General features: G+C 40.8%; 1 protein-coding gene across 1 annotated transcript; it reads left to right on the forward strand.

Moving 5' to 3' along the window:
- The first annotated feature begins 75297 nt into the window (after positions 1-75297).
- Positions 75298-121413, forward strand: ANKRD55 (ankyrin repeat domain 55). The gene is made up of 11 exons (XM_030968730.1): positions 75298-75578; positions 82486-82608; positions 84429-84559; positions 86661-86770; positions 89986-90046; positions 93678-93806; positions 106276-106460; positions 108079-108246; positions 109989-110650; positions 115607-115708; positions 120701-121413. Exons 1-11 carry the CDS (start codon positions 75539-75541, stop codon positions 120952-120954), a joined length of 1965 nt encoding a protein of 654 aa, XP_030824590.1. The 5' UTR covers positions 75298-75538; the 3' UTR covers positions 120955-121413.
- Positions 121414-140299: the final 18886 nt, after the last annotated feature.

The following is a 140299-nucleotide window of genomic DNA, read 5'->3' on the forward strand; positions in this document are numbered from 1 at the left end:
AAAGATGAGGGAGGATAGTGATGACTGTGGTGTCCTTTCACTCAGTGATAAGCCACTGCAGAGTCCATAAAATTGGGTAACAGAGAATAAAGTTTTCTTAATTCAGGGTTATGTGCCTGTCAGAAAAACCTGCTGAATAAAATGTAGCAAAATGCTATCTGACCAGGGCAGGGAGCCCAAACAGCATCATATAGGTGACCCTGTCATTTAAGTTGAACTTGTATTAATAATGGTCCTTAACAAGCTGTCAATCTCTAAGAAGAGCCTTTTGTGCCTTTTCCCTGGTGCTTTTGTGTTCACTTACTCGATGGCCACAAATCAGCCCTAGCTGGGTTGCGGTCAGTCCTAGGGCAGCTTGGGAAAAACGAAGCTTCTTTCTCCTTGTCTTCCCTGTGCTCTTGCTTTTTTCCCCTTTCACTGCCACACAAATAATAAAAATTGCAGGCTGGGGTCAAGCTGTGTAAAACAAGCAGATACGAGTTTGCTCTTTGTTTCAGTGCGGAGCACAGATGGGAGGAGGGAAACTGCTGTTCCACTGAGATAACTGCCAGATAGAAAATCTGAAAGTATCCCGATGACGCTGGGAAACAGGGCATTTTTCAGTTAGTAGGAAACCCAAATGGATTTCTTAATACCTGCTGAACAGTAATAGCAAACAATTCACTGAATACCTAAGCTCTGCTCTACTTCTCCTACCTTTTCCTGTAAGATACTAAAAAGAAACAAAAATTAAAAAAAAAAATACAAACCAAACTAAGAGTAAACAAAAACCACCGCACTAAGGACCAGAAAATAATCTGAAGGTTTGCAGGCTACAGGAAAGCCCAGGACTCCCAAAACCTTGCAGCAATCAGTGATCATCCATCACTCATTCATGTCTACTGGTGACCTGTTCCTGAGCTCCAACCAAGTGAAGTGCAGAGTGAGAAATGCAAAGTTTAACTTAAATAAAGACACTGGTATCAGCTGCACTGTCAAAGCTGTGTTCTCAGTTACCTCAAGATACAGTGACACAGAGCAAATTTCTCACTTGGTACATTGGAGGTGCTGTGAGGCTTGTCTCAACACTGGGCTTGCTCGCTGACTGTGATCCGTTTCTGCAGACACAATACAAGAATTCACCATAGTTTAAACTCCAGCAGGCACTGGAGACTGTGAACCACAGCATCTCCTGCATCTTGGAGACTCCGCCTGCCTCTGCATAGAATCTGGATGGATGCAAGCCACAGCCAAGCACACCCCATCCCTGCAGGCTGCACCCTGACAGTAAGCAGTAATGTGCACAGACAGCATGGGAGTTAGGGACAGCAGGATGGATCTCTGACCCGGGGATGCCCCTTCCATGGGAGTTAGAGACAGCAGGATGGATCTCTGGCCCGGGGAACCCCTTGCCCAGCCCAGCTCACAGCACGGTGCATGTGACGTGTGCTGCCTGATTGTTCTGGCTGGGCTTGGTTGCACCCTGTGCTCCAGCATCATGATCAAAGCAGCACACAATAATGAGGGTGTTTGCAGAAAGGCTTCTGCTCAGTCCACCCAGTCTCACTACATTAAGTCCTTTACGGTATGTTCAGTTTGCCTTGTTTTGCATCGAAAGACACAGTATATGCAGTGATTGCAATACCAGCTAGGGCTGTGACAACTCTTTTGACACTTCACTAGTCTAAAATCACAGTTGTGGAGGATTTTAAGTACTTGAGCAGCTGGTAGTTCTCATGAGAGTTAGAGGTGGGTGGAAGAGAAGAGAGAAAATATGCCTTTTCTTCAAGTAGCTTCTTACCCAGCTTGCATGCAGCTATGCCAAATGACCAGGAGCATGGCTGTCCCTGCTCATTAGAAAAAGATGCATTTGTCTCTTTGATATGGAAATTCAGATGATTTTTGTTAGCCATCAACATTTTTGTTTTCTCCCCCACCCCTGAGTATGCATGTTTCCTCTTTGGGAAGGAGACACTTCCTATGAAAATTTTATTTGCCCTTGAATACTCAACATCACAAAAATAACTTAGAACCACAACCAGTGTAACGGTTGAGACAGGATAAAAGCTAAGTGTCATCTCAGCACTGACACACAGAGGACAGCAGATTTGCAAGTGAGCCACATTTGTTTTGTGCAGCAACTTGTGCCCAGATTATGTTTCCTATTTTTTGTCACCAGCATGACCAAACCATTTTCTCACTCTCATCCCAGTTCTGATTTTATTGCCACTGGGATAATAATCCATACCTTCACTTTGGTACAGTGAGAAGCACTCAATTTGTGCAAAGCGCTTTGGCATCTCAGATGAAAGGGCATTTAGAAGTGAAAAGAGTTTTATTACCATTGTTATTGACTTGTTTGAAAGGCAAACCTCAGCCTGACAAGACTCTGCTAAACAAACACCACCCAGTGCTTGAGAGGCAGCAAAGCCCAATTCAATCACAGAAACCACCTACCTCTACAACCTTTGCAAACTGAACAAATAACTAAGAACCAAATTCCACCTTTCATTGTTAACAAGCTTAGTGAAATGATGAAAGTCTTCTTTTCCCTTGCTTGCTTTAGCTACGTGTATTTTTTTCCATAGTCAAGCTTGCTCCCTTTTCAGCTCATTTCTTCTGTTTATTTCTTATTACATGATTTTTGAAAAGGAAGTGGAAGCAGCTAATTGTAATTATCTTCTTGCATAGCAGTGCAACTAAAATAAAAAGCTGACAGAGGAGTCTTCTTAGCACTTCGTTTTGCCTAGTGATGTGCATTCTCTTTCTCGTTCCTTGAGTCACACCTTGCCACACATAAGGCACGTCCTGTTGTAAAAGACGCATGGGAAAGAGTTCCTTCCCTCATTTCTAGCTCTCATTCTTCTTCAGCTTTACACAGACGACAAATAATCATGTTGTGCTTCTTTACCTTATTCTAACAGCTAGATAGATTGAAGAAAACTAGTGACTATTTATTAATTACAGTCACACCTTGGAATAGCCAAGGCCAAGCTGGATGATCTAACTGCTGGTAGCAGACACCTGCATGGCAGCAGTGCCAGGCTCTGCCTCCTGCCTTCATAGGACTGAGCCACTGCTCTTCCTGAGGAGGGCAAGCACAAGAATTGCACAAAGGAGAGGAAGGGGGTTGATGCAAAACCTTTGAGAACTACTGGCTTACAGGAAAATCATTCATTTTATATTACATCTGACACCAGATATTCAAGGTAAGAAAAAAAGGTTCATCAGTTATCAGCTGCTATTCACCATAGAGACACCTGGATAAATGTTTTCACAGACACCACTATCTAATGAAATGAGAGTAATAGTTCTTTTGATTTGTTTTATCTATTAATAAGGCATTAGGCATCTATTACAGAAGAGGAATAAAGACTCAGGTTCATCCTGCTACACACTGAACTGAATAATTTAGTCTATTATCTGGTTTTGGCTTTCATGTATTGATGAGCATGTTCTACATACTAATGGGGTTAAATGGAAGCAGAATTAGGTTTCTCAGACCAGGATGGTTATTATGGCTTTTTACACCCCATCAACATATCAGTATTTACAGTCTCTACTTTATTTTACAAACTCAGATTGAAAATATTTTAAACCTAGGAAGAGAGGCATATCATGCATGGAACTTTGATATACAGAAAGCATTTGTTATAATTCATCTCTTTTCAGATGTCAAGTCATACTCAGAACAAATGCAGGACTCATAGCTTTACAGTAAATTACACTGCTGTTTCTCAAAACTAGGTACTAGGTTTTAATTTGCTGAAGGTAAAATGTGAAATGGCCTGTAGGTAGGATGCTGAAGAATGCAGATTTTAATATTGAGATGCGGGACTTTGATTTAATTTATAAAGAAAGTGCAGTTCATGAGTTTTAGCAGCTGAAGTAAAAGAGTTTCCTATTCACTGTTCTTGGGTGTGCCAAGAAAGGCAGAGGTCACAGAAAGGCAGTCTTTCAAGAGCAGCTCTTGGCAGGGATTTAAAGGCTAACTAACAATGGTTTGGAAGTGGGGCTTTTATCAGCAGTGCAGGTAAATACCACTCAGCAAATTACATGAGGAAATCTGCCAAGGCTGCATGGTCAGCAGGTCATCTGGAGGAGATGTTTAAAGCATTATCTATTTAAATTTAAAAAAAATCAGAAAGCCCTTTTCACATACTAAAGCCCAGTGAACAGGCACTATCACAAGCAGATTTTCTGATAATGGATAGACACAGGTGTCTTCTAGTAGTTAAAAGCATCTCAGAAATATTAAGAAAGAAAAATCAATGAGCATACAGGTTTCATTTTTGGGATGAAGGATTAATTTTTCGATACAGGATTTATATTAGAATGATGTTGCCCTTTTATGCATTTATGCACCAACATCATATTAATCGCAGAGCAGGTGGAACAAGGACTGCAACATTTTCCTGCATCAAGCCCACTCACATAGAACTTCTGTCATCTGCTTCAGACAGCTTGGAAATAGCTACACCTGCAGCCAGCAGCTATTATCTAGACTGATTGCTCAAGTTCATACTCAGTTTGAAAAGCCAGGCCTGAAATAGGACCTAAGAGAAATAAGATGCCTATTTCCACTACACAAGAATGCTGAGACCTAGCCAAGAGAAAACTTTGTAGGTAGCAAATTCTGCATGCAACTGATGACTGTCACCAAACTGATTTTGACCCAAAGTTAATCATAGAACCTGTCTGGTACATTGTCAAATGAATATCAGGTGGTGCTGGTTCAGTGGAGGAAAGGGGGACACTCATACAGATAGAGGCAGGGAAAACCCCAGAGGCTTCTCCCATATGTGTGTATGGGAAAATGGGCTTTTGTGTCCAAACCTGATTTTTTGAAGGAATCAGAGCCATAGAAATGTCAGTTGGACCTGTGGTTGGGTCTCTAGTCTGATCTCCATCTCAAAGAGGCCTATCGCCAGCATCAGGTCAACTGCAGATTTATCTAGCAAGGTTGTGGAAACCTTCAAGGGTGGGCATTGAAAACCTTCCCAGGTAACCTGCTCCAGTGTGGCACAACCTCCTGATGAAAGTGCTTTTCGTTATGCTCACCCTGGACAATCTGTGCTACAAGTTGTCCCTCTTACATTTTGTCTTATCACACATAATAGCTAGGAATAATTTGGATTTACGGTCTTATTAACTCCCTTGGATTCATCATCTTATTACTGCCTTTTAAGAACTTGTAGGCTGCTATAAATTCTTCACCTCCTTTCCATCAGATTAAACAAACTCAAGTACCTCAGCCCCTCTTTACATGTTCTGCACTTTGGGTTCCAAGAACTTGGAGCCATCCACTGGGTGGTGGTTTTCTCTAACTTTTCTACTTCCCCCTTGAACAAAAGGCCCAACCTGCCTTATCCCTGACAGGAGCACATCTGGCCACTGTTGACTCTGGCACTTCCCTAACATCTTACTCCTTTTCATCCTGCTGTTGTGCAGCCTGTCACTGCCCAGTACTGACACATCCGATTTTTCCCCCCAGCTCCAGAAGTTTGTGCTTCTCCTTTCTGAATCCACAAGGCTGCAGTGTACCCAGTGAAATATTTACCCAGGTGTCTCTGGGGTGAAGTTCTATCTCTCAGAATTTCAGCCACGCTCCAGGACTGGTGTGATCTGCAGTTTGCAGAGGATGTGCTCAGTATCATTTCCAAGGTCACTGATAAAGACATTGAACAAAAACGGTCCCAGTATCAACCTTCAGGGTGCCTTGCTTGCAACAAGCTACCAAGACAATGTTTGTCACCCTTTGCAAGGAGGGACAGACACTGAATGTACTGAATGTAGATAACACATCTCAGAGAGCTGGAAACAATACTGTCATAGATGGTCACCTAAGGTGGCTTTTAGCAGCAGGTTTGGGAAACAGCTGTGATTTCAGCAGCTGCTCTGCAGAGACAAACCTAAACCCTATAACAGGGCATGGCTGAAACGTGTGCTGAAGCCAGGCATTCTCCCTTCAGATTAAACAAAATTAAATATACTGAGCTAGAAATGACAGCTACCACAGCAGTAGCTGTGTTCTTCATTTCAGCAAAATCAACGGAGAGAAGTTGAACGGCATGTTCTCTGGCTCAGACAGATGGGTTGTGGACAGAACTGACATGGATTCCTCTCAGACCTGTGGGCATCAGTGCCTCAGTCTGTTTGCTCTTGTGTCAGAGACTGGCAGCAAAGGAGCAGGAAATGGAAATGAGGCAGTGCAGACTGCAGCAACAGGAAGTATCTACATGTTTTCCACTTTACCAAAATTCTTCCTAATCCTACACGTCCCAGAGCATTAGCTATTTTACCCCAAATATTTGTGGGTGTTGCCAGCGAAGAAGCTCAAAGTAACACTTGTTCTTTCCCAGCTGCTTTCACAAATGGAAACAGGACCCATGGGATAAATTACATTAGTTATAAATCTCTAAGTGTCCTTTTGAAGATATATTTTCATGGAGAAGGACTTTGATTAAATATACTTCTACCAAGGAAAATATCTGTTATAGATCATCTCCTGTCTCCCTTGTAACTCTGATCCCATACACCAACTCATTTCCCTTCAGGCACAGGGTAAGGCTCCACAGGAAGCAAGAGAGGCCAGGCTGTAAGGGCAAAGGGGAACGTAAGATTCATTTTCCAAGCCAAATAGATTTGTGTTAGCCAAAAAATGTCAGTATTCACATTCAGGGAGAGAGAACAGCAAAATACTTACATATCTAGATGTCTTCCATTAGCATACAATGTGGGAAAAAACCTTAGAAAAAGAAAAAAGACAATGTCAGGAGTTGATTTCCAAACTTGCTTTGAAACCCTCTGGATATTTGGATTACAGAGGATTTGGACTAGCCTTCCATGAACTGCAGAATCACAGGCACCTCACACATCTGAGTTCTGTTGTCTAGGGGTATTTACACTGGCAAATTACTCTTAATTTAACTGGAGTGGGGGGTGGGAAATTTCAGCTATTCAAATGTTAAAGCACTTAGGCATGTTAGACTGAGGGCTTCACAGTACTGTGATTGAAATTGCTTTTGGGAGGCAGTGACAGGGAGGGCACCTTGATGAGAAAACCTGTGAGGGCTGGAGTGGGTGCTGGAGCATCGGAGAGGGGGGAAAAAGGTAGTAGTGAGTTGGAACATGTGTGAGGACATGACAAAAGCTAAGATGGGTCAGTGACCGTGTCAAAGAAGGGCTCTTTGCTGGACAGGAGGCTGGCCCCAGGTGGTCAGCATGACCTCGGAGAGAGCAGGGGAAAATGGCATGTCCCTCTTCCTCACTTTAGCATTATTTTCCCCCCAGGCTTAAGAAAGCTCAAGCAACAGAAGCCCTCTACTGTCAGAACATACTGCACTGAGACACACAAACAAATGCCCCATGAGCTGTGCTGAACTATTTCCCTGCTCACATGGAAACAATAGGCAGTGTGAAAACTTCAGACAAGGGTTCACGACTTTGTTTCACTAAATAAGTCATTCAGAGAGAGGAGAAAAAACAACAGCACTCCAAAGAGTGTGTGTCATAGAAAAGAGTGCATTTAGTCAAATGTTGAAAAGAAGCATGGGCTTGGGCTGCCAACACATCTGAAAATATTGCAGCCCCTTCCTGGCACAGATGCGCCACAAGGGAGGGACACAACATCTATTGAACAGCTATGTGATGGGATTTGAGTTGGGAGGTTTCTGTACCACATATTCACTCTTGCAGCTTCTCTCAGTGCAGGGAAGTAACCTGTGCCATGATAGTAGGGCGTGATGCTCTACTTCTTTTTGAGTCTTTCTCAAAAAAAAAAAGCGAAGCTGAATTAACTCATCCATGCAAACTATTTCTGGGACATCCTAGCAAGAGATATTTTCCCTATTCGACAAGAGAAGGAAGTGATTCTGGGTGCTGGGTTTCTATGTAAAATCTTCCATAATATCACTGAGAAACAGCCAAGTCCCTAAGCACATTCCCACGTTACTGAAAAGCTGGAGCAGTGCAGGTCAGGGTCCCTGGCAGCATCGGAGGGCTCCATCCCACAGGTGTGGTGGCCCTGACACCATCACCACAATGCTCTGTACTGGTGGGAAACTTCAGCTCAAGGCTGCAGAACAATTTTCAAGCGTTCACCTGGGCAGACCACCAAACTCTTTGGCTACTAGAGTTACCCCCTCAGTCTTTGCCTCAGAGCAGAGTGGCAGGGAGCCACCAAGGAGCTCTGCGCTGCTCCCAGGGGGTGACAGGCTCTCAGTGGGGTGTGAAGCAAGAAGAACCTCCAATCTGATTGTAAAGAATGCAAAGCACTTTTGGATTCTTCTGGATGAATGACAAATAAATGACAACACTGAAGTTATTAACTGGCTGACATAACTGGCTCATTCAGACTCCCAGCTCTGCTCAATATCCGCATGACCTCACCTCTGCTTGGGAGACAAAGTTATTACTTATTGGTTGGCCAAATCTGAAAATTAAAAATAATAATAATAATTTTTTTAAAAAGTATTTTTCTGGCAAGAGGAATGAGCAATGATAGCATTCTGGGCAGGGCAGTTCACTGGCCAGCTTTGTCAGCTCAGGAGGTGACTTCAGCTGGAATTAGCAGAGGGAATACCGCCCAGAGATCAAACTAAGCAAACAAGAGTGGCCAGCGGGGAGGGCACCAGCCTTCCCTCCTGGGAGAGGAGACAAACAGGGTTGTGCAAGGTTTCTGTGCATGGAAATAGCTAATTGAGCACCAGACTGCCACTTTCCACCCCGGAAAGAAGCAATTGCATATCAACTCCCACGCAAAGCCTTGCTCAGTGCAGGTTGGATTTCAAGTGAAGCACAGTGTGAGAGAACTGGTTTCTCACTAATTTCCCTAATTCATGGCTACAGCTGCATTATTGTGTTTACTTTTCCTATGACAAGCTGTTATATCACAGGGCCTAGGAGATGACCAAAACAAACTGCACACAAAGAGCAAATAACTGGCTAGGCTTCACCATCAGCAAAATAAAAGCTACTTAATAATTTGAGGAAAGGGTGTTTCCTTTAAAACCTCTGCCATGAGTGCTCAAGCAACTGCCTCAAGGTCAGCAAGCACCGAGCACTGCTGCAAATCCTTCATCACACATAGCAGGCAGGAGGTGCTCACTGACAGACACACACATGTCCAGGGGCAGGGTCCCCTCCAGGCAGACCCCTCCTGGGGGCAGCAGACTGCTGCTCTGGAGGATTGGTGATGAGGCCCCTGCTGTGCCCACAAGGTCAGCCCATCTGGAATGAGCCAAAAGCCCTTGTTATCCTGCCCAAGCCCCTCTTTTGGGGCACACAAGGAGATTGCCTGGGTAGCCAGGGAAGAGAGACCATGAAAACAGCAAGAGAAACCTTTGGGTTCTGAAAAGAGGCATTCAGGCACCTCGCTCCATCCATGTTGAAAGGAATTAGGGACCTAAGCAACTTTCCAAAGTTTACACTTACCCATTGGGTGAGGAATTTTGTCATTTCATGTTACTAATACATTCTTTTGCAGTCAGCAACAAAACCCAGTTTAAAAATAGGAAGAAGTTGCAGAGAGGCAAGGGGAACAGGATGAGTTTTCTGTTTGCTTTACACAGGAACTTGGCAGCCTTGTCTCTGCTGACTGCAATGCTGCACATGATTCCTGTATTCCCAACAGTTCTCTCCAGCGCTGGACAACCCTCTACCACCACCTGCCTCAGAGCCATCACTTGGGTGTGAGCTTCAAGGAAGGATTTTTTTTTCTGATATGCAATGTCATGTTGAGAAGATTGACTGGAATTCCAACAGGATGGCCCCTTTTCCTTTCTATTACCTAATTTTGAAAGTATTGATGGCTCCATTGTTGGTACTGTCTTGCCAATAGACTTGTATCATATTCATGCTGAAATTTTCCCCATGCTACAAAACTTGTGACTCAACAAAGAAAAGTCCTTGTTTGGATAGATGCTGGATCTCTCATTTACCCTTCCTTGCTTACAGAGGTATTTTAATGGACGTGGAATAATTTGTTACTCAGATCTAGACCTGGTTTCTAATTTTGATTCAAATATAGTACTCAACTTTCTCCAGATTAAAGATTTTTCCTTTTAAGTCAATTTTTCTATTACTAAAAACTTTAAAGTACACCACTCAATTAGATGTCTTCACGTTCTCAAAGATCCATAATGTGAACAAAGCTTGTCCATTGTTTCCTAAATGGCCTCCTGGATTTATGCCTGGGATTAAATGCATCAGATGATGTTGGGCCATCTGTGCTGTGCTTTGCCATTATTTTATTCTGAAAAATAAATGAACAGAAGAGGGCATTATGGTAGTTGCATCCGCCCATTAAAGGGCATGTGTTAAGCCAAAACCCAATATAATTCAACTATTGGCATCATTTTGTAAGATCTTCTTTCTCTGGAGAAAATACATAATGTGCATTAATATTTCATTATTTTTTATGTGATTTCTCAGCTTCTGTTTAGGTTTGGAAGATTTACAGTGAAGCACTTAAAATCTAAAATATGCTGACTGTCAGAGGTCTGACTTGACTCTGACTTGAGAGGACAGTTACTTCTCTGGTCAGCCTCTGTGCTCATTTAGAATGAGAATGAGACAACCTCTGAATACATATATAACCCTACTGTATTAAACAGAACACTGCATTCCAGGTTATCCAGATTATTTGTGTCTGTCTGGAGAAATAATTTCTATAAAATCATGCTCAAAATTATATGATTTTTTAATTCCAAAAAATATTTTCTTCATGACTAATAGCAAAATGCCATCAGGCAGCACTCAGCATTCAGTAAAACAGCGCAAAAATGCAGTCACATCTTGTCAGGCCTGGAGCCTGGAGGCAGAGCTCAGAGCAAATCCCCCTAAGTGTGGGTGCTGAACCCACCCTGGCGCAGGAGCACTTCCACATGCCCCCAGCACAGGGCTGTGTAATGCAGAGCGTGTGCTGTGACTCTGAGCTGGCACAGCTGCACTGCTGTGTGCCCTACATCTCTGCCTCTGCACACTGCAGGGGCTTGGGCTGCGCTGGGCACTGGAACTCAAGAAATTCTGACTTCTCTTTTCCCCTTAGCTGCAGCTGCAGCTGCAAAATATTTACACCCAGGTTATCATTTAGGGCACAAATTTAAACTCAAGCAAATTCTGCAGTGTCTTCCACTTCCATCATAGGTAACTTTTCCAAATCCCACCAGGAGTGGGCATCCCTTTGTTCTGTGCACTTCTGCTTTGTTCTCTGGGTTTTCTTCTGGATGCTGCCAAGAATATTTTTCCCATAAAGTTTTACCACTTGGCAGTGAGTGTCTTTGACATGATCAGTGTCCCTCCAGTGAGGGAGAAAGCTCCTTGAGAAAGGCAAAACTGTCTTAGGGGGCAGGAGGAGACTTCTTGCTTCTCTGCAACTCAGCAGCAAGCAAGGCTGTCCTGTGGTCTGCCCTCCCTGGGGACACTCTCATGTTTGAGAGACTGGTCTGTCTCCAACAGTACTGAAAACTGTGCTTCTTTGGTTTTGTTTGACTAGGGCTTCAACTGATTGGTATTTAGTTTCGACTTGTCAGCAGACTGTATCTCTGATTAATGCTCCTTATGAATGGAAATACCACAGGCTTTTTGCAAATACGGTTTCTGTTTCTGTGTTATTTCTTCTGTCAGATTATATCAAGTGATCTCTCCCTGGCTGCATCCTTAACTCTGCAAGATGCTCTCTTACTTTTCAGGATCAAGAAGTTCCTGTCTCTTGACTTGTTATGCCCCTGAGACAGAGCAATATGCCACTTGTGACAAGAGAGCAACTTCAGAGATTCCTACTTTGGCCAGAAGTGACAGTGCAGAGGTGGAATCTTATCTGTGATAATAGCTCTTTCCCACATGCATCAAATCCTGCCTTGTTCTTTATTTGTGACAAACTACAAGCCCACAAATTTCTCCTTGTGCTTATCCTCATTTTATATTTTGTTAAGCAAACCTTCTCTGCTGCAAACATTTCTCAGGACCGTGCAGAGCTGCTTTGCAGCCACACATAAGATAAGAATCTCTTATCTTGTGGGTCTCCAGCTGCTGAAAATATCAACACATTATGTGTTAGTACCTTTCACATATTTTTGTTTTCCATTTTCACCAATAAGTCGTGTCCTCTACTAACAGAAGGGAAAGCAGAATTCAAAATGAACTTAAAAATTCAAGCCTTCTCATGTGTAAGAATGTGCAAATCATCAAATCACAGAAACATTAAATTTAGAAAAGACCTCCAAGAGCATTGAATCTGACTTTTGACTGATAACTGCCTTGTCGACTAGACCACAGCACTAAGTGCCCTATGTCTTGTCATTTCTTGAACATTTCCAGGGATAGTGACTCCAGAACTCCTCCAGATGGACCCTTCCAATGCCTCACACCTCTTATAGTGAAAAAAGTCTTTCTGATTATGTCCAATCCAAACCTCCCCTGGCACAGCACTTCCTCTTATCCTGTCCCTTGTTGCCTGAGAGAAGAGGCCAGCCTTCACCTTGCTACAATGTCCTTTCTGGCTGTTGTAGAGATCAAGGTCTCCCCTGAAACTGTTCCCTGAAATCCTTGGATGTGATTTATATGTACATAATATAAGGATGTATTACATATTATATACCATATAGCATATATATGTGTGTGTATGTGTGTGTGTGTGTGTGTTTGTGTAGCTTACATATAATTACTACAAATAAATAATGCATTATGGTGAAATTATTCCGTGTAAAAAAGAATTTTCATTCCTGCTCTGTTTCTCAGTAAAGAAAGGCAGGAGCCATGCTTTGCCTGACGTTTATATTCCCTATCTGACAGAGGCTTAGCTATGAGGCAACAGCAAGTGGGTTCACAGCAGCCTGTAGTGCTGTAAACTGAGCATTTTTCAGAGGTCAGCAACAATTACACATCACAGTATTGCAGACTGACTGAGAGTGATTTCAAGTTACCAAGTCCCATAAAGGAAAGCTCTTTCATGTGGAAGAGGCTGAACAACTGGCTGAGCAGCTTTGAAATTTGCTCCCAAGCGTCACTGCCCTTCCCTGAGATGAAATGAGCCATTTGGAGGTTAGATGTTTGATCTGTGATAACTGCCTAGACCTCCCCTGTAGCAGATAGAGACCTTGGAAAACAGGTAACTGGAAGCAGAGAACATGAAAATGCAGATGTGAATCATATATCTCAGCCCTTGAACTTTTTTTTTCACTGTCCCTTAATGGTGTTCCTATGTTTTCCACATTTATTTGGCTCTGTCCCCATGTTTGTCTTCTTCTTCCATTTTGCTCTTTCTTGTGACACTTTCTGTTTCATTTTATTCATGCAGTTGCCTTGTGACCACCCTTTTGGTTTGCTATGCCCTCTGCCACCAAGATGAACTTCAATACTTGCCCCTGGCTGGCACCACTAAAGCTCCAGTACAGTGTGTCTTCTCTGTACATGCCTGCACAGTTTTCTCACTTTAGAAATACCCATGGACTTTTTAATAATGTGACTTTTCAAAGACAAATTGCACATTATATTAGCCCTGAGTGTAATAGGAAAAATGGAGCAACACAGCCAAGATTTTATGAGTTCTGAAATATCACTGATATTTTTGCCCCAAAGAGACAAACACTATCAGCAAGCTTCCCCTTCCAGAGCTCAGAAGAGATTCAAAAACATCTCAGAATCTCATTAATTGAAAGCACCATACATCTCTTTGCAAGGAATGGGAAGGAAAGCATTTAAAACCTGTAGCTTCACACATCAGGGACAGGAGCAAGACACGCAACCCCTCCATTTGACTGAGGCATAGCACAAAGTGTTGATGCATAAACATTTTGAAATGAGAGACAATGCCAAAACCTCACAAGGAAGCAGACTGCAAGCCACAGTAGTGTGAGCTGCAGATTTGTTTAGCTTCTTCAAACTGCCAGCTCCAAGGTGTGTTTGATCCATCTCTCTCCCCCAGACTGCTCGAACCCTACAAAGTCTGCTATGACTTGCACCTTTCCATAATCTCTGGATTTCTACAGCAGTGCTGCATCCTAATCAGACCCTTTTGTCATGCTTCATGGTTCCAGCAAAATCACGCATTGTTTGGGTATGTGCAGACTCTTCACCATTGTCTTGAGCCCTTGAGAAGAGGGCAACTGGCTGGGCTCAGCACAGGTTATGATGGAATTTTGAGTCCTATGGTGTTCTCTGTCATTACACCCATGCAAAACACCTGTCACAATCCTAGGGTGCACTTCCATTAGCAGGAAAGTCGAAGACCTGAAGTGATCAGAGAGCTACAGAGAGGTTCATGCTTATGCACTGCCCCTCCAAGCAAGCAGACCCAAGGAAGGAGCCACAAGTCCCTGGGAACCCACTGAGCACACCAGCCTTTCTGCAGAAATCACAGACACATTCCCTCACACACACACTGCAGACCCTGACACCAGAGGCACACCAGAGGGGATAGGGGCTGATAATGTAGCCAACTCTCATGACTTTATCATGAATCTTGTAATGGGCAATGTTTATTTTAAAGTTCTTGGAGTCATAGTTTCATAGAGCTTGGAATAACTTCATCCTGGGAGCTGATGCTTAGTTATTATCCACTGTTTCCCTGAATCTATTCCAGTGGTGAGCCTTTCCTTCTGTGTTCTTCAGCTTTCCCACAGCAATTCTGCCTTTTGTCAGATCATCAAGCACTGCAACTGGGCTGCCCAGGGAAGCAGATGAGTCACCATCCCTGGAGGTATTTAAAAGCCATGTAGATGTGGGGATTTGGGACATGATTTAGTGGTGGACTTCACAGGGCTGGGTTAAAGATCAGCCTTGATAATCTTAAAGGTCTCTTCCAACTTAGAGAATTCTATGACTCCATGACTAAAGCACATATTGCCCAGACAGAGCCACATTGCTAGTCAATCCATCTCATCTGCATGTATGATCTGTATCACTCACTATGTTACCTACTACAGTCTCGTCAGCATGATAATTGTAGCAGGAAATGGGCCCTGTTGGCTGACATTAATTGCACTGCCCTCAATTTCTGGTTGTTCCCACATCTTCTTTCTGGTGCCTGGCCTGTGTCTGTGTATGATTATATGGGAAACCATACCATAACATATATTTAAGATAAAATAAATATTTGATCCTTGTAGTTTCAAGGCAGAAGTTAAAACACCAAAAGCTTATTAAAAATCCCATGGTTTACAGCTCGGTATAATCTTATGGCTTTCAAGTCCCTTTTGTGAACTTCTGGAGCCTGCTTTCATGAACCAGCAGTGAAGTTCTGGAGCTGAACAGCGGGAGTGGCCAGTGAATGGCTGGGGAATGGCACTGAGCCCCAAAAGGGCAACCTGGGGAAGGTTTCTGAGCTGTCCTCAGCTGTCCCGAGGTGTCTCCCAGCGTGCCTGGTTGGGTCAAAGCTGAGGAAACAGCTAAGAACATAGCTAAATAATAGCTAAACCTCTGACAGGAGCACAAACACAGCTAGCAGGACTGGATGTGCAGCTGTATGGCACTACAGCACAGAGGAGGAACCACAACAGCTCAGCCCTGCTGCTGGCCCATGCTCATCACTGTGGGCAGCACCAGCCAGGAGCCACACTCCTCTGAACCTCTCCCCACAAACTCCTGCTGGCCAGCTTCTCTTACTTAACTGCATTCACACTGTGTGTAAATTCCCAGATTAGTGAATAAAAAATATGAGCTTTCTGTCAATTACCAAGGGGTGGGAATGTGCATTAAAGTAAGTGAAGAGAAATTCTGTGCTGCAGAAAGAGTGGCTGTCCCTTCTGCAGTGGTGACCAAATGGTGAGCAGGATCTGCACACCAGTAACAGCTGGGATCATGCCTGAGTGTAGGACCTTTATCAGCCTCCAGACCCCTCATGCCTTATGGGCTCACTGTACGTCTGCAACAAAAGCAGATTTAGGAGAATTGAAAATATTTGAGACCGATCCTTTCTGTGTGAACATACAGACTCCCCAAGTGAGATGCCATCAGCTTCAGGGAGTGAAATTTGTAATACCTCACATACCATTGCTGCATACAGAAACCCCAAAAAGAAGCAACTTTCAGGGGGAAAGTGCTGTCCCTGGGGAGGCTCCTGGCATACAGGAATGCAGCACAAGGGAGAATTCACAGGAAACTTGGTCAGAACTGGAATCTCCTGTTAAACTTGATGTGTGTCAGTTCCTGTTTAAACAAAATGTATAGTCTCCAGCTAGCCTCAGTGGTTAGTTAATCTCTGTGTTTTGTTACTACTCAAAACCCTGAGCAAGCCTGCACTTCTGTGGTATCTGTGGTACAGGGACAGGACAAGGCTAAAATAATCTAAAGACAAACAGAAGATAAGTTGAGAAAAGGAGGCAAAAATGAAAGGTTACAAATTTTGCAACAGGTCATTGGGCCACAGTGCAACCAAGTGTAGACATCAGTGCATCTAATATCCGGTCCAGTGTCTGTTTCCCATTAGCTTAGCAAGCTCCTGAGAGAGAGCACAACTACTGTATCACCCACGAAGAAGTTAAAATAAACATATATATCTGTACAACCTATAGGATTTTTATGTTATACAACACAACCAATTTGAGTAACCATTTAAAAAGCTTGGATACTCCAAAGAGACCATCTTTCTCTCAGGTTTTTCGAGATTTCCTGAAATTCATCAGAAAGCTGTTCAGTGGCAGAAGCTGGTCAACGAGAGCAGTGGTATCGGTCTGGTAGCCAGTTTCTGGAGTCAGGTAAAGTAACTAGGAAACAGACTCCTTCCACAGAGACAATTCAAGAAGACAGTTCTTTCTTTATCCAAATTGCTTTTAGAAACAAATTTTCCAGATTTTTAAAACTAGCTCAGACAAATCACCCCTAACACAGGTCTAATCCAAACTAAGAAATCTCAGAAATACTGATGCAAGCATTTGTACAATGAAGACCCTATGAAACTGCAGATTTATGGGAAGAAGATCATAGCAAGAAGACATTAATTTCTCTTCTCAGATGCCATCTCTTCTTCCATTCATTGTCATCTGTCTTCAGGACATGATGTTTTTCTATGTTGTCTTTCTTCCTTGCTTTTCTACAACAAAATCAACCAGCAAAAAACTTTTCTGCAAGTTGCTATTCTGCTTTTATACCAATAACCTATGCAGGAAATCTTTCCCCTTTCATAAGCCATAGAGTTAAAAAAAAAAAGAAAATTTAATTGAGGTGAAATCTTTTTGAAGCGAATGAATGTATGTAAAATTTCCCATTGATACCTACAACTGTAAAGGAGAGCTAGGTCTGGTTGCTCTCAAGTGCAAAACCTGCAAGCTGTCTTACTCATGTAACTTTCCAGATGCTTCGTGTTGCAAAATAAGTAGGGACAATTGCTTCTGTACCCACATGCAATACTTTTAGAGAAATGCAAGCACAAAGAAAAGAAATACCAGAAGTTTGTACAGGAAATGCTTGCTTAAAATTCAACTTCTTTGCTTGCTGGATTTGGATAATGCTAAATTCCCTATGCTCCCTCAAGCAAGAGGCTGTGCTTTTGCAAATGACCCTGACCCCAGTGAGCAGAAATACCACCAGTGGGAGACCAGAGTGAACTCGGGGTGTGTGCCACACTGATGTCAAGGGAGATGAAGGACACACCTCTGCCTGAACTGAAGAGGGGAAAATAAACCAACAGTCATCATTAGAACACTTCATAAAATAGATCTTTCCACTCTGTCAGCAGAAGCAAAGCAGATTCATTCCACACCCCTGGCTAGTTTTGCTCTCCTCACTTATCATACAGTGTCATTTTTTTGGCTCCTGACCAGCCCATTCAGGGCTTTGAAGGTGCTTAAACTCACAAGAAAAATCAACAGCTATTTGCCTAATATTGTTCTGACCCACACTGCTGTATAATGTTTCCATGAAATTAAGTTTCTTTATTACTGTTCATGACATTCCTGCTTTTTTAGTATTTAAACAAACCTTTCAATGCAAGTGTCTTAGATGGAAAAAAAAAGAGCAAAACTAACTTTTACATTTTCTAGTTCCACTTGTTCTGAGCTAAATTAGCTATAAGCATCCTCTGCCAAACAGCACAGCACTACCTGCTTTGTTTTGCAAGAAAATAGTGTTTCTTGAATGGAATATACCAGTCTGAGCTTCTGGGGCTTTTGCAGTGTTCCATCTCCATAGATCTACTTTCAGCTTATTCTTCTTGTTGCTATGGATATTTAAACTGGTCAAATTCATTGGGACATGAGCAGGAATTGACAGGTATTTTAACACATGTCATCTAAATAGGCTCTGCATCCACAGACCAAGTACTTTCAAGACCATTACAATGCTTTCCATATGGGAAAGCAGATGTACGGAGAAGTGGTGAAGAAATACTCTGACCGTAGAAATGCAAGCAAGAGCCTGCACTCTCTGAACATCAGTCCAGGGCATGCTGGGACTAAGGCACTTCTTTACACTGAACAACCCTAAAATGTCCCTGAAACAGCAATAATTCTCATACCAAAAAAAGAGTTTGCATTTTATTATGGACAAGGTTATTAATAACCAAATGGCAAAGAAATCGCCCAGAAGGCAGAGCCATTGGGCTCTGTGCCAGACATGTGTTACCAGAACACTGAGGTGACTGCTGCCCACGGGGTCCCTGTGCCCATACAGGGCAGAGGAAGGACACTGCCTGTGGAATGAACGGCTGCATTACATCTCATGGCTGACAATGTGTGGCCTTGTGGTACAGAGGTGTCCCCAGCACAAGCAGGCTGACAACAGGCTCCCTCACTCACTGCTGGGCTGCTCACACCTTCATCTCAGCAGCAGGTGTTGAATCGTTCAGCCCTGCCTGTCACACTGTGACAATGGGACTGATCTCCTGCTCACAGGGCACACAGTGAGGTGGGCTGGGGACAGTGAGGGGCAGATACAGTGGCAGCTCCACTGCCTTGAGTTGCCACTGTGTCTTCTATGGCCTCCTGCAAATTAGACCCAGATATCTCAGGAAACAGAGAGAAAGAGGAACCTAGCCTGCAGAGAATTTCCACTTATTTTTAGTGGCTTTCCTAGCAATTAAAATGCTGCAGCATGATCATGCACAAAATCCAGTTCTCCAGGGCAATATTAAATCACATTTACCATGAGGCCATGTCTTCTCTTCTGCACCTCTTGTCCTGTCCATTGCAAGCTTTCAGAAGTGATGGTGAGTCTTATGGGAGGGTGGAACCAGGCCCTTTTGGCTCTATCTCCCAACGGGCTTCTTTACCCACTGGGCATCTCCAGCCACCAGAGCTCCTTACCTTCTTTCACATCCAGCACTACCTTTCCCTTCAAGCCTAGCCTTTTTATAGAAGAGCTCTCCAAAATAATCAGGATTTTTAGGTCTGTATGCCTTTCCCTAAACTCCCTGAAGGTCTAAGGGCCTTTGTTTGTGAACGCAGTAGGCTTGACCCTAGCATAGAGTAGCAGTAAATGCACTCTTTCCAAATTTTTTCCTATGGCAGCACTTGTAATTAGCATTATTCAAACACTCTCCAACATCTGCACTGAACAAGGGAGGGACTATACCACAAAATAGTAGTGCTCAGACATGACTATAGCACACAGGACAGAGGCTGAATTATAGTTCTGCTGATGTTTCTTGGCATTTGGGTGTTCAACTGAAAATTCAACCACTCTCTCAGATTTTCTGTCATAATGCATGCACACACTGAGGTTTTAAGAACCATGTATAGGAATTTGAAGTCTTTCATCCATCAGAATGGATGCAGGAGCCCTGCCAATGCCCATAAGCAGTGGGATTTCTAAAGCCATCTTTGCTTTGAAATTAATCAGACTATGTACACTACTCATCCATCATCACTCTGTAATTACTCAGTCAGAAAGGCTTAGTCTGAGGTGATCTTGCCTAACCATGTTCTCCTGCTGCCTTTAAATGCTGCACTTTCTGCTTCATTCTTCCTACTGCTGTCACAGCATCGCTGGGCTTTGCCAGAGATTAAAGTTTCATTGTGCAGGACACTGTTCTGCCACCGAGGAGAGAATGTCTGCCACTAAGCACTTAAGTCTAAATCGACTGGACAGATAAAGGGGTGCAGAAAGGGTGTACTGCTGCCTCCCTTCAGTAGAAGAAGAAAGAAATGTAGGCACAGACATTACCATAAAATCACATTGGAGACCTCTAACAGAAATAGATTTGCAGCCCCAGCTTTTCTTTCAGCATTGTAGAATAAGACCATCCTTTTACTTGTTTGCTCTCAGTCTAGAAACAATGCTTTGGGGAACTTTTTTTGCGGTGTGGAGTTTCTTTCTTTTTTTTTTCCCCTCTTTCCAAAAATACAGTTGCTACATGTGATTTAAAACCCAGTTTTGAAAACAGGTTTGCACTGCTGTCCTGTTAAAACACCTTTCTTGCATGGTTTGGATTCTTGCATGCTTGTGCTTGTCACCTTTAACATAAAACATGCATAGCTCTCAAACATGATGTGAAGAGCTCAGCTACAGCCTCTGCAGGGATCTCTGCAGGGATCAGGCTGACCCTGAGACAGTGCTCTGATTATTTTGATTGCCTAGAGGTCTCCATCAACCTACAGGGAACTGGCCACAGCAGTTTTGGGTTTTTTCCACTCTAAATAGCTGTTTGAACTGCAGAAAACCAAAATAATTAGGTTGGAAATAACTGTTAATAAAGAAGCATAATTTACACTTAGAAAAGAAAAATACTAAAGAGAAGCTCATAAAATGTTGGTTACTGCATTTATTGGAAGGGATACTAGCCCCTCTCCCCTATCCACATAAAAGTTATCTTCAAAAAGGCATGACATTACTCCCAAAAAAGGAAGTACATGTTTTCATTTGTGTGGTTACAGCACAGCTGTGGGCTGTACTCTACTTTGTGAACCGAAAACCAGATCTGGTGCGTGGCTGGAAATGTCATGAAAAGATTCACATTTGAAAACACAAAAAACTTTACAGTCTTTGATGATCAGGATGTAAAAGGATTATCAGATTGTGTATGGATTGGCAGGTCTTTGTATTTTATCATGAATCCAATGGTACATCGCAATTTTATTTTTGAAAATCCCTTATGCCAAATCTTGTGAACAGATAAAGGTCTAAGCTTTCACTGAAAAAAAAAAGGAGATTTCTCTCTTATTTATTGAGGGAAAACATGATTTTAACTGCTTCTAATAATACCTACAGTATATCTAAAAAACTCTCTTTTGAATTTGCTTTTTAAAACAATCTACTGATACATTGGACACTTACTTCTGGCTTTAAATTGACTGTGGTTAGCAACTCTGCAAACTATTTATGATACAAATGCACAAAAACAATGACAAAACAGAAAAACCTGGAGAAAATGTTCAGCTTTCACCAGCTGGTGTGCTGAGAAGCTGCAATTCTTGTTGAAGTGCCATGTGTTTACAGACCTGCCAGTGGCATTGCATTTGAACTGTTCAACTTGAGTTAGAAGCAGCTTCCCTTTCTCCCCTGACAGGGTATGATCTTTACTGGCTGAGCATGCACACAGCCTTCCTCCCTCTTCCTGCCCAGTAAGCCAGGTGCATGGGGAAGCATAAAAGATTTGTAGAGTTCACTGCAGGCTAAGAAGGCTGAGGACCTCTGCACTGAAGGTGCTCACGGTCACTGGTTGATCTGATCCATGTGGTGTTCTGTGTCCAGGGTCATGAGACATGGTCTGGATTTCTCCTGCCTCTTGTTTACCTCAGGCAGGAATAGTGTCTGTAGAATGCACTTTCCATTTGTCTTGTCCTTAGCCTTCCAAGGAGGAGCCCATTAAAACATTTCCATGTCCTTATGGGGAAGAGTTGTCCCCTTTAACTCTTCCACAGGCGAGAGCAGGCTGCCATCTCAAAAGAGCCATCACAATGTTGTCAAAACTCTCATGGTTCACATTCCTTGTTTACACTGATGGAGTTTGGAAAGGTTATGCTGGAGACTATTGTGCCATACGTGTACTCTGTCTACATAGCAGCAACTTGCAAAACACAATTGCACTGTTTAAGTGTGTTATATAATTAGGGCAAGCAGGGATCTGGCCCTGCGTGCTGTTACAGTGCTGTCCTGCTCATCATTTCTGAGATCTATAGCACCAGGGAACATGATACCACCAGCCTGTAGTTTTCAAACTTAAACAAAGTATTTTGTTGGATTGGTGACCAAACTAATTTTTATGACATGTCATTTCTGTAAGGACATTGCTTTATTTCGCAGAAGGGTTTCCCATAGATAATGGTTGTTAGCTGGCTGAGTTGGAATCTGGCAGGATTAAGGAAATCTAAACTGACAGCTGGTTTTGTGCAAGGAAGCATAATGTGGCTGTTGTTACAGGAGGCAATGTGGGATGCTTGTGCACAAATGCATGACAAGAGGGGTTGCTCTTAGCTGTATATGTAAGTGCAGCTTAGCAGTAAAAGCAGCACAGAAGGGCTAAATGCCTTGCAGAGAAAACTTCATGTGACTTTTTCATGTGGCTGTGAATATGATTATGTTTTTACTTTCACTATAGTTGTCAGAAACAGATGTTTGAACTCTGGTCAAAACAAAAATGAGCCACATCGCCAATTACCTTAAAGAGAAGCCAAGTCAGCTCACCACTAAAGACTGAGGATCTTAGCTAAAGGAACAGATTGTCTCTCCAGATAACAGCCCAGCTTGTAGGTCTGCACAACTCATACAGCAGAACTGATGTGTCCTATCAGAAACAGCACCACAGATGCTGGCTTTTCATTCGCCAGCCCCTAGGTTTATTTTCTCCAAGCAAACTGCCCCACAACTGCTAAGCACAGACATTTGAAAACAAACATAGTTTCAATGGGACTGCACAGCTCAATGCTCAGAGGCAGAACTGCCACTTCTGCTGAGCTCTGCAGGCATGAAGGTGCTGAAGGTGCCTATCTGGAAACACAAAGCATTTCTCTAGGGTTTTTCAGTCAGAAGAGATTTTACTATATCAGTTGAACTCACAGAAGAAAAATATTAGAAATTGCTTTATTAAAGGTCTGTGTAAAATCACATGCTTTGACATGTTTTGCACAAGTTTGACACTAATGCAGCTATGAATACCCCAAAGTAACATTTAATTTCCATCAGTCTCAGTGAGGCCTGGGATTTACAAAGTTCTCAGTACAATGATGTTTTGGTGACATAGATATAATTGAGGCATAAACGTACTCACATGGGACTGATACTTGCCAGTATTGGCTAAAACAAAAATGGGAAAGGTTGGAAGCCATGAAAGCAGAGAGACATGATAAAGCAGTGATAGTGATATATACTGAAGCCGCCAGAGTTGGTGTCTGGCATAAAACACACAGTGAAGCAGAGCAGGGCAGACAAAGAATCAGGAGCTCATTTGCCCATGAATGCTACAAATCTGGAGTGCACCTTGCCCCTGCTCTAGCACATGGAGCACACAATTGCCTGGCTGAGTGAACAAGTCTGAAAGGCATCCAGAGCATCAGGGGAGACGGAAAACCAAGCAGCCTTAGGGTGTACTTTGGACTTCTGCAGCTCCCAAGACCCAGAGCAAACTGTCCTGGAAATATAGCAGCTCCAGAGAGCATGGAATGTCAGGTAGACCCTGCTGGGCTTGTGCAAACGAAGGACAGAATGCTGGTATCATGAAATATGAGATTTGCCTTCCCACACAAATGGGAAGAAATCGCTGCAGGATTCCCCCAACGTACCCTTGTAAACCAAAGTCAGATGTGCCCACAAAGCTGCTGACCCAGGTGGTGTAACCTCAGAACTTCCACATTTGGCCATTCTGGGAATTGCTTACAGAATGGGAACATGGGGATAATTATCTCCCACCTCATCCTGCAGCCTCAGCATTAGAGGCAACTCGATTCCCTCTCAGCCATATTCTGCAACAAGATCCTTCCCCTTCACAATTCTATGATGCAATGATATATGAGACCCCTTGGCTGTGAAGTTTCAGGTTTATACTGCTGTTTGGAATAGAAATATGGCATGGATTGCTTTCACAGTAGCCTAACATAAACTTAGGAGAAAAGAAGATTGTAATAAACAAGAAAAATAAGTTTAAAAAACAAGATTCAAATCTGTTTGAAACATGTCTCTTAGTATCATGCAGATCCTTCAAAGTCATATTTTCTTCCTTAGCAGTTTGTGGATCCCTTATTTAAAATTTTCTTCATATGTTGCACTTGTTGGAAAATAAGTTCTGGTCTTCTCCTGTGGAAAGTCTCCTTCCAAACAGCTGTATTTTAATGGTTCGCTTCCACTAATTCAAGTCACTATCTGACCATAATTAATCCAGCTATTCTGCACAGACAGTTTATCTTGTTTTCTCTACTGATTTTGGTAGCAAAATTTGTGTGGATTAATAATACACAAATATGTTCTCTTTTCACTGAAGTAAGGGTCAAACCAGCAAATCTCTGACCTGGATATTTAACTCTGAAAGCACAAAGTGTGCTAAAAGCTTATTTAAATGATACAACTGCTGCAGAAGCGATACAGCTGCTGTAACGTATAATTGGAGAGGATAACTTGCTACTTTCAATGCAAAATATTACTGATATTTTCACAGCTAAGCTTTTGCAAAGCATATTTGGGCATGGGTCACTGAAAATTGTAGAGCTACTTTTTGCTTTCTAACAAAGTCAAGAAACCATCCTGACTTGCCACAAATGTAAACAAGCACCAGGAATTCATGCGGAAGCTGGGAGGATACATCATCCAGTTTTATTTCCTGAATAAACCGGCTGTGTGAGAACCAGGATATAACTTTAGGGAGGGCAACAATTCTCCGCTTCATGGGCCTGACTGAACACATTTTAATGAGAAAATGCCAGTTCAGTGGAACTGATTAATTCCACATGTTTTCTTGTTTCCTGTTCGTTATGTTTACCTTTGGGCGTTACCACCCAGGCTTCTGCTGGAAAAGGAGACACAGTCTGTGCTAATGTGGCACCTAAAGACCAATGCTGGGCCCTGTGCTGGGTGTCAGAGCACCCTCCATGAGCATCTGCAGAGTCCAGACTGATCATCACCTCCAGAGCTGCATGATGCTGTCCCCTGCACGTTCCCAGCAGAGACAGACTTTTTGGAAACTGCCTGCTTTCCACCTACACCCCCTGATATGCTGTTCCAGTAGGCAAACACTTCTGATTGATTGTACAAGCATCCTTTAGTTTGTAGTTTCTCTGAATTGATCTCTGAATCTTTAGGCTCAATTTGCCACTTGATTCCATTACAGATCCTGTTGGATTCAAGTATTTTCTCCCACTGCAGTCAATTATAGACCAGTATAGAGTTTCTTCTCTATTTTCTCTCCAATATACAAAACTGTACGAGGTTTTTGAAGCTGATATGGCTGGATCTCATCCTCAGTGTGAAAAGCCTGCACTTAAATAATTTTTCTCTTAGTATCCTTTAAATTAGGAATATAAAATATTAAAAACACAGAAAAATTAACACACTACTTCTTTTTAACACTCTTATTGCAGCTTTTATCAGTGTATTCTGTAGATACATAGCAAGAGAGCCCGGCTATGACAGGGTACAATTTCTGTAATTTTTTACAATTTCTGTAAAAAAACCCAAAGAGAAAATAAAGTTCTACATACTACTTTTTATTTACCTAGGAATCAACAATCAAAAATTAGGAACCAAATATCATCTAATAGTGAAAATGCTGTACTAGATTGGCTAACTTAAAATTTAAAGCACAAAACTTGTCTCAAATCAGAACAGAGAGAGTATATCAATAACCTGAAATTTACCAGATATTGGAAGGAATACGTTACAAGGTAAGGGATTCAAGGAGAGGGTGTTCCTCTCATGTTGAAAACAGCTTCCCAGAATATTGTGCTGTATCTTTTAAATGAATTGTCCTAGGAATGATGGGGTCCATCTGCTTTTGTGCACCGCATAGCTAAATGAGGTGAGAGATTTTGCAGCAAACAACTGCCCAATGTAAGGAAAGTAGCAATAATGGAATATTCCTGAACAGCAAGAGAAAAGATGGAAAGAGGCATTGCACTGGATTTGTGACAGATTTATGTTTGAAGAAGAGGCCTGTCAATCTAAAAATGGTGAAGATGTATCATCAGCCAAATGTTGCACTATTGGAGAATTAGCCTTGAAGCTTTCTGAATCCCTCAGACACACAGAGGAGCAGGCTGGCTTCCCAAAGGTGGGGTCAGAAAATGTGACATTCCTCTACTAACCCTACTGGATGACACTGGGAAAGTAACTTCACCTCTCTGGAAGGATTTTGGAGGCCCCGAATGGCAGAGATTGCCAGCGTTTGTAGGGACTCAGCTGAGATCTGCAGAAACCCTTGGACATGAAACAGAGCACTGTCAGGAAAATTAAACTACAAACACCAGAGGTTTATGTCCAAAAAGGAGACAGAAGAGTCCTTTCTGGCTTTATTTGAATAAAGGGAGAGGCCATGGGGCATTCCCCTGGGATGTCTCAAATTTTTGGAGGACACAGCCTCCTTTTAATCCTATTTTCCCGGCCGCATTTCCCTTCTCTCTTTCCCCGTTGGCTGAGGTACTTGAGAGGTACAGACTCCCGATATGCTTGACACCAGAGAATTCCCTCTAATGTATAATCCTCCCTTTTAATTTTTAATTCTTACAGAATTTAGGGGTTTTTCTTCCCCATTATTTCTTTAATCTCTCAACGTCCAATTTCGTTTATCAGCAAACCTGAAGTTTATTCGTAAAAGCAAATATCTCTTTCCATTCATCAATCGGTGGAATCCTTCCCAGTGCTCCTTTCATCTCCCAGCGCTAGTTTTATCTACCAGCAGACCCACAAGCTTGCTGGTAAAGACAAATCCCCTATTCCTCTCAGCACTAAGCCCTGCTGGGCCCCGCGAGGGACAGCGGGGTCCGTGCTGCCCGCGGCGCCCGGTGCTGGGTCCGTGCTGCCCGGTGCCGACCCGCGCTGCCCGCGGTGCCCGGGGCTGGGTCCGTGCTGCCCGGTGCCGACCCGCGCTGCCCGCGGTGCCCGGGGCGCTGCCGCCGCTCGGGCGCTCGGCTGGGCTGGGCTGGGGCGCCCCGACCTCTGCTGGTCGCCGGCAGCGCCCGCGCCGCCGCTCCCGCGGGGAAAAGGGGAGGAAACAGGAAAGGGTGTGCTAGCCCTTGTGCGGTTTCTGCCCCAGTTCTGGCTGCTCGCCTAATCTCTTCATACTTTCCCAGGGGAATAGCGTGTTGGGTACTGAAACGGCCGTGTGGTGCTTCCGTGGGCATCCAGCAGCTCCTGAGGTTGTTTTTCCACGGATTAATTATTTCACATGCATGACTTGGCAGAGGTATTCCTTTTCTGTTGTCGGGAGTTTTGTCAAACTTTAAATGTTGAGCTGAAATTTTCCATGCTAGGGACTTTACCCCTCCCCGGGCCGTTTTTACTCCTAGAAGTCTCGGACTGAGGGAAAGGGTTTTGAGTGTATCCAAACGTAATTGTGCTGCTACTGACATGTTCTCTCAAAGTGTTTAAGCTCTGGAAACTGAAAGAGCATCACTTGAGTCTTTGATGAGGTGAGGCAGAAATGCTTTTGGCAGAGCTACAGACCTTTCAAATCTACGCTTTACTTGTGCTTGGTAGTTCTTAGCATATCTTGGCACTTTTTACTGAAGATTTTGCTTACTACCATGCATGATCTAGATTGGAGTTCTCTACACACTTTTACTTGTGGTCTTAACCATGGCTACCCTAGGTTATATCAGGTCTCCAAGTCCCAGCTTGGGAGCTGAGTGACAGAATTAAGAAACTGGCTAGATGAGGAAGAAGGTGGGAGACGAGAAAACAACACAGAAGGGTCATGCTGGGAAGGAGCAGCACGTGCTCTTGTCCTTTCCACGTCAGGGCAGAAGCTAAGGTGGTTCTCTACACACATCCATGCCTTGCAGTCAGCTCTGGCCACGGCATCCCTGGTCAGCGCCTTTCCTGCAGAACCTGCTCTACACTGAGCCAGCTAGAATGAAAGGCTGCTTCTGGAGTTTGGGATGGCCTAGCCGCAGTGAAAAGATGCCGTGTATCAAAAACAAGCAGTGAGGCAGAGAGTGATAGCCAGTATGGCAGGGCAATCACAGCTGTGCTGACACTGCTGCTGCTGCTTTTAGCACTGTGTAAAGATGCATGCAGGGAGAAGGCACATCCTTAGTGCCCCAAAACTGGGACTCCACAGTTTGGTCAAGCTTTGTTCCAGCTTGTGAGTGATACGGCTGCAACTCTCTTCCTCTTTCACAATTTGGAAAAAACAGTTCATCTCTTCAACTTGAGAAGGGGTATGGAGGTGTAAAATGAAAATCTCTTTGTACTTTATTTAAGAATGGAGATCCATCAAAGATATCAGCTTGGCTTTTACCTCTGCTGCAATATATTTTGGATTTGAGATTAGTGAAAAGGAATTTGTGATAAGATTTCTGTAGTGATACACAAAGGAAAGTATAGTTTGTTCTGACCTCCTTTAGATAAAAGTATCCATATCCAGCTGAACAGCTCCTTTTCTTTGGCGGCATACAAAGTGAATAGCCCAAAATATATGCAAGATTTATGTAGAGCGTTCATATTTAAGAAAAGTGTAGTGTAATGAGAATTGCCCATATATAGAGATCAAAGTTAATATACTGGACAAAAGAGTAAAGGAAATGATCCTTATCTTCTGTTCAGTCAAGTCACTAAATTCAAGTATGTCATTGTGTCAGTAGTGTTTGATTTGAGGACTTCATTATTAAGTGATTGCCTAACATCAGTAGACATTGGTATAATGAATTTTGCTGCTTTCTGAAGTCTACATCCTACAAATCTTCTGTATATTACTTGTTTTCCTAAATTGTCCTTTAGGGGTAAAGCCAAAAAAATTAAACCAGGCCAAAACCAAGCTCCTTCTTCCAGCAAGAAGAAAGTATTTCTAGTTTAAAATAAGCACCTTTCTGTACAGTAGTGCTGTGCAATGTCTGTGCATTGCAGACTGCAGTGCATGCTCAAGAATTGTGCCAAGGAAAGTGTATACTAAAACACCATAAAGGACTGACGTGTTGCATACCCCCAAACTGATAATCTGGCTGAATTTTCTTTCTGGAAAGGCCCCTAAACTTAGAAAGGTGAATATGTTTTCACTGTTTAAAAGGCACAAACCGACATCCCGAGGAATTGATACTTGCCTTGTGTTGATTGCTGAACAGAAGAACTAATTGTTCTATATGGCCTATAAAAAAACCTACACATTCAAGAAATTCTCTACTTGTGGAAGCCCAGTCACCATGTTTGTATATACAAATAAGCACATTGTTCACCAAACATTTGTGTGTGTCAAAAATTTAATTAACAATTCTTCACTCAAAATTATAACCCATTCATGTCATGAGTACGTTTGCCATGTCCTTAGTGAGTCTCTGCCTTTCATGATGAAAAATGTAGTTAATAATGTCCTTAAAATATGGTGCCTAAACTGTGCATAGGGAAGCACAATTGGGCCCTTGACCTTATTTACATCATAAGAGGGGTTCAATGCTGGGAGAAGTCTTTATAATATTTTACTGCATATGGAAAATGCTTGTAGCCCTGTGAGGGCTGTGTGTGACATGATTCCCAGAAATTAAATACCCCAGAGAGAAAGTTATACAATTAATCATCAACTTTTGTGTTACCACTCAGCAAGATTTTTATTTTTTCATGCTGAGAGACTGAAGGGAGAAAAAACAGATCTTGAAGAGACTATATCCAGCCATGCTTGCTTTATTTGGCTTTAAATTTGCCTGCACTTCAATAATTATAGAACATCTGGTTTCTCTGTTAATCAGAGAAAGCCTGTTTTATTCCCTTGACTTTTTAATAAGAAAAATGAATTTATTGCAGGCAGCCATATGAGAATCCACTGCAACAGTAACAGTTTGCAGGAACTGATCATGACATCATGCTGTTTGTGATACGCCTGTGTATGTGTGTGTGTGGGATGCTCACAATAGTTATTATTTTCCCATAGGATTGAAAACACATGCAGGAACTCCACTGCCAGGGACAGCCAGGACTGCATCATCTGCTTATCACTATGACGGCCAACTCAACATAGCCAGGGCAGGGAGAGGGATTCACTCACGTGATAAATAGCTCATCTCTTTCGTGATGTTCAAAAGAACTTAAAGATCAGAGATGATCAAGACTTTACTTCCTGAGATATCAACTTCTGATTCTCCATTCCTATCCAAACACTCATCCTCAGGTTTGATTTCCACCCCAGGGCATATATGGCCATTTGTTACAGGAGAGGGACAAGTTTCAAGTCCCACAGAGACTTTAAGCCTGTTCAGCTGGACAGCAACTGTTCACCTCCTGTTATGCAGAGAGGCTGGAAGCTTCCCTGTGCTCCATTTGTTCTCCTCAGAGATGTTTTCATCACCACCACCTTGGTTATGCCCACATTTAGGAAGAAGGAGAAGAAAATACAGCTGTTTCCTGTGACATCCAGCTGGAGCAATGGCGAGTGGTGGCAGACAGCAAGAAACAGAGCAAACTCAGGACCTTTTACTTCATTTTAGCAGCTCCAGTGCCGGGTTAGGGACCTTCTGTTTCACCAAACCACAGACCATCACTGAGTGAGGAAAGCAAACTGTGATGCAAGAGTTCTTTGTGCATTAGGCAATCGATCTGCAGATAAGGATTTGGCACTTGGTTTTTATAGAGTTTCATTAAATACATATGAAAGTGCAGCAGCAGAGGAGATTTAACATTTGTGGTTTAATCAAAAAGGTGGGAACAATTTTCATCAAAAACACTTCTCACTTGTTGCTTTCTCAGAGAATCCAAGAAAATTGTAATAACAGGTAAGGTAGCCAGTTTAAAATAGAGCCTAAAATGGTTTGTGGAACAACATTTCCAAAATGCTTCTATTTTATTATCGGTAAAACCTATAGGAAAATACTTTAAAGTGGGCTGTTTTGATGTTATGCCACACATATAAAAGCAGACTGCCCCAGACTCTCAGAATATCATGAATTATGAATGCATTTGGGATGCAATAAAAGATCTTTAATGATTACCCTCATTGCACAAGGTCCTTCACTGCAGACAACAACAAAAGTGCCATGCTCCTGTCAGAGCACTGCTGACTTCTGCTGACTTCCACCATGAAGGAGACTGCCCCTCTGACAGGCTCCAGGCCTCCCAGTCCTCCCAGGCTCCCTCAGCCAGTGCATTCCTCACCCTCTGGCAGGACCCCATGCACACTGTGCTGCCAAGCACCAGCAGGGCCACGGGGCTGGGAGGGCATCCTCAGCAGCCATTGCACCAAGGGCATCCTGGCAGCAGGCCCCATGGCTTTGCTTGCCCACTGTCCTGGGGGCTAAAGGAGCTAGATGCCTAGGATGGGCAATGGACAACTGGAATCATCAGAGCCACGCTGGCATAATCTGCAAAAGGCTGTGAGATACAGCAAGCTTCCTCCTGGTTCCCATTGCAATGGCCATCACTGCAACGGTCTTGGCTTTTCCCCAATCTCTGTGTTCAATTTCAACTTTTTGCATTGTTATGTTTTAAATCCCTGATTTCACAGACTTCATGGCCTTTTCCAAGCAATTTAGCTTTCACATACACAGCTGGACACGCACAAGGACATGTGGTTCCTGCCTGGCTGCTTCTGTCCCACATGAGGACAGTGCAGGTGTTCTAAGGTGATCTAAGGCAATGCCAACTCAGTACCTGGACCATGATGCCTGCAAATGACTGTGGGGATAAGGGAGCTTCCTCTGACAGGACACCCGAGTTCCCCCAGCTAAAGTGACTCTCTCTGAAGCACGCTGGCTTTCCAAATGCATGCTGGCTGAAAGAGGCACTGACACAAACAGAGGCTACCCTGTCACCGTGCGCCAAGTGTGCTGGCAAGGCTGGGGTCAGGCTGGGCTGCGTGAATGGCAGCACTTCTTCTCAAATCCCAGCGGCCGGGAGGGCTCCCTTCACCCCCACCCACAGCCACCCCATGGCCCAGGCATCTGGGAGAAGCTGGTGCTGCCACAGCAGCTGCTGGAGACCACGCATGGTGTAGGGAATACGCTCTGCCAGACACCGGGAATGCGCTCTGGGCCGAGGGCTGCGCTGGTCCCCTCACAGGAGCCATGCAGATTGTTCCTGCCCCACGGCCCGCTCGGGCTGCTGGGCAGTCTGCAGCTGACTGGGTGGAGATCCCAGTGGACCTGAGCAACTTCCTCCTGCAGCCAGTGCTAACAAAAGGCCTCTGTGGAGCCATGTAGAGCAGAGCACTGCCGCTGAGCGTGCAATGCTACTATTAAGGAATTAGCACGATGGGAAAATTATTTTGGCACCAAGCTTCAGCAGCGTCTGGAACAGCAAGACAGGCATTCACTTCTACACCTTCTTCTGATGTTCATAAGCAATCTCTGCTGCTACCTATTTTTCTATTCAAGAGCTGGTCAGGGGAGGCAGGGAGTCAGTGTAGATAATATAGGCAAAATTAAGTGTATTTGCTAATGCTCTTTAAACTGCAGCACTTAAAATAGTCCTGAAGGTAAAAACTTAACCTCACTGGATTTAGGATGCAGAAAAATTTTAAATGGGCACATGCTCTTGAGGGAATTGTTGTAAAAGAGGTTACATGGGCTTATATCAGGTGAGATTCTTTCTAAATTTCACTCTTCTGTGTTTTTCCAAATGATAAAATCAGATGAAATCTTGAATGCTGTTAAGAATGACTGTGACACCAGACATGAAAGGACACTGTTGATCTTGCAATCTTGTCAAAACTCTGGCCAAGTTGTCAGATTTTAGTCAAAAAATTAGTTGGCAGTTATTTACAAAAGCAAGTCAGAGGCTGAATCTATTTTTAAATGGTCTTATTACAAATTTCACTCTGTTTCTAAATCAAAGAGAAGACCTAATCTATTTCCAGACATTTCTCTGATTAGTTTCTCAGAAACATCATCTAACTGTATTAACACAGCTGCCAGAAGAGGCTTCCTTAATAAAATGTAGCCTTTATCAAAGGGGAAGAAAAGAAAATTTTATTAGTTTGTTGACCAGGGCATTTCTACAGATGGCATCTGGTTTACTGGTTTATGTCCTCGCTCAGATCTGACTCTTGTCATTGTACCATTTGTATAGCTTAATTTTGCTAATACGAGCATCTGAACTGATTATGGAGAGATACTAAATAGGAAGTATATATGAAAGATCTTATTAAACAGCATTCCTGCATTATCTAAAACAGATGTAGTATTGTAAAACAAAAAAGTCTTTATTAAGCCACCAAAGCTGTCTTTGTCCATCTGCATAAATTGGCAGGTTGCATGAAGACCTTTTTGTTATTTATAAATAGAATCATGCCTGAAATACAACCACACATCCAAACAATCTCTAATTTAGGAAGGGTTAAAGTCCTTGGTCTTGATATTCATCTTGCAGCTAAAGCCTGTCATTATTATCTGAGGTTTTACTGCTTGCTTCCTCTGTTTCTTCTTGTTATTTGTTTTTTACAAGTCCACCTCCAGTTAACCCTCACTCTTTTATTCATGTCATTGGCATCTTGTATGTGTTACACTAGATAAATGCAGACATCCTCATCAGACTCTGAAATGCACATGCTCAAAAGCCCCCAAGGCAATTCTGTTAGCCTTTACCTCCTCAGCATAAGATTTACCCTGCATTGTCTTTCTCTTACAAATGCAACATAATCTTATCTCTTATAAATACAATTCTCTTATCAATACTGCTTGTCATGCATTGTTGGCTTCAGCAATTACCTTGTAAATCCAAAGCAGGAAGGCGTCAAATGACCCTATCCTGTCTCCTGCTTGGGGGTGCAATACTTCCAGAATACCACAAACTTCTCCCTTTGCAAACTACCATTTGCAAGACAAAGCCCCTCTGGATGAATTCTGCCCCTGAATACTTTTGGATTGTGTCGGTGCTCTAGCTGCAGAGGTCTGTTACCTCTGCCAAGGCCAAAAGCAGCAGTCCTACACAGAAGCATACAAAACCCACACCCAAAGCTCACAGGGTGCAGCAGGTCTGCAGGCATTTGTCCATTTGTGCTGCGCAGTGTGGGGCTGGATGGCTGCCCTTGGGTACCCAACCAGTTCAGCCTTCACCCACTGTACCAGCTCTGCCATCCAGGCCACCCTGCTCAAGGAAGCCATGCCCTTTTCATGCAGATGTCACTAAACAAGAGTTGAAGAGCCCAATATAGGGGCAAAAAGATGTGGGTTTACAGGTTTTCAGAAGTTGTAAAATTAAGAGGTGTAATTCAGTTCAGTCAAAATTTCCTATAGTTCCAGCTGAAATATAATTTCTTTTTTCTCCCCTCTTGCTGAGTGATCTGTAAAAACTGAGCCCTTAAACAGAGTTAGAGCATCATGTTCAGTGGCTGTGATGAAACCCTTTCCACCTCAGTAAATTGAGGGGTTATTCTCCCTGTTCCATCATGATACACAGAGACCTCAGCTCCCCATACTCTTGCAGCAGGATGAGGCCATGCACAATCCAGTCTGCTTGCTGAGGAGTGAAGATTCGTGATCCTGTGGTAACTTATTTTATGTTGAAACCTGGAAGTTTTCTTTATTAAGTATTTTCAGTTTATAAAATACTGTGTGAGATAGCCACTAGTCCAATTTTAGCATCTGAAATGTGACAGTGTTCTACACATGGAGATCTCTAGGAAGAAGAAGTATTTTAAAATTTTAAAATAAAATTGCAACATCTCCTGTTCATGGTTCCAGTAGTATGGACACTTCTGGTCCACTTAAGCTAAATAGCAAGGAAGGTAAATAGCAATGTTCTCTTTCTAACCCACTTTCAGGGCATTACTGTCGCTTGGAGATTTAGTCTCTGTTCATTTCTGACTTACTTTAGTTGTAAAGCAAAGGCTCCACCGTTGTTTCTGCATTTATCAGTAGAGGAGATACGTCTGTGTGCCCTGGGGCCCAGGGATGAGCGCTGCACAGCCAAGGAAGGGCTGGATAACAAATGTCATCATTATCAGAACCTGTGATCTTCATCTTTAGATCCTCAGCATCTGATATTCACCATAGTCAGAGACCAGGGCATTATATTGTGATGTTTAAATAATTTTTACCTTTCTCCTGTAGGAAAAAAAAAAAACCAAAAACTGCAGTGATGTTTCCTCAACAAATAGCATTTACCAACTATCAGTGGGCAGGCAGCATTCCTTACTGTGCTGGCCAGAGATGCTGGCCTCTGCTTAACATAAAACAGCACCAGCAATCCTTACCCTGAGGAATCACTGCTTTTAATCACAAAATTTATTAAACTGTAAAAGCTGCTGATACACATCAACAGTTCCTGCTGGTGGGAAAGGGATTGGCTCTGGCACTTCTCGAGATGGATATAATTCACAAGCTTCTTCCAGTATCTGGTGCCAACTGCACAGGAGATTTATGCAGTGTCAGTTAAAAATGAGGTTGTTATCACTGCCATGTTTATGAAATATTCTCGGCTTTACAGTGAATATGTTCTCTTAAGCAATGTGAGGAAATGTCTGAGAACCTCACATTTGAGTGTTACCCCTCCTTCCACAAACCAAGTCCAAATCAATCCATACAGACTTTTTAACAGTATATTTCTCTGATTGAGCAAGTAGGATGAGCAAGTCTTTAGTTCCACAAATACAGGTTGATAATGTTTTCTGATGGGTTTTCTAATTATTGTCTGGCTTATGTGATTTTTTTTGTGATGTATGCATGCATGAAGAAAAATTTGAGACAGATGTGCTCTTTTAAAAAACCCATACGAATAAGTTATTTAAAACTAATTTTAATGATGTGTAGTTACCAAAAACACTTCCTTGTACCTCAAAATACAGTGCCTTAGTCCTTTCATGACTGAGGCTTTCAACGACAACTCCATGAACAGGTCTCCAGGTCTCTGTTCATACTGTCCTCAGATCTGCTGGTACTCATACTCTCTTCTACAAAAAGTGATCAGTCCACATTACTTTTGTCTCCATCTTTTCATTTCTGTCTATCATTACAAAACCCTTTTTGGGGTGTCTGTACTGCTTTTCTGAGATACTGGACTTTTTGTCAGGCTACTCCACACATTTCCTTGCATAAACTGATCTACTCATATTTCCAAACCTCCTCCATATGTCAGTTCCCAACATTGTCTTGTGTATATATTTTCCCTCCCTTCTGTTCCAGCCTTGTTCTCCTCTTTTTCCTGATCTTTCTAGGAGATGCTTTGCTGGTATGAATATGGTTAAGGCATAATCCCCTACACAGACACCAATGGATAGAGCTATAAGAGGTGGCAAGATATCTTCTTCCTCTAATGCAAATAAATATTTACCTATCATCTTCTTTCCAGTATTTCAACACACCCTTAGAAAGCCTCCTCTAGCATCTTTATATCTCCTCTAATACTTCCCATGTTAAAACTTTGAAATTTTCTCATTCCACCATACTCTTTCCTGCCTACAATGGCAGGTGGTCTCTTCCTGTCTCTCACTTGGTTGCCACGTGATTCAGTGAATATCACACTTCCACCTACCACACTGGAAGGGTTTACTGTGAGGATCCTCTCTTCCTCCACAGCCTTATCTTGGTTTGAAACTAAGAAAATCCTATTCTGGTCCTAGCAAGTGTGTGTTCCAGAGACACTGTTATTTTGTTCTCTTTTCTCTGGTCTCTGCAAATGTATTTATATCTAAAAATATGAGGCATAAAATCAAAGATCTTAAGAGGCTTCTCTGTAATGACCAGAGTCCTATTTTCTAGCCTTACACATGGACTTCCTGAATTTGTTTCTTTCAGCTTCCATTTCTTCCCATGTTGTGCTACTAACCATGCTACTACTATAACTTATCACCCTGGTGCATGGCATGTACTGACAAATCCAAAACTACAAGAATACACAAGATGGTTCCTCATACCTTTGTTGGGAGGATGAGAAAATATACACTACTCGTCTTGTTCTGCACACTGTCCCTGTGAAAAGAGTGAAGATTTCCAAGGTTACCCCAAGGCTACAGTTAAGCTTACAAGCCTGCAAATCTGATTTATAAATCTATTGACTATCTCAGTTCTCATTACTTTCAGTGCAAAACAAAATAAACCCCCACTGAACACAATTTTCTCCTCCCCTCAGCATTATTCATAAATGAAGTTGCCTGAAGGGAAGCATTAAATCACTGCCTGTTACAGATTCCCTCCTAGATTGTTAGCACTTCCAAACTCCAGTGCTTCTTCTTGAATCTTGCCTTTCTTCTATCATCATTTAAACAACTGGCAGTTCTAATTATTGTACTCATAGACAAGGACTTAATTAACCTAATCAGCCTGCCATGGAGCTGACAGGTATGCTTTTCTGTCAGAGTTAGGTCAAAACATGTAATCTGCAATGAATAGGAGCTCTTTTTCAGCTGCTCTGGCAGTGGTTCAGTGCATCCGTGTCTCTCCTCAGGCCACAAAATTGTGTGACCTTGCAGCTCACAAAGAAAAGTGATGATTATAAAGTGTATGTCAAAAAGCTAGTCTCCTCTGACCCAGTTTCCAGACACAACATGATGGATAAATGCCAGGGAGGCAGCAGCCTGTGTTATCAGACAGAAACAGGGCCAAAGCAGACAGGAGCATTGCTTCAGTACTGCCCAGAAACAACCACTGTCAGCATGGAGCAGTGCAGAGAGCTGTGTTTTTCAGGGCAGGATTAGGACACACAAGCTGAGATGACATAGAGACACCATTCTAAGATTCTTGGGTATCTGTGCCTGCACTGAATCAGCACCCTGATCATTTTCAGGCCATCACTAAGGGAAACAAAGACAGGAGTCCTTCTGCTGGCTATGGCTGCTGTTTATCACCAGGAATAAGCCGCTGCCACATACCTTGCTGCTCTAGTAGCAAAGGCCAGAGAAGGAGATTATGGCTGGAGAAAATTGTGACGAACAGTTTGCATCTGTTTCTCTCCCTGACCCTGTATGAAGCTGGAGCTGCTGCATGCCAGAGTGGGAAGCCCAGATTCTTATTAACTTGCTGGTTTACTCTGGGCTAAAAATAATACAAAGTAGTTCACATCCTGACAAATTATCTAAAATTAACTCAGCTTGGCAGTTACCTAGCAATCAAAATATATTTTAAAAGCACACATATAAATAAATCCTTTTATGCTAGCTATTTTTTGTGTATGGGCTGGAGCAGCTGCAGTGCTGTTGTCAGACCATTTAGGACTCCCTCTTTCTCAATTTCCTGCTAACATACTCACTTCCTTTGAGAGTTTCCTATCCTAGGAAATATCCTCTTGATGAAAAATGAACCAACAGAGAGAAAGGTGTTTCCCCATTAGCAGCTTCCTGTCTCCCATCAGGAAAGTCAGCTGCTGGCAGCAGTGACAAATCTGTAACAGAAAAGAATCAAAGAGGAATTGGATACTAAGCTTCCAACTAAGCCATAGACTGAAAGAACATTATAAAGAGCTGGTGTTTGTCACTGCATTTATGCGAAATATATCTTTCCTCCCTTGTCAGGTGTAAAGAACTTAAACTTGTATAGACATTACTCATTATTGTGATTGCATCCTTAACCATCATGTCTCAGATAACCAACTGCAAGAGCCAGCTACACAGTTCTCAGCCCTGGACTTCAGTCTGTGCCGTCCAAAAACAAGCAGTGTTTCCAGGGCTTCCCTCTTGCAGTATATTGCACAACCAGGAGTGAAGGCAGACTGACACACCAGTCCTGCACAGATGATAATATTTGTTTCATTCAGTCATTGAGTTTACTCAAACCTAGACTTACTTCCCTTAGTCCTACTCCTATTAAAATATTAAGGGAAACCTGGAATTTATAATTGCCTAGACAATATCAGAGTGTGTCACATTGTAAACTAAATGTTTTTGCCAAGGGAGAAGATATACATCCTTAAAAGGAAAGTCGGATTAGGTATGATTAGGTGCCTGGGATTAGGTGCATGGGACTGTAGCCCTCCTAGCTGAAGCCTATAATGCGCAGAAGAGCAAAGTACTAGAAACAAAACGTCCAAGTTCAAGTAGTCCCCTTAGGAAAATCAACAAAGGCAAAACATTGATGTTTATAATAAAGAATATGAAATCTTATTAATTCTTAATCTAGTCCCGCAGAAATGGCAAATGCACCCTGAAGGAAGAAAAATTATGTAGAACACCAAAATTCTGAGAAGAGCTTGAAAACTTTCATATAGAATCCCTAAAGTATAGTCATGATGTGCAGGACATCAGTGAGTCAGGTCCCTATGACTCATCAGAGCATTGACCTGTTATGCAACTCAAAACACAGCAAGTAAGACATTTGTGATTATGTGTTTTAGTATATCAGAAAATTTTCTATTTTAGAAACTATGCTGCCAAAGACAGTTGATTTATGAAACCTTCATATTTTCAAGTGACATTATAGTGCTGGCTGAAAGGAAATCAAGAGTCTAAAATAGGTAGAGATTACTAATGTTTAGCATTACATTTAAGCCATGTGGGACCACTGGAGCCTCAGCAGGCAGATCTGAGACAAGAACCCAAAACCATAAACTGAACTGTGTTGCCTAGAGCATTTTATAAAATCACATTGAAGGGCAGCTACCTTTAAAGAGACAGCAAAGTCCAAGGAACCACAGCAACCCCCAAAGTCACTGGACCCTCATTGATTTTAACACATAGGAATATATGGATTAAAAATCAGAAGATGGGCCTCTAAAGCAGTATGGAATCCTAGGAGGTTCTTAAATTTATTCTGAATTTATTTAGGAACAGGAGGATGAATTCTAACTTTAATTTTAAGCATGCATCCTCACACATTGGGGTCATTAAACACTTCACAGTTAAACTGTGAAGTCTTTCCTTGCATTTGAAGCCTCAATAACATATTGGCTGCAAAGTAATTCCACGGTAGTTACACATGCATCTGAGGAGAACTGAATCTTACTTGTCTTAACCCTTAAAATCTTCTTGAAACATTGTGTATAAGATACACAATAAACTGACATTACTTCCTAATGCCTAAGCTGGTAGAGAGGTAATGTTTCTGCAGTAGAGATTGTTCCCATGTGCCTGTTTGCACCGCACTGCAGGGAAGAAAACAACATCCTGATGGGTTCCACGGTGAATCCCAGAACCAGTTCTCACTGAACAATGGCTTTCCATTAGCCTGGTGAACGGATGCCTCTGATCACAGATACTGCAGAGACAGTCTTTTCAGGACTATTTCTACTCAGGCTTTCTCACGCAGGGTAAGTAGAGCAGGGAAACAGCTTTCAGTGGAAAAGCAAGCAAACAACAAAACAAAACAAACCCCTCTAAGTAAGGGTAGATTAAGAGTCTGGGAATCTTTTGATCTTTTGGACTCAGCTGTCCTCCAGCAGAACAGAGAACAGCTGACTGAGGAAAAAATAATGCCAAATAACTGGATTTCTAGAGAAGAAAAACTAAAAGGAAGCTAGGAGTGAATGGAGAAATGTGCTTGTCAGTGAAACTGGCTGAGTGAAATCCTAGTATTGCCACAATCAATCAGGAGCTTTGCTTTTGGCTGCAGGGAGCCAGGCTTTAACCACTGAGTTCAGTGAGGACACACACCTTATAAACAGCATTCACTCTGTGAATTTAAAAGCTTATTATGAAAACATTTTGAAAATTTATTATTTGAGTGAATTATCAAAATGCATAAGTATAAAGAAAGTATTACCAAAAAAACCACTTTTTTTCCCATTTCAGGTGACAACTACAATGGGCACTTCTGAGAGATACATTTACATTGTTCATGCTAAGGATCAGCTACAGTTGCCAAGTAAGGTACCTTTCTCCTTTCAAAACAAAAACAAATCCAAAACCACCTGCCCAAGTGGGCTTCAAAAATAATTAAGTCTTGTATTTATCAATATCATAGCAACTTATGGAGTATGTACATATGTTATACATCCATGAGCATATATACAAACAGAGAAAAATTGAGTGAGGCTAGGGATTGGAATATGAAATATTCATATTCCTGGGTATATGAAACATTATATTGGTTTACAACCCTTGAATAATGAGCATTGTATTGCATTGTACACCTAACTTGGCTCTACTCAAATCAAGACTGCTGGAAAATTTTGACAAGAATTTTTTTCATTTGAAATTGCCAACTTGTATAAAAATGTAAAAGTACTAGCTACATGGTGGGTTTTCAGTAGAATTTTTTTCCTGGTTTTTCCTCACCTGTCTACCTAGACCAAAGGGTGACCAAGGACCCAGGTGTTCTGGCTTCCCAGAAAACAAGTCCTTGGCACTTCTCAGGATTTTTTGAGCCCTCAGTTCTCAGATCAGAGGTCTTCAAGTTAAGACTGTGGGAGTCTTATGACCTACAGCTTAGAAACTATATGCACTGTAAACCAGCATCTTCCCTCTTATCAAGGGGTACTTTTAAACTCTTGGTTAGATATAGATATAGAGCAAGATTTTAGTTTTTTGTATTGGTATCTTCCACAAATTGGAAGCAGTTTTTCCCACCCAGTTCTGATTCCATTTTCAAGCATGAAATGTCTATTTTTATTTCAGCAGGAGGCTTAAAGGTTTTATCATCTCAACTGGTGCTATTCCACAATACTAACCACAGGCCAGTCTATGCATTATAAACTGGAACTGGCAAGTGGGTTGCTTCATACTCTAGAGATACTTCTCAGTGTTGGATATGAACATCAGTATCTTGGGAAGAACCTTTGAAGAAGCATCTCCTTAAGTGTCTTATGTTACCTGGGAATAAACTAATACAATAACACAAACATCAGCAATGCACAAGCATGTAGAAACTGAAGCACAAAGAAACTCCCATTCCACTCTGGGATCCACGATTGCCCAAAGCTCGAATCTTCACTGTGAAAGAGGCATTTGGGCATGGGCAGAAACATGAAGGTACTCCCCTTACAGTGAGTTGAACTAAATTTCAGTGTTGTCATGGAAAAAATATATTGTCTTCCAAGGACAGCAGATGTACTTCGAATCATACAAACTTGTCAAGCTCATTGCAATTACTGCAATTCATTTAAATGCAAACACACACATATATATGTAAGCATGTATGTATAGATATGTATCTAAAAGTCTTGCAATATATATATATATATGTAGTTCCATGGCAATAATAGAAGTGAAGAAATACAAAGCTTATGCAAATAATGGCATTACATTCAAATGAAACAGAAAAAAAAAAGACAGGGATAAAAAATAAACCAGATTTTTTTACAGATCTATTTTTACACCGACTTCAGGTCTTCATTTATTAACAATAAGTTTTTTCCATAAGCAAGCCAATTTTGATCCATAAGTCAAGGGAGAAAACATAAAATATTTACTCACTCACAGAATAACAGTAAGCAAAAATTTTGCTAGATAGCCAGACATCTATAGAGGATGCTGGGAATGCATGGGGAGTAGTTTATTAACAGAGCTGTTCTGCATATTTTGTGTAGGTTACTCCTCTTGTTTTGAGCTTCTTCTGAAAGATCAAGATTTACCGCCTGGAACAGAGGCGGTTGTTCATTCATCCAAAATAAATTAGTCTCCAGTGCAGGTTTAAGGCAACTGGCAGTGCAGGCCTTAACTCGATGAACCTGGAAAGGCCCACACCTCCCACACCACTGCTTTTCAAATGAGAAATTCCTCGGCACAAAAGACTCAGCCCACGGGACTTCTCCAGACAAACAATCAGCCTGCAGTGCTTCACTGGGCATGAGGGTCTTGGCAAGGTGCCATTCACTATCATTAAAAGTGTTTATAAAAAAATTGTTCATTTTTGGCCAGCTTTTTTTTCCAAGGCCAGGCCTCCACCCCCACATCTTCAGTGGAATGTGTTAATAATTTGCTTTGTGGAGATGAAAGGCTCTTTGATAGGAGCAGCATAAACACATCTCACTGTGCTCAAAGGTCTTTGTCCCACAATAGAAGCATAGTTTCTGTACAGTGGCTTGAACGGAAAGAACAGACACATTTCTGAATCATTTTTCACTCTTCTTTTCTGCCTTTCCTCTACACACACACTCACACACGCACACACACACACACACAGGCACTTACACACACGCACTTACACACACTCATTTTTCTTTTCCTTTATTTCTTATAGTCTGTTGTAGATCTTTCTGTGAAATATAAACAAGTGGTTCCAAACAAGAATTCCTCACTGATATTTGCAGCAGATGGATTAAAAATACCAGCCAGTCCCCACAGTCTGTAGTGTCAGAAACCAAAAATCACAGTAAAACATGGGTCTGTCCCAGAGTATGTGACTGAGCATAGCTTGGAGCAGTGTGCAGCATGGGAGGAGGGAAGAGTCCAGCTGCTATTATCCTCAACAGCACATTGCAGAGCCTACTGAATAAATACAAATGAGAGTTTCTAATTCATCTTGGGAGAAAAAACACTTAAAATTACCTGTAAATGCAGTGTATACTAGCAAGCTCTGCCTAACTGTTGTCTCCTGGCTATAGTGCCTTCCCTTCCCTGCCCAGTTTGAGCCATTGTGTGCATCTCATCTATACCAGCACTGCCCCTTTGAAAGCAAAACCTGTTGATGCTGAACCATAGCATCAGTCTTCAATGATCCCGAATGGATTAAGACATAATTGAGATGTGGCCTGGGTGACACATTGACACAAGCCTTAACCACCAATTTTTGTCTGTTCTTTTGATAAAAAGATGGCATACTGTCCTGGGTTTATCTGTGGTTTTGTTTTCCAAAAGTGTTCCCTGCCCTCATGCTATGTCTCTATTTACTCAAGAGATTATTTGTTTTTCTATTCATGACAGCCATCACTAAAGAAAAATCAAATTTTACAGATATGTCACATTACACTTCTGAAGCATTACCATTCAGCAACTAGAATAACATGGTCAGACAGGCTGAAGTGACTTGAGCACTTATGCTACTTTTTTAAGGTAGTTTAGACATTAAAGGCATTTAACCACTGCTCCCTGCAGTGTTAAATTTTATATGTTGCACACTACATGAAGGCATGTTTGGGAATGGACATCTGCCCAATAGCTCAGATTGCACTCTGCAGCAAAGCAGCTTCAGTCTAGACATGCACAGTCACCTATTTCCTTCTGAGAGAGACATACTCCTGATAGCCAGTGCTCTACCACTGCTTTTCACATATATGTTCTGTTTACAAAAGGATTCTAAATTCTTAATGAACTCTGCTCAGAAGGTCACTGCTGAAAAGAGGTACTGAGGTTTGTTTGCAAAAATGTAAGATTTTAGGAAAAATATAAGCATTGTAATTTAAATGTAGGCTTGCCCCAGTACAAAAAAAGCACAGAGCCTCTGAGCTCACCTGAGGTGACAGGAATGGATAGCTTTAATTCAAGTCACCAGCAGTGAAGTTTGTATTGTGGGTAGAGGGGAGATTTAACATCTTTAACCTACAGCAGCCCAGCAAGTGCTAATCTGGTCACTACAGGCTGCTAATCTTATTCTTTACTGTAATTATTTTTTCCAACTATTCTTCAGCTAACATAATTGTGCCATGTTATCTGCAACACTTCCTCCCATGAAATAGTCTCTGATAATATTAATGTTAAGCCTGAGTTTCAGCTGTGGCCCTAGTCCTCCCTAGAAAGAGAGGATTGCTGACACCACAGTCAGATGTTTCGACTGACAAGGAATGAAGGTGAGTCAGGACCTCATCTGGTGCTTTCACAGCTTAAATGGTGTGGGATGAAAGATCATGTATTGGAAATATTGCTGAATGAATATGGACAGAATGAAGTTTAGCTCAACATGTGAGAGCTCTGAATGCACCATTCAGTGTAAGGTAACTCTTAATACCACAGTTTGCTGAAGAGTCACTGCCCTTTTTATCTTTTCTAAATATACCTTTCCACAACACTCAGTGAAATAGTAATCATGTATCTTGATGTGGTTTCAGTGCAAAACCACCTGAAGAATGGCAGTTTCACTTGGTCTCAGTTTAAGCATTTTGACCCCATTCAGAGCAGAAACTTAGGGAGTGCCATGATGCTGTGGAGCAAAGCAAATATTTGCACAACCCATGGAGACCAAGCAGCATGCACTTTAAAGCAGATCTATTGTGTGCTGCTGCCCCCAGCCAGCATCTCTGTGTTTGTGGCGGGAGTAAGCATGTTGGACCTGCTATGATCCTCTCCTGCGCTAGTGGCAGCCTCTGTCAGGTAAGTGGAACAGACAGCTTTGGGGGGAGCAAGGGGAAGCATTTTAAAGTGTAATTGAAAATTCATCAGAGCTTCTTTGCGTGCATTGCAATTCAACATACCTCTGATTCAGAGTGGTTTTTTAAGTGAAAGCTGTTTTCCTGCAGGGGTATAGTGCTAATGGGAGGTTCCTGAAAGAAAGGATCTTCTGCTTGGCTGCTTTATTTCTGCTGCATTTTGGAGATAGTTATATATTCACTCTATACTGAAAAACACACAGGTTTTTGTCAGCAGATTTTTCATTCACTTGCAGGCTAATTTACAAGCCCAGCTACATCTGTAGCTACCTACAGGATAAGGATAGGCTGTTGGTAAAAGAGGTTAATGTCGTGAACAAGATTTGCTTTACTCTACGTGTGATGTGTTGAACTGGGCCACAAACATTCTGCTTAGCAAACACTTTGGTTTCCCCAGCACGCTCTGAGCTAATGTAGCACAGTGATGGCTGGCTGCTGCCTAGGAGGAGTCTGCCCTTCTCTGACCAGCCTCCTTATCCCAGGAGGAGTCCAAGACCCAAGAGCAGAGCTGACCTGAGGTGGGCTTTGTAGCACAACCAGTCCCAACCAGTAACAGTGGAAATGTGTCTGCCCACAGAACTGAACAGGAGGACCTGGCTAAAGAGCTGGTACAGAGAGTGTCCAAGCAGGTAAATAGGTATGACAGAGTCCAGCCCTGTTCCCATCTGAGTCCAGATGAGAAAAGTTGGATAAAGAAGGAACTTGAAAAATGACTGGGATGCCTGAAATATAAAGCTACGTGGTTTTTATTTGTTTCCAGACAATGGGCAAAACTGTGGTTGCAATTTTTGTTCTGTTCTTTTTCTTGTATAAAAACATAGGGAGTATGGCCAAGCTTCTGATCATTTTCCTGTTTCCTTAAATTAAAAAAATCTCTGTTTCCACATTCACGAGGAGTCTGAGGACATATAAGCATAGAAGGGCTGGATCACAGCTAGAAGTAGGAACACGCCTTTGGGCTGAAAGTTCTAGTCACAGTTTTCTGTATTTTAGAAAGAAAAAACATAACAAATAAGCAGTCATGACAACCTTGGAGAAAACTCTTTCATTGTTTTTCACTATTTTACTCAGACAATAGCATGAATGGCTAATAAAAAAGCCATTGCTGGAAGGTAAAAATAAAATGCCAAGTCTCTTTCCATCAATATGAAACATCCTTGCTCATGAAAAGACCAGTCCCTTCAGCCTCTGCTCATGTGAAATGTGTTTATTTACTCACAACTGCAAGGACTGAAGCATTAAGTGCACAAAAATAATGGTGATCTTCTGTGTGCTCAGAGAAAGAAAGCTGACACACTGTGTATTTTCAGCACAGGGTAAAAGTAGTACTTTTTCAGAATTGTGAAATGTAAGAGAGACATGGCATTTGCAAGCAGGAGAACAGTGGGAGCCCCGTCCTGTCCAGGCCTGGGTGCTGCCATTGGAGCTCTGCTTGTGCTGCAGCACACTCCCTGTGCTTCGGCAAAAATAACACTCCAATGCTAATTTTAGCATCAGTTAAACACAAAGCAATTCAAGGCATCCACAGTGTATTTCATGAGGACAGTATTTCTCTTTCGCTTGTGTAGTTCCCAGGCTGCAGTGCCATTCTGTTCACCAATCTTAAACAAACACCGCCCTTGAGATTTCCTAAATAGTTCAAAGTGGTGTCTAGGGAAACATTAGAAACATAGATATCGAAAGCCTGAATATGTTTCAGATGAAACCACTTTGAATGTCCATTTTTGTGCAAGTTCTGGGCTGGATGATAGTATAAAGCAAGAGTTTTTTAAGATAAACTTGTCAGGAATGATGCTATGATAGCAAAGTTTTCTAAATATTTATTCCTGATAAACTTTTCACAAGCCCTTTGCTCATCATTTCATTCAATTTTTAATACAAGAAATGTTTGATGAGGAAGAATTAATGGTTTTGAATTTTCAGTGCCCTTGAAGCTCTAACTGGAATTTTTTTCATGTTTTTTCCCTGCTTATTTGTTATGGGGAGCACGTACAAATACATTGACTGCAGAAGCCAATGTACAAGAGGCAGCACTCCAGAAGTCAGGTTTGAAAGCAGAGGCCACAGTCACCACAGTTATTTTGGATTCTAAATACAGGGAGGAACTGCAGTAACTGGGACATGCTAATTTGCAGCACTAACACCATCTCATCAATGGATAATCACTGTTTACATGTGCTGGCTATCAGTGCTTAAAAACTCCTATAACACCTGAGCCTTAACTCAGGAAATTTAAGAGGGCAGCCCATCTGTCAAAAGTAGCAGCAGAAGTCACTAACACGAAAAGATCAAACATGGGACAATACCTCCTAATTTCCACTCCTCATTTTTCTCTTTAAAAACCTCTTGGGACATTCTCTGACCTTTATTCATCACTGTCACCATCCATCCCTAGTTTAAGGAATGTCACAGGTCATGATTAAAATAGCTACCACTTTCCCATCCCTTCTGTGATATTTTTGCAATGTGGGACAAAACTATATCTCATGTATCCACAGGAGGGAAACCCAAACTTCTCCCTCTGCCTTAATGCACTTCCCCATCTGCCACACACATTCTGGAAGCTGGAGAAATATTCTGAGGAATTATTACCACCAGTCTGGTTTTATTCATGTTCTCTTTGTGAATGTGGCCCACTTTTGGAGACAGGGCATTTGGCTAGTAGGAGCTCTGGACTGACCTGGTTTGGTTAGTCTTGGTTTTTTTTATGACAGTGTCATTACACAGCACCATGACAGTCAGTCCTGTGCTCAGGGCCCTGAAAGTCTGGGCAATCCTTCTGTGGCCTTTTCTGTGATTCCTATAGCTAGACGCAGAGAAAGAGGTCAACCTTGCTTCTCTTCAATGTGGTCAGGGCTACAAAGCCTTCACCAGTCCTTAATCAACAAAAGCCTACCCACTGGAACATCCACCAGCCCCAGTAAAGTTCAGTCCAGAGACTGAACCATGGATCACATCTGGCTAGTGGAACCCTTTTGCATGCACCAGTAGGATATTAAGACCACAATAGGTCTCATACATGACATATGTCACAAGTGTAGCCCACTAGTTGCTTCAGGACACACAGCTTACTAGGAAATCTTGTCCAGAATATGGATGTTTTTACGGGATGGTCAGGATGCCAGGGAGCAGGACAGTCTGAGGAAGCTGCTGATCAGCCCCAGGAACACAGTCAGCACATGGACAAGATGAAAATGTGGCCAAAGAAGATTAAAAAAAGCAAAAAGTCTGCTGTACCTGGGGGATGAAGGTTAGGACAAGAAGCAGATGACCCCTCTGTCCTACCACTGTCTCCCAAGACTCTTTCTTGTGTTCTGCTCTCTCTCATTCCTGGTCCCAGCTGACTTTTGGTCACATTCCAGGCCTGCCTGCTTGCTTAACCATCCTCAATCTACTGTTACTAATGTTTTTATTGGCTGAAGACCTAAAGACTGGCTCCCCACCACACTGTTGCCTTGTGGTCTGCCCTTTCCTTCCTGGCTCCATTAGTCAAGATCATTTGTTAGGTTCCATTAGTTAGGATCCTTTGCTGGAGCAGCAGCAGAGGCGGAGGGCTGCCTGCCCTGCCTGCAGGAGCTGGGCTGGGTGGGGACAGGGGCACAGCCAGCCTCCCAGCCAGCATCCCAGCCAGCATCCCCAGGCCACAGCAGGCAGCCTGGCAGACAGGATGTGATGGGGAGAGCTCAGCATGGGCAGCAGCACACAGGCTGCAGCCAAGAGGCAAAATGCCAAATTTCAGCGGTGGCAGGAGGAAAGAACTTTCTCAGCAGCCAGGCAGGAGCTGCTGCCATCCAGAAAAACACTAAAACTAGGCCTGAGGCAGGTGTTTCACCCCATTATCCCCTATTTTTGTTTCTTAGAGTTGTTCAGTCTTCTTCAATTAAAGCAGCTAGCCATCCTAGCAAGCTGCCCCTGCTGTAGGGGGTTTAACAAGAGCTATAGACACAATGGCACAAGAAAAATCATACTAACATTTTGAAATAACTCCAGAAGCTGAGGGAATCTGCTAAACAGAAAACATAAGGGGTCTATCCATTCAATTTAGTGGGTTTTGTGTGTTTTCCACAGGTTACAACTGATTAACACATCTTTCAGATAAAGAGCCATCCCTCTGCTTTGATAGGTAATCATAACCACCAAGTACAGGGCTTACTGGCATTTAAAATGAATTTAGACTTCCTTTGGCCCCAAAAACTCTGGGTTTCAGCAAGAAAACTGATAGATCCAGACATGCAACTTCATGTAAGTGTACTCCTTGTCCAATGAGTGTGTATGTTTTGGAAAACTACATAAACAGAAAACTGTCCCAATTTAAATGGTCTTATTTAGCAGTAGAAGAAAAACTTACAAGAAGATAGCTGTCTTAGACAATGAAGTGCTTTAGACTCCTCCAGTATTATTAACATTGAATTATAATGTTTATAAGAGCATATAAATCTAAATTTTGTACACTAAACATTTACAGGACACAAATCAGTCTCTAGTGCATCTGACTCCATTTCAAAAGTGTAACTGCTAGATTGGTGACTGTACTGTAGCTTCTCCTGAGTTTTTATTTTAAATAAAAGCACGTTTAAAAGCCACTGTGTTTTACATAGAGCCTAATCTTGTGGAAATGCATCACATGTGCTCTGATACTTCTTTGAGTAACAGCAGATGAACTCATGTTTGTATGACCCAATGGCATATTAGTGGGATATTGGGATTAAGCTATTTAGACTTCCCAAGGCTGGCGTACTTTGACACTGATGCAGAATGGGAATTTGAGGAGCATGATTTTTCATTTTGAATTTAGGCAGGTACTGAAGCAAGGCTTCTGAAGCTAACAAATCTCAGACACATGATGTCCAGTGGCACATACAGCTTTGTGCCCATGGCCTTGCCTCCTGCTTGCCTCACACCTACGCAGCTTATAAAGTCTGCAATATAAATGTGCAAATGGTAGGATTTGGCAAAGAGTCAGCATAAAAAAGGACGTAAAAAATCTTCATGTGAAAGTATGTTAAAAGAGAAAGCAGAAGTTTTGAAATCAAAGCAAATCCACTTGTCTTCTTGTTTCTGTTTTCTAAGAAGTGAAAGCATTACGACATAAAGAAGGCTGCTGCCACTGGTGTATCTCGCATCAGAAAATAATGAAACCCTTGTAAAACCTCTCACAAAGCACCCGGAGCCAGGGGCTGCAGAAAGCAATGAAGGGTGGCTTAATGGAGAAGGACCTGTGTCCTTGGAAGTGAACCTGCTGTTATGCAGTATATGGTACAAAAATAGCGCACCCAGCAAACTGGTGTATAGATTGCATGTGAAAGATTGCTTTTGAACAGGAAGCTTCCCCACTACAGGAAGCATCTGGAACTGAGTCTGTTGCAGTCTAAAAGATTATTACTTAAAACACTACACAGAAGAATGAATGCAAAGGTTTTTGCAAGTAGACTGGGAGAAATCTAGAGCTCCACAACCAAACAAATGGGAAAATATGTAGGTTTTAAACCTATCTGAAGACCTCGGTCATTTGGCAGGTATGTTGATTGATCAAATGGAAGTGGATCTAGAGCAGCAACAGACCGATTTCTTCCCCCCCCTTTCCCACAAAAGTGTACAAGAAATCTAGTGGATAGGACCAGGAGAAGTTCAGATCAGTGAGCAGGATCTCTGTGCTGGTTTGTGCACTCATGGACACAGGGCCAGAGGCACAGACCTGCCCCACTGCTCCTTCATGACCACAAGAACTGGCTCGTGTGACATTGTGCCTAATGCTGGTGTACTCATAGTTTGCCTACCTTTCTCGTTCCCAGCTGAGTCAAAGGAATGTTCTTTAACTAACATTTGTTCAGATGTTACAAAAGGAAGTTAAAGTATCCACCAATTTAGTTTGTAGCACATTACTGAATGCATGACTAAGAATGTAATGCAGCTAACATACCAAAGCCTGAAATATATCATATACATAAGAACAACATAATAAGAAGGATTTTTTTTCCAGTGCAACTAACTGTTTTACTTCCCACATAATAAAAATGAAAAATAGGAGACTTGCAACAGAACCTTTTCAATCTGTGATGCTGCTATGGGATGTGTTATCTAAAATATTCATACAGAGAAGGGTAGCCAAGGGATGTGAGTATCTCTTACCACATTGTGAAGGCTCTGAGTAATCATTTGTCAGATGTTAACATTACAAAGAATATTTCAAAAATCAATGAAGAAGCCAGAACATGTTAGACCATTTACCACAGCCTAATCAACCAAGTAAGCTCAGATTTTGAACTAATTATGAGTCGCTGAAATAATTAAGGATTCCCTTCTCATGTTTTGTTGTTGGAATTCTCTTTTACAGAACAATTGCATAGTAAACACTATGCATGTGTTCAGACAGTTGCTGGATTTGATAAACAGCCCTTGTTTCTGAGGAACTTTGGTAGCCTTTGTGAGCCACAGTCAATGAAAAATAATACGAACAAACAACAAATGTTCAGAGAGGTTTTAATGGAAAGATCACTTAAGTGGGGAGGGGTAGATAAAAGAGAACCTGATAACTGGCACTTCAGAGTGGCTCTGTAAACTGTGGGATTCATTTCCAGACAAATGTTCTCTCTATCCTGTTTGCACAGAGCAAAAGTAACCCCTGATGACTGATTACATTAACTGGATGTTATATTAACTGGATGTCTGCATTCCACAGATCTTTCCTGAGGATTTATACCATACCAGGTCATTTCTCATATTCATGGTTAATCTAGGATAAAGTCAGAAAACAACTTGACTTTTTCTGACAAACATCCAGCAAATGTTACAGTCGTACCAGTTGCAGCTTTCTGGGAAGGTTGATCCTCATTCATCATAGCTCTGTACACAGATACAGATACACATATTTTTGTGTTCACAATCAACCCAAACATTAATACAAGAGCTTAGCCCAGACTGAAATTAGACACGTTAAATTCTCCATTGTAAACACTGGGTTTGCTTCTTATATTTAAAATAGAGTTCTGATTTCATCTTATTAGTTCTTTTTTTATGCTAATTTTTACCCATTATTTATTATACAATCCATTTTTTTTCTTAGAGCACAGCATCAAACTTTAGAATTAAAAGCAGATGCAGGCCTAGTTTCAAACCATTAAGTGTCTGCTAACATTCTTTGCATATTAATTGAGGTCAAATTTCTGGGAAAGTCACAGGAGTCTCTGACCTGAGTCAGAGTCTCTGACCAGAGGAGTCTCTGAACTTCAATGCTTTCTGAAACAATCTATTTTATTATCTGTGCAAATCTGCCCTAACACTACTGTGGACAGGGTAAACTATCAGTTCAAATATCAGAGGCACTGTATGGTGCTTCAACCATAGACAACATATTTTTGCTGAGGAAAATACTACAAGCTCAACGTGGCTGAGAAGAGAGTGTTCCAGCTGCAGGCAAAGCCTTCTCCTAATCTCTCCCAGCCCCCTACACTTCTCCTGACCCAGGAGGGGTCACCCAGACAGACGATGGGGCTGCATCCCCAACCCCAGAGCACACCCCACGCCAAGCAGGGCTGGCACAGGAGCCAAACAGCACTGTATCACCAAAGCCTGAGTCTTCTGTGAAAATGATGCCTGACCATCACATTCACAAGGGTCATTAACCTCTGTGGGAATGATGGAAGTTAATCTTTTCCCTCCCTTTCCCCAGTTACTGTCCTCCTAATCATTAAAGCAATTCCTGGGAAAAAGATGAAGGTTCAATCCCTTGGGGCTGAGGTGAATCTACAGCCATTTTCTGGGTGGTGCTGCTTAGATGGGATTACAATGGTAGATTTTCAGGAGAAAGCATAAAACTCATTTTGGTTTTGATATTGTTTTTTATTAGCTGCACATGACAAACTAAGACTGAATTATTTTAAATCCAGAAAGCACTCACATAACAATGATTTTCAGCCTCTTTTCTCTAAGGTTGGCAATTCTTGATACAGCACAGTTCAGTGGATATCAAGCATCCCAGGTATCATGATCAGAAAAACTCTGAATTCAGGAATTAAGATATTAAAAAGCACACAGTGTTCATCCAATATTTTTCAAACATTTTATAGTTTATTGCAAAATGGGGGTTTTGTTGAGTTTTTGAGTTTTGTTTTAGTTTTGTTTTCTTTTGAAAAATAACCTGACAGGAAATATAAGCAGGCATTTGCAGAACTGCATTAAAATTACTCTTTATCTTTCATCACATTTGCTACCAGATTTGTTTCATTATAAACAATATAAGCGAAGCTGGAGGAACAATATAGATGAACATGAACCCATGAAAGAATGATGCAAATGATTATGAGGAGCTCTTACAGGAGACTTTTTTTTCCTTTTGCCTTCTTCTGCACATTTGTGCACTTTCCCCGAGAAAAAGGGCATTCCATCCCAATTTTGCTACAACAAGTAAACTTTAGTTTATTGTAGAGACCATTACAGTCTTCATTAAAAAAAAAAAAAATCAATGTTTATATTTTGCATGTTTGTTTATAATGGAATTTTTACCACTTTAGGCCAATATACATCCATCATACATCCTTAACAATTTTCCACATTCACACAAATCCTAGAGAAGTTAGACATCAATCTTAGGACTGTGTGGGAAGTGGGAAAAATGAGAAAAACTGGAATAAGAGAACAAGTGGATTGCCATTGAGTTTCTTGTAATTCCTGGCTTTCCAGTGTAAAATGGTATTTAATTCCACATATGAGTGTGCACATGAATATAAATGTAGGTTGTATGAAGAGAGAGAGAGATGCATTTATTTCTTGTGTACTTCCTCCTGGCAGGCCTATTTCTACAGAATAAGCAGATATGTGTGTGAGGCTTTGTCTCTTAAGCATGACAAACCTCAGCTGAAGGGTACTCAACAGAGATGCCATGGACACTTGTCAGTTACATTTCACTTAAAACCAATCAATTTATTTTCCCTTGGTCTCTCTTCACCTGTCATCTCTAATCATCTGCTAAATCTCTTTCATTGACACCACTTCAGCTTGGAGGATGATCTCTATTTCAGAAAGGTTTTAAAAATTTCTTATATATAAAGCTTTTTTATATTTTCTTCTTGCATGGCAAATTTAGAGATACCTTATATTTTTGATATTTCACAATTGAATTGGATTATTTTTATATGACTTGACCCTATGAACGATTCAAACAAAATACCTGTGCAGCCCCCTTTGTACAGTGAAACATTTTGAATGTGAAGTTCACACATGTGATATCAGGATGTATTTCTTGACCTACACAGACTTAGCCCAGAACTGACAGCAAAATAATTAAAATTAATACAAAACTAAAGTTTAGATTATGATCTACTATTTTTGTTTCAGACAGGAAAAAAAATTCTCCTCTGATTATAAATGCATTTATTTATGATACCATGTGATAGCAATGATATCCTGTCTCATACACACAAATAGTTCAGTGTGTAAGAAGGGAAAGATACAAGTACTGGCACTAAATACTTCAGCATTTTTCACTTAGAGGTCAGTTGAAAGAATCTTGGAGCTGCAATCCTTAAAGTCTGACTGTCTTCACTTTGCATGCAGATAATTTACTGGCAGTGATGCTAGCTGTACAATAGATTGAGGAATGTGTTACACATAGCTTTCTTAAATATTTATTTGTTGACATGTGCTACTAGGTCAGAGAGGCAGCCATGGGGTGATCTGTTGCAGATCTCACTGAAGTTCAATAGACCTGGAGCACAGATGCTGTCAGGCAGCAAATGGAACTAGCTCATGGCAGTCAGAATTTGCAACTCTCAGTACGTTGTTGCACAGACCAGAAATACTGTCTGTCCAGCATTGAGACTGAGGGGAGACCTCATTGCAGTTACACCTTCCTCATGATGGAAGCAGAGGGGCAGGTGCTGGTCTCTTCTCTGAGTGCCCAGTGACAGGACCTGAAGTAATGCCCTCAAGTTGTCAGAGGAGGTTTAGGCTGGATATTTGGAAAATGTTCTCCACCCAAAGGGCTCCAGTTGAGCACTGAAACAGGCTCTCCAGGGCAGTGGTCACAGCACCAAGCCTGACAGAGCTCAAAAAGTATTTAGACAATGCTGTAGGGCACAGGGTATGATGCTTGGAGTTGCTGCCATACCCTGTGCAGGAGGGAGTTGGTGCTCCTGTGCAGGACCAGGAGCTGGACTCAGTGATTGTTGTAGGTCCCTTCCAACTCAGCTTATTCTGTAATTCTGTGAAAAAGAACCAACTAATAATAGTGTATTCCTTACACCTTAAAGCTCTATTCTGCAGCTAAACTTGAGGTTCTTCTTCTGAATTAAATCAATGTTTATTGAGGCAATAAAGAGCTAAAGTATTATTATTATTATTATTATTATTATTATTATTATTATTATTATTATTATTATTATTATTATTATTATTATTATTATTATTATTGCTACTACTACTACTTCTACTAATACTACTGTCATTACTGTTATTGTTATTTTAGGGCCAGCACAATGCTTGTACTCACAAAGCCTCCAGAAGAAAAAGAGCAAAGAATAAGACAACAACCACAGCACTGTCCTGCAGCATTAGGCAGCATCATCAGCACTGTATAAATCTGGCCTTCTCCATCCTACATCCCCCAGTCCTATATCCCACTTACGTTCGCAGCTACACCTCAGTTTCATACCAGTGATGCTGCTGGTACTTTGCAAAACAGTGATCTCTTTATTTCAGATGCTGAGAAATTAAAGTGAAAAAAGCACACAATAATAGTCCTGTGGGCAAGAACTGCATGGGGCACAGAGGACGCTGGGGGGAAAAGTGGCGCAGCACAAACATGGCTAGCTGGGGATCTGGCTTAGACCATTACCACACTCTGCTTTATTCACAAGCACAGACACAGCCTGACAGAGGACACACCAAAGCAGGCCAGATAGGTCACTGACACCGACTCCAGACAAGTGTTGGGGAAGTTATTCATGGATGACAAAGGACACCAGGCACAAACTGGGAAGGGTTACAATGATGATTTCAATGACAAAGATGATACAATGTGACAGCGACAGAAAAAGAAATTATACGCCAGTATCTCCAGTATTTTCTTTACATTTAATCTATTGCTGTTAAGAAAAAATGAAAATTAGGCAAATGGCTGATTGGGAATTATTATCTTTTTTGTTTAGTTGTCTGTTTACTATGCTGATTTCCAGGTATGTCAAATAGAGAGTATAATTCAGTCAGTGCAGAAGTCACAGTCATTTTGTTTTTCATATTCCTGACATGCTGCGTCTTTATCAGTAGAACTATTTAGATTGTGAATCTCTATCAAATGGAACCTTAACTAAAATATGTCCTCTGTTTTATGTCAAAGTTGGCTGATTTAAGGTTTTTGATCTCTCAGTTAAGACATCAAAGCCAGCATTTTTAATAACTCTCACTAGGCAGAATAAAGTCTGTGTCTGAAAAAACAGTCAGGATATCACTGATTTGTTTCTAAACAAACCGGGAGTTGTAACAGCTCTTTAATCTGAGGACGATAGATCCTGAGATGGAATGAAGCACCTAAGTGCCAGCCAAGTTCAGTGAAAAGTGAATAGAGTGTATGTCATAATTTATTGTGACGTCATTTTGTGATCTACAAGAAGGCATTCATTGTGTTGAAGTTCCTGAGAGAGACAGCTATTTGTGATCAATTGATGTATTTGCTATATGTTCTTCCCTTTTGAAAGACTGACTCTTTTTCCTCTGTCAATAAGGTTTTTTTAATCTACTCAGTTATTTCATTATCCTTCCAGAAACTTCAGCAAATGGGCAAATCACTAGAGTACTTTAGGTTACTGACTGGAGCACACATACCATCAGCCTGTATTTATGAATGCAAATGTGCAAGCTGTAATGCCTTAATCAGTGAATTCAGAATTTACTGTGGTTGAGAAGAATATCTTAAGGTGAAGACTGAAAAATAGCAGTTTTACAGACTTGGGGGGCATTTCAGGATTTGCCCAACCATGATTAGATAAACTAAATGTTCTCTTTCATGGTGACATTCATGGAATTCTTTGAAGAGAGTAAATGAGCAACAACTCATGATAATCAAAAGAGGATTAGAGAAAGGTATGTCAGAAAAATACAATAAACATATTGTTTAGAAGTTGAGGAATTAAATATATGTAATTCCAATGCTTTGTTACCAACATTACAATGAAATGAAAAAACATTGCAATAGAACCACTCATAAAGAAATTTTAAAATCTAAACCAGCAAGAAGTCTTATACCAAAGGAGAATAAAAATGTTTGGTGTTTTGGTACTGTGTTAGAGCAAAGGCATGTTCACACCAGGTGGTGTGTCAGTCACCAAGGCCAATGGTGAAATTAAACATGACATCTAGATCAGAGAGCTTTTCAACATTCTGCAAGCAGCGTGCTTCATATCTCAGTTGCAACAAGACACAGTAGACACTTTAAAACAAAATAAAAGCAGATTTCAAGGGACATAATCATGAGACATTCCAATTTATTAAAGCCTTGGCAAAAAAAAAAGCATACAAAGAACTGAAGTCACCTTCAGACCCAGAATATATAATGAACTAAGGGCATAATTTCAACTTAGCCTTATTGACCTTTCAGAGCTGATGACTGCAGCTTCATTATTGCAAGTTTCTACATCTTTACTTTCTGAAAAGCAAAACCACAGATGAAATTGCTTTAGATCAAGCTGGTGTGCTTTATTTTGTAAGTGCTCCAAACATACTGGAAGACAGTTAATTTATCAATCCAGTGAGTACTGAAAATTTATTGGGTGAACTTATAGATATGGCTTGTTCCATCACCCCTCCCCCTAAAATCAGGGAAGGACAGAAAGCAAATAATGATGTACAGATCTTGGAGGGAAAACAAGCAATACAAGCATTATATGGATACACTGAAGTTGTCAGTGGTATCTAGCAAAATCCAGCTGAATAAAAGTTTTGATAAAACAGGCTGCTAGCATGACACACAGAAGAATTTTAAGAAATATTTTCTGCATGTTGATAAGGGTACATCACAATGAGCTTACTAACAGACCTATCAGTAAAGCAGAAGTAAGCAAATTGGTTTTGGCATGCCTTCAGCTGGAAAAAAATTGTATTAAAGGAGAATTGAGATATCTGAAGTCATTGTTGGGTGAAAAACATAATACTGTAATTTAAAACACAATACTTGTTATAAATGCTAAAACATGTGCTGAAAATGTGATAAAATTAAACAACTGAACAAACTTAAAAAGAACTTCCCATATATCTACTGGCATAAGCCAAGTTTAGCTTCCGCATGACATTGTGGACATTGTCTTCAGATACTGAGATACTTGAACTTAGTGAAATCATGACAAAAGAAAAAGGTGAAATATATATAGCACCATGAAAAGAAATACTTCCTGAGAGATAGGGTTATCTTGGCTTGGATTGCAAGCTAAATGTAGTGTAAATTTTATCAAGCTGTTCAGAAATTAAAAAAGATTTTCGAGGAACTGCTTGCATTTCACATGTGACTTCAGCGATTACAGAGAATATGCCTTCAAGAGTTGCTCTCTCCATTAATGTTAATCTTGCTCAACTGATTCAACCTGATTGAAAGGCAAACATGTATTTTCCACCAGCATGGATTTTTTTATCTTTTCACAGAAACTGGAATAGCACATGAGTGAAACATATGTAAGATAAAGTCTGCATAAATGGAGGATATTATTTTGTTTTAGTGGCTCTGCGTAATGTTCCTATAATTTGACAGCACCCTTGAAAACATTAAAAAATCTGACATCACACCAATGCCATTTCTTAACAATGAGAATTTCCATAGAAGTTCACAGGAACCATATCATAGTGCAAGAGTTTGTGAAAACACCAGTTCCATGACCCAGGGGCCCTGGAGGACCACTGAGTACTTTTTTAGTGTTCTGTTGACTATTCAGAACAGCCTGATTTCATTTCAATTTGAAATCCTGCAAAAGAAGTACATGAAGCATGTTTCTCCAAGTGTAATTCTATTTATTGTATTTCTCATGTGTCCTACATATTAAGAATGCCATTCACCTGACATGCTTTTCACATTTGCTCCGGGATGAGATTAGTTATGTGCTAGCAGCATCTGTTTTTCTCTTGGCACTAAGGGACTCCAGAGTGACTAGCTCAGAACCTGGTATCTTCAGTGCAAAGAAATATCCACAGCATAGTTTAGTGAGATAGATGGCATATTCTAAAGCATATAAATAAAGCATATTCTAAGTACAATATGCTTTATTTACAAGTACACACTTATTCTGAATGAAAAGGATTACCAACTATGTAATGCAATCTCTTCCTTCTAGGATCTCAGTCCAAAACCTATGCCCGTTTACAGGAGGGAAACTCTACCTTCGGAATTTACCCTGGTCACCAAAGTTAACAAAAAACTATCAAACTTGTCCAGCTATCTTTTACAGGAAATGAAACATCTTCCATTGCAGTAGTAGCTGGATGGTTTCTTGCATCACAATAAATTTTATGAGTGTTACTTTCTCTGACAAAAATTTTAGAGACACAGTAAATTAGCTGAGCTCTATGTTTGTTTGTCTGCACAGTGTTAAGCACCATCAGCACTCACCAAGGAGTAGCCTTTACTAAATCCAATATCTCTGACTTAAAACAGCATGTTGCAGTCATTTTTGAGGTATATATGATAGGAAATATGAAAGAATGTAACCTGACAAGCTTTTCATGACTTTTCAGTTCAATATATGGATATACTGGATACCATTTAACAGTCTGGTCTGCTTAGAATATTTTATCTAGAGCTATAATGTATGGAGGGAAAATATTTTTCCTCAGAATCAATTTGTAAAAATGATCAAAAATAACAATCTTCATGGACTAAAGAGGCTTACCCTCAGCAGAACTTGAAACTTGTTATTTTAATGTTTCTTGGTACTAAAGTTTTACCCTGGCTTTGTAAAATATGCTACCATTTCACACACCATCTCATATACTGGGAATATTAAAACCAGACAATGAATGCTTTTTGATGAAACTGAGGTTTTCATGCCAAATTTCTTCTAAACACATATCTTAATTTATTGATTAAAACTTGTTTGAACTGTCTCCAGCAAGCAGATACTTGGATCAGCTAGCAAGGAATCAGACAATGTATATTAAAAATTTAGCAGATGCCCTCCAAGCATGTCACACTCTCCTGACCCCTCACCCAGTATTTTTTTTTTCTCATTCTACTTAGTAATGTGGATTTGTTTCCAGGATTGCTCCCCTTTTGCTGGTAGGCACAGGAAACAACCAGAACTGCCTGCAGAGAGCATGCTCCTTTTCAGACTGCTTTAGGTCCAGAGATTAAGGATATATTTCACTCACAAACTCCTGTGTGCCAAACACAGGGTGCCTAGGGTTAGCCCAACGTTTCTTTCTGGGTAAAATGGTGTCAGTGGTGCTATTCTGGCTTTCAGCATCTGAGGATCTGTCCTGCTCTGCTGCCGCTGTTTGATCAGGAGGAATGACAAATGTATATCCCCTTGAAATAAAATCAATCTGGCGATTAACCAGATCTGTCAGGAGAACCAGAGTGACATTTTGCCATTTACTAGTTCCAGACATGGATCTATATTTGCCCTATGGGAGCTAGAATTGTGAGAGCATGATTCAATAGAACACTTTAATTACAACACAAGTCCAGTCCACTAAGCTGATCTTCCCTTCTGTGACTGCCTCAGAGAGAAGCTGATCTATGACTCCAGTCTCCCTCTGTGAGATGCAGTAGTATTAGGCATGCCCCCAGCAGCTATTGGAAAATACTCACTCATCCAGGAAGAGCCTTCAAGTAGGTTTCATATGTTTTAAGAGAGGGCTTTACAGATAAGGTATTTTTATTAATGTAAATAAGGGGTTTCATAATACAGTTTTGGCAGTCTTTCAGGAATGGCGGCTTGCAATGTCTTCAATATCTGAAGTCATGGAGGGAGAAAGGAAAACTTCCTTGAAAAGTCTTTCCATTTGGGAAGAGCCACAGTAGCCAGATAATGTGTATTGTTGAGATGTGAGTGTTCAGCTCTCCTAGGTGAGCACACAAGAGAGATGACCCAGAGGACAGAGCTACTATTGCCTGTGGCTCACTGTGCTGAAATTGATGTGTCAGTGAAGCACCAAGCAAATACCACCTCCTTGCATCACCTTGTACTGGACAGTCTTCCTCCCTCCTCCCTTCTCTCCCTCCCTCAATTCCTTTGCTTGCCTCTCAATGTTCCACTGAGAGAACAGCAAAAAGGTGTATATAAAAGCTGTGGCAGAGATAACAAGAAGTGAAGGAGTCATAGCAGGTGTTGAGCATTAGAGTACCATCTGGGGCTGTCCAATACCAGCTAAAACAGTCTCCTCCACAACCGCTCAGAAGGGTGGGATGCCATAGTTACTCGAGGTCAAGCAGGCAGAAAGAAAGGGAAGCTGCAACTCTGGCTCAAGCTTGAAGATTTTTACAGGAGCCAGCAAGATTGACCTATGCTATTAATTACTAGGCAGTATTCCTACAAGTGCCAGCTCACATTCTTTCTCTAATTACTTTCACTGATGTATCGTGAAAGTATTGGACATCTTGAAACCGCCCTTGACTCTGGCTGTGTGAGCCAGATTCCAGAAATGCAGCACAAACCACATTAGCAAATACAGAAAAAATATAGACCCTCCCTATCAAGATTAAATTAAGCTGAAATATTTCTCATCTCCTCAGACAAAAGCAGAACAGACCTGAGGCCACCAGCACATACTGAAATTCAAGCACTTCTGAAAGCCTGGCACATGAGCCTCAGCAGGTTATTATCAATATTTGAAAGGTGAACCAATATAACTCAGCCCAGGCTTTGCATCTGCTGTTTCTTTGTCAAATGTCCCCCAAGTCTGGCATTATTTACTTATCTGTATTCTCTATCAGCTACAGCTCCTGGGGGAACTTAGTGATTCTCTGCTCCAAAAAATGGTCACTGCTAACTGTTTCTGCAGTGATGATCAGCAGAAATGCACACATTTTGTGTCTGGCTATACTGTGACAATCAACTAGGAAAACACTTGTAAATTCCTTTAATATAAGAATGCATTTGACTCTGGATCTACTCTTTTATTGGGAAACTAACATGCAATTTTTTAATTATAATTCATAACATTTAAGGTATTTCACATGCTCAAACTAAAATATGGTGAAGATCTACAAAATCCAACTTTAGATAACTGGAAGATGACGAACCTCTCTCTTTTCTGCTCTAGTTTTTTTAGGTTTTTTTTTTTAGTAACTTATTTGTATAGTTCTTGTTAGGTAAGCTTTCATTAGACGCTCTAGAGAAATGCTAGTGAGCTACTTTGCACTTGTAGTTCACAAAGTTGAAAAAAAAAGTGTTATGATTCCAAATGAACTACATGCAGAATGGTTAGTCTGATTCAGAAAGCAACCTGTGATTTTATGCCATTGCATTGTACAGCAGAGGACTGATGGTGCATGCCAGGACCCACTGGGGATGCCATGCCTGGCAACTGGTCATTCATACTGTCTCCTCAAAGGTCCAGACCTCATATTTCAGAGTTTAAAAAAAACACCCAAAAACACAAAAAAAAAAAAAAAAACAGAGGGCCATAAATGAGATTTTAGAAAGTATATTCTATAACTGCCTTTTAAATATATGTACAGCTCATAATGCTATCAGTAGGAGAAGAGAGATCTTGAAATTCAATTGGCCAGAATTGCATTTAAGTTTCCCAGATTTCTATTTCATATCAGGTAGATGTTTCTGAAGAGCTGAAGCCAACAAACTGAATCATGCAATGATTAAAGTTGGAAATGTCCCCTGAGATTTCAGAGTCCAACTGTTAATCCAGCACCACCATGTCTGCAGGTGTCACATCCACACACCTTTTGAACACTTCCAGGGCTGGTGAGTCCACCGCTTCCCTTGGCAGCCTGCTGCAGTACAAGAGGCATTGGCAAGGATTTGGGTGGACTTTGAGCTTACCCAGCTGGCTGAACACAGGCTGAATACTTTGTAAGTTCCACATTATCACTGTGTCATCTTGTTCTGCTGTAAATACATGGACTTCATGATCTCGTTTACCTGCTGAGGTTATGTTTAATCATCATTTCTTCTTTGTCATTCTTCAAATGACAGAATCAATTAGTTAGGTAAGACAAAAATTCTTTAATTATATTCTCCTCATACATGCTAATTTTTATCTTAAAAAAGGATCAGTGTGAAGGAAATTGATGCAGTTACATGCAATATGTATATACACATATACCTTTTGTGTTTGTTATTGTCATTTTGTAATGCTGAGAGGAAAACAATGCTGTAATATTATGAGCACAAAAGCTATAAGGCTCTTACATATTTTCATGTATGTTGCATATTCAAGGCCAGCAGCTACCACTATGACCACAACCATCTCACAGGAGTTAGAGGCCATATCTTTCACTGTAAGTTGATTCTTATGATGCTAGGAAAAAAGTGAATGCGCTGTCTTGTAATGTGGAAGGGATAAAACCCAAGTGCTATAATTTTTTTTTCCCATATATTTCAAAACCACACCATGCTTTGTAAAATCTACATGTAGGTTTGTTCAGAGCTTTTGGTTTCAGTTACTGGTATCACAAAGCCAATATGCTGTTATTTCTAACCATTAGGATTTTTCTTACTGTAATACATAGGAGTCAACTGCAGATGGAGCCCTGGAAGGAAATCTCCTGCACAGATGTGCCCTCCTAGGCAGCCCCTGCTTTTTTAAGCAATCTGTTGATTCAACACAGTAACATTTCAGCTCATTTTGCATTATGTCTTAAGAGTTTTGAAAAGGTTGGTCTTGAAATAGTCTTGAAATATACTTCTTTAAACTAGATCCAAATGTCAGTGCTAGGCTTAAAACTACTGGCCCCTCTTCAGAAAAGTATGCTTTATCACAGATTACAGGCATTAGAAAATAAATTATGGAAAAGACCTCTGATATCATCTTGTCTCTCCCCACGAGCATGAGGTGGTTCTCCACAATATATGTCAGGCAGCTTTGTTCTTTCTAGTTTAAATGAACCTCAGGCTTTCATCAGACTCTTTTACAGTCTAATTTATCTTACTGTCATGACATCTATCCAGATGTTCAGACTACATTTTATTATGTTGTGTTTCATCCAACAGTTTTGAATTGTTGTCCTTCATTCTAAGCAAGGAATCAGGATTTGTGTTCTGTTTTCTTAGAAACTGCAAAGAATCTGGACTTAAGTAGAAAATGTAAGTGGGTCTCAAGTGCATACAACTGAAACTCTCTCAAGCAGTAAAGGTCCTCACCATAATACAAACATCTCCACCTCAGAACTATTCAGAGCAAGAAACAAGTTCGCTGTTTTCTAATAGGTTTTTTAAAAATTATTTTTCTCATTGCAGTTTTCTGGTTTGGTTTGGTTTGGTTTGGTTTGGTTTGGTTTGGTTTGGTTTGGTTTTAACTGCAGTCTGCACACATCTTCCATTCAAATACAATAGGTACATTTGAATAGTAGTTGAATAGACAGAGTTACTTCTACAAAAGTGTGTCTATTGTGGAATTTTCCTAATAATGTCTTTTTAATTGGCTGTTTTAAAAGCACATCTGTGCTAACACTCATGTTTGCACTGTCATATACTCTGCAGCATCCTAACACTGATCTTGGTTTCACAGTCACTTGCTCTCTAAAGCATTCTTCTTCATACATTCACATGCCCTTCAGAAAAATCTAGTAGGCACCCACTCTAATTAACAAGAAATGTTATCTAACTAATCTCCTTAGAGAGCATAATCCTCATTAAAATGTCCAGGTGACCAGTATTTAATGGGATGAGTAAAAACATGGATCTGAAGAAAATCCATGGTTTTAATTGGTTTCAATAAAATACTGGGTTCTTCCAAAGGCTGTTTACAAATGGCATTAACTAAAAAGAGTTCACAATAGTTTTCAACTGCACTTTCAGTACCTTTTCAAATAAGTATATTATGTATCACAACACACATATATATTAGGCTGGCCACTATATATGTGTATGTAAATGTGTATGGGAATGCTGTTTACAGATATTTGTACACATAGATGTGTGGACTGGCTGTTGTGCTGTTGTGTTTATGGGATTCTTAGCACCCAAAACAGGGATGTGCAGCAGGAACACCAAATTAGTTGCATCATTTGTACAAAGAGAAGCAAACAACACTTAAGGAGTGCTGTGCCTCATGAAACAACAGCTATACCTATACTTATTGATCCTCTTGTCACTCTGCCTTTACTTGGTTTGGCATTGTGCACACTTTCTACTACAAAGTGTGTGGCCCAGTCGCTCCTGGAGTGGTATGTGCTCCAGCTCTGATGACAGCTCTTTGAAATACAGTCGTCCCTGCTCAAAGTAAAATGTTGTAGCAGATTGCAATAGAAATGGCCTTACTCTGAGCTAGAGTTTGCTAGTGTTTGCTAAGCAATTTAAAGCATGCTAAGCTTTCTAGCCTCTTTACAGCTAAGTAAGAACTTTATTGTCTCTCCTCTCTTGAGCACCCTTCCACCAGAAGAAAAGCAAACCTAAGACACTTCATAGCCTTTCTGGCATCATAAAAAATACTACTGGCAGGTATTTTGTACTATAACCTCTGACTGCTGTATTTAATTTGCTTTAGTAATTATAGGTCTAAATTCATCACTGCAAAAAATCCATGGATTCAGCAGAAGATCCCCTACAGCAACCTCTCCCCCAGTTTTAAGTGTCTGCTGTACATACTCAGGCTCAGCTTTATATTGATAATGAGGTCCTTAGAAAATGCTCATAGAAATAGCTCCATCCCATTAGCTCTGCTACGTAAATATTTATTCCAGGAAAGTTTTTCATTATTTCATTCAGTTGATTTCACTGTGCTTAGTTGCAAAGATCTGATAGAGAAAATGTGTTTGTTTCTATTGGAAGAAATCACCACTCTTCTTTCTTCACCGTGGCAGATATTCACCAAACTCAAAACATCTGCACTAGCTACTGGCTTCAGTAACATCTACATAGAAGGAGCCAGAGACAGAGCCTCAGAGGAATGTAGGTCCCTGAGCACCACTGACAGAGTTGCTACACTTGAAAGCACCTGCTGCTCATAGCTGCTGGAGAAGACGTGATGGTAAATTCCTATTTGTCCCATAAATATTGGAAATTCTGTAGTATCTTTGAAGATAAATGTGCCCAGTGCCTCTGTCATCACATAACCCTGTTGTAGAGTTTTGATGAAGTGATTTCATGTGGCCCCACCTGGGCTGAGTTATAAATTTCCCATGAATTATGCAGAGATCAGTGCAGCCATGAAGTGGATTGGGGAGGCTGCACAGCTGCTCTCCTTGCATGTGACATGAAGCATGTGCCACTTAGGAGAAACAGGGACAGTCTCCCCTCCCCACCATCCACCAGCAAATCCTCTCCTGGATTAAGCAAGTTCACTTAAAGGTTGTCTGTTATCTGGCTTTATTTCATACAGATTTCCCCTTTTTTTTCTGTGTCTGAGCCCTCTGCAATGTCTTTTTGGTGAACTTTTATAATCTGTCTTGGCTTCCCATTAAAGATTGGTAAAGGCCCTACAGTGAGTTTGTGTGAAAATACAATGTGTTTGTCTGTGTCTGCATGTGTGTCAGTTTGCAAATCTCAGCAGGCAAATGACTGTAAACTATTTATTGTTCATCTTGTTTGAATGATCATCTACAGGCATTATGTGTAATAAAATTTACATACTAAAATGCTTTCTGGAGATTGTAAAGCTCCAGCCTTGCTTGCATAAACTTAAATCCCTGCACAGTGAGAATAGCCAGAAAAGATTTATGCACACTTATCTCTTCTGGGTAGCAAAGAAAGCAGAAAAAAATCTCAAAAAGGAGATAAAAATGGATAAAATTTTAGAACAACAGAATAATAAAGACCAGTTAAAATTTCTCACTCATCCATAGAGACTCATGACATTTTCATGGTTTGCAGACACAACAATTTCATAATCATGCAGCTGCCAAGACACTTGTGGATTATAACCAACCCCACAACTCATAGTAAACCAGCTGTGAAATAGAAAAAATAATTTGCAAAGGATTTCTTTAGTGTTAAGCCAACTTGAACGTTAGCACAAACAAATCAAGAATGCTTTTTCACATACTTAAAAATATCTTGCCCAATTCCATAACACTCGCTTTTTCTAAAAATGAAAGTGCTTGTTATACTTACTTCTATGCAGACCTATCCACCCCGGTAATGTTACAATGAATAGCTTAGGACTTAGAGACTGCCACAGTGACTCCAGCTACTTTAGAAAAGAAAGAAGTTATATAACAGATGAAAGTGCTATAACTTAATTCAAGAAGAGAAACATGCTCAAGGAACTTCCAAATGCTTCTGTTTTCAATCTGCCACAAGCAGATCACAAAACCACTTTTAGAATTTTGAGTGTTTTTCCAAAGCTGTTCACATTGCTTAGTAAAGTGCCCAGAAGGGCTGAAGGGATGGGCCTGCAGGTTGTTAATTTTAAAGGCTGAGGTTAGTGAAAAGTCAGCCATCACCACCACTGAGCACTTCCCTTCCTGCTGCTGGGAGGCTGGTAGGGTGAGACCTGGCTGCACCTGGCAGCTGCTCCCAGCAGGGAGGGCAGACCGCGGTGCAGAGACCCTGGACAGGATGGGGACATCCTCTTGTCCCTGTATCCCACCCACCAGCCAGCAGGAAGCACAGCCAGCAGTCACAGGAGTGAGAGAGAGCCCAAATCAAAAGGCACACAGTCTGATAGGAAAAACAGAGTTAATAATGGCATGGGCAGTACTTGCTTTCCTGTATCTTCTCTCTTGCTGTCCTGAGCTTGCTGTAGTCACCTTGTCTAGGTAAAGAGCTTGGGCAGGCATACAAACACAGTGATTCCACAGCTCCTTCATACAAAAATCACATTTCAGCACAACCCCAGGCTAACACTCAGGATGAGGGTAGGCCCAGAGGCATGGAAATCTGCAGAGAGCTGGTGGGAGCTTGCTGGGAGCCCTGGCTAGCTAAGGAGCCATGCTGGCCTCAAGGTGCTGTACAGAAATACAGCAGATGCAGGCGCAGATCCCTCCCTGACATCAGACAGCTGCTGTGGCCACCATGTACCCCAGTCAGACTGGACAAGCAATGTCCTTGCCACTGCTGACAGCTTCTGCCATGAAAGCTGTCTTGTCAACCAGCTGAGACAAAGCAACATCATTTTCCCACAAGCTATGTCTCCAAAAAAGCTGTGCATGTTCCCTTAGCTTGCCTAATCAGACTGAAAAACATCTCCCTCTTTCTGAAAAACAACTGAAGTGGAGCAATTTTGCCAGGAAAGCTTGTACTTGTCTAACCAATTGTACCACAGAAAGCCTGGCATGCATCACAGCACTGTGCTGCACCCCAGGCCATGCGGGACAGCGTCCTGCATGGGGGCTGCATCCCTTTCAGCTGCAGCACCTCCTCTTGTCCACTCTCATGCACCTGTTCCTGCATCACATCTATATGTGCCATCCATTCATTACTTCTAACCAATGTATATCATGCTTTTTGTTACATTTGTAGCAAAAAAGTTCCTCTTTGCAGTTATTTTTTCCATGCATATATGTTGTATATATGGACAGATGTACCAAGCTGAGAAATATGAGATTGCACGATTACAATGCTAGGTTAGAGCTAAAAAATCTGGCTTATCTTTGTGTCAGAGCACAAATCAAGGGAGTTTGTGCCTGTCCATCATATGCAGAATAAACACACACAAAGTATTCAAGTGATCCCAAAGAGCTTTCAGTTTCTTTTGCCAGGCCATGCTTCGACCCACTTAAATGGTTGTGCAATCTCTGAAAAGGTCCCCTATAGTTCAAAATTATTTTATATAAAAGCCACTTGTCAGCACCAAAATATATTTTCTAAATTTCTGTTACACGCTCATTCTAGATAGCACAGTGAGAAATGAGCACACTTTACAACAGCCCTCCTTCAAACACTCACTGAAGTATTTAAAAGTACATCAGATCTGTATACAAACCTTTTTCTATTAATAACCAATGAACATTATTACAGTATTATTATTTCCAGTAAACTGGAACAGCAAAGCCTATGCAAGCAGACTGCAGCAAAAGAGAGCAGCCTCCCAATTTAGTATTTAACTATTTTAGTAAGGTCACCTTGCTCCCACAGCCAGGATATCAAGTGACAGAGCACTGACCCATCATGGCCATTTGGAAGCCCTTTGCTAGTCCCAGAACTGCTAGCCATGTGTGTGACCCTGCTACGGCCTTCCAAGGGACCTCTATATTGTACTTGACCTTGGCCACTTTTCCTAACCTTCATATGTTCTTCTGCGGGTAGACTGGAAAATCTTGGGAGCTCAAGAGTTTCAGGCTGGGTTTCGGTCCTGTATGACACCATGGGAGCACAAGGCCTGCTTGGCACTCCCAGTGCCACCATAATTTCACCATAACTACAGAAGTAATTGCGCAGGTGAAGGGGGTGTCCATAAAGAGGTCTTGTAAGGCTGAGAACTATCACAGCTGCACCAAAGCAATAATCAATGCTGCTGTAACCTAGAGTACCGATGGGTTGCAAATCTAATGCCCCCTGGGATGTGGTCACAGTGTGAGTCTTCTTAAGGATCAGGTTGTTTAGCCCAGTGTGTTTGGGCTTCTCCTGAAATGCCTTTGTCTATTGAGCTGCTTAACTTCAACTTCTGACAGTGAGTGCACTACATATAGTGAGATACCAGTTAAATGTTTGCATTTTTGTTTGAGTTTCATCAGCATAGGTTTAAATTGCCACTTCTGGGCAAGTATAACAATGCCAAACCACAGACTTACATGCTCCATTACTGCTAATGCACTTGTCACCTTACAAACCTGAAGTAAAGCTCATAATCCTGGGTAAGATATTGACAGGAGTCCCAGGTATGCAGGGAATGCAGGACTAAATCCTTTGTGTCATAATTTACAGTTTGCATGTTACAGACACCTTTTTTTCTGTTTGTTTCTCATATCTAGGGCTCCGGCATACTTTGGCAGTGAAATGTAAAATATAGCAAATCAAAGACTTTAATGGACACATACCTTTAACTATCCCAAACACAAGGAAGTAAAAACATGTTAAGCTTTTCGTGTATTTTACTAGGGCAAATCTACTATCACAAAGGTTTTCAGCAAGGCTCTCAAAGCTTACCATTCATAGATGATTAGTCATGCTCTATACTCTTCTTTGATATCTGGAATGGGACTTCATTAATTTGCAGGCATTCTTAATGCACTGCATAAGGTCAGAGATTACTGGTTTCCCACAAATGAACTTTTCTTCTTCCATTTAGAAGGATTTAATGGAAAGTAATATAAATGTTTCTACTTAAGAACTGCTCCTGCTGGTTCATGGAGCTCAGTGCTGATCCCAGACCACCACCTTCTGGAACTCTGCAGAATCACAGGACCGCCTTGGAGACTCCTCTCTGCAGGAGTCTGAAAAGGACGGGAGACCAGGGGAGTGGTCAGAGGAAACGTCATTCCCTGCACACTTGTCCTGCAGATTGCCAGACAACTGCTGGTGAGTGCCATTCAAACACTCGTTACCTGGCTAGAAGAACCTTTGATCTAACCTGTAACAGACACTTCCCCCTAACCCCCGCCTTATGTTATCTTGTAGAATAAACAATAATAGAATTTCTTAAAGATAAATATAAAAGTGAGGATTTGCACAGAAATTTCTCTTTACCCGTGTAACACCACAAAAGTGTCATGCCCCCTCTCCAGCTCCCTGGTGTCACAGACAGGACAGACAGAGACCTGTGTACCCAGGACAGACACACCAGACATGCTGTGACTCCCCTGACTCAGCAGGTCTCCACACCCACCCCATCTGCTCCTCCACAGGCATATCTGGCTCAAGCACTCTGCCTCTTACACCATGCCAGAGGCACTGAACGCAGCTTTACACCTGGAATATCATGAGGAAGTTTTAGAGGGTAACGAGAAAGCTAGAAGATGGTTAGGGTGAAAAGCTCAGCGAGAGACTCCCCACTCCTTCTGAAGTGGGCACAGCAATCAGTCTTAGAAAAAATATTAAATTTGGTTTACTTAATTGTAATCAGATTATCCTTTGGTTAAACAATACCCATAAACCAGTAACTGTTTAACAGTCCATAGAGAGGACTTTCAAGAGTATTGGTTTGTTATAAATTTGTTTCACATGGTGCTGCTGATATTCCAATAAGTCACACCAAAGATGCCCTGATCTCATCAAAGAGATGCCCTTTTTGTCAAGGGCAAAAAGTCACATTGACTGGGTAGAGGACATACTTGGCCTGAAAAAACAGGGAGCAAAGTAGAGTAGGTCCTCACTCTGTCAGTGCCTCTAAGATACAGGTGTGACTTTCTCCTTATCTCCTTTTCTCCTTTCTCTAGTTACTGTGTATCTGCCAACATTTCAAGGAAAGTTTAGTTCACTTAGAGCATCCTAGATCAGTTCCCACCAGTGAGCACAGCTGACTCCCCCTGCCTGTTGAGTGGTCTGACTTCTCCACACATCTGAGCTTGGTGCTAATCTTCCAGACAGAAGCAGATAGGGCTCAAAATCATATGAGTTAGTACGACACTTTAAATAGTACATAGTATTGTGTTTTAAAAGCTTAACAACCAAATTATTACTAGTTGATTTCAAATAGAAACTGGAAATGAAGATTGATGGTATCTCCCTGTCAATTTAGGCTTCCGTTCTCTGGATTCTAGGCTTACCAATCAATACTGAGGGTGTGGACATTCAGGCTTGTGACACACCCGAGAAGAAAGCAGGGAAGCACAATTTACAGCTGGCGCTGCTGCCTCTGCAGTGCTGGCTGCTGGCAGAGCGCCTTACAGACGGGGGCACTGCTGCTCCAGGTGCTTCGCAAAGGGAGAGGCTCATCCATCCTCCAAAGCATTGGCTGCATCATTTCGTCAAATGGATGCAAAACCCTTGCTCACTTGCCAGTGTCCTCCGCAGGGGAAAGAGAAGAGACGATCTCCAAGCTGAGTCTCTGCTCGTGATGGCAATGTGGCACAGAGCAGGAGCTGGCAGCTGTAAGCACCCTTTGAGCTCTCAGCCTCTGCACTGACAGTTTTCAGCCCTGCTCTGCACCCCAGTAAATAACATTTACACAGCACTTTAATATATGTTTCGACCACTGTGGTTTCACCACAGCTTTTGCATTCACCTAATGAACAACAATTAGAAGGAGGAGAATCAGTTAATTCTACCCTACATACAGCAAAGTGCTGATGCAAATGTGGGCAAACAAACATGCAAAAAGAATGCCTGTGTTTCTGATACTCCCTCTTCATCAGTTTTCTGGACCACTAAAAAACTTTCCAAAAACCTGAACTACTTCTGACAGAATAAAAAGTCAGAAACACTTTGCTCAAATTAAAGAATAGTGTAAATTAGCAATATCAAAGGTAAAATCTTTATCTGCTGCCTATGCTAGTGTCTAAGTTTTTTGTGACTTTGTTATCCCTACCCAGAACTGCTTTCATAGGCACTGCACACAGGAGGCCATGAGGAATTTTGAGACATTTATTTTTTCTAAAGAAGCAATACAGAAAGTCAGTGACTCAATCTTCCCAAACCTCAGCTTTTTTGGCAGCATCTGAGCTGTGATGTATCTACCATAGTTGAGGAACAGAACTGTGTTCACCTGGTGCTCAGATCTACACGGGGAAAGGTGTTTTGCTAAAGCACTGGCCTCACTTCCCTTCTGATGGATGTAGAGGGGAGAAGATGCCAGTTCTCAAACACAAAAGACACCATGGTTTTCAGTGCATGACACCATAGCAGCCGTGGACACCAGTCTCAGAGGAGATGCCAGGCTTTCATGTAGCTGAAGTCAAGCTAAGCCCCAGGCAAATGTGCACAGTGCTATAGAGAATATCGGGCCACACATAGGACACCGAAGGAATCAGCTGCCAAGTGTTTCTCCCCCAAATTCTCTGGCTGCATACCTGACTGTGCCTCATTCCCAGGCTAATGTACTGCAAGAGTGAGACTGAACCAGTAATCCCCAAAGCCACTGCCTTCATCTCAGGAGCAGAATGAAGGGGCAGGGACTCAGCAACAGCAAATGGCCAGGTAAAACTATGAGTATGTCATTGACTGAACTGGGTAGAGGAGGGTGGGGGATCCAGTAGCAGTGCCCAGGGTCAGAAATCCTGTGTACACAGAGGACAAAGGGCCTCTTGTCACGTGCAGAAAGCAAAGGTCACTTTTGTGGTCTTTCAAGATCACTAGGGGTAACAATTTGCAGGTCAAAATTCCTGACCAGAGACATGTCCCTGTGGACATGGCCTCCTCCATGAAGTCAGCAGCCGTGGCAGCTGTTTGAACAGAGTCAGTGTATTAGACTAGCCTACACTGGACTTCACCTGCTGGTGCCACCACTGAAGCCACCCTCCCACCAAGGAGACGCCAGTTAGGAGCTGACCATTTGCATGAGTAATATTCTGCTCCCAGATTGCACAGACAGCACTTGTCATACGGTGGGTCCCTCCTCAATACAACAAGGTTGGCCTGAGACAAGGCAAACCACAAAATAATCAGCAGTAGAGAAAAGAGAAACAGCCTGTCTCTGGATCCTCTGTCCTACCACATGCCTCTTCACAGTTAATCAGATCAGCAGATCACACCTCCGCATTCTGGAGAGTTTCAGCTCTGGTGTTTAATTTCAAGCTGTTGAGTTTGTGTTGCTTCCTGGAACATGCAATCCTTTCCCAAACACATAGTTTGAATTTATGTTCAGAAGGAGGCGCTTGGGATGTGAACGAGCTCCAGACACAACTCTTATTGTATCCACATGTAGGATATGTCTCTAGGATGTGCTGTAGTAATAGGAATTGGTCAAAACCCCAGTCAGTGCTGGTAATCTAGTGTTCAAGGTAAATTCCAAGTCAGTACATTTATTACTCTTTCTTTCACGGAAATAGTGTAGCACAAAGCAAAGCTCATGAGGTTCCCCTCCCCTTAAAGTACAAGGTCTGAGTTCTCAACTTAGGAAGACAGAGGCCTGATCAAAAACAAAGTGTGAAGACAGTTTGGCAGATACTGGGTTTGACGTTATCGAGCCCAGGTCTGACATCCCCTGTTACCACAGTTTAATCTAAGCCAGCCCCATGGAGACCACGGGATGCGGGAGAGAATTGAAGGAGTATGAGTGAATTGACTCATGGGTTGAGTTAGAGACAGTTTAATAGAGAAAGCAAAAGCTACATTCACAAGCAAAGCAAATCAAGGGATTTATTCACCCCTTTCCATGGACAGACAGGTGTGTTCAGCCAGCCCTAGGACAGCAAGGCTCCAACAGACACAACTGTGACTGGGAAGACAAAAGCCATCACTCTGAATGTCCCCTCCTTCCTCCTTCCCCCTGCAGCTTTATACACCGAGAGTGCCACCATACGGAATGGGACAGTCGTTTGTGTCATTGGTGGGCAGCTGCCCGGGCTGTGTCCCCTCCCAGCTCCCTGTGACCCCTCCCAGGCTCCTCCCTGGTGGGACACACTGAGGAGCAGAAAAGGCCTTGACACTGGGTGGGCACTGCTGAAGGAGAGCTAAAACATTGCTATGTTACCATCACTGTTCCCAGGAAATCCGCACCTCAGCCCCATACCACTGCTCTGAAAAAAATGAATTCTACCCCAGCCCAAACAGCACCGCTGTGCACCGTGTATCTGCTAACACACAGTGTTGTAGCTAACGCTGTCCACTTCAGCCGCAGCAGTTTGCTGTCAGTTGTTGTCCCTTCACTGTCCCTTAACTAACTATAACTCAGTAGTACAAAACTGAGGGATGACGGCCCTGTGAGCTATGCTCTCCGCGCTGGTGCTCACTCAGGGGTTGCCTGAAGGCACCATGCGCCCGCCCGCGCTCAGGCACAGGCGGGGCGGGCAGAGCGCCTCAGGGCCCCGGTGAGCCCCGGCGGGCCGCGGTGAGCCCCAGTGAGCCCCGGCGGGCCCCGATGGGCCCCGGCGGGGACGGGCGAGCGGCGGGCCCGGGCTGGCTCTGCACATGCTCGGTGTGCCAGCCCGGGCCGCTCGCGCTGCCCTCGCTGGGCTGCCAGAGCTGCGGCACCGCCGAGCTGCTCGCCGGCTCTTGCACTCGCTGAAGACATGGCATTTTTCAGGATCTCAGATAGGCTTCCAGGGACATCTTTTAAACACAGTTCATAAGAGAATATAATGTTTCCATCAGGCTCTTGCCTTGGCAACAACCTGCAGCCGTAAAGCGAGTTTAATTCTCTGAGAGGAAGACTGGTGACAGCTATCGTTTCACTGTGTATGTAATATATGAGATTCTACCCTGAGAACCCTGGAGGTGGCATTTGCCTGTTCTGGTTGTAAATAATGAGATAGATCACAATGGATTTCAGTTCCTCATCCATGTTTGACCAGCACAAAGGTAAGTCACGTGCTACGAATTTCAAAATCCTCTGGTTCTCCAATGTGTCCCATGCAAATGTACTAAGATTACTTGACAATAAATAACATTAATTTTGGGGAAATATTAGGTTTATTTTGGTTTCTTGTAAAGGAATTTCTTCCATCAGTTTTAGACTGGATGGATATTTCAGTCTATTGCTACAGTGATTTCAAAAAATTAATTTTCAGCAGAATAGCAACAGCGTCTGGCTACTCTTATGGTTAGCACTGAGAGATGTATATCTTTATCTTTATATTGTATTGGTCTTTGTGGTTATAGATATTAAAAACAGTTGCAGTACTAGCAAACAGAGCAGTTTTAAATGGAGTGAAAAATTTAAGAACAGCTTCTTTTCGTAAGTCTACACTAAAAGGACTAGAAGCTGAGAAGTGAAATACTTTGCTTTAGGAAATTTATCTGTATAGGTGTTGCCATAATTGCAAATTTAAGATATCACAAAAACTCCCAACGTAAAGATTTTCTGCATCGTAAGGTTGCTATGGAAATACAAATGTCTCTTTCTTGTTTATTTTGACGTCAAAGTGTTAAATTTCATGTCTTTATTTGTCAATATAAGCCTTTATGTCTTACGGCTTAATCCACTACAAGTGTAGCAACATTCCTTTTATGTTCCCAAAGCAGGACACTGTCATTGCTTGATTATGCCTGTTGCAACAAATTTCTCTTCTAAGTTGGCGTACCAAACAATATGTGTGCAGTGGCCGCAGTTTCTAATGCAGACCTGCAAAATATCTGAGCTGACGTGGCCACATAGTCCCCACAACAAAGGGGCTGACAGTGCAACAAAAATGAAAGCAGGAGGAAGACAAGGCACTGACTTTTGGGAAGCTGAGTGCTACAGGTTGTATGTGTGTGCTTGCCTATACTTCTTTGGTGAATCCAAAGTGAATACAGCCCGTATAAAGTGATGGGTTTATGGCTGCCCTTCAGCAGCCCTTCAGTAGCACTCAAAGCCTGAGCAGTCTTGGGAGGACTGGTCTACATCAGCCCAGCTGGGACCCCCATGCAGTGGGGGATGAGTGGGAAGTAAAACTGAGTGACAGAGAAAAATCTATTACCAACAAGTATAAAGGAGAAGGGGAAGTTCAGTGGTAAAAGGGTAATCTGTACTGCAGGAAAAGAGACAGATATTCCTAAATCATGTGTGGATGACCTAAGGAGCATTTTTCCCAACAGGACAGAGGTATGGGGCTGACTGAGCTTCTGCAGCTCCAAACCGTCATTCCAACCTCTGGTTCTGCAGCACTATTAGTGTCCTCTGTGCTACATGCCAGCCCAGCAGGGCTCAGAGTGGGGAGGCAGAAGTAAAATCCTGCATGCTCAGTGCCATCGGGACAGCTGCCAGGGAGCCAGTGGAGGTGGTACGAGGAATGAGGCTGGGATATCACCAAGGCTGGAGAAGGCAAAGCCAAATCTCCAGATGATTTAGGAGACAGAAAGCAGTGCAGGAGACCTCGGACCCAAACCAGTTTATCCAGATAGAAGGGATAGTGTTGGGAGGCAACATCTACCTATACCTCCCGTTGCTCCTAATCTGCCCCCTCCTTCTGCTGTCAGCCCACTCTCCGCATTGATCCCATCCTAATTTCTGTCCAGAATCACCTGCAGCCTGTGTCACTCTCCACCTACATCAGCTACCCTGCCAGAAGGTCCCTTCACTATACATTCATCACCTCTGCTGTGCCGTCGCTGCAGGAATGCTTGCTCATTAGGTGCTTTGTGATTTACTGCGTGCCTTCCCGGGTGGCTGCGTGGGAGGTGGATGGGAAGCAGGAGCACAAAACGCACAGTAATGGGATACTGAGCTCATTGGTTACTATGCAAAGAATACTCTGTTTAAAACTTACTGTGTATAGTGGATTGTGTCTAAATACCATCTTACTGTGTTGGTACGTTATTGATTTAAGCAGGTATCTTTTTTTAGCAAGGAGAAGGGAAATGTCTTTCATTGCAGCAATTTATAACAATGGAAGAATACAAACTATCTTTCAAACACACTAAATTTCTCTCCCTTGGTCCAAAAAAAAATTCAGCTCTCCACAGAAACCCTTTTTTCTCCATCCCACACATCAGAAGATTCTCCCAACTATAAATAAAAATAAATCCCCAGCATTCCAAGTCTGAAAATCATACTGTCTCTTTACAATTCTTTTGCTCAATAATATCTCATAATACTCACAATAGTAACAGGAATGTGGGACTTTCAGAAGGCAAACAGCACCAGAAACCTCTTCCCTCCTGATATTGCTTGGTGCCATTTAAATAAATGTCTGCTGTTCCTGATTTCAAATGTTTACTAAATAAACAGAGAAGCCAGACAAAGGCCTGTACTGGTGCATGCACTGCCAGGCATCCACAGGGATTATTACTTTGTTGAGTGTTCAATAAAATTGCAGTAGTAGAGAATAAGTTACACTTTTCAAAAACTGCCCCTCCCACTGACCCTGGATGCTGATCTGCTGAAAACCAATAAACTACACAGTATTGTGTCCTGACAGCCAGGTGTAGGAAGTCATATATGGCCTTTGGCTAGTGGTGGAGACAAGAGGGATTATGAGAGAGAGGGTAATAAATTACATGCATAAATAGTTCTTTTTCACTATGAACGTGAATTATCCTATTATTCTGCCTTCAGTTTTTAATATCTTGTGGTTTAGCAAGTCCAAAATCAATCATCGGCCTGTACATGAGCATGTAAACCAAGCTCCAGCAAATTTATATAGAACTTAAAAATCCAGTGTGCTAGAAAGGATGCACTTATGCACATCTAATGTGCACTTTGTAGAACAACAAATCAGCCAACATCACAAATCATGTAAAACATGCACTCTTCATAGTACATCAGAGGAGAATTAAGAAGGAGAATTGAGGTAATGAGAAGCACAATTTCACTGCTCTGAATCCTGTAATAATTCTCTTTTTATATACTCTCTTTTTTGATGAAAAGAAAACTACTTTGCCTTGAAGAAATTATACATTCTTTAAAAACTGCAAGTTATTTCAGATAGATTGGTGTTTAACTTTGATTGTTTCTGAGGACTTTAGCACCACCCTCTGTCATTTAATCTTTTCTTCCAGACCTTTCTACACCACTACTGTCAGCCTGCAGTTTCTCCCCTGCCCTTCTCTATGCACAAGCACTGAAATGGATCTTCTGCCTTTCTGAGTGTGACTGACAGCTTCCTTTCACCAGTATCACAGCAATTCTCTAAAATGTAAAAAGTATTTGAAATGGGACCATACGTAGTGGCATTTCTTGAACTGCAGCATAGTAATGGAGTGACTCTAATACATTAGAAGGTGAAGAGTCAGGCATTTGGTTTTTCACAATCCCTTTCTGCCACGTGGTGCTTGTGACCCAGCCACAACAAAACCCCCAGCAGGGTAAGCTCGCAGAGGGTGGGACACAAGCACTCAGTACTTCACTGTTTCCTTCTGCAAAATGCCCATTCTCTGAACCATTCCTCTTCTGCCCAGGAAAATGTCTTCAAAAATAAATGTCTTACTAGCTTTGTGCCCATACTTCTCCATTCCTTGACAGGGTAAGCTGGAGGAAGATGAAGTGGTCGTGTTGTTCACCTGGAGCCATGTGCATCCGGCACAAATGGCATCCAAGCTCTCTCAGCATTTTCTACTCTCTGTCATGTGAAGCATCAGAAGACCATTTATCTGTCTTCCTTCTCACTCCCCCTCCACAATCCCACAGGTCAAGACACCCCACTTGAAGTTGTGTCACCCTATAGAAATGGAATTCGTGTCAGTCATCTTTATTCAGATCCCAACAGGAGCGCTCATCCATTCCTCCTGGCCCAGGCTCCCAGGCAGGGTGACAGCCTGCTCCACCTGCCTCTCCTTGCTCTGGCAGATGGGACTTGTGGGTGGGGAAGCGTAAATCTTTGTGGCTTCCTGCCACCATCCTTTAACAGGAATGGAGCCTGTGTTCTGCAAGAAGAGGCAGGGGCAAAACTTCATTCCTTTCATTTTTCCATCCATCCATCCATCCATCCATCCATCCATCCATCCATCCATCCATCCATCCATCCATCCATCCATCCATAGTTTTACTTCCCCTCATGCAAAAGGATAATACCTCTGGGGAAGGCAGACTGAGCCCAGCAGAAGCAAAGGGGAAGTGTCTTGGTTTTACCTAGAGGAGAAAAGGCAGAGATGTTCAGAGACCCACATGAAGGAGTGCACCCTTGTCCTCATCTTCCTGCCACAGCACCCTCCAGGTAAGCAACTGCTTTGCTCAGGAGACGGAGATTTCTCTTTGGTGGCTGGATTTCTCTGCTCCTGACTCTCAACAGGGATACTTAACAGTATCTACATTGCAAAAAAAGAGTACAAAATTTATATGTGTAATGCACCTGTGGAGATGAGGGCCCCTTTAATTCTCTGCCTGCCTCACTGCATCTCGCAGTTTCTTTCCCAGTGCCTGCAGCGTCTTCTCTGTACCACACCCACACAGCACCTGCACAGCTGTACACGACAGCGGCCGTGAGAGGAGCTGTGCTCAGGCTGGCACCACCCTCTCTGGGTGTACCTCCAGAAACTGTAGGACAAGAGGAGCAACACAAGCTATCAACCACTCGGACCTGAGCTTGTCATTAACATGTTTTTGCTGAGTGTACCGATTGTGGGAGGCATCTTCAGGTCTGACGTAATAAGGAAATATTACTAACTGAACCAGTGGTGAAGTCACTCCTTTTTCTTCACATACTGATGATGACTCTCCAGCAGCAATGACTCCTCATCTCTCTGGATTTCCCAGGCCCACAGGACAAACCTCCTGAGCCAAATGAACAATTGCCTCAGCAACAGACCCCTCAACACAATAAAAATCAAGTTAACATTTTTATTCACAAACTTTATGAAGTATGTAATTTAAAATACCAGTTAAGAAAGAAAATAAATTAGATTCTCTTTAGCTGAGGAGAAATGGAGGGGGAATCTGTGGTGAAGGCAGATTAACATCAGCTTTTTAATTTTCCCAGAGTTCCAGCTTTGACAGACTAACCCATTCCAGGGTAAGAGCAGATTGTGTTTCCATGGCAGCTAAATTTTGAAGTCCAGAGTACTGATTGCACCCAGTGAGAGAAGATCACGAGCAGAATTAGGCTAGGCTGTGAAGTCCAGCATAGAGCTCATGTAAGTTCATCTGATGCAACATCTGATCACAACATGAGTAGTGTGGCTAATACTTTACAACATTATTTCTAGATCTTTTGTCACTCAAAAAATACAAATAGTCGTACTATCTCCAGAAGTTTGACAGGACAGATAAGTCACCAGTCACTTAATCTGTCATCAGGTTATCTTTGATCAACTCTCAAGTGTGACTTAGGCATTTTCTCCAGCTATCAAGGTAGTGGAGTGGCTGGACAAGTGTTTGGTTTTATAGCTCTGACCCTGTCCTGGCTTAGCCTGGAATAGAGTTGGTTTTCTTCTTAGTAGCCAATACAGTGCTGTATTTTGCGTTTAGCATGAGACTAATGTTGAAAACACAGGGCTATTTTAGTTGTTTGTAGTTAGTGCTCACCCTAAATCCAGGACATGTCAGTGTCCTGTGCTGTGCATTGCTTAGGTGCCCCAGAGACTGGGGGAGCATGGCCAGGAGAGCTGACCCGACCTGGCCAAGGGGATGTTCCATACACAGACCAGCATGGCCAGGATGGGAAGTGGGGGGAGCTGCAGCATGACAGGCTGGGCATCAGTCAGCAGGTGGCGAGCAACTGTATTGTGCATCTCTTGCCTTTCTTTCTGTTTCACTCCTTTTATTACAATTATTAATGATGTTGTTGTGGTGGTCATGGCGGTGATGATGATAATGATGTGTTATTTCAATTATTGAACTGTTCTTACTTTAACCCAACAACTTCACCATTTTCTGATTCTCCTTCCCACCCCACATGGGTCAGGGCAGTGACTGAACATTGGGGGCATCTGGGGTTAAACCCCACAGACCCTCAGACATTGTGAACAGTACAGTTCGCTGCAGCTGTACTTATTTTTGAGTTAATAGGGCTAAGAAACATGAGACTGTTTCTGATCAACAATACATATCTAGAGCATTTTATCATTACATCAGATTTGACCCTACACCCAAAAATCTACTCTTTTGACTCCTTGAGTTAAGAGGTTAGTAGTCCACTTGAAGCCAAAGGAGGTGCATGCATGTGGAGCATGATATGACAAGTCTGAAAGGAAGTGAAAAGGAAAGAAGCAAAGAGAATCTTTTTTCTCTAGAAAGAAAAGTCTGAGGAATGTTCCAGAACAGGTCCTGCAAGGCATCTGCTTTAAATAAAAACTCACACTGTAGCTGCCAAACAAAATAAATCTCTCCTGGGTTCCAAGCAATAGTCCACTTTTCCTTTTTGCCGGAATTATCAACACAACCATTGCTGCCAGAAGTTTACTCTCCTGAGAAGAGAATTCCCTTGGACATTGCAGGGAAGTGAAAAGCCTCAGTCTTCTGACTAGTACAAGGATAACACTGAAATTGAAAACACCTGAGTCCTGATTTCATCCTATCTCATAAAAGTGCAGCCAGAAATATTGAGCTAGTTCAGTTATTACATTTTTTTTTCAAGTCATGTTACGTTAGTATGATTTCTTACAAGAAGTGGAAACTTTCCAGAATTTTTCTTAAGTACTTTCAGTGTCTACGTTTGAAAGTTTCTGGAAGAAGTTATGATGAAAACCAATTTTCAGATGACTAACAAAAACCACAGTGCTGTTTAGATACACTTTGTTCCACCCCAAGTTACACAGTCATTTAAACTCAGTGAGACAAGTGTCCATATTTTTCCTGTTTGTCATTTGTGCTTGCTCTCTGTTTGCTCATGGATGTGCTCCTTGTCTGCAGGTGATGCAGCAGAGGAGATGGACCTGGCTGTGGTTTACCAAGCGGCAGCTAATGGCGATGTGAACACCCTGACTGCAGTGATCCGAGAGGATCCTTCCATCCTGGAGTCTTGTGACAGAGAGGGTAAAAGAAGGCCCAGCTTGTTCTCAGGAGATCTGTGGCTTCAGCTTGCAAATTAAACTTTCCATTTTTTATTCTGATTTTTTAGTTCAGAAAATTATATTTAGTAGCAGAATATGGGAAATTTGAGTTATTCCTTGGAACATCCACTGGAAATACAGTTTGGATAATTCCTTCCCCCTGTAATTGTAAGATATTTTTATATGATTACAAATAAGCTGTTTTGCTATGATTAGACAGTCCTTTACCATTTATTTAATTTATCTTATTTAGGGGTATGCTGAGAAACTACTGACATTTCAGGGGAAGAAGAAGAATATTTTTACCAATGCCAAATGACATACATTTTGGACATCTCTAAAGCTGAGGTTATAGTATGTGTATAGTCACAGTTTGAATGGTTTGGTCAAGTAATTTTTGTGCCAAAGGATACAATGTGCAATTATCTAAATGATCTGTTTTATCTGTCAGGCTGCGCTCATTTTGTGTTCCAGTTACTATTTAATATTATTACAAATTATTGTACATTGGCTGGGTTTTATATGCATCTATTTCCGAAGTGGGTAAGAACAAGGGATCTCTGGAAGCTGTTCTCAAGGACAACTTTTTTTATCAGAGGTATTTTTTTAATTGCAGTTTGTTTTAAGGGGTCTATATGAACACTGTGTTTTCTAATCTTTAACAGCTTTTACCAAGCTACCAATTTTTCATATACTTTAAACCGGGCATTCTAACTGATACCTTTAAAACATCTACTGGGTAGTAGAGAAAATTTACTCAAGACAAAATGGTCCCTATCCACTCGTTAATGGGAGAAAGACTAGGTGTGAATGGTGGGTGGAGTAGGAGGAGATGGACTGGCCAGGAGTACTTCAGCTCTGGAACTAACTTGTCTCCTAGGTTGTCCATGCAAATATAACTAAAGAGCAGTATTCCAGCACAAAACATACAGCTCATATCCTGCACATTTTTTAGGCTCTGCATGACCTCAGGTTGAACTGCACATTTCCTGAGCTATTTCATTGAGTTCAGTAAGAATAATTATTCTTCAACTATAGATGAAGTTTCTAGTAGTCTTATAGTTTCTAATACTCATGTTTATTCCCAGCCTAGTAATTTTAAAATGCTTTGTCAGATTCTGAGGGAAAATCTCCTGCTGTTTTTTAACAGTTAACAGAATGGAAGGAAGAGGGAGCAATTAAATTGTACAATACTTCATGAAGAAATTACAGTGTTAGGTTTAAAAGGAGATTTCGGGAGTTTTTCAAAATGGAAAATTTTTGCAGAATATAAAAAAAGTTCTTATGAAAACAGGAAATAAAATATCCTAGAGCAAATCCAGACTTCAAATTAAGTTGTTCTCTGCATAAAGGGCCAACTCACACTTTTATACCTTTGCAAGGGAAACAGCTTGATTTCATAAGTCTTTTGAATAAACAGACATAATGAAGCTGGGGTTTGAGAAAATTAGGCAAGCACCATCTGGTTACTAGTCATTCTGAAGGATATCAGCCTCCAAAATGCTGTACAAAGCCAAAAGTTCATTTTGGGAACTTATCAACAGAAAACTTATCAACTTTTCCCTCCAGAAGCAGAGTTAATGAGGCAAAGCTTTTGCTAATATAGTCATGCTCTTTTTAAAACCAGCGGTCAGCCACTGTCATAGAAATTACTTCCTGACTAAAAAAAGCTGAGTACAACTATTGGACAGTTGTCAGAGAAAGGATTTGTTAGCTTGCCAGTGTTAAGATTAGAAAATAAGAAACTATATCTTACAGACATAACACAACAAATGGTAAAATAAATTTGGCTTTCTTCCCCAGGTTGCACACCTTTGATGCATGCTGTGTCAGGACGCCAGGTTGACACAGTGAAGCTTCTGTTGAAGATGGGAGCTAATATTAATACTCAAGATGCTTGTGGACGTACCAGTTTATCTCTGGCAACTTACTTGGTACCAAGACTTGGGGGACAAGGATGGAGTGAAGGGAGTAAATGTGCAGACCAAATAAGATTTCTGCTTATACTACAGGAAGAAAAAATAAGCACAAAACATTTGGTTCTAGACAACAGTGGAATTGGTTTTGAAACTTTACTACAATGCAAAGCTGATCAGTGATTATTACAAGAGGATCAGGACTCCTGTCAGACACTCCTGTCAGAGTGTCCTCTCTCTTTTGGCTTATAAAATCAGTGCATGATATGAGGATCTCCCAAGAAAATTGCTTTTTTTTTTGTACACTGAAGGTCCCCTCTTGTTGTTATTAGGCAGATTGACTTCTCCCCCTTGCATAGCTAGCATTAGATATTTATGCTCTAGTGAGGGCTTTCCTGTCTCAAACTCATCAGCAGGCAAGTGTTACTGTACACCACATGAACCAGGGCATTGCTTCTTTTCATTGTGGTGCTGGACTTTGGATGGCCAGGTTGAGGACTGAAGTTCTAGGTTCTGCAGGTGCTGGTGCACTTGCTCAGATCGTAAACAATCCAGCCCCTGATGTTCAGTCTACCTGCAAATTACAGGAGGGGCAGACATCCCAGTGAGACATTTGGGAAAAGAATTGTACTTAAGAATCTGTCTGAACTGAAGCAACAATAGTCTTTTTCTCCTTAGTCTTCTACTCCTTGCAGGAGGTAATTCAGGTTTCAGAGAGAAAGTGGGGACCAAGTTAGCCGAGCTAACTTGGGCTAAGACTGGTCTTCCATTATTAATTGGACAGAAAGGAGGAAGGAGTATGCAGCCGTGGCTGCACAGTATGAGTTAAGCTGGATGACTGCCAACTCATTTAAACAGACACTGTGGCAGCCTAATTAAATGACATCCCTTGCACGTAGTTTCTTCCTGAAAATTCAGGACAAAAACAATGTTCCTGCTTAGCTATGTGATATTCAGCCAGAAAATAAGTGTAGAAAATAACAAAACAGGCAGTCTCATCCAGTGCAAGGAGCATGCCCCACTTACTTGACAACAAACATTTCCTCTGCAAGATATTTTAAAAAAATGCTATAATAAGTGTCACGCTTCTTTTTTCCTTCCTCTTTTCCCGGAGGGGAAAAAATATTCTTTGGAAAAAAAGAAATGACTGGAAAAGATTTAAACCACCCGGGCTTCTAAGTTTCCATTTCTGTTTCTGTGAGGGATATAACAAGAGGTCAAGAGAGAATTCTGCTGTGATGTCTGTCCAGACAAATGGATTCAGGAGCGTTGCACAGTCAGGACTGTGTGTGGCATTTAGAGGTCTTGTACTTCCACCAAGAGCTCCAACAGGGGTGTTCTGATCCTACCACTCCACACATTTTCCCCAGAAATGCTCGTAATGCCAATCCAAAATAGCTCATATGAGGGGGAATGGTCTTTGTCAATTGTCTGCTGAAGTTTTAACAAAACACTTAAACTCATGCTTGGTTTTCTTCAGACTTAAGTATATGCTGAAAGATTGATGCAGTCACAACCAGACTGTTCACTTGCCTTTATGTTGAGGTGATCAATAGAAGGTTTTAGTCCAAGAACTGATTCATCCCATCTGTTTTGGTGCTATTTTCAGTCTAACACTGCCACTAGTACAAACTTCTTTAACAACATTTATAAGACCACACTCTAAGGCTTTTTACCATTGATTTGCCATCTTTGCTAAAATCTCACAAACAAAATCTGATTGAGTGCTTGTGTTCTTCGTTTAATCTAGCATGATTGAATTCACATGGAAGAATATGTGTAGCATCTGCTAGTGATAGAGGAATTAGCAGGTTTTTAATCATTGTTAGTGCTTGCCCCAGATGCAGGGGGAAAAGAAACAAACCAAAAAACAAGCAAACAAAAAATACAGTGTAAATTAAACACCTCATCAGAGAAATGAACAACTGAGCTAGTTTGAGACCCAGACTCCAAAGGGAAGCTACTCTCAGTTCTGAGAAACCTCTACTGAGGAAAAACATTCCAGTTTCTCTGTTGACAGAAATGACTACAGTCACATGTAAATGCCAGCACCAACAAGAAAAGATCTGGCCTTATACATTCCACTTTCCTCTTTGATATGCTCCAATTTCTTTTTTAGGGCTGGCTGGAAGGCTGTGTCAGCCTGCTCAGGAATGGTGCTAAGCAAAACATACCTGACAAGAACGGGAGGCTGCCGCTACACGCTGCCACTGCAGAGCCTGACGTGAGGTATGTGCCTGGCTCCCCAAGGAGAGCCCACAGCAGGAATAATAGTTGTGACAGCTACACTTGAGACCTGTGTCTTTGTTTAGTGGTTACCATGAAGGGGGTAGAGAGGAGGAAAAACATTGTGCAATACTTGTGTACCACAGATCCATGGCTCGGTAAAGAGAGAAGCCTGTTTTAATATCACAATAGCTGGAGGAGGGAAAATAATTAGAAGAGAGATTGAAACCTTACTTTTCCCCTGCCCAACTACCTTTCTGTCCTACCACATGAAATAGTACAAGACTTCTTCTCTGGACTTCTCCTCTGAGTAGCATGGCAAATGTGAGAAAAGTTTTCCACAAGACAACCTCTCTGAAAATCCCCAACCCTAAAGGGGAAGTTGAGGACTGGTGGTCTGGCTCATTTTTAACTACTTTTACTGAAGGTAGAGTAACAGCTACAGAGTGTCTTCACAGAACTCGTAGGAAAGATTCTCTTTTTCTGATTCCAGCCTGTGACAATAGGACAGTTTAATAAATTTTGATTTGTATATCTGAATAAATTCACTCAAAAAACTCTCCTAAGTAAGTCATGCCTGAAAGTGTAGAAAGACATTAGAAACAGGTAGAACATTCAGTACATGCAGTATGTTCATGTGCCTTCATCACTGAGTCCATGATTTTGTTGCTGTAGCCAGATCAGACTGGGCCAGACATCTGGCCATTTCTGCTGGGCTTGTTCTCCAGCCTTTTTTAACAGCTTTATTCATTTTCCACATTGTCTTTGCCTTTCATGCATCACTTGGAGAGAATAATTTGAGGTTTCTGTAGAAAAAGGTTCCTATCATTAAAAAAAGCCCACACAAGAAAGAAGACAATGTTTGTACAACACCACACATGTTGCTACTTGAAAGGGAACATTAATCTCCTCTACCAGGAGCACACTAGGTCCCCTGAATGTTTTTCACGTTCTCCAAGGATACAGACAGACTCTTCTTTGCTCCGCACAGTTTTCTTTTTCCTCTGTCTTCCCACTGGGTTTGCTCCATGCCCAGACACAGGCCTGGAACACTGAGTGGAGGTTTTTCCATCATGGTCATTGTCAGTGCCTTGTCATCCTATGTCATTGCCAAAAGAGAATATGCAATGGCCAGTTGTGAAATGCTTTTGTAGTTAAATTTGAAAGCTAGCAGTCTGTTGCTACAACCTCACATGCTGGAGGCAGCATGGAAAGACAAGAGACAGTTAATGTATTTATTTGATAATTGATTTATGTGCTCCAGTGCATTCCACAGAGCCTAACAGGCAAGGTGGAAAGAGAATTCATTCCTGATCTATGCCTTTAAGAGTAGATAGTAGAGAATCCTCAGCTGCTTGGTTGGATATCTACATATTTAAATGTGGCACTTCTGTTGCTATAGTGGTCTGATGGTGTAACTGAGTCAAAGTTTGTTCATGATAAACATTCTAGTCAAATAATTAGATTTCTTTCACATACATTGGTGTCACTGATCATATCAGGAGTTGAACCACAGTGTCCTGTATCTATCTACTATGTGATAAATGGTTTTACAAGTATACTATGGTTATCTCACTTTGGTTTTCCTCTCTAGCTGGTATTTACCAAGACCTGTTTTCAGACACGGAATTTCTGAGATTCTGAGTCATTTTGCTAAATGACAACAGAATCTTTCTTAACTTCTACAAACTTCTACCCAACCACTCACAACAATCATAGTGTCATACTTTTCAGATTTCCTGCAGTATGACTCCCTTTAGAAACGAAGGTGTGATACCTCTTTTCTACAAGAATTGGTATCCATATGCAAATAGATTTGAAGTCAAAGCAAAATCCCTATGCTGGGATCTGCGCAATCATCACCCTTTAAGGGACTCTACTTTAAAAAAATCCTAAATTAGGACTTTCAACACCTGAGGATGATGTTACCTATAGATAAGATTTCCACTTGCAGAATTGTCAAAATCATCCCTCAGCAACTGTAAATATCTTCTTTTGAATAATTTATGTACCTAGTTCTTTATTACCAGTAGGGAAGAACAAATTTGACATGAAACGTTATTCTGATGCATACTCCTGAGCACAGCTCAGTCCAGAAGATACACTAGAAGTGGTTGAAGATAAAAAGTAGCAGAAGATTTTTATTCAGTCTCCTCTGCATAGAAACAAATGCAGGGTTTTATACATTTGTTTCTGTGTTATCTTTCCATTTATCAAATTTCCTTCTTTTATACTTCATTATTTTTTACTTTCCTTGCTGAACAGTATGTCTTCTTCTTGTCCATATTCTGAAGGTTTCTACCAAATTCACACCTTCAAATGAGCCACAGGTTTTTTGCACACTGATCCACTGAGGATATATCCTTCATTTTGCTATAATTCTAAGAACTGCATATTCATATTAGGATTGGCTTTGCTACAGCGTGTGAATGGAAGGAGTTTTTAATTTTAATGGTTCAACCACGTACATGATCCAAACAATTAGCATCCTGCTGTAGAACACAGCCAGCTTTGCCAAACCTGTAGTGATTTCAGAACATCTTCACAAGATAGCAAAAGGAAGAGAAGGTGTTAAAAATATTATGGTACTTGAATAATATTTCATTTATCTACTTTCTTTTTCCCTCCACCAGACAGAAGTACTTGTAGTCCAATATTCTATAAAATGTGAACCTATGCATTGCTATATTTTATGCCATAATAATGGCCCTATTCCAGCAGACATTCTGTATGGCCTTGTAAAATATTGGGGTTTGTGTGTGTAAACATTCAGCAAGCATGCATCTACACATATATGCACACAAATGTGTACACTACATCACATTACTCCAAGAGTTAAATAGAGTGAAAAATCCTTACAGAAGCTGGCATCTCTGTTACTTAGGACATTATAAAATATGTTGGCAGCAAATTTCTAAGCTACCAAAACCTGCACACATGTATAGTATTTTACATTCTGGTTCTAGCCCAGCAGTCAGCATAAGAGTTGTTCTGAGTGGATCTTCTTTTAATTCCAAGCTCTAAACTTTTGTTGTTACCATAAGCCATAAAGTCCATTTTGTTTTGCTCATATGACAAAGCTCAGACCTAAGATTCTGACCTGTGCCAATCGCTAATACTGATTTTTCATGAAATTGCACGTTTTGTTTTTAAAAAACTGTCGATTTTTCAAGTCTAGTCAGGAGTACAGCACACTGATTATATCATTGCTTCCACAGGCTTCTGAGCTTGCTCCTGCAGCAGTCAAATCTTAGTGAAATTAATCACCAGGACAATGAGGTGAGTGAGCTTGTGCTACAAATCACAGTCCTTGGCACTGGAGGCATAGAAGCCATTCAATTTCACAATAAGGCTAAGTCAAAAATTTCTATAATGCTTTTGCTAAACTCTGCAAAGTATTATCTCATTCTTCTTTCTATGTGCTATGCACCTATAGGCTAATAAAGCTTCTCTCTATTGAGGCAGCTATGAGGTACATTGAATCCATCTCTTAAATTATTTGTCAAGACAAGAATTGCCCTCAGTTCTTCTAAAGTTAGAAACTGGACCAAGTCTTCATCTTTACCAATCATAAGTGTTCAAGGCCAGACTGGATGGAGCTCTGAGCAACCTGGTCTCGTGGTGGGTGTCTCTGCTCATGGCAGGCAGGTTGGAACCAGATAATATTTAAGATCCCTTCCAATCCAAGCTATTCTATAATTCAATGATTCCTTGGTCCCAACATTCAACTCCTGTTCTCAGGATAAGTATCAGAGAGCTGGCATTACACAGAACAGTCACAGAAGCACAAAAATTGGTGCTGTTTTCTTCCATGTGGAGTTGTGTCCTGCATGTATATACATTGTACATAGGAAGGAGTTAACTTCCCACATGTTTTTCTCCACATAGAGAAGCCAAGACACAAGAGAAATTCTGAGTGTCTTTTCATAAGTTTCTGTTCATTTTTACAGTTGCTCAAGGATGTGTCTCTTTTCCACAGAGTCAGAATGGCCAGAGGGCTATATATTTTTCCTCTTTCTTACCCACTGAAAGTTTTGCAGATCCTGCTCACAACACTCTAAACCAGACACATGCATTGTCTTGTTGTAGAACTGTGTTACTAATGAATTGCATGGAATGGTGGATCATCATTTCAAACCAGAATATTTTGCTGTAATGCAGTGCTACATGCAATTTGGAACTTTTAGTCCATCTCATTGTCATTTGGCACTGACAATATATTTGTTCAAGTGTCTGTACTAAACTCTGAATACTCATGTTTTCTGAAAAATGTGGATCCTAATAGATGATTACAGCTAACAGAGCTGTTCTCTTGGCATAAGTAAAACACTTCAGTTTTCCCATTTGATGCTTGAGAAAATCACCCTGATGAATGCATGAACACATAAACAGTAAGAAATACATCTGGAGGTTTCATAGCTTCCACAGCCTTGTCTTTCTGCGGGCTTATTATTGAAGCCTGTGAGATGACAATGTGAAGAAACATTTCCCTGTAAAAGCCTTGAATCTGAGCAAAACAAGTGTCATACTATATTTCTCAGAGCCATTTCTTGGGGTTTGCCCTTTTATGTCCTGTGTTGCTCCTTATTTTTTATGAATGTGCGGTTGTTTATCCATCTCACCTCTAAGACTGTTTTCTGCTGGACCTTCAGCTTTGGCAGTTGTGATACCACTCTCATGTTTCCACTTAAGAACAGCAGTCTATTTACCTACAGATGCCACTCCAGGGTGGTATCACCCAGCACAGATGGGGTGGGCTGGGCTGCCGAAAGCCCACAGGAGCAAGCTGCTGCAACAAACAGCTCAATGCTCTTTGCTCAGCTGGGCGCTCCGAAAGGACACGTGGAATGCACAAAGTATTAGAAAGGAAACAGAGAAGAAAACAGGAAGCTCTGTTTGAATCCTTTGTACAGCCACAATGGCTACAAGAGTAAACTGAAAAAAGATATACAAGAAAAGGAACAGAAAAAGGACTACAAAGATGATAATAGTTACAGAGCAGCTTTCTCACATGGGCAGGCTAACTAGAGCATACTAAATATAACAGGACTTTCAGCTTGGCAACTACATCAGAGGGATGACATAAGCCTATGATATCATAAATGGCGTGGAAATGAAAAGAGAAATATTATTAATTGGTCTGGGGGTTTTGCATATAAAAATATGGAGACTTCTACAAAAATTATTGGGCAATAGTTTCAAAGAAAATTAAAATAAGTATTTTTTCAGAAAATGCATCATTACCCTTTAGAGGGCGGGATGTCATATGAAGTCTTTAATCTGATTACCAAAATATTAAGTGGCAGTATATTGTCAAGCCTTGTTCCTTATATTTTTGCACTAAACATCTGCTACTGACCTCTCTGAGTTTTGTCATTGTACTATAGCAATTTTTGAAAACTATCCACAGTTTTACACTCTTATGTTACAGCTGATTCTGCTGGCTACCACAGTAGAAACAAAGAGAAAGTTGATTTTTCAAGGATTTTTTTCTTGGCCGTATCAACACGCTGAGAGAGGATAACAGAAAGATGGCCTGGTACACTGTAGTTTCTCCTTCTTCAGTGATTTGCGTGCTCTCCAGGACCAGTGGCCTGTACTCATTTCCCAGCTGGAAATCACTTCACTGATGCCTCACAGATAATGTGTGTCCATCAACAATACTAGGTCCCTCATGTCTACTGACATAAATGGCAGAGCTCCCATTAGTTTCAGTTGGTGCAGGAGTTTACCCTCAGTTTTGGTTTTACAAAACCGAAACCCCCATGATTAAGCTTTGCAAACCCCAAGTAAAACCAAAACTGCTCTCATTCAACTGCTCTGTTTTGTTATCACCCATGCTTAGGCCATATGGGAACTTAAAAGTCTTATAAGATGTGTGATGAGTGAGAGAAATGAATGCCACGGCATTCAGGCTTTTAGTCAGAAAATCACTGCAAACAGCTTCCACTTTAACGCACTGATAAGCTGTCTGCATCAATATAGCTCATACTTTACCTGGGTTGTTACCAACTGGCTTTATTTGGGTTCTAGTTAAAGTTTTAATTGATTTTCCACTCAACTTTTTTTTTTTTTTTTTTTTAATGCTTTTTATCCTTTTGGAAATCAGGCAAAACCCTTGAAATGCATTTTTTCTCATAAGACAGAAAACAGCACCTACTGAAAGGAAAACACTGCCACATCTGAAAACACTAGAAATTTGTTAGAAACATAATAAATTAGTCACTTTATACAGAAAATCTTAATTATTATGGATATGGAGTAAAATACAGGTGACTGTAACAATGCTGAAGGTGCAAATATAGGCCATGAATTCTCTGATGTATTAAGACTGACTGGATGTAGCTAAGATGGAATAAAAATGCAGCTGAATAACCTACCATTTGCTTTGTTTTCTCCCTGAAGAGTAAATATATAAATGTTTATATTATGACTTTTTGGTGGGCATCACTCTGTCAGTTCTTTAGCTTGCTGACTAGTGCCAGCTGCAGTAATAGCTTATAATATTTTTTTGGATCAAAGATAAGACCAAGCACAAACATCATGCTGTGTAATGCCAAAGCACCAGCCTAAACCAGGCTTTTCTTGCAGGATTCAAGCTGAGCAGTGAGGAACTGTCCCCCCAGCCGTCATGGCCCTGACCCATGTTACTTATAACACATATAGGCACACATAGAGGAAGCATTTGTGTTTGTATCCATTTTCCGTAATAATTCCAAAAAGCTAATTGCTTGGTTCCCCCTCGTGACTCCACTAATTCAGAAGCTGCTACTAAATATTTCAAATCAGGGTGAGGAGGGAAGAATGTGTCCACCCTGGATGATTTCAGGGCTGCCTAGCTTATCTACATAGACTTGAAGGGTGCTCCTGTGAGTGACAATAATTTGCCCTCTGGGTTTGTGGCTTGCAGGGAATGACTTCACTCCACTGGGCTGCATTCCACAATAGACCCCAGCACACCCAGAGTCTGCTGCACAAGGGAGCAGACCCGACTCTGGTGGACAAGGACTTCAAAACAGCTCTGCACTGGGCAGTACAGGTGAGCCACAACACAGCCCCAGTGGGATGTTTATTGAACTGAGTTGGCTATTGTGGTGTCCTAAGTACTTCTAAGGAAGTAGTTTGGGCTGTGGAACAAGGAAATTGGATGCTAAAAATGCCCACTAAGCCCCAGCATTTTGCCAGTGGGTATAGATCAAAGATCTAGCATCTTCTTTGGAGACCAAGGCATACCTACTAGAAACTTAGCCCTGTTGCCCCAAAGTTTTCATTTATCTCAAGTGGGGCTATGTGTATGCTTCATGTTGAACTTGTGCCTATTTTTTTTCACTAGATCAGGGTTGCAGAAACTAGCAGCTTACTTGCCAAAGGCCTTTGGGAATAAAATAGCATAAACACAAGTGAAAACATATTTAAAGAGCTACAGCTATGAAAGAACTATATGAAGGGTTGAGACCCTACTTCTCTGGAGACTGGAGAAGACATGGAGCTAAACACATTTCCTGTTGGACTGTGTGTTTCTATCTCATGTGCAAAAGAACATTGTCAAATACTCAGGCCATCATTAGAGAAACAAACCATACAGTTTAATATGACATTAAAAACTGTATTATGTAATTGTGTTAGTAAGTGATGTCAAATACAGCATAATTTACTGTTTTTCCTAGTTTAGTGCAGAAAGCTGCCCGGATGAAATTGTACGTTTTCATGTGCTCTCTTACCATAGCAAATTCGAGTATCAATGTTCAAAACACATGCACAACAGGTAAACCAAAATGGAACTCACACAAAAATCCAGCAACATTTTCATACAATTACCAAATGTTTGCATTCCCATCTTTTGGTCTAAGTTTGCTCTTCTTAAAAGAAGTGTCGGCAAGGAAATTTGAAATTCTGAGCTGTCATATACGATATTTATTACGGAGTAAGGACATCTGAACAAATAATCTTCAACCACAGCGTCACAAAAATGATTAACATATAATAGACCTAACTTTTTTTTTCTGAAGTATATTTTGAAGAGGTATATTTTGACCTCTGAAACTGGTAATATTTCAAAAGTTTTGTTCTTCTTTAATCTTAATGAGTCTTAAATTGGACTTGTTATTTGCCTTAGAAGCTTAAAAGTATCTAGTCTACTACCTGTTGTGCATTTTCACCAGGTTTATTCCAGTTCTGATTGCTTCGAGTGGGAAACATCTGAATCCCATGCCAACTCCGGCATGATAGCCAGTGGTCTATATCATAGCTCTGGGGAAAACCTGTCTGACAAACAGAAGGACAAAAGTGAATCCACTTTATAACCCTCAGAGTTCCCCTGCTTTCCTGAGGGGAAAGCTTTCCCTGATTCTGTATTTTGTATGTTTCATTATTTAATTCCACTGTTAACTCTTGCCTCCACCATTCTCTCACAAATGTGCAGAAAAAAAGTCTTGAAAAATGGGGAAACCGAAACTGCACAAAACCCACTTGGCCTCAGGTGGAAGGAACTCACAAATGCCCTCTTCTGCACAAAACCCACTTGGCCTCAGGTGGAAGGAACTCACCAATGCCCTCTTTTCCTTTAAGCTGCTCCCAGAAATCAAGAGGAAGTGTGCAGAATGCCACACACACACCCCTTTTTCCCTTATTGTGTGGTTTCTGCAGTGAAACCCTTTAAGTTGCTTCTTCCTTCCACATGCTTCTCCACATTCTAGGCCCAGAAGTGGCAGTTGAAATACCAGAGCATGAAATAGATCTGTTTACATTTCTGCATTTCTCTTACTGAAATAAGAAAACTCTTGGCCAAGAAAACAACTTGCAGCCAGTGCTCTCTGCTGCAATTTAGGCCCAGGAGATTTGGATAGTGTGGACAGGCACAACTTTCTCTGCTGTGACAGAGAACAGAACAACAGCTCTGCTGGATGGGATCGTCTTTATGTCTAATTGCCTCCTCTGTGACTGCTGGAAAGGAGATATTTTTCCTTTAAGAATTGTATAAATATCTTTAGAGAACAAGAGACTCACAGAGCTCAGGCAGTACAGCTGCAGGGGTTATTTTTGGCTGAATAGGGCCCTGTGTTTAATTTCTTTTTTTTTTTTTAATGCAGTGAGGGGAAGACCAGACACTGCACAGAAACTTGTTTCAGAAGTTGCAGGAAAGAGGCACTTTGTTCACACTGGGCTGAAACACACAGTAGGACCATACTAAAATCATTGCCCACCATTCAAACCCAAATTCATGAGCATGAGGTATATTTCATATGAAATCATTGTTCAGTGCTGACTCTTTCAAAGACTGCATGTGTGCGGCTTTGTCTTCCATGATCAGTGCCATCCATGTAGCCAGACAAACTTTGCCCACACCAAGGCCTGCTCTTTTGAGAAGCTCAAGTCCCCTGCGATTCAAGTTCACATCTTAAGTGCAAATGTATCAGTGTCAAAAACACTGATCATTACTGTTTGGTGTGAGAGTATCTCATGCCACATTTTTTACACATGCAGTATTTCTATGTGCTGGTGCAGACTGGCCTATTAAAAGTGTCTCAGGAGGTATTTCTCTCTTTTCACTTCAGCCAGCATTAATTACTGTAGTGAAAAGGAAACACACCTTTGAAATACAAAACTGTTAACTGATACAGGGACAAAGGATGAAGCCATTCTAACAATTCTACATAATGGTATTATTGAAATCCTGGTAAAATGTAATATATACCATACAGCATGCACTATGATGCTACACAGTTCTATACTGTAACAGTATTAGTAGTATCTTGGAAACAGTCTGGGAAGATTTGGAATCCTGCTACATTGCCTTGCCCGTTGTCATCATTTTTACCAGAATTTTCTTTGTCTCATTCTCAGTCTCTGGCTCCCAAAGTCATATGATTATATGTGAAAATATCAGCTTTCCACTAAAGGATACACAAAAAAACAGTTGGGTTTTTTTTAAGTGAAGAATTACAAACCTGTAAGAATAAAAAGAATGCAACTAGAAAGAAGCTATTAAAAATAACAATCTGCCATGGGGAGATGTGCTTATGATTTTTAATAGGCTGATTTGGAGTGCAAAGTTTTTAAAAATTAGAAGCCAGAGTGTTTGTTCCATAGCAACAATGCAGTTATTTCATTCCTCTCTTTCCAGAGAAGAGAGTGAAATACCTGTATATATAAAGCACACTGTAAAAGCAATGCATAAGTAAGTATTAATTTGTGTTTGGTTGGCCAGGCACTCTGTAATTAGTTGGAAGGTGAAAACACACTTAAATGCCAGTATCTCTAGGAAAGAATGTCTCTGTGGCTGCAGGACATCTCGAGGACACAGCTGGCTGTCCAGCCAGAGCAGAGGAAGGGGCCAGAGAAATCAGTGGTGGCTCAGAATCTCTCCCAAGGGATCACTTCTCTCCTCTCTGCCCAGCACCCCATTTTTTCATGTGGGCTACATACAGTGGAAGAATTCAGAGAGACTTCCAAAGCCATCTTAAAACCCAGTTAGTGTTTCTCTACTGCAGATATGTCTGTTGTTGGACTGACCAGACAAGGTGCATTTGCTGGGCATGGTTCACTGTCTAGTTGGTTTCAGGCAGATTTCTTTCCCTGCAAAGTTGTACTTCATTTCTCCTTGTTTCATGCAGTTTTCTAAAGATGGCTTGAAAGGAAGAATAGTGATTTCCTTTAAAGACATTTTTGACTGTTAACAAACAAGTGAAAAAGATATTCAGCTTTCATTTTTTAAATATACACTTTTAAAATCACCTGCTTTTGTAAATACTGTCATTCCAGCAATGGTACAACTGTTGCTTGCGGAGCCTGGAACATTACATAGCAGCAGGGATCTACAGAGTGAGGTGTCAAGTTGCAAAACAAGATAGAAGAATTTGCAAATAGTTTTGAGTAAGAAATAAACTTGCTTTAATACCAGCAGAAGCTTTTTCCATTAAGTGCCCTAAATATTTGTGACACTGTCTGCAAGAGTGAATTAAATGTGCTTGAGTCTTGGCTCTGGCACTGAGGCAAACTGTCATGGGACAACCTGTGTCCCTCCTGCTATACTCTCTTACCCAAACAGGATGTTCATACACAGACCACCTACTGGCAATGATCTGGTACCCATTTTAGCTCCAGGAACTGGTAGGGAAAGCATTAATTGACCCAGGCCTAAACAATGCCAGGGAGGATTTTAAGAGTTATTTGGTACAGACAACTAAATTCCAGTGCTGAAGGATGTTCCCGAGTGCTACTTCATTTTTTATGTAGCTGCAACCTATTTCTTCACTTTAAGTTGTCACAGAATAAGCTGAATTGGAAGAGACTCCCAAGGATCATTGAGTCTAACTCCTGGCCCTGCACAGGTCACCCCAAGAGTCATATTGTGTGCCTGAGAGCATTGTCCAAACAGTTCTTGAACTCTGGCAGGCTTCGTGCTGTGACCACTTCCCTGGGGAGCCTGTTCTAGTGCCCAAAAACCCACTGGGTGAAGAAACTTTTCCTGATATCCAACCTAAACCTCCCAACACAGCTTCAGGCCATTGCCTTGGGTCATGTCACTGGTCACCACAGAGAAGAGGGGCATGTCTGCCCCTCCTCTTCCCCTTATAAGGAGGTTGTAACTGCACTGAGGTGTCCCCTCAGTCTCCTCCAGGCTGAACAGACCAGGTGACCTCAGCTGCTCCTCATGTGGCTTCCCCTGAAGGCCCTTCTCCATCTTCATTGCCCTCCTTTGGATGCTCTTTAATAGTTTAATAACTTGGTTATACTGTGGCACCCAGAAGTGCCTCCAGCACTGGAGGTGAGGCTGCCTCAGTGCAGAGCAGAGCAGGACAATCCCCTCCCTTGCCCGGCTGGTGATGCTGTCCCTGATGCCCCCAGGACACGCTTTGCTCTCCTGGCTGCCAGGGCACTGCTGGCTCATGTTCAGCTTGCCATGGACCAGAGCCCCAGGGCCCTTTCCATGGCACTGCTGTGCAGCCTCTCATTCCCCTGTCTGTCTGTACATCCAGGGCTGCCCCATCCCAGATGCATAATTCAGCACTTTCCTGTATTGAACTCTGTATGGTTGATGATTGCCTATCTCTCTAATTTATCAAGGTCTTTCTGCAGGGCCTCCCTGCCCTGGAGGTTGTCAACAGCTCCTCCCAGTTTTGTATCATCTGCAGACTTGCAGTGTTGATATAAAAACTCACCAGTCCAGACAGATCATCAGAATAACCCTTACTGAAATAATGAACTGTTAAAAAGTAAACCCTTCAAGTGTGAACATGCCATAGACAATGTAATTGTTCACACCAATCAAATGTCTGAGGTAATCAATTGCAGAATTCCCACTGAGCTTAGCAGGAATTTGTCTTGGGCTGATCCTGTAGGTAGGTACAGAATAATTGCCAGACCTCTTCCCAGCTCACAGTCTATGTGTAACTGCACAGTGGATGCCAGAATATGAGTAATGTACGTGCAGCACACTTCTTGCATATGTATGCATGTCCTGATCTCCTATGCCTGACAAAAGGCACTTGAAGACAAATGCTCCCATTTCTCTGATAGAATAAATCCTTATTCTTCTGCAGATTTAAAAAATTACCGCTTTTCCAAAGCATGTAAACAGCTTATTTGGAGAAATCAGTCCTTACAACAATGCAATAGCAGGGGAAAGTTGCCAAGTGATTTTAGTCATAGTCATAGTCATTTACACAATAAATCATATGCCCTTAGACTCCAAGGGAAAATAAATTCTCAGAGAGACTTGGCCAGTGTTTCATACAGTGTTTTGTTTGAGCAAAGAGAGGGTTAGAGAGGCAGGGACGTGTGATAGCCAGAGTCATGCCTCCATGACTGCCTTTGTCATTTGGTACTTTTTTCCAACACACATTAAGGCTGCTAAAAGGAAAAATATTTTTAAAATATTTTAAATGCCCTAGCTGTACCAGAGGCAGCAATGCTCTGAGGACCCCAGGACTCTCCTGTACAACACCACACTCTCTTTCCCGCAGTGCCACAAAGTCAAGCCAAGCTGGGTCACTCTGTCTGAGTGGTTGTGTAAAGCTGCAGCACTTGGCTTAGGAGAAGACGAATGAGCTTCTCTCTGAGCTGGCTGAGTCTCACCAATATATCTACAGTGGCGTCAGAGGAGTTGTTAATTTGTATTGGTTTGCCATCAGAAGCACACCCTGTGAAGTGCCTGGGCTGCATTCAGGGACTCTCTGGCACAGTTTCCCTGGCAGGAGGAAAGATGAAGATGATATTATGACTTGCTTCTTTCCTCATCACAGAGACCAGTTTTCCGTGTCCTCTCAGGGTAGAGAAACCACAGGGTGCTCTGAATTTTTGCTCACTTCTCCACTGCCAAGTTCAGCCGTCTAGCAGCCAGGAAATTAGGTAGAGTGAAGGTGTTTCCATTTCTTAGCTTTGTCTCGTCTTAGGTGCAGAAGGGGGAGGTCCTGGAAGTCCTCGATACCTGGAGGAAAGCACCAATGTGTGCAAAACTCTTCAGTAAGCCAAACTGCCAATATAAGGGCATTTCCCACAGCACTGTTTGCTGCAGACTGGAAGCAACATTATGTCTCTGTTTTTGAGTCTGGCATTCTCCATCCTTAAAACAGCAGACACTGCACCTACCACAAAACAGATTTCTGATAACTACCTTCATATCTGATTCCAACCTGACTTATCCTCACAGCTGATGCAACATTTATCTTGCTCTGATTCTAGGGTGAAGTTCTAAATCATATTACAATAAAAGTAATGATGTGATGCACTGCTCCAGTGCTCTGCCTGTGAATATGAGGAAAATGGCACATCAGTGAAATTAATCACATAAGGGAAAAGAACATATTGGAAGAATAGCTGAGTTTTGCCAGTATAGCTGTAACTAAACACAGTTTCTGCCAGAATAGCCTTGAGTTAAAGACCAAGGCTTTTCAAGATCCAGTCAAGAGAACCCTGTAGAAAATAATGTGGAATGGCTTCTGCTTTTGGTAAATAGTGAATTTTAGAATAAAGAAAAAGGTTTAAAAGTTATTTGAAGGCAAAGATGTATTTACCAACATAATAGTTTCATCTAGGGTTATAAAGGAAAAAGTCCACAGACAAGTTATTTGCTCAAATTTTGCTATAGGCTGCTCAAAAATACTTTAAATTGTTCATGTTTCTTTATTTCAGCAAAGAGAAAAATATTTTTATTTCATTTGGCTGGTTTATTTTCTAATGGTCCTGCTGGTGTTACAGTTGATTTCAGATTAAAGTATTATATGTGTGTCTGTTTGTGAAGGATAAGAGGAAAGACAAAAGGGCTTGGATTCTCTAACATAAAACTCAAACAGCACTCAGTGATGCTTTCCAGGAGGAAGCTGGAAGTACTTATGTAAATGTAATTAATTTTACTTTTCTTTATAAAAGTGAGTTACCTCCCAGAGTAGTGCAGTGGTGATAGTATTTGTTTGTTGCTGCAGAAAGGAGTGAAATAATACTTAAAATCTCAAGCTACTCAGGGGTGGCTTTGGGTTCATAATTGAGAAATCAGAAAATGACAGAGTGAAAAAGAGGAAAACACAGGCAGACCTAAAGTTCAATGCTAATGATAAGAAGCAACGTCAAGAGCTTCTAGTGGGGACTTTCCACCTGACAAAGATGGCTATAGATATAGGAAAGCTTTAAACTGCATGCTAATACAAACAGACAGGAAATATAGGAGAACTAATACGACCTAACCATATAATCTCCAGAGGCATTCACTTGGTAGAAAGGTATTTTATCTGGGTTTCATGAGACCAATTAATGGTCCATAGCTTGTTCCTCTACTCATCCCACCTCTCCATTACTGGTAGAAGGCTTAAGAGACTCGTTTCATATGACTCCTCTATGAGAACCCATTATCTAGTTTACTGGAATATTCTGAAGAGGGGAAAAAATAGCCATCTATACAGTGCAGTATAAACAAAAAACAAACATCTCAATGTTTATGACTGAAAATCTGGCAGAATAAAATGTAATGTTATGGTAAAATATTATGTAAGTGACAAGAAACTTTCTAAGTAAAATTATTGTTTTGCTTATCAGTTGGACATAGAAAGGGCTGAAGTATAAGAACCATAGTGACAAGGAGGATAAATTGAGTAAACATAGCTGAAAGAAGTGCCAAAACTAGAAAAGTGTCCCAGAGGTTCAGGGTTCTCCTCATGGTACTTGATTAGATAGATACTTCCTGAATAATTATTTTCTTATTTGGAAAGCACTGAGAGACACAAGTCTCAGAAGACTGACTTTCATTAACCAACTTGTAGAAACCAGAGTTGTAATCCCGTGTCAGAGCTAAATATCTGTTAGTGATTTGACTGTTTGCCATTGTCTGGAGATGATACAAATCTCAGACAAAAATTTGCATAAAGCACAGTTTTTCTTACAGGGGCTCAGGGATACAGGCTTTAGGACATTACTTCTTCATAAATATCATGGTTTGAGACAAGTAAAGTCACCCTGGAACAATAAAGTATGCTTAATTGAGATAAGGGATCTAAGGAAGAAAATTTCACTGAGGAGAATCAATAATGGGTGGAAGCAGGTAGAAGTGTGAGATGGGACAAAAGTCCTGGGGGAGGGGCAGGGGAGGTGTGGGGAGAAGTCATGCAAAACTATTTAGAAACACATAGCAAAAATGACTGATAATCTCTGAGAACATTTTAATCTCTGCGGTAAAGAATTTGAATACAAAAAGGGAACATGAAATTCAGTGATGCATACAGTAAGGTTACAAAAACACATAATTTTCCTATGGTAAATTTACCAGAGAACATCCTGGTCTAACAATAGTATTGTGGTAGATTTACCAGAGGAACACTACATTTTTGGTGGTCACAGCTCAAAGCTATCAATCTCAGAATAAGGGCACTGTAAACATTTTTGGAGAATTTTGAGTGCAATGTCAAAGAACCAAGAGGAATTTAAAGATAAGAAGGCACTCCTAAGAAGAGAGAGCTGGAAGGCCATTGAGTAGTCACCCAGAAATCTCATACAGCAGAAGGTTCAAATATTAGGAAATATTCTTTGATCACTTAGAAAATGGAAGTAACAATTTGATTGAATTATTGAAACAAGGCAGCATTTTCATAGCCATCTTCAAAGCAATTACTACTTCCTCAGATAAGAGGCTTCTATACCTAATAAGGTATAGTATGTTTGAATGTCAATTAATCATTTTAATCCCATGTAATATAACACAAAAATTCTGGAAAAGTGACAAGATAAAGCTCATCACATGGCACAGAAGACTTGCTAAGCATGTGGCAAATACAGTGGTCATTAAAAGTCTAATTCTTTGTTCCTTTCTCATTTGAGCAGTTTAATGCAAGTTTAATCACATGCAAGTTTAATCACATTGAATAACATCAATAACACAATTTTTATAGGCACAGCTTGCTATAATAGACACAGAACTCTGTCCAAGATGTCCCACAGGGGAATAAGAAGGAGTGATGCCATCAAAATCAACCACAGACTTGTATGACACATCATATATTCTCTATCAGCCACATTCAAGACAGTTCAAATAATCTTTGGAGGTGAATATCTCATAGACTGTCCAACCAGGGGTGTATCATAAGAATGTTTTTATTTGTTCCATAATGAGGTGTCAAAATACAGAGCACACATATAACCCACAGTGAAAATCAAATTGCAGGGACATCAAGTACTTCATGGGTAAGGATGAAATTCAAAATGATTTTGAGAAATTGTAGGAATTAACTGAAGTTAATAAAATAACACTGCATACAGAATTGTGAAAAAATTAAAGGTTTTTGTGCAAAATTAAGAGTAATAGACTAGCAGATTACGAAAGTGAGAAGAGTTTAAGTTATGGTGTCAAACAAACATTATTCTGGGACATATTAACAGAAGTATGGTACATGTGGGCTGCAGGAAGTAATTTTCAATGTCAGGAGAGAAGCCTCTGCTGGATAATTGTGTTGTTTGGAATGCCATGGTTGAAAAAAACTGTAGACAAACTGGAAATAGGCCAAAAGCAAGCACCAAGTATGATAAGTGCATTGGAAAACATGACCTGCACAGGGAGGTTGAAATTGTTTGTTTAGTCTAGAAAACAGAAGATTGGTGGGAGACAGAACAGTCTGTAAAAGTATAAAATGCCAGTCAGAAAAGTGGGAAATTTCTTATGTGAATGCTGAGATGTGCAAGAACATTGAGGGACTGAAACTGCAGCTGCAGAGTGTGAAATTTGGACTTAGCAAGACAGTGTAAAACTGGAGGAATAGTAGAGTCACTAGAACATGACTACAGAAGTAGTAAGGTACTAATGTAAATCATTTTTTGTATCAAAACTGACTTAGAGAAGGATGATAACAGATAGATATTTATTGTGGTAGTCCTAGAAGTATGTAATAGACTTCTAGATTTAGTTAGCCTTGAATGTGACTAGAGATTTCACTGATGCTAATGATGAAAATATGTAACTGGGAATTATTACCAGTATGGAGGATATTGGTATCTGGCAGGAGGACTGGACAATAAAAGCAACAATTATTCATAGGACCTCAGTATTCCTGAACATGAGGATCAACACTCCTCTTTTCACTAGATATTCAGACAACTATAGCTTAATTTGAGCATGGTTAATCAGGATGTTACAAAATGCTGGCCATAGAAAATAAGCTTGGATTACATGATCAAGATTAGACTCTAAATTAAGCAAAGTACATGTAAAACAAAATTCCTGATTTCAGGGGGACATGTTTTGATAAATTAAGGAAATTCTCAGCTGGACTGAGTAGTTGTGAGATCAGAATGTTCCAGGGACCTGGAATGTATCCTCAATGGTGCAAAATGTGGCAGGAAGCTGAATCCCAAGACCAGAGAGGAAAAGTGTATAGTAGAGTCTTGAGATAATGGATGTCTACCAATTTTCAAAAGATATATTTAGAATAAGTAGCTATCTTACAAGATATCAAAGTACAGAGAAGCAAAAGAAATTGTATTTTAAAATCCAGAAAACAAGAGTATGATTAAATGTTGAATAGAGCCTGGAAGGAAATTACTTTCAGGGATAAGACTTGATATTACTCTTGTTTAATATTTTCATAATAACTTGACGCATAATACAGGAGCTTTCTGATAAAATCTGCCAATAATAAAAAACTGAAAATAACAGGAAGGAAGGGGGATATCATACAGGGTTATGGATCACCTTTAAATCTTGAACAATATAAATGGGAGAAAGTTGGATAGGATAAAATGTATAAGTCAGGCACTTTGGTGTTAGTTACAGAAGGTCCTCCCCAAAACTAGAAACTCTATGCTTGGAAAAACACTTAAGGAAGTACTGAGGTGTAAAGGGTCATTCCAAAATGACTAGGAGCTTCTAATGGGACACAGCTGTGAATGAGGCAAATGCTGTTCTGTGACATACCAAAAGAGGTATTCTAACACAAATAAGGAAGAGCAGTGTCACTGTATAAGATCTGGCAAAAACATCTTTGTATGACTAGTACAATTTTAATCATCTCTCTTCAAGGAAACACAACTAAAACACAATAGGAAATGGGTTACTAGGTTAATGAGAGAAACAGAAAGCATATTGAAAAAAAAAAAACTTTAAAAGACCATGATTGGTTAGAGCAGCAAGAGAACAATTCAAAAGAGATGTGATGATTGCCTATAAATACATCTGAAGAACAAGTACCAGTAAGAGGAAAGGAGTATCTAATCCAAATAACAATGCTGGAACAGAAACAAAAGGATATAATCAGCCCTGAGTGTGAATAGAATTTAGAGATACAAATCATAAAAACAAAGAAGTTTTTGAACTGTGTTCCTTTGAGAGTAATGGGGGCAAAAGGATCCTAATTGCCTTTAATGGACAAAGTAAGTTTATAAGAGGAATGATGTAACATAGCTTCAAGTGATTGCAGGGATTGAGTTTGATGATACAGAAAGACCTTTGCAGCCTTGTGTTTCTGTTGTTATAAAAAAGTAATGAATTCTTTTGCTCTGTTTCCACTAAGGTAGGATATAAAATGTTCAATTTCATTTGCAGGTTAGAGAACAACGTCGACTTTCTATTAAGACACCAGACACCAGAGCAAACTAGCTAAGTTTTCAAGAAGCACTTGAACAAATATTTGACATGGCTTTTCTAAGTGTACTGAGACAGACTTAGAGATATGGGTTGGTTTTCTGAGGTTCTTTTCAGGCCTAAATTTCTATTGGAAATATAAGCTTGTTTTTCTGGACTCTGGCTTAGCAAAATGGCAAAAACCACAAGTAATTTCTATTAAGTAATTTACACTCTACAACTTCTGGAGATATTTGCAGTGGTTCATTATTTATTATTTTTCCAGTGTTCAGAGTGTTTTAGAAAATTCATAAAGTAAGCACAATCCCCATCTGGAGATTGGAAGTTTTTGGCTTTCATATCTGGAGATTCTGGTATACACACAGAGGAATTTAGCATTCTCTAGCAGAGAAGATGCAGCCTGGTGTGAACTCCATTGTAAAACACTTTCCTTCTCTGAACTTCCTTCCAGAGTGGCAACAGGATTCTGTGTTCCATCATTCTGGACCATTGGCAGGGACCATCAATAATAAATTGTGATGATGAGAATGGCAAAACATGCATGCACATTGCTGCTGCTGCAGGCTACAGTGATATCATCAGTGAGCTGGCTAAAGTCCCAAAGTGCAACCTGCAGGCCCTTGATGTGGATGACAGGTAACCATGGAAACTCTGAAATTGCTGCTCCCTTTCTAATAACCTGAGACCAGCTCTGTCTAATAATCATGTTTCCTGTTTCACAGGCCATGGCCTAGTAATGCCCTGCACTCCACAGAGGGCTGTGCTGGCTCAGAAACACTGCAAACCAGTCCAGCTCACATGTATTGTACTTAGTACCATAACTGACTAGAAAGAATTATATTTAGCTTTCTGTTTGTGCTAGAAATAGAGCTTATTTCTGTAAGGACTTTGTCACGACTCACCTAAGTTTCTTTCAATCAAAAGCAAACATTCTTTTTAAAACAATACAGTAGGATCCTGTAACTTGAAGCCAGGATTCTGCTGTTATTTGTATTTAAGAAATGGCAGTGTTGTCTTGTTTTATTTAAGATGAAAATACTATACTCCTACAGGACCAGAGGACCCTCACCTTCCATTCTGAAAAGACCTGTGATTTCTTCTGCGATTAAATTTCTATTTCATAAGTGCAGAAGAGTCATCTTCCCTCTTTTTCACCCCTCACCTACCTTCCTTGGAACTTTGCTCATAAATTTATTTAATGCAAAGAGAACCAGCTGGCTATTCACATTGATTATTCTGCTCAGTGAAGCAAAAGCCAAGGTTTTCTTGGCTTAGGCCTTTAGGTACTTAAAATAATATCATTCTTCATGGAAAAGTGCAATAAAATGAACAGGGTTCTGGAGCAGTTTCTAAACATCATTAAAATGTAATTGAGCAGGCTGTGTTTCTATGGAAAGAAGAGCAAAAAGGGAGGAGATTGCCTACCCTTCAAAGTTCATTAAGACATGACCACGTATTCCACATGCTCAGGTATTTCCACAGAATATATTATTCTCGGAGAGGGAAAAGGTAAGCTTTTCACTACAAACACATCTATAAGATTTTCATTCTATTGTGTTTCTGATTGCACCCAATCTGAAATCACTGGGACTGAAAAGGAATAGAAAGAAAAATTTCAATTTTTTTTTTTTATTCTTAAACACTTCTTTTGTGATGTTGTCTGTGCTTTCAGATTTTTCACAAGAACAATTTGGAAACTGGACAAAAGTTTCTAAATACAAGATGCAGATTTTATGCCAACAACAAAATCAGTTTGATTCTTCTGCAGAGATTCAAAGCAATTATGTGCTCTGATCTGTGCCTGTCATAGAACTCAGAAACTGGCAAAGTGGCAGTCTGGTAGATGTGTTCAGTCCTTGTCATTCATCTGGGAGAGGCTTCTCTAATTACCTTCATGGAGAGTCCTCTGCCAGCCATGGCTAATTGTGGTTGGTGTAAAGATGAGAAGAGTTTGCCCCTATGCAGTGGACACTGTGAAGGTTTTTTTCAAATTCTACTCTGAAAACGTCACTTTTCCTACTCTACAATTCCAGCTGTGGAAGAGATGCTGTTGTATAAGGTATAGGCATTCTGCAGCCCCATATCTACTTTATCTGCAACTAAATAAATGCAGCTACAGCAGTTGGCTGGAGAATTTCTTAAAATGTATATTATTAATCTGCACAAGCATATCCTGTGCACACCTCGCTATGTCATTGATCGCTTCGATTGTAATCTGTTCATCTATTTTAATGATACTTCCCCTTTCCTGTAGGACTCCTTTGCACTGGGCTGCAGCAGCAGGGAAAGCTGACTGTGTGCAGACACTGCTAGAACTGGGGATAGACAGCAGCCCTCGAGACATCAATGAAAACACTCCTCTGACATATGCAATATACTGTGGGCACACAGCATGCATCAAGCTGCTGACTCAGGAGAACAGGTACAAGTAAAGTTCACGTCTTGCTCACATGTTGCTGCTGACTAGAAAACAAATTTGTTGGGTTTTGAATGCTCCTGAAGGGTTTGGGCCTTCGGTGGTGTTTCCTTGATCCATAGGCAATACTTGTTACATTTTCCACCATTGCTGAAACATTACAATCAATTCTCTTCACAAAGACTCTTCACTGAGGTTGAACACTACTTTAGCAAGCAGCAGAGGGCTATGAAGAACAAGTGTGTATAGCTCTTGCTCAGTCACCTTCATGTAGAAAATTTGTGTAACAGAATAATTTCAACCCTCAGATATATGTAACTTCCACTTCTTTGAAATCTCTGCACAGTATCGGTGTGCTCATATAATCAGATGGACAGATAGACTGAACACAAAAGCAGATTTGACAGAAAATAAAATAAATCTCAAGTTTTCTTCCTCAGAGTAAGGGTTTGGTAGTATTATTCTAGCCTTCTTTAGTTCTTTACCTTGATATGCTTTTTTATTCTGAGTTCTTGTCTCTTAAAAAGTATAACAAAAGACTTACCGGTTACAATCTTCCTTTCTTTATATTCTTCCTTTTTCAGCAGCTGTTATCTAATTAATTTCCGTTCTTTTACTTCAAGTACGTGCTTACATTTATCTCCCCATTTCTTTGCACTTTCCAGTCAGAAGTTAGTATTATGTGAGACACAGGTCATATTACCTCTCCCTTTTTCCTGCACTCTGTCTATTAGAGAAGGTCAGAAATTACCCAAAATTTCATCTCAGAACCACTACAGCAATACTGACACCATTTTTGGTTTTGCCTTTTTCGCTTTCCTATGTTCTCTGCATTCTTTGCGCTTATATTTGTAGCTCTGTAGCCTATTGTACTAGTGGCTAGTTTTCCCAGTAATTTTCCATGGCCTTTCCCTAGGCAGAAGGACAAAATAAATTCCAGAGCTCCAAGTCCCGCGGGGAACAAGACCCCATGCTGTCTTGGTTCTTCCTGGCTACCAAGATTGAGAACAACTCTGTGAGATACATTCTCATGGGCAGAGTACAGCCAGTACCAAGGGAAAGACTCCAGAGAAGGGGCTTGACCTGGGGGGCGGGGCTTTTGTGGACATCTTTCCATAACTGCCCCTGAAGGCCTTCAATAAAGATCCCACTTTTATATTACCTCCCATACTAAAATTATCTTGAGTTTCATTTCTAGTTTGGAAAAGGCAACAGCACCAGTGTAGGTAATTATCTTGACCAATCTGAAACTGTGCTGGACCTCTTTAGCACAAGCAAGGCAAGGGAAAGGGCAAACAGGAAAGAGTAAAAAGGAAAGGGGAAAGGGACAGTAAGAATGGTGAACTAGTGCCTTTTTTTACAGTGTTTGCAATGACCAGAAATACCTTTTTCCAAGTATGGCATAATACAAATACCTGATTTAAAAGATCACAGCATGTACTTTTCATTATCATTAGATCTACACATCTGGTAGATACTGAAGCCACAAAAATGTGTTTGTTTTTTTCCCAGATAGCTGTGCTAAGTTACAATCATTAAGATAATTGTAAGACAATTCACCTATAAGAAAGAGTGAATTATTACAGTAGCATTTTCAGTCTTTTAATTACAAATTTGGGATCCTAATTTTCTTGAACCAGCCATGCAAATGTATCTGAACAGAATATTGCTTCTTTAATGGAGTAACACAGTTGGTATTTTCTCATTGTTTGGTAGTATTGACATCACATTTTGTTTTGTGTTTCCAGTAGATCTGAGTCAGTTCATCAGTTTCACTCCCAGAACAACAGACTTATAAAGAAAGAAGGACGATTCAGTATGCTGAACCAGATCTTCTCTTGCAAAAAGAAGAAAGATGATCAGAAAACCAGTCAGAAGGAGAGAAGCAGGGATCGATATCCTGGAGAAGAGACCTCAGAAGTAGATGATATCATCACCCATTTTGATGGCATTATGAATAAAAATTGCAAAGACATTCCAGATGAGTGTAAGACCACCCCTGACTTTAAAAGAAAAAGCACAGACACTAAGTACTTCATAGAAAAGAAGAAATCAGTATGTCAGGGACTCCCACCCATCACCACCCAGAGCTTCCCCCCAATCACTGCAGGCAATTCCTTCCTAACTGCTTCCCAGAGAAAAATGTCAAGCTTCTCCTCCAGCTCCAGTACCCACCATTTTCCATTCAAATCTCAAAAGAATAGCAGTGACCACAGCTTGCTGGACAACACAGACAGCTGCCAGGCTTTGCTGGATGATTCCTGGAACACAGATTCTAACCAAAGGCTCTCTTACAAAGTCTGTACTAGGACTTCTTCAGACAAACTGATGAATGGCTTAGACTCTGATAGGTCTCACCATGTGCTTTTGTGCCCTCCCTGCCTTCCCTCGCTTCCCAGTTCTCTATCAGGTAATTTTTTTCCTTCTCTATATCCTAAATCCTATTATATCTACTCATGTGGCAAATTGAGTCAGAAAAAAAGTAGGGATGAATAACATATCTATTTTTAAATTTTTTTTTCAGTGTCTCCTTTATGTGGCCATCACAGATAGCATGTGGGTGGGACATCAGTTGGAAGCTGAAGAGAATTAGGAGAAATAGAAAATTTAATAGGTCTGATGAGCAAGCAAAAATGCAGGTATCTAGGAAGTATATAAGGCACCTGAGCAATAAGTGCCTCCAGGTAATATGTATGTGCTTTGTGAATTGCACATTAACACCCACTACCACACCTGCTGCCTTGTGTCCACATCTAGTCCTGGATGTACATGTGCCAGGGAACAGTCTTGCCCTCAAATCTCTAACTGTGCTGAAAGCTGCTTCTGGATCCAGCCAGGACCAGTGCTTTGCTGCACAGCTTTATGCCATGCCCCCTTACCCATAGTTATATTCTGCCTCCAGGCTGCAGTGGCACCCCTTCCCATCCTGAATACACCCTGAGTGCCAGCTCTTTGGTCTGATGTGCTGTTCTTATGGTTACTCCAAAGCTGAATTCAGGTTGCTAAATTTACAGAGATGGGACAAATGCTTTTATGCTGTGGTCTGGAAGTTGTAATGCCGCAGTAATGAAGCAGAGCATTAGAATTCTAAGGTGAGCTTGATACCAGAGTTTGGCTGGATTTGGGATCTAGTGTTTTGTTTGACTCACGTCCATGTTTAAATGAATCTGCCTGGCTGGCCTGCATTCTGGAGTTTACTTTAACATATCAGTGTCTCCAAATTCATCTCCTTTGGGATTAGTCCCATGCCGAAATTAAACACATCTAGCATACCTTCCAACCACTGCAATATCTAACTGAAAATGAAGCAAGCAAAAGCAAACCCCAAACTTTCCAGTATACCATTAAAAGGAGTAAAAATTTCACAGTGAGTTAATCTACACTTACCCCAAGAGACATGAGCCCTTACCCTTCAGTGGAAAGAGGAGTGAACAGAAACCCTAAGAGCCCCCCCAGTTAGCTGCATGATAGTGCAAACTGTTCTGAAATCTAAGTGAAGTGAACTACAAAAAAGCAAATCTTTGCCCACAGGTCTGACAACTAGAGCAGAGACAGCAATTTCAGAATGACAGGCCATTGTACATACATTGTGCAAATAAAGGCTGGAAATAGCTTTTTGGTGTAAAAAGGAACTACTTTAAAAGTGCCACTTCCTGGATGCCAGGCCACATTCCTGAAAGCTTAATAGAACTGCTCCAAAGGTGTCACTACTTTTTTACTATGCACTCTTCAGCTGCTCACTCAACCATACGAGCCCCAGACTCCACATGCCCAGCAATGATTGCTCCTGCACGACTCCTTCCACGCTGAATTCTGCAAGGTTGAGCTCACATGTGGAACACACGAATACCTGCAGGGCTACTTTACAGCCTCACTGTAATAGGGTACAGGGAGGCTAAGATATTTGAGATTATTGAACTTGACAGCAGTAGCAAGAATGAGTTCAAGCTGGATAAACCAAACTGGAGGACAGGTATTTCTGGGAAAATTTCCTGTTGGAATTTGCGAGACTATTTATACATTTGATATGGAAGTAACTACCATGTTATTTAAAACGTGATTATAGATTTTTCTTAATATTGTAGTATACTACAGTGCTAACAAAATGGCTAAATCCTTATCTGCTCTGGACAGAAGGATAGGTGGTTTTCCTAGAAAAAATGTTTTTGTGGAAAACCTATGACAAAAATCTAGTTGTTTTAATGGCAGCCATCTTTGAATGCCCAAAGGGAAGGTAAGTTATCTTATTTCTGACAGTTTGTTATCTCTCTCAGAAAATAAAAAGCCTGAATCTTCTTTAAGTCCAGTTTTCTTTGTACCAACTCCATTTTAACATTTAATACCATTTTCCAAGAACGAAACTATGCCTGTAGCTGGCAAAAAGGACCTTCCTCTGAAACATGTGAATTAAAATCCCCTAAGGAGGGAGAGAGTGTCTGACAGGAATGCATTGCACAACACAGATATTGTCTCACATTTCTTCGTGATAAAAAGATCTGCTTCTCCCTCTTCATGCCTATGTGTGTGGTTTAAATCTGTCTTCCCCTGTAATTAAAGCCACCTGACTTTCTGTGAATTAGAACTCCATTTACTGTATGAACTCCATGGCTTTCAGGTCTCCAGTGTGCTGTGCCTGCAGGACTTACAGGGATCAGCAGCAAAGTCTGGTTCCAGCCCAGCCAGCAAGGCTGTGCAGGCAGCCCCCTCTCTGAGGAAAAATATCTTTTGTTGGTTTTTGTTGGCTTATTGTTGGTCTTGGGTTTTTTTTTTGGGTTTGGGTTTTGTTTTGTTTTGTTTTGTTTTGTTTCATTTTGTTTTGTTTTGTTTTGTTTTGTTTGGCTTGGGGGTTTTTTGGAGGGGGTTTTGGTTGGTTTGTTTTTTGGGTTTTTTGTGGGGTTTTTTGTTGTTTGGTTGCGTTTTTTAATTGGTTTTTCTTTCTTTCTGCAGGAGAGTTAGCTGAGGGGGAAAAAAACAACACCCGGTTTTTGAAGACACTGAAATGTTAATACTTCATTTCTTAGTTCATGACTGGGGGGACTACATGTAATTTCCTAATCACTGAAAATCTAGGCCAGGACTATGGGTATCAATAATCTAAGAAAATGCAATTTTAAAATTATTTTCTCTGTTGACACAGAATCTTGATTGTCTTGCATGACCATGTCTATTGTCAAAGTCAAAGCTAATTTTTGTGCTCACTTGCTACAGAGGCAGCTGGCACATATATGTGTCAAAGCCTTTGGAGGTTTTTTGTTCTATTATCTGTGCTCCTGGGAATGAAAGATGAGTCCATTTACTTGCAGAACATTAACACTCACACAAAGGGGAGAGGTTGCTGTGTGTAGCAATGAGAATTACCTTACTACTGTGCCATTGGTTTCTCTCAGAATTACTGCCCTCCACTGAGAAGAGCAGAGACAGTCTATACTAAAAACTGTCAAAATTCCATGAGTTTGCTACCCACAGTACTGAGCTAGCATCAAAAATCTGAAGCATTTACTTATGAGCTTTGCAATCATCTCTTTTTGCAAAACATACTCCCATCTACATTCTACAGGGAAAAATAGTGGAAGTAGAGAATTCCAAGTGATAAAGTAGAAGAAAACTTCCACTTGATGCCAAAACTTTTAACAAGGATTCTTTTCCAAGCATTCATATAATCCTTGCAAACATGATTATGTTTTGTACCATTGTTTTGCTGACAGATATCCCATTTATGCAATGAACATATCTTTTGATAGCAACAACAACCTCCCATCATCAAAGCCATAATGGTACATACACAATAAGCCGTTAGTTCTCAGCATAAGCATCACAGAAACCAATATATCTTGAATTGCTCTAATGAGAGCAGCAAACGATTCTCTGCTATATTGGAATTGATATATTTAGTCCATTGTGCAAAGTGGATGCAAGGTCTATAGAAGAAATTTACCAACTAGACACTAGAGATGTTAAAGAATGAAACACAGGGAAACCAATATGAAGTCTGTTTCTGTTAAGCAGAGATTCTTCATGCAAGACTCTTCATGCAAGATTCTTCATGCTTTAGCTCAAACACATCAGCTTAACCACAGGATCCAGCAGACTGACCCAATGTCTGTCAACTGTTGTGGCTTTTAGACCAGAGCCTTGCTCCGTGCTGGGCTGAAGGCTGCACTGTAACATGGGGGTTTGCCTGACCAACACCACAGTAACTCCTTTCACACAGAATCTGTTTAGTCATCAATGTAGTTACAGCAGCCTTGACAGATACTTCTGTGCACCTTTAGAAAACTTTTAGAAAACTGTTTTTCTACAGCTTTATCTTGCAAAGCCCAACAACACATAGGTATTTTCAAGGACCAGCTGCAAAGCCAGAATGGCAATTAATGTCATTCCATCTCTTCCTCCTGCTTAGGATGTCCTGCTACATCCACCCCGTGTCTCCCCTTGTCCCTGTGTGCTGACAGAGCATATGCCTGCTCTTCAATGAGCTATGTTGCAAAGCCATGCTGGATGAGCAGCTGCTTGCCAAGACATCTTGTTACATGGCTCATCACAGACTTGGTGATAACAAGAAAAATAATTTGAGGGACGCAAGCATCACAGAATAAGATCAGCTCAGGAAAAAGATCTGGTAAAAATGTTGACTTGGTGCTTGAGTTTCTACTTTTTTCAGTATTAGACGTGTCCTTTATGCGATAAAATGCATTACATCATCTAACATCTGTCTTTTTTAATAGTATCAGACCTAAGTTAACTTTAATCTTAAACAATTACCTGCCAGAATTAACCAACTAACCTTTCCTTTTCCAGTATATACTCTTCTTGATGAAAATGATACTGCCATAAACATGGTTTAATAAGGATCAGTATAGCCTTCTATCAGTTATGATGTGCTTTCATCTGCAACAAAACCCTCTCAAAGCTCATCTTTGCTGCTAATAGCTTTCAATGTCCTTTTTCAACCAGCAGTTGAACTCTGTTTTGTTTTAATACTTATAAAGGCTGAGACCCTATCAGGACATTTTGCAAACTAAAGCTTCAATTTTGAAATCAAATCATCTATTTGAATAATTTTACAGATTTAGAGTCCAAAGATTCTTACAGAGACCTAGCTAATAAACTGTGCCCATTTTAAGACCTAAAGCTATATTATACGAGAGGAAATTATAAGGGTATATGTGAAGGTTGTACTAAATCAGTCCTTGTTGTGAGTGTAAAGTGAACTAAGCAACAGCTTCTTTTTTTTCAGTCAGTGGTTTCTTGGTATTACATATTTCTGAGAAATACTAAGTAAGTTTTCTTTTCTGGGAGCCAGAAACGCACAGTGCACCACACTAGTTACAATTATTTCCACAATAATTTTGTTTTTCTTTCACAGGTAGAAGTTTTCGACAGATGTCCATAGACCAACACAAAATGAAAAATGTTATTCCTGTACAGAACAGCCTAGCTCCAATACCCAACCACAGTGCTCACAAAAGTAAGTACAGACAAGTATCAGTTACTATATCACATTGCGTGCCTCCATCAGTAGTGTCTGAGCGCTTGAGAGAGGTTTCATGTTTGTTTTTCACAGAATCATGGAATGGCTGAGGTAGGAAGACACCTTTGGAGACTGTCCATCCTCATGTCCACAGAGAAGTCACCTACAGCACATTGCCTAGGATCACACCAGTTTCGTTTTAAATGTCTCTGAGAATGGAGATTGAGACTACACGCTTTATCTGGGTCATCTCTCAGTGTTTGACTGCCCTCAGAGGAAAAAGTTTCTTAGTACTTATTTATGGCCATTGATTCTTTTCCCTCTGTAGGGCTCCACTGAGAAGAGTCTGTCTCCTTCTCCATTACTCCGCACAATCAAACATTTCTACATATTGACAAGATCCTTTGAGCTGCCTTCTCTTCTTGAGGCTGAACAGCCCCAGCACTGTCAGTCTCCCTTTTGAGGCTGACATTCCAACCCTTTAGTCATCTTCATTGCCCTCCATTGGATCTGTTTCAGGATGTCCCCCTCCCTCTGTGTACCGGGAGCCTCAGAACTGGACTCAGAACTCCAGATGTGTCTCACCCAAGCTGAGTAGAGGTGAGGAATCACCTGTCACAATCTGATGGCAGTGCTCTTCCTGAAATACAGCCACAGTTGCTGTTGGCTGTATTTCTGCATGAGCACGTTATTGGCTCATGTTCAGCTTGGGGAAGCAGTGGTCCCAAAGAGCAGGAGAGCTTCACCCCACTTCCAGAGTCCCAGCAGAGTGTCAAGACTGGGACTGTTCCAGGCTGGAGTTTTCTTCATACATGGACATCAGCTCTACTCCCAGTAGTGTCCTAACCTCACATTCTTGTGCTCCACAAAGCACAAATCTCCATTGGATACTGGATGAGGATTTACAGTTTTCTGACTGTCATCCTGCAGATCAGGCAGGTCCAAAAGCATTCAGATCTATATTTAAGATTCCCTGACACTTATAATCTGAATGTCAGAAGCAAATCTGCGGTGATGACAATATTGCTAGAAATGAGGCAGAGGCAGCCTTACAGGGACCATCAGATTGGGTGGGGATATACAGAATGCTGTGCTGCTGCTGTTTTCTACATGAGACAGGAAGAAGAAAAGGTGTTTGAATTACTGAGGTGGTATTCTCTGTCTGCTCAGAAAGAAGAAAACAATTTAATTGCTTTTGATTTCTTTTAAAACCCTAGGTCCAAGCATTCTGGTTTTTAAGCTTTCTACTCCTGTTCTCTGTGTCTTCTAGTTAAATCATAGTTGTAAGCAAAATCCTTAAAAAATCTTTTCTAATAATTGTTGTTCTTGCATTAATTCATACAATTGGTCAAGAATTTAGTTCTAGTCTCATGCCAAATACTGTTTTACAAATAAGATACAATTGTCACAATTAAGAATCATGATTTTTTTAACTAACACAGCACTTTTATCCAGGTGCCATTACTGCTTGAACATTAGTTCAAGCCAGTAACAGAAAAGCAAAATTATTTGCAAAATAGACTGTATTTCATTTGTTAACACAAATGACATATTCGCTCATGAAGCTTTCTAAATTACTGTTTCAGAGTCTCATCTCAGTATGAGATTTCACACTCATCCTCCATCCAGCCCTAAAAGTATTATCCTTTTGGACATAGCCTTTATCCAGGTAAAGTGCTCCAACAACAAAGTCTGAGTATAAATATTTATGTTTTCTCTAGTATTTTTAATACACAAGATGTGTGTTAAAAATACAAGAAGGAAAAAAAAAAAAAAAAAAAAAAAATCAAACCACTACCAAGAAGGTGGAACAATAAAATAAGCAAAAACTAGAATGAGAACTGAAACTACTCAGAAATAGAAAAAGAAGAAGTATCTCCCCCCAAAAAGGAAGGGCAATGAAAAAAGAAGGAAGAACTTACTAAATCTCTCAGTAAAAATGTTTTAAAATACACATTAGAAAGAGGAAAATAGGAATGAAACAGTAGCCTGGGAAGAGTACTTGAGTGATTTTAAACAATAAATTCTCACCCTTCAGATATTCCCAGGGCCAGAGATCTCTCACATGACTTCTTGAGTAGCCTCAGCACAGACTGCATCTTCTATTCTGCAGGCTGCTGCTTCATCCCCTACACAGTCTTTCTATCTCATCATGCAACACTTCCAACAACCCCTGGAAAACAGACTGTCACACACTCCCCACAAAATGCCAGAAAAAATCTTCAAACAAATATGGAACTTCTAGAGAACTCTCTGCTGCTCTCACTTCTTCATGTAGTTAAGAAGGTCAGATATTTCTGGAAGCATCAGAGGAGACAACGTGTCTGATGCACAAAAAGGTGACATTATTAATTGCTGGGAAAAAAAACACCACAAACAACAAATTTAAAAAACAAACTTAAGATCTCTTTCCACAGGTCATTTAACAATATTTTCTGGAGATCTGGGTTGTTTTTTGCCATTATTCATCGTGATTTGACGTTTCTTCTTTCCCAAGTTAACAGCAAAGCATTCCACAAAGCACCCACACCACTGCAGTAGGCCACTGTTGTCCACTGCTTGCAAGGGAGGGGAGTCTAAGACCCATTCTTCTGTCGGACTCCATATTCCTTGGGCAATGCCCTTCTGACAGCCTTGTTTTTGCCTCTGCAGTTTGTAATAGCAGCCACTCCAGAGTCTCTGCTGAGTGGAAAAGGCTTCCTGAACCAGTAGCTCCTGCTGTTCAGGTCTTTGGTGACCACTCTGCCCTCTGTGTGAATCATTGGTTGTGCTTTTCCTGTGTGTAGCTCCTGGGGCCGTAAGGGCTCTGCCTCCCACAGATGCCAGCTCTGGGTCCAGGCTCGTGTGTTTCAATACATGTACTAATACTAGTCGTGATATGCATTGTTTCAGAGCCATCCGTGTACCAGCCCTGAAATCCTAAATTGAATATCCTAAACTGAGCACAGTATGTGGGACAATGTGGAAAGCACTGATGTTTGGATTCTTTGAATGAGCATGAGTTTGTGATGGCTGCTCTGTCATGGGGGTGAAGTTAAGCTGCAGTGGTTTTGGCCTACTTAAGTCCATAATTTAAAGCTTTTAATTATGTACATAAAGCACATAAAATGTTATAGATATTTTTCACACAGCTGTGAACTTTGAATATATTAACATATGACTATGTTCTAAAGAGGGACACAGGTGAGCCTCTCAACATTTGCTGAATGCACATCAGAATTTCAGTGAACTCAAAGTATTCTACCATGTGCCAGAAAACAAATGGGCTCATTTATTATATATAGCCCTCCCAGACTGACACAAATTCAGCACGAACTAAAGCAAAGTATTAATGGTTTGGGTGTTTTTCGTGGAAAGGAGAAGTGATTTACGGAATTTCTGAACATGAATGAATCTTAAATATGACCCATGAATTACAGTACACTGCTAGAAGCCAGGTAGTTGTAGTAAAAACTATCTGCTCAGGTAATCACAACTTGAATAGTAATTGAAATTAGCTTAAAAAGAAAAGAATCTACCAAGTTTCTAAATCCTCTCTATAAAGATCCTGCTTTGCCCTAAATCCATACTTGGTAAGCTTAAGAAAAGTACTGCTCCTTAAAAATAAATAATCAATTATTAAATTATTATAAGGTGCATGCCACAGGGGATTATGACAAGAATTTTAGCCTCTTTTGCACCATGTGTATAGTTAAGATAGATAGATAGATAGATAGATAGATAGATAGATAGATAGATAGATAGATAGATAGATAGATAGATAGATAGATAGATAGACAGATATATGCAGTGAGGGTCCACTGCTGACATTAGAGAGGTAACATTTCTTTTCAGTGGGGCAAATTAAATGAAGCACAAAATTTCCGGCTAGAACACTGAAGAGGAAAGTGTTAATAGCCTTTCAGATAATTCATCACAAATACACAGATGGAAGGAAATCACAAATGCAATGAGAATGCAACCAATGAAAAATGAATGTAAAACATCGCAAGATTCTGTTGCCAAAACAGAGATGATATAGCTCCAGAAAGAACTCTTCATATGCTTAAACTATAAGAAACAAAACTGTCCATATACAAAGAGCTTGTGAATAAAATAGAGATAAAATTAAAAAAAGCTAATGCAATTCACAATAAAGTGAGAGCCCAGGAAAGTAGGTCTACAATTATGGTTTTGAATTTTCCTTTTAAAAAATCAGGAAATTAGTGAGTTGTCTGAATGAAGGAGCCTGATGATTTCAATTTAAAGAAAATACAGAACTATATTAGCTTTGAAGCACAAACAATGTTACACTAGTGACTGTGAGTTGGAAATTAGGGATGATCTAAATACACAGTTTCTTACAAAACAACAACAGAGATACATAATGGGTGTGCTTCTCAAGTGTTTTGTTGTGTCTTGGTGTGCTACAGGGTAATGGGCTACTTTTGTGGCCTGTGAATAGCAGAGCATGTGTGGACTTCTGTTTATGATTGACTGTGCCTAGAGAAACAACATCCCAGACACAACATCCCACATTCTTCCATTTCATCATCTTTAGATTTTGATCAGCATTTACCATCAGTGATAAAGCATATTTGTTAGAAATAATATATTCCCATGGAACACTTCTGTTACAGTCAGCCTGTGATTTCTAATGAGAAACTGTATTGTGAAAATTTCTCGAACAGACCAAGTCTCCTCCAGACAAATGATGGGTTCTCTGCTTATCAAAACTAAATTTTTGAACTTTTCAATACTTACTGGTCACTAAATCAAAAGTAAATCACTTAACATTGGAGTTGTTTCCTTCAGATGAAGATAACCCTTGCCAGGCTTATCTTCATCTGAATACAAAAATACGATATTTTATTAGTATTTTGATCACATTTTTCAAGTATAGGCTTGAGTACACTCAGTAAGAGACAACAGTTCAAAGGAAGTTGCAAAATCATTTGTAAAAATGCCATGCTTTTCACTTTCTGTGCACTTTTTTCCTATTTCCTGTAGTTCAGCTGCCATCTCAGGATGCCAAGAAGTTTAAGTCCCTACGGACTGGTGCAGTTATTCTCCCACCAGCTCCAGTCTCCAGATCTCCGAAAAGAGGACATTCTCAGAGTCAGATCCTCTATTCTCTCCTGCCTGGTCTATCAGGAGAGCATCTAAAACCAAGCTGTGTCCTACCTGCTATCTCAAACCAGAAGAAATCTAATCCTGAAGAGGAGCTTGCAAAATTAGTTGCCAAGACAGATGCTGAAAATTAATTCATTACAGTGGCCTAAATTAGTTGAAATATGTCCAATTGGTGTTAAAAGATAACTTTACAGTTAAATCTCATTAATTTGCGCTAATGATACTGTTGTGATCTGGAGCATAACAAAAACCAAGATAAGGTAGCACAAAACAAAAGCTGCACTGTGTGTGTGTATATATATGCATTTGCATTATAGTTTTCATTTATGATGAAATTACTTAATCAGCATCTAATGTGCAGTAAATTTATTTTGTGAATGGAACCCCCATAATATGATTTTGTTGCAGCAATGTGCTGTTAAGCCTTTCATAGAAAAAAGGAACAAAGAGTAAGGTTTTCTGCATGATTTAAAAGTTGAAACTAGAGAAACAAATTGACAGAGCTTCTCTGTAATTTGTAAAAGCAAAGGTGCTGATTCTGATGCTGTGTGCCGTAAAAAGATTTTAAGATTGAGAAAATAAACTCAAAATAAAAGGCAGCTTTAGCAATTGAAGTCCTTTGTCTCTTTGTTTTTCACACATTTTCTAAATTGTAAGTTTGTGGGTTTTGTAAATTCAACAAATTAAAAAAGTACAATGAAACACTAATTACTGTGGAACAGACAGACCTTTAGCATGTACTGTTCAAAACTGTTCATTTCACAGACAGATTTATGTCTTATTTAATTCTTCATACTCCTCAGCGACAAAAATGCAATTATCTTCATAAAACAAGGATTGCACAGTCCTGAATTTTTAGGCATTGTTTCACTTTGATCACTGAACTGGAGGAAATTTTAACTAGACTGCTGTTCAGTCAAGAACCTTTACAAGTGGTATAAGCCTTTAACTAAACATTGCACAAGACTGTCCTTTCCTAGAAGCTAACAAAGACGCGTTTGCTTGCTGCAGTGTTCTTATCTAAATCTTGCTGCAGTTGCTTTAGAGGCTTCTCCACTTCTGATTATAGAGGGGCTGTGGGGTGGGGGAGGTTGTCCCTTTTTGTCACACTTCTGTATCACCACTTCTAGTAAGCTTGTCCAAAATTAGCTGTACATCAGCAGCTCATTCAGCAAGGACATGGCACTTCTGCTTATCTCTAGATAAATGTCTTATTAGCTTTACAAACATTTATTTTGCTGTGTCACAGTAAAAGACAAACCTGACATGAAGAAGAAGATAATCATGTTCCAGTAGCTGCAGTTTCCAATTTCCTTGTGCTAACGACTGTAAACAGGATGGCTGGTGGCTGTCACAGACAGTCCCAGAAAGAAAAAAGCAGAGCACAACAACAGCTGCTCTGATGCAACACAGGGAAGAGGGAACTTTTGCACACAAATAAAATAATGTTTTATTTTTAAACATCTCACCCAAATGTCAGGGTATAAAGCTCAAATTCAACAAGTGATGTAAACATCTAGCTTCTTGATGAAAAACATAAGATTAAAAAGCTCATGTGCTTGGACCTTCCAGAACCTACTCCCTGAGGCTAGATGCAAAAAACACTGCATGACAGATGCATGCATTTTAAAGGAAAAAACAATTCTGGCATGCTCTGTCTTTCTTTGCACCTGAGCCATCCTGTTCAGGCCAGCCTCACTGAAAAGTCCATAATTTCTCCTGCAGTATAGCTGACTGGTATTTGCTCCACGAGATCACTGGCTTAGCTGCTCTCTCTGCTCTACAGAATCCCTGAGCTTCTCTGCTTGAAACTCACCTTTGCAAATCCCAAAATCTCTGTCCTGACTTATGCTACTTTGTACCTATGTGGCCTCATACAATAGACAAATGGTTCATAAGTTATTTCGTAGAAACATTAAAGCTTCAGCACAGACTTTATGCCACTACCACTTGGTACAAAGAAAATGGTTTTGGTTGGCACAGGTTGCACATATTGCACAGAAGATAAGGGAAATCTAATTCCTACAGCTCTGGCCGTAACAAGAATGAGGTTTGTCTTCACAGAATGAAAGCCTAAAGTAACCATTCTGGCAGAGATTAGTTATCTTTAGTTCAGCAAACTGATTGGGAATAGGTACAGCCTGTGGAAGTGAGGGAAGACCAAATGGCACAACAAGGAAATCCCATTGAGGTCAAACTCTTGTAACTCCTATGCAATATTAGCGTTTTTCAGTGGGTATGGAAACCATGCCTTTAGCTATCTACTGGATGCCTCAAAAGAGGCTGGTCACATGATGCAACTCCAGATTTTCCTGAATAGAAGGGGATCCTCATTGCTACTGCTGGATTTGAGAGAGGAGGTGGATCTCTCTCATTTCTTGCATTACCCTGCATGTCCAGGGTCCAGGAGTCCTGGGCTGCCTAATGGCTACCATGAAAGCTGTGGTGGCACTCATTTTTTTGCCAGCTGCTGTTCTGTGCTGGGGAAGAAGATAGTCTGTGTTGGCTTCCCATAGAAGCTTGAACAAATTTAAAATGTTTCCAGTATTACAGCAAAAAAGAAAGGGAGAGAAATTCCCCTGTGCCTTAGGCTAGACACTTCCATTCCCAGAAAAGAAGCAATCAAATTTCTGGTTTTCCTGTTCAGCAGTGTTTTGTTAAGGCAGCATGGGTGAACAAAGCTGAATAGTGAACAATTTCTGATCAAAGATAACACTGTCTTTAAAATTAAATTCCTTTTAAAAAATGTAGAATTTCAGGTACAGTCACTTGACCCCATGCATGTTACCACTGTCTACACAATATACTTGTGTGACAGAAAGCAGGTGCTAGGTGAATTTTTCCTATCATTTACCCTTTTGTTCCTCATCTTCTCCTTGGAATTAATGTTTTTTTCTGGGGGTATGCCACCCAAGAAAGGATTTTTCAGGAAAGGAATGCAAATCCAATTGCCTGTTCAAAGGTAAGCATAGAATACAGTTCTTACTTGAACAGAGACAATCTTAGGAGATGGAAATCTGAGTTAAGATCCAGGCCACTTTTCTAATGTGTTTTTTCTGTAGACGGCCAATGAGGAAGGAGTTTGTGATTTACCAAATACAGATCTCTCAAAAATTAATTCTCATAGAAAGCATTAAAAGTTATTCTCAGAAACATTCCCAGCAGAAAGTATTCTTATCTTTTGAATTTGGTTGCCAAATTCTACAGTAAAGGAACATGACAAATTAAGGTGAAGTATTTCACCTTCAGTGGAGAGCAGACTGTTGACTGCAGCTTACTGCATGAAAGATAACAAATGAACCAATACCTACTTAAGCTACTCTGACCTCCTGCTCAGACCTTTCCTGGAAGATAATGGCAGGGGAGACAATAAAAGTCTAACATTGTTGATTAGCAGTTGCCAAGAAATGTCTGGTTGGTAGGTCATGACAGACATTTTTCCCCTCTGTCTAATGATTAAATAATCCTGGCACATTCTTCTCTAACACTAGCTGAGTGTTTATTCACAGAGTGTGAAGTATTCAGGTGTCTGCGGAGTTCAGCTTGGCTCAGGGAGCTAAGAAAATATATATGCACAAAGGATAAATTTTCTGAACAAAATGCAATGTATCTCCTCACTGGCATAGGCTCAACATTCCTTATACCATTCCTATAATTTCAAAATGCTTTTAAAAGCAGCCTTTATTCCAGTGGACCATTTTCTTATACATTCATACTGAATGGACTCATCCACTCTACCATTAAACTGTGCAGGTGATAAACCTTAGTCCATTATTTAAAACAGAGAAAAATACTCACATGTATTACAAGGGATCACCCACTATTATGATGATCTTTCAAAGGCTGTTCTATTGCTGAGCAAAATATCTGATGAGCAGGCTAATTTTCTTGTATAAATACCTACAGAGGAAGCTATGTCCTCTAAAATTCAGTCCTAATAAAGCATTTTAAATACCTGTACCACTGGCAAAGGTGGAGATCTCTGTTTCCTCATCACTTAACAGACTGCATTCTGCTACCATCACCAAAGGACTGTCTGCACAATCCATATATTTTTCCACTGCAAAACACCAGAAGCGTCATAGCTGCCACTTTAGCTAGGGACATTAAAAGCATATCAACTTTTCAAGTAATTGTAAGAGGGCTTAAAGAGCTCATATGGTCATACTGTCATCGTGGCTCATCGTGCCTCTTCCTCTGCATCAACATCTTCATAATTACTTAGGTGAATACTGCAAGTATACATTATTTACTTTTGTATTTTAAAGGTGGAATTTTTTCTCTCATTATTTTCAAAGGGTTTTCTGAGGATTCAGAGAATCATAGGAAATTCCTTAGATTCGGAGATTTTTCTTTGCTCGCCCTATTTGTGCAAAAAAAGCTCACCATTATAACGGAGGAAGCTGAGACCAGTTTGTCCAGTGTCCAGTCTCAGAGCCACCTCATACCAAGGGCTCAGATGAGTACTTGATGAAAAGCAGTTGACACGGAGACAAAAATTAACCCCATGCATGTCAGGGTCCTAAAGTCCAACTTTGCCTCACAGACAGCCAACGCTGGCAAGGGCCTGCCTGATGCAGCTGCTGCTGAGCTTGGCAAGGTCACACAATCACGGAATGGCTGAATGGTCAGGTTGGAAGGGACCACACTGGGTCATCTGATCCAGCATCTCTGCTCACTTACATTGTACAGCCTTCTGTAGTTAAGTTTGCATTCCCATCCCACTGTTTGTGATGCTTTAGGGTACTTGGCATCATGGTGCGACTTTCTGTGGTTCTGCAAACACTAGAAGAACCTGCAGAGTCAGGGGTATGTTCATACCTGTCTAAGAGTATTATTTGACTCTACACACATGTGCCTTCCTGCAGCTTTGCACAGGTTTCTGTGCTCAGCATGTGGAATTCCATCCTCTGGAAGAAGAATGTGCCAGAGCTCCTTGTATCACGCAGGAGCAGACTGACACTGTCTGAACACACTAATGCGCTAAGAAAAGGCTTGGTCCAGGTCTCCCAACGTGTCTCTGTAGCCATCACCACCACTACAAAAGACCCCACAATCACAGCTTTTCCTTTCAAGATTACATCTGGAAGATTAGTCAGTAAGAGTAGAACTGAGGAGAAGAGGCAGGAGAAGCAGATCCCCTTCTCACACACAGTGCCAAAACTTCAGCTATACTTTCTTACTGTCCATCTATTGCCTTCTGTTCTGTTGGGGGGTTTTATGCCAGATAAATTTACATCAGGATTTTATTGTTTTCACTACTGCATATATACCTACTGTACAGTTAATCAAATGCTGCATTTATAGGCACTTTAAAAGCACAGCTAAAGCCTCTCCTATACTGTTCCTGATGCAGACCTCATACTACTTAGTTTCAGAAATGCAAAAAATCAATGTGTAAGGACTTCCAGCAAAATTTCTCCTTTGCTGGAGTAGTTGTTATTAATTCAGACACCACCTTCTTAACTGAGGCAATTGTTACACACAATAGAAAGAAATACTTTTCCAAATTCTTTTTCGCAAATAAAATTTCATTTTACTGTCAGATTTATTGACATGAGTTTTCAATATTATTTTTGTAGATGTAAGATCAGCACATGTCAAACAAAGGTAAAAAGAACACTGTAAAACTGGCAGGAATCAGGGTGAGTTCTTTATGCAAATAAAAAAAGCAAGTACCAGTTTTTGCATTCTTCTGGTGTTTTCTGGTAAGGTGACAGACAGGAAGATAGTCTGCTTTCACAGGGGTTTTGTTTTCCTCTTAGCTTTTATGTGATGATAGCAAATGTTACTAAAATCCTTAGAGATCTCATAGCCAATCGGAGGATATATTTATATGTTCTAAAGAAATTAAGCGCTTGACAAAAAAGCAATCATTCCATAACTGCAAACTTCCCCATAGGTTAGTAAATAGTATTAGCCCAATGCCACATACAAAGAAACCAAGGCAGAAAGATTAGACAATAAATTTCCAATAGTGGCCTCTTAGACCTGTGGTTGGTGGGAGCTAACTTTAGTGCTGAGTGTTAAACCTCCAAAGTGTGGCTTATATATTCCCTTCTTACGGGAACTTGCTTTGAGTGCTCTGTATTTATGACAATCAGGTGGAGGAATGCAGGAAGCAATTTAAGGGCTGAAACATAAAGATGATAAATGATTTTTCTCAGGGTACAGTGCAGAGAGTCAGAGTCTGACAGCAGAGCCTGACCACTGGCTATGCTTATTCTTGATCAAAAGCCACCTTGGCCAGCTCAGCTGCAAGGCTTCTGCTGGGGAATACATAGTAGTCACAGCCTGGAAAGCAACATTACCCATGGCTATGGACAGTACACTCAGGACACTGGGAATCTTAGCCTGGAGCCACAACTTCAGAGCAGTAGGAAAGAACTGGAAACAGCCTGTACCTTCAGAAAAATTAAGTGGAACCTTCTCTTGGCAATTACTTTGTGTGATTACTCTCTGGGCTAGGAAAGGCACAGAGCTGCCAGCTGAGACTAGCTCTTTGTCTCCTTGTCCTCTCATCTCCATAATCTCCTTAGATGATGGAAGAGAACAGGTAGGGTTTTTTGAGTCACAAAACCACTCTGCCCTCCCAAACTACAGAAGAGAGATTCAACAAACTAATCCATAAAGAGTACATTCCAGCTGCTCTCCTGACATGTTTTGTGAACCCTAACTGAACCCATCACATAACACTCATCATCACAATGGATTGTTTTGTTTCACATTCCCTAGCTGATCCAAATTAAAACGCTGCTGCCTTGTAGTACCAGCCATGAAGGGACACCAGACATGGTACTTGTGGCCAGCACAACCACTCTTGGGCAGCACCCTTTGGTAAGCACCTCAGCACATCATATTTTCACCCAAAAAAAGATGCTGGGTGTACAGCACTTGAGAATGCACAGCTGTATTGACAGCTTCACTATAGCAAAGTGATAAGGGCATGATGAGATTGTCATGTTCTCTGTTCATACCAAATGGAAAACTCTCACAGCAAAATCTAAATCACAGGTTTATTTGTTCTTTAACTTGTCTCTAAGATTAAAAAGGCCAGTGCTTACAACTGGCTTTTGGAAGCTGAACCAAAATCATCAATTCAAACTACAGAGGCCAGTGGAAAGCTGTAAGATGAGTTCAGTTCTTACTGACGCACTCTACTTTAGACAACAGCCTGGTCTGAAAATTTTCTTGTGTTACTGTGTCAACCAAATAATATGAAAATAAAATCCACATTAGCTAACTCCCTTGTTTAACATTCTAACTCCATAATACAAGTTTGCTAATGCAAATTTTGGGCTGAACTCAATAATTGGGACAGTTTAAACTAACAAGTATGAATTGCTTCAAGTGATGGTTTAAACAATCCTAATTTAAAACATGAACTTTTTCTCTGCACTAGATGTCACTTTTTTATGGTTTTCTCTCAGTACACTCTTACACCAGTAGGATGGCCTCCTAGCCCATCTTCTCAACTGTGTCAAAACATCAATTCATATGCATTTCTGCAACATTACAATCTGTAAGAGCATGATAAATTCTGCATTCCACACATCAGTTTGGGTGGGGGTTTTCTGTTGGTTGCTATGCATAACCACATTGTATTATTTAACTAAGTAACAATATTACAGTGGCAGCCAAGTTGGTTGATTTTTTTTTTAATTCTAAACATTTTTCAAGAAAAAATTAAATCCCTCAGCTGACTGAGGCTGAGAGATGTCTGAGATCTGTGTCAAAATGTTCTCTAAATGAAGAGACCTTCAAAGAAATGCACCACAGGTGTGAACTACTTCCTTTCAAGCATGTCTACCAAGAATTTCAAACCTAGAATTAGTCTGAAAAATTGTCTTTCAAGCTATTTTTAAATACATTTTCATAACAGAAATCAAGTCTCAGGTCAAAAGAGAATTTTTACAGAGAAAAACATGCTAGAGGATGGCCAAAGCTCAGAGAGTGTCTAACATGCCTACTGCCATAAAATACAGCAAAAAATGTTTCTATAAATATATCAACAACAAAATGAGAGGTAAGGATAATCTCCATCCTTTACTGCATATGGGGAGAAACACTGTGACAGAGAAAACAGAAGAGGTACTTAATGCCTTGTTTGTCTTTGTCTTTAACAGCAATACCAGTTTTTCTCTAGATACCTAGCCCGCTGAGCTGGAGGACAGGCATGGGGAGAAGAATGAAGCCCCCTTAATCCAAGGGGACATAGTCAATCACCTGATGCCCCACAAGTTTATGGGATTAGATGAAACCCACCCAAGGGTACTGAGGGATCTGGCAAAATAGCTCACCAAGACACTTTCTGTCACTTATCAGCAATCCTGGCTAACAAGACTGGTCCCAGTTAACAGGAGGTGAGCAAATATGACGCCCAAATACAAGACAGGCTGGCAGGAGGATCTGGGGAACTACAGGCCTGTCAACCTGACCTTGATGCTGAGAAGGTCATGGAATAGGTCATCTTAAGTGTCATCACACTGCACTTGCAGGACATCCAGGAGATCAGGCCTTGCCAGCATGGATTTATAAAAGGCAGGTCCTGCTTGACCACCCGATCTCCTGAGGAAGAAGCTGTGGATATTGTCTGACTTCTGTAAAGCCTTTGACACCATTTCCCAATATTCTCCTGGAAAAGCTGGCAGCCCATGGCTCAGACAAGTGCTCTGCTCACTGGGTAAAGTGATGCCTGGATGGCTGGGCCCAGAGAGTGGTGGCCGCTTATCAGTGGGCTCCCCAGGGCTCAGCACTGGGGGCATTTCTGTTTAATATCTTTATCAATGATCTGGACGAGGAGATTGTGTACACCCTCAAGCCCTTCATAAAAGACACCAAGTTGAGTGTGAATGTTGATCTGCTGGAGGACAGGAAGGCTCTGCAGAGAGATCTGGACAGGATAGATCAAGAGGCCAAGGCCAAGAGTGTGAGGTCCAAGGCCAAGTGCCAGGTCCTGCCCTTGGATCATAACAGTCCCAGGCTGGGAGAAGAGTGGCTGGAAAGCTGCCCCATAAAAAAGGACCTGGGGGTGCTGGTGACAGCAGCTGAACATGAGCCAGGCTGTGCCCAGGTGGCCAAGAAGGCCAATGGCATCCTGGCCTGGATCAGCAATGGTGTGGCCAGCAGGGCCAGGGCAGGGATTGTCCCCCTGTGCTGGGCACTGCTGAGGCCACACCTCCAGTGCTGTGTCCAGCTCTGGGCCCTCACTGCAGGAAAGGCACTGAGGGGCTGCAGAGAGTCCAGAGAAGGGCAATGGAGCTGGGGCAGGGTCTGGAGTACAAGTGCTGTGAGGAGCAGCTGAGGGAGCTGGGGGTGTCTATCCTGAGAAAAGGAGGCTCAGGGGTGACCTCATCACTCTCTACAGCTGCCTGAAAGGAGGCTGTGGCCAGGTGGGGATTGGTCTCCTCTCCAAAGTAGCAAGAAATTGAATAAGGGGAAACAACTTAAAGATGCACTGGGGGAGGTTTACATTGCATACTAGGAAAAGTTTCTTCATGGAAAGAGCTGTCAAGCATTGGCACAGACTGTCTGGGGAAGTGGCGGGTCACCATCCCTGAGGATGTTTAAAAGCAAATCTTGATGTCATACTTCATGACATGGTTTAGTAGTAGACTTGGCTGTTCTGGGTTAACAGTTGGATGATCTTAGGGGTCTTTTCCAACCAGAAAAAATCTGTAATTCTATAACATTTTTGCTTAGACAACCTTTTGGATTTCTTCAAGAGTCTGAATTTTGCAGGGGAGTATTCCTTTCTTCTGTTTATGGGTGACTCCTGAAATCTAGAGCACTGATCCTCCAGCTGTTATCTACATGGTAGGATGAAGAGTAGTAAGCCCTCAATGCCAACAACACAGAGTAGTAGGGATGCACTACTGGAAATTACAACATGTGAACTCTGTAAAACAACCATGTCACAACATTAAGCACCTGCAATTAGTTGCAGTGTACCACCTCACTGTGTTGACATGCATTCGTTCGGGCATTATAGTTTTGGACTAAAACTTTCAGTTTGTCATTTTTAAACTGATTACCCAATCTTCCTGGGCAGGTCTCCCAGAGTGTGTAGTTTTGTCTGTGCAATGACTAAGAAAACATTGAATATGAGTATCTGGTGATGTGGGGTAGTTGGGTGTGGTTTCATTTTGTTTTTAATGGTAAAAGAGTGTCAGCTGAATGTTAAACATTCATCTTGGAAAACACAAATGGCTATCTCAGACCAGCACTTAATTTCAGCATTGTACTCTGAAAAAAAGTCACTTGCTTTATAAAAGTGGTATTATCAGATTCACTTATTTTATTGGTGTTTTCAATAGATTAGTAAGATACTTTAAATTGAAAACAGAACTTGCTTCCTGAAGCTTACACTTTTCACCCCAATCTCTGCACAGTGGAAATTGTAGGGCCTAGTTCAACAAAATAGAGCAGCAGAGCAACAAAATGGAGCTCTGTGTGATGAGCTCTAAGTCCCATGTGTCCACACAGAAGCGTGCTGGAAAGCTCTTGCAAGGGGGAAGGAAGGAACTGAGGAACAACCACATGATGCCCTGTTTCCAAGGTGAACCTCACAATGTGATTTCAGTTAAATTAAATACCAGGGACGTATTCCTGAAAGTAGGAAAGTATTCACAGAGTAGTTGTGAGAGCAACTATTGCATGGATCCTAAGTGAGGAGCAAATAAATCTGAATAAAATCCATGAGAGATAAGCAGCATGGTCTCTGACTTGGTCTGATTATTTTTCAATATCAGCAGGGTTATGCTTCCTACATACAAAGAAACAAGCACTAGAATCAAGTTTCTATTTCTGTATTCAAAAATGGGAACCTTCTTTCCAGGCAGATCCAGAGAAGCTTATTGTTTCTCTTCCCATTGTCATCCTAACAGAGTCTCTCCCAGTGGATTCCTGGCCACCTTCTGCAGTGATCTGGTTTTCATACCACCTGTTCATACTGCCTAGCACCAATGTAGCTGGCTCACACACCACCCAGGAGAGTTTTCTACTTACACCCAAGCTGTTTAGCATCATACAGCTATGCCATAAAATGGCAGGACAATGCTAACAGTTTTGACTTTCTGGGAATACTTATCCAGTTTCAATTAAGATCTCACCAGTGAGTACTTTAAATAGTGTTTAGCAGGAGTTTAGGAAAGTAAGCAATTAATACATTTATGAAAGAGCTCAATGTCACAGAGCAGCAGAGCACAAGACAGTAGTCTCTGCTGTGACTTATAAAAGAGCAACCATTTAGGGTGTGGTTCATGCAGTTAGTTTACACAGGAAAAAAAAATGCTAATTCCATTATGCAAAATATTCTTTCACTTTGCAGTCGGCATAACTGGAAATACAGCTTCTGGCAGAAGCCAGCATTGTGTCAGACTGCATCCATTCTCTCCCAAGCTGCAGGCAAATCTTCTGCTACTCATTCTTGTTCCATTAGGCTCCAATCACACTAAAGTGCATCCTTTACACATAAGATGTGACTACTTATTTAACTGTTTGTAATTTATTCCCTCATATCAAAGTAGCACCTAGGCATTCCAGTGAAGATTTGAACCTCATTGTGCTTCTTACTTTGCAAATATGTTACAATAAATAGACCCTGCAATCCCCAAATTTATAACCGAAATGAGCAGGCTACACTAAGGGGGAAAATGAAACTGTTTTGGTCAAGGTGATACAGTAAAGATATCTTAGTTGGTTTCTCGATTCAGCCATGCATGATGCCCATTTGCAGTTAATTACTGAAAATTGTGGTATTCTCAAATCATCCATTAATATCAGTCACTGATTATCTACATATAGAATCCTTGTAGTGCTGACAAGCCCTTTTGAACAGTCACTATTTCACCCTAGGAGGGGGCTGCATTTTAGCAGTGGATAAAGCATAATTATCACATATGCATGATTGCTTAGACTCTATCTAACTATTAACAATTTTTAAATTAATGGAAATAGCCCATGCTCCTTGAAACATATCAGCAATGTATGTAAACTAAGAAATACATGCTCTTTCAGCTTAATTCTTTTGAAGACTCTTTTATAGAGTGCTCTTTAGTCTTCCTGCAAAGCATCTCTCACCCTTCACCTCATTCCTGTTACCATTTTTAGAAGCCAGAGATGTAAACATATTGTCTAAAATTAGAGATTGCAAGGCCAGTTGAAAAGTACAGCTGGTGGAATTCTTGCATATGCTCGTGTAAAATGATTGTGGAGGAACATGGGGCCAGTCAGAATCAAGCAGTGACTTAGCTTCAGATGTTCCAGTCAATTCTAAAACAATGTTTATAGCACTCTGGGATGCAATTGCACTGCAAAATATACTAGCAGATAAGTGCAGCAGGACTGTCAGAACCCTTTATGTCTTGTGTCACAAGAGCCTCAAGATACATTGTGTATCATGTTTGTTAGTAATTCAAAACATTTTTTAGAATTTTACAATCTTTTTCTGAGTTCATTCACACTCCTGAGGTGAAGAGAAAAATTAAATAAATGCTAGACTCATGTGCTGCAATGCTTATATAGGTGTTTCTCTTAGAGAAGAACATTACAAGAAGTAAAAAGGAAATGCTGTAATCAGCATGCACAAGCTTTGAATTATTTAATATGGAAAGTGAAAATACAAATACAAATATCTTTCTCCCCAAATATTTCTTGGCTTCTTTAAAAGAAAGTCTAATTTGTGTCTGAACAGTATTTCTAAAGTAGTTCAAATGTTTATATTTTTTAAAAATAACAAAAAAATGTATCTTTATGTTCTCCAGTGCTTTAGAAAAAAAAAGTTCCTCTGTCATAGGGTTGGAGGCTTAGGGCCAGCTAGAAAGTGTGGCAGCTGCTCAACAGCTATTTGAGGTGAACTGTAGACAAAAGTACTTTTATACATGGAAATTCACTCCTCCCATTTCAAACCAGAAAAGCAGGCAAGATGCCAGGAGCTACAGGCTGTGAGCATGTTTGGAAGGGGGAATTCACCTGCCAAATCATGAGCTCGTTGAGCACTGCATGATTTTCTACACCCACTCTTCCAGAATACACTCTGAAACAGCTTCTGCCTGTGTTGCAGCCTGGAAAGATTAGAAACCATAACCTACTCCCATGATCCTTCCCTGGACTTTTCCCACCAATGTTATTTGAGTGTCTTCTGTGTCCTGTATAATAACTTTTTAATTCATACAGAGACACCTATCACACTACACTGCCCACAGCCTTTCTTAACATAAGATTGAAAAGTTTCAGAAACCTCTATGACAGCTTTCTAAACTACACTGACTTCAGTCCATTCAAAAATGATTTAAGGCCTGATTTAGATGAATCAGTGGATAAATAAAATGGGAAGGCAGACTTCTTGCTACCAATAATTATTTAACCACAAAGTTTAGATCAATGTTTCTATTTCATTTCTTATCTGTATTTCTTGGGTTTGGCATTGAATTGTTTCAGTGGAAATGTAGTAGTCTGTCTGCGGAGAATACTACCTAGGTAAAACTTGAGAGTGGAACACAAAATACACAAGTAGAAAGCACCAGCTTTTCTTCTTTCGGACAATACATTACACAGGTGGAGTAAAGCACCATCCTCATTAGCCTTAAAAGTAAACCACATCAGCATAATTTCGCCTTAGTTTCACTGGTTTCCCAACACTGCTAAGTGCATTAACAGTGTGTGCTTTCCAGTCTTGTAGAGGTATTAATCAATAAATTTAGAATATAAACTCTGTACATTGGACAGACGCTGAAGAAGCCATGTCACTGGCATAAAGCACTACCAAAACCATTGTGGTTGTGTTTATAACTCAAAGCTTCCACAAGCCTCCATAGCATGCAAATATGGCACTCTTCCAAACCAGGAGGAAAACTACAGAAAATGTTGCAGTGGGGTTTTTCCACTTTTTTAACAATTCTTATCTTGGAATTGAGCACTATTTTGCTCTTCCTGTAATCTGAAGCAGCTGTTTGTTTTCTCAGTTGTCAGCCACGGTTAGCATGAATACAGAGCTGCATGAAGCAGGGGAGAAGGCCTGGAGTGCTTCTTTAGAGCAGATTCAATTCTTCTGCTTTTATGCCATAGTCAAAGCAACACAAAGCAAGGTGAACAGTGGCATCCAAGAGATCTCTGTGATCATCAAGAAGTGCAGCCATGAAAGAAACCCTTTTTGAAACGTATTATTCCAGTGGTATCTTGTTTCATTATAGGTCTTTAAAAAAAAAAAAGAAATCGGCATTCTTTGGAAATGTGCTGAATGTGAGGAAAATTGAACATTCTTTTCCATCTGCTGGAAATACTCTAAAGTAAACAAGGGTGCTAAGTACTGGGCAGAAATACTGGAAGTAATTTTTAAAAATAACAGAAAGGCAGACGCCAATGGAGGCCCCTGGTCATCCGCCTAGGCTTAGCACTGGAAAGAAATTACGGTTTGGGAAACTAAATCTACATATAGATGCCAGATGGTTAATCTTGGTTAGTGGAGAACACAAAGGGCTTTGCTTGATGATCAGGCTTAGCAAAATCAGATGTCCCAAAAAATGAAAATTTTACAGATTCTGAAAAGTCTGGAGTCTGTAAATTTATAGTCTGGCTCACAAATTCAAACCTTTATTTAAATGTAAGGCCTTGCTTAGATGTTGACTGTTGTCTAGGAAACACAGGCTGCTAGGAAAAGCTTTAACAAACTTGTACCTGAGAAGACAGGTGCAGGGTTTGACTCTGCTACTAGTATACCACAACCAATTATACTAAGATGATAAAATTATCCAAATACCTCCTGGTGTCATTAGATGGGCTAAGAAGCTTTTCCTATACATACATTAGACAAAACAATGATTGCTATACCTAAAATGTTCACCTAATATACCTTTGAAAAGTCAGCAAATACTATCATCAGTAAGAATCCAAAGTGAGCTAGGTAATATAACACATCCATGATAATTAGAGAAATATGTTTGGTTTCACAGAAGAATCAGTTATATGCCCATTGTACCAATGTAACCAAAAAACAACAGAAACCCCAGAGGTCCTGGCATAAGAAATAGAGAAGGTTTAAGGTTGAAACTTGGTGGGGTTTTAAAGAAATCTATTGCTTAAAGCAATTTATTTGAAGCATTATTTGTGTAAGGTAAACAATAAAAGATAAATTTCCTGCTTCTTGCAGTAGCTAAAATTTACACAGTACCCCAATATCCTTGACAGAGGCGCAATGTCCTCTGTAACTCTTCACTAATCTTGTTACTTGTGTTTGCCTCCTGTTTACCTTGACAGTTTTTCGCCCTTCTCACATAACCTACTTTGTTGTTTTTATCAGTGACGCTTTTTTTAGAACTAGGGTTTGACTCAAATAGGAAGTGGGTTCACTGTGCTTCCCTTCCTTTCAAGATGTGTGTCGGTCAGTCAAGCAGTTGGCATCCTGTCTTTCACCATTACACTGTAGCTTCATTTCATAAAGAAATTTACACTAGTATTATCCTCCCCTGTTTCAAAAATCAACCGTAATTGAAAAGACATACATTGTTTAAAATGTACCATTAAAGGCTGAAAATGTAGAGGACCTGTATTACTGTATTTGTTTACAGCTTGGCTATATTGCATTTAGTCACTTGAATAGTCCTTTTTTGGAAAACTGAAGATGAAAACTGACCTTCTAGAAGACAATGGAAAAATAATTAACTTCGCTTAGTACAGAATTTCCCTTTACTTCTTCTTTTATGCATTAAGCTTTTCCAAGGAAACACATTTTTTTTCAGTCCCCATTTGTACATAAGCAATGTCACAAAGCATTATTCGGCCATTACAATTTTTCTTCACAAAACAGATTAAGCTCCCTTGCAGAAAATCAATTCTGTCTGCCAGAGGTGACTTTTTTTGTCTGCATTTTGGGCTCATCTACAACAACAACAACAACAACAGCAACAACGAAGTTCTACAAACAGGCACAAATAGATCAAACTCATTCAACATACATATACTGCATTAAGAATATCAAATTTTATACAGCTTAAGAAGGTTTCTGCTGAAGTAAAGACTCTTTTACCTAACAAAGGCTATATGTATCCTAGAAAATTCTTCCTCCTTAGTTAATCATAACAACTTATGAAAAGGAAAAAACAATACCATTGTGTCTTGAAATAACCTTACTTTTGTACCAATATTTTATAGAGTTTCTGAACAGTTCAAGGTACTTTCACAATGATCCTATTTTTCTGTAAGTAACTCAAAATGTTTTGACTGTTTTAACTAAAAATTGTTATTTTCTTCTTATTTATTTCTAAGTACCAACTTGTCTTAAGAGCACAGTGACAGTTTTATTTATTCATTTATTTTGTAAGCCTGAATTTCATCCTCCCAAAAGTTATTTTAGAAGGCAATACTAACATCACCCTAAGTATGGGCTATAACCTTTAAAATCTTTTAACTTGTTTATTAAGTCAGATTTGAAGTTTTAGATTAAATAAGATAGTTCTTATGAAAATTCATTCTCATGAGTATTTTCTTGAAAATCTTTGCTCATTCATGGTACTGATACTTTAGGCTCCATATAAATAAGAGGGATTAGCAGAAGTCAGCTGAATTTTGCAGAATTCAACAAGGGAGTCCACACCAGCTGTTATTGAACTCAACAGCAAACACCTATTTATTTAAATAAAATAAGGACTAGGGTTAATATAAAATCATACTTGTGTTTAATTTTTTAATAATGGCTGATAATTTAACTCCTCAGAGAACATCCTTACCCCACAGGGTCACTAATAAAATACTCATGAGCTTTGCTGGTCTAGATTTTCATCAGTAAGTTTCACTTCATCGTTCAGGAACCAAATCTGCCAGCCCTTAATATGACAAAAATCTAGCTGTGATTCTTCAGAATAATCACACCACCAAGATAACATCACTTTACTACTAATGAGAACAAGGGAAACATACTGGTCATGTTGACCCTGACCATTTTGAGGGGAAAAAAGCAAAACCAAGGAATTCTAAACTACGACCTGAAAAGCTTCTACTTGGATTTTTTTTTTCAATAAATATTGGAATATTATGTTAGCTTACATTCCTTTTCTCAAGAAAAGTGTAATTGAACAATGAACAGATAAAAAGTTGCTTCTTGAGCTGACTGGGAAAACACTTTACAGCATTGCACATGCTCACAATGATTTAAAAAAGTGTGACAGTTACCACATTAGAGCTATCAAGTTTACCATGTTTGAGCCAAAAAACCTAATCCTGATCTGGATCCAGCTTTGAATAATTAACTTCTTCCTGCCTGCAAAATTCCTCTACAGAATCAGCTGGATATAATTTAAGACTTCATATTTTTAAACAATTGTTACATTCACTCCAGACATGGCTGAATTCAATCATCTGTAAAAGGGACTTCTTACACAGAAAAATGAGACTGAACTTTCTGTCTTCAACTCAGACTTTTTTCTTAAGGCTGAGGACAAAGAATTGCTGCTTACAGAGAAAAGAATTGTGTGAACACAGATAATAGTTTCCTCTCATCCCTCAGATACAAGGGTCAGCAATTTGTCAAGGATTATATGTCAGATTGTGTTTTTCTTTTCTAACTCAGTGGTTGAACTTGCTGGAAGGAACTCAGCAGGAGCCAGGAACTGCTGCTTCCCAGGGGACAAGATCCCACCACCATACCGTCAATAGCTCATCTGTATGTGAGGTACTAGTTTCACATAATCACAGAATCGTTTAGGTTGGAAAATACCTCTAAGATCATCAAGTGCAATCTTCGACCGATCACCACTAAGTGTCACAAGCACTAAGTGCCATTTCCAGTCATTTCTCAAATACCTCCAGGAATGGTGACTCCACCATCTCCCTGGGCAGTCATCCCAATATTTATTAACCCTTTCCATGAAAAACTTCATCCTACAGACCAACCTAGGCACAGCTTGAGGCCATGTCTTCTCACTGGATGCTTGGGAGAAGGGGCTGACTGCTGCCTGGCCACAGCCTCCTTTCAGGCAGTGGTAGAGAGTGATGAGGTCACCCCTGAGCCTCCTTTTCTCCAGGATAAACACCCCCAGCTCCCTCAGCTGTGCCTCACAGCACTTGTGCTCCACGACCCTGAACCAGCTCCATTGCCCTTCTCTGGACTCAGTTCAGCACCTCAATGTTTTTCTTGCAGCAAGGAGCCCAGAACTGGACACAAGACTCGAGGTGTGGCCTCACCAGTGCTGAATACAGCCACCATAAATTCCTAACTCAGGCACTGAGAATAGCACCTTGTTATTCACAGCTTTCTTTTCTCCCCTGTCTGTACCTGCTCCTAGCACTTCTGTCAGTAGCAAGGGTTCCCCACAGTCACAGGCTGATGCCAATCTCTCTAACCAAATTTGCCTCTGCACGGTGAGTCATGCCCTAGACAACACTAAATAAATTCAGAGGCAAAAGTCAGGCAAAAGAAATGTAGTGGAAAAAGATATAAAGAAGACAAGACAGGAAAAGGACAGCATGACACTTAAAACACTGCAGGAAATCAGGCAACTACCAGGTCATTCCTGAGAACACCAAGTGCTCTACAAAACCCTGAGCTGCCAACAATTTGCAAAGCAACTTTAGACCATGGCTTAGACAACATTTGAAAAGCTTTCCCAGAACTAAGAAGGGTAATGCAAAGGCACTTATAGGGTAGCTTTTTTCAAAACAACATATGGAATACACCTTTACACTAAACATGGAATCACTCCAACGGAGATGGTGGGTTACTGTGAATGTATTGCCGTATTTCCAGGCATTAATGGCCATCTAAGTATAAAGTAGGTATGTTATCAGTGATGCACATTTAAACTTGTAATAAAGGTATGCATAAATGTAACATCAAAAAAATCAAAAAGAAATCTTGAATACATTTCAGTAATTCTGTAAGTAGTAAATGCATTGGACAGCATATGGGCTAATTGCCTGATCTTTAGTGATAAGTTATTGAATACCATAGAATTGTAATATAATTTAGTAAATAATTTAGAAAGCAAACTCTGCAAGTGCTGTGGATCTACCCATCTCTCAAAGCTTGTATTACTCACTTTCCAGCTTATGGGGGAACAGTGAACTCAACACATCCAAAGATGAGATGATCCAATTCCACACTACAGTTTTTCAAAAATTTAGTTTAAAAGAACCTACATATATTTTCTATACCAACATGTTACATGTTGACATGCATGCAATTTACATTATGAAACTGACTAGAAGCTTGGAGGAGAATGTCAACATAATCTGAGAAATTTTCATCATATCCAATGCCTTAGAAGTAATAATGACTCCCTTTGAATCAAGTTTATCAAGCAATAACGAGTGATATATGAATTTATAAGCATTTCTGAAATACATTTATTCACATGGTTAAGGACTGAATACAAATTATCCTGATAGTAAAAATCTTAATGCCTCTTCTGACTGGTGAATGAATTATTATTTTAGTTGATATTGATTGTCACGGACAATCATATAATAAAATTCAAGCAATAT

The sequence above is a fragment of the Camarhynchus parvulus genome, chromosome Z, assembly GCF_901933205.1.
Source record: "Camarhynchus parvulus chromosome Z, STF_HiC, whole genome shotgun sequence".
Lineage (NCBI taxonomy): Eukaryota > Metazoa > Chordata > Aves > Passeriformes > Thraupidae > Camarhynchus > Camarhynchus parvulus.

Excerpts from the sequence above, each read along its gene's own strand:
- ANKRD55 (XM_030968730.1), top strand. The coding sequence starts at position 75,539 with ATGGATTTCAGTTCCTCATCCATGTTTGACCAGCACAAAG. Across the intron at positions 84,560-86,660 it reads TATCTCTGGCAACTTACTTG|GGCTGGCTGGAAGGCTGTGT; the intron begins GTACCAAGACTT and ends TTTCTTTTTTAG. Across the intron at positions 110,651-115,606 it reads GCTTCCCAGTTCTCTATCAG|GTAGAAGTTTTCGACAGATG; the intron begins GTAATTTTTTTC and ends TTTCTTTCACAG.